Source organism: Macaca nemestrina, chromosome 1 (genome assembly GCF_043159975.1).
Source record: "Macaca nemestrina isolate mMacNem1 chromosome 1, mMacNem.hap1, whole genome shotgun sequence".
Classification (NCBI taxonomy): Eukaryota; Metazoa; Chordata; class Mammalia; order Primates; family Cercopithecidae; genus Macaca; species Macaca nemestrina.
The window spans coordinates 198,958,710-199,070,772 of NC_092125.1; the positions used below are offsets into that span (position 1 = coordinate 198,958,710).

The window sequence follows — 112,063 nt, forward strand, 5'->3', positions numbered from 1 at the left end:
GCCGCCGCAGTAACCTTTCCTCTGCCACATCAAGGTCAGAGATGAACAGCAGTGTTGGGGACCTGGGTGTTGGCGGCTGCAGCCTCTGGGATGACCCTGCTCGTTTCATCGTGGTGCCCGCGGCTTACGCCTTGGCGCTGGGCCTGGGGCTGCCAGCCAACGTGGCTGCCCTGGCAGTGTTCATCCGCAGCGGCGGGCGCCTGGGCCAGGCCCTGCTTCTCTACCTGTTCAACCTGGCTCTGGCTGATGAGCTCTTCACGCTCACGCTGCAGCCGTGGCTCATCTACTACCTGGGCCTGGCCCGGAGGCCGCCTGCCGCGCGGCTGGGGCCGCCTACTACGTGTCCACCTACTAGGTGTCCACCTACGCGGTGGTCTTCGCCGCGCTCATCAGCCTGTGCCGCTGTTGCTCCGTACGCGGCCCCGGGCCCGAGGCGGCTGCCTGCCTGGCCTGCGCCGCCGGCGCCCCGCGCGCACTGCCTGCGCCTTCGCCTGGTTGGCGGGCCTGGCCCCTCCCTGCCAGGAGCACCGCTGGGCAAGCTCGGGGCTGGCCTCCGTCACGGTGGTCTTCTTCGCGGCCGCCTTCCTGCTGGTGCTCCCGGCCTACGTGAGCCTGGCGCGGGCGCTCCAGGCGCCCTCGGGCCCGGGCCCTGCTAGCGCCGGCGCGCACCCGCGCGCGGCCAAGACCATGGTCCTGGGGCTCCTGCTGGTCTTCGCCCTCAGTCTGGCGCCCTACCACCTGCTGCTGGCGCCCAGGGTGGCCGGGCGGGACAGCGACGGAGACCGGTGTCGCGCCGCCTCCACGCTTGACAATCCTGCACACCCTCAGCCTGGCGCTGCTGAGCCTCAACAGCTGCCTGGACCCACTCATCTGATGTTTCTTCGTGCGCCGCTTCCGCCAGGACTGCTGCTGGGCACTGAGCTGCCGCCCGGCGCACGGGGCCTCCTTGGCCTCCTCCTAGAGAGTCTCCTGGCCTCCCCGCCTGTCTCACCCCCCTGCCACCCTCCCAGTGGCATCCAGGGTGGAGAAAGCTCTTTGGAAAGACCTAGATTCTGATCCTGACGCAACCACATACTACCCCTGTAGCTGTGAACCTCCGGGCTCATCTGTACCAAGGGCATGGAACATTTTTTTGTAACCTGAATGTTCCCTGGATGTTGCCAGCTTTTGGATACAAATAATATACCATTGTGTTTTTTTAAACCTCTTGGGATAAAAGCCAAAGTCCTTATCATGGCCTACAAGGCCTTGTCTGATTCGACTCCCCCTTCTCTCCAGACCTTATCCCACCACCCCTGCGTCTCCCTGCAGGCAGTCACCACCTTCTCAGGCTCGGGAAAATGCCAGTCTCCTACCCTTCACGCCCTTTGCACCTGACTTGGCCAGGGATGATCTCTGTTACTCTCTTTCACTAAGTTAGTTCTTCTTCACCCTCACTTCCTCTAAAGTAACTCCTTATAGGAAAGCCTTTCTTGGCTGGCAACACACACACACACACACACACACACACACACACACACACACACATACACACACACGACTGAATCAGATCGGATTGCTCTTTGATAGCTCTTTTCATAATTGTAATCAAGCAATTAATTGGTCATGCGTTGTTATTTTCCTTCTCTCTTGCCAGAATGTATTCATGCTGACCCATAAGAAATTACCATTTTTGTAAGTCCCCAAAAGTTGAATATTGGAAATTTTATTTCCACCCAGTTCAACTTAATAAATTCCGTGTTTACCTTGCTCACTGCTGTATCTCCTGTGGTTGGTACTGTGCCTTGCATATAATAAGAGCTCAGTGTATCAGATGAGTGAGTGAAACTTGAATATCATTAATTTGAATTGCTTAAGTACTCACTCAGACATTCCAGTCTCTGATAGCTTTTCCTCAAGTGTTTCTGAGATTCTCCAAGCTTGTCTTACCCACCCCCACCGTACATTCCTAGCCCAGTTCTGATGTCTGCCTCCTTCTGCTGTTGCTGGATACTTGCAGTTCTGCCATCACTTCCAGTGTACCAAGACTTGGTGGTAAGTAAGCTGGAGATCCAGCCTGCTGGAGATCCAATGCCTGCTGCCTCCAGACTCTTCCATGAGCGCCAGTCTCTGCCAGGGGCTCCAGCTACCAGTGCTTACCCTTCTGTTCTTTGACAACTCCACAGTCTGCTGCTAATGGGAAAGGGCACCACTCTCCTCAGCCACATTATTGGGGCCCCACAGCAAGACCGCTTGGGTCTCAAGGAAGTCGAGCTTGATGAGTGAGAGCAAACCCTCTTCATCTGGCCATGTCAGCTGGTCAGGAAGGGTCCATCAATCAGCTACCATGGCTTACCTGCCTTTAGGTCCTGTTGCTGAGTTTGACTTCTAAGGATACATTTGGTAAATTCCTTTTTTTCTTGACGAATTACCTCTTTTTGGTCCCTAATTCCTTCTTTAACTTTTTTCTTTTCTATTTTAAAAGTAATATAGGTTCATAAAAGTAAATTCAAAGCAGTAAAGAAAAATGTAAGATAGGAAGTACTAGCCAGGGCAACATGGCAAAACCCTGTCTCTACAAAAAATACAAAAAGTAGCCGAGCATGGTCCTAGCTACTCGGAGACTGAAGTGAAAGGCTTGCTTGAGCCCAGGAGGTCAAGGCTGCAGTGAGCCATGATGGAGCCACTGCACTCCAGCCTTGGAGACGGAGGAGACCCTGTCTCAAAAAACAATTAAAAAGAAAGTAAGAGTCACCTAGTGATAGCCACTATTATATATGCAATTATAAATATACACAATATTCATTTGTGTGTCTTTCCAGATATTTTCTATTCCACTGTAAGTCCATATGTAGTCAGTTTTCTTTAAAAACCTACAAATGGGATAGTATTGCAAGGTTCTTCTGCAATTTACTCTTCTCATTTTTATCTTATATATTGTTCTGTATTAGCACATATAGATTCATCTCATTTTTTCAATAGATGCAGAGTATTTTACTCAGTTAGTCCCCTACTGATGGGCATTTGTTTCCATTATTTTACTGTTATAAACAATACTTTAGTGAATGTTCTTGTTCACAAATGTTTGCGTACTTGTAAATCTGTAGAATAAATTCCTGGCAGTGAAACTGCTGTCAAAGAGTATCTGTGTGCAAATGTTTAATGACAGCAAATTGCCTTCAAGAACGCTGCACCAGGCTGGGCACAGTGGCTCACGCCTGTAATCCCAGCACTTTGGGAGGCCGAGGGGGGTAGATTATGAGGTCAGGAGTTCGAGATCAGCCTGGCCAAGATGGTAAAACCCCATCTCTCCTAAAAATACGAAAAATTACCTGAGCATGGTGGCAGGAACCTGTAATCCTAGCTACTCGGGAAGCTGGGGTCACTTGAACCCAGGAGGCGGAGGTTGCAGTGAACTGAGATCGCGCCACTGCACTCTAGCCCGGGTGACAGAGCAAGACTCCATCTCAAAACAAACAAACAAACAAAAAAATAAATAAAAAACAACACTGCACCAAATTATACACTGATCAAAAGCGTGTAATGGTCCCTCACCAGCACTGGGCATTATCACCTGCCCCTTCTTGAGTCTGGACTTCTGTTGGTGCCCTAGTTCCTCTAGATGTATTTGAATAAAGCTGCATTCTAATTGTGAGCATGGTCAATTTGTTTCTTTTTCCTAGAAGATTTCTCAGTCTCCTCCATAGCTATTTGAAACCTGACTGGGTCAAACTAAGATCTCATACCAGCCAAATATTAGCTGTCTTGCTTGTTGAAGGGATTAAATGAAAACCCAAATGCAAACTGGTAGGTCCTTAATAATTAATTCCCTCCCCTTCATTGGGAATTAGGCTGGCTCATGCCATGCAGCACTGACCAACATCTCAGCCCAAGGCCAGGAGGCAGCCTGGGCCCACATCATGAATTCATTTGCTATGGTGGAATGAGTCGCTCAGCCCCAGGGGCCATACAAGGTTGGGTCTTTGAGAAATAACTTGGCATCCACACTAGAGCCAGCTGAATCTCCTGAGGCGGAATTTGATTCTGCCCAAATAAAAAAATAATTCCCTATGGCCACATCCATCTCTGCAGTCTTGTACTATCATGCTTTTGATGTGACTTTTCCCCTAGTAGTCAGTTTCCTTCGGGAAATGTCTAACTTAGTCTTTTGTGTCTGACCTGGGGAAAAAGAAAAACCTGAGAGTCTATTGCTTCTGGCAGGTCAGACGCGATGGAAATAAGCCTCTGTCTAGAGTGACAGTGTGTGGGGATCCTCTCCTCCCTCTGGGTTGACTCAGGGAAGGAGGAACCTTGGGTGAGGACCTAAAGGTGAAGAACCCGAGGAATGAGAGAGAACAGACTGCCTTGCACTGGCAGTCCTTTTGGACTCTCGGTCTTTATACTTATTTCAAACCATCACGAATTTGACCTAAGATCCTTCCTCAATCTAGAAAGGAAGAGAATGGAGTCCAGGTTGTTCAGGTTGGTTGGAGAAGGGAGCTCCCTTCCTCTCGGAAAGAAAAGAAAGGAGCTTGACTAGATAGATGCTGGACACCCACTTTCTCCAAGGATTCAGGGAAAACTCATCTGCAGCTGTTCTCGGTAGCTACCAATTAGTCTGCCCCAGACCCCCACAGTCCTGCAGGACCAGAAACATCCTATCCCTGCTCCTACAGAAACATCCTATCTCTGCTCCTACCCACCCAGGCCACACCCTGTGGCTGTGAAGTGCAGACATGGTCGAGGGAAGCTGCTCCTGGCACACAAAGAACAACATTCCCTTTCTCTACTGGACTCTACTCTTTCCCTCAGCTCAATTACAGTCCGGGTCTCTGAACTCAGCCCATCCGGGTTCTTGACCTTGGCCAGGATTGGCCCAGGTCCTTGGCTGTGCACACACCCACCTGGGCCCTTCCACCAGCCATGCTTCCTCTGTGACCCTGCCTGCTCCTGCTGGGGCCCTCACTTCCAGCTCCTGTGCCACCTGCTCCCCGGGCCTCTGTAGGGAAGCCTGTCAGATTCAAGCTTGATCTCTGTCTTGGGGCCTCAAGGCATTTTCTGCATCTGATTCTTTGCCTTGACATCTGTGCCCCTCTTCTCTGGCCGTAGGAGGAGGGTAGTGTTTGCCCCTCTGGGTCCTGCAGATCTCCCTTGAGCTGCAGCTGTCCTTTGCTGACCTTGAAACCACCTCTTTGAACTATATTCCAGCTTCAGGGACAGCAGCCTCCTTTCTTGATCAACCATTCCTAGGCCTCTCTTGGGCCCGCCCTTTCTTGCCTTTGGTGTGGCACATGCCAGTCACCTAGCCCTGACGGGGAATTATTGTCATTAAATCAGGCTTCCTCACGCCTTATTCTTAGTGCTCACCAGCCTAATTCTGAAATGTATTTGTGGTTGGGATGCTGGGCTCATGTTGGTCCCTAGCATCTGTGGCAAGAATATGAATAGTGGCCCACATAGTCTATGTCTATATATTTAAAAATTATAAATCAAGCTCATACATTGCTGAATAAAATGCATTTCATCCTTCTGCATTGACAAATCTACCTTTGTAATGACAAAATAGAAAAATATGTGGGAAGCTGTGGGTTTCGGGACTGAAAGTAAGCAAATTATCAAAGATGACTGCATTCAGTTTTACATATTGTGTTTAAACATTGCGTTTGGGTCATGTATGGTACATGATTATCACAGAAAATATAAAATATTTTAATTTCATCATATAAATTACTATCATTCATAATGTGTTTTTCTTTTTTTTTACTATTTCTTCAAGCCGTAGTTATAGTCATACAGTATTTCTTAACTTATTTTTTTCAAAATCTTCAATGATGGTCTATTTAAAAAACAGAAATTCACTATTATATTATGACAGTTTGTTGTTAAACTTGTTCAAATTTCTCTTCAATCAATTAATACCTCAATCTGTAATGGTCAAAAAATAGTCTCTGTAGAAATTAGTTTTGAGATTATTTGACTGTGAACTTAGTCACTGTCATGCACATATTTTCCTTTCATTGTCCTAATTGCCTTATATTTCATTGAAATTTCACTTTGGTTGTATATTTCATATGCAGTTTTCTTCCAAACTAGGAAAACCATGTTCTAATACCTACAGAAATATTTTTTAATTTTAAAAGTAAAGTGGTTAAACTTAGTTGTCTAAGTCTGTTTGTGTTGCTGTAAAGGAATATCTGAGACTGAGTGATTTACAAAGAAAAAAGGCTGTGCCGGGCGCGGTGGCTCACGCCTGTAATCCCAGCGCTTTGGGAGGCCGAGGCGGGCGGATCACAAGGTCAGGAGATCGAGACCACGGTGAAACCCCGTCTCTACTAAAAATACAAAAAATTAGCCGGGCACGGTTGTGGGCGCCTGTAGTCCCAGCTACTCGGGAGGCTGAGGCAGGAGAATGGCGTGAACCCGGGAGGCGGAGCTTGCAGTGAGCCGAGATCGCGCCACTGCACTCCAGCCTGGGCGACAGAGAGAGACTCCGTCTCAAAAAAAAAAAAAAAACAAACAAACAAAAAAAAAAACCAAAGAAAAAAGGCTTATCTGGGTTGTGATTCTGCTGCCTAGAAGGTTCAAGATAGGGCATCTGCTGAAAGCCTCAGGCTGCTTCCACTCATGGCCACAGGTGAAGGGGAGCTGGCTGTGCAGATATCCCATGGTGAGAGGAGAAGCAAGAGAGAAGCAGGGAGGTGCCAGGCTCATTGTAATGAGCAGTTGCAGGAGCTAACAGAGAACTCATAATTGCGAGGACAGCACCAAGCCATTCATGAGGGATTTGCCCCCGTGATCCAGACACCTTCCATTAGGCCCCACCTCCAACACTGGGGATCAAATTTCAACAGGAGGCTTAGGGGACAAGCAACCAAATGACAGCATTAGTCAATTGTTTACATAAGCTTTTACAACATTTTAAATAGCAAACAATAGTGCAAATCAACTAACAATAATACATCTCTAAAATTAATGTTTTTCCACCAAAGACCATAATTTGTTATCTGAGAATGTTGGTTGTCTCATTTAACTTTTTCAGTACACCTCATATCTTAAATAAATTCAATTTAACTTATTTAGCAGCGTTTCGCTGGGATTGCCATAATGCATCTGAGAGTAGTTCAGAGGTCAGATTTGATGTGTTTCATCAATATGTTCCGTCTTTGGGTATATCCAGAAAATATTGTGTGAAATCTGGTACACCCAAAAATGTCATTGGTATCAGCACAGTTGAAACTGTCTTCATGGCCAAAGAATACTTCTAGAATTTTGGCCGAAATTTTGCCTTGTATACCTTTCTTTGTTAGTCATATTAGCATCATGACTGTAGTCTTGTCATTGGCAATCCTTTAAATCATTGCTGACAATTGAAAGCTGGGTTTGTGTGTGTGTGTGTGTGTGTGTGTTTTTTTTTTTTTCAGTTCCTCTTTCAAATCAAACTTGTACTTTGAGATTCTGATTTGTATAGGAGGTAGCACCCTAACACTGCACTCTTGTTTGCAATAACGAGAAAAAGCCAAATAAATGACAAAAATCCTATCTTTAAGATACTGGAGAGCTGTGGAAGCAACAATGACTAGAATTGGAACTCAGACAGGGAGTATCCCTTCTGAGTTGAGCTGATGGTCATGGGATGTTTTCTTCCTGGGAACATTTGCTTGTTCTGTGTATGAACTGAGTATTGGGCTTAATTCGTACAGAGGGCTTCTACAATTGCAAGACCTTTGGTAGTTAAGTGGGGCTGTTGTGAAAAGTTGGGGTCTCAAAAAACACAGCTTGCTGGCATGGTGGCTCATGCCTGTAATTCCAGCACTTTGAGAGGCCGAGGCAGGTGGATCACTTGAAGTCAGGAGTTCAAGACTAGCCTAACCAACATGGTGAAACCCCATCTCTACTAAAAATACAAAAATTAGCCAGACATAGTGACACATGCCTGTAATCCCAGCTACTTGGGAGACTGAAGCAGGAAAATTGCTTGAACCTGGGAGGTGGAGGTTGCAGTGAGCTCAGATCGCACCATTGTACTCCAGCCTGGGAGACAAGAGCAAAAATCCATCTCAAACAACAACAACACAGCTGGTTATAGCCATATGACATTTTCCAGGTCCTGAGACTGAGTGTGGAAGCCTGGAAAGCTAGGTTGAGGGCTTCTAAAAGCCAGGGTGAAATCCCCCCTAATCTTGAAATGCTTAGAACACAAAGTCCAACTAGAGGAATGAGGCCTGATACAAAAACATGATGGTATCCCCCTCAAAAAATTAGCCAGTTTATAGCTGTGAGGGTGAAGAGGAGCTTGGGAAAAAGGCTAAAGTTCTAAGCTCAGAACCTTCCAAGGGAATCTTCTGTAGATCTAACAGGGTTGAGGAGACAGAGAGCCACAAGATTTTCAATCAAAAACCTAGGAAACCCTCACATGAAAACAGGAATGCAATGCAGGTGGACTGCATCCATCCATCTATCTATCTATCTATCTATCTATCTATCTATCTATCTATCTATCTATATTTTTTTGAGACAGAGTCTCATTCTGTTGCCCAGGCTGGAATGCAGTGGTGTGATCTTGACTCACTGCAACCTCTGTCTCCTGGGTTCAAGCAATTCAAGCAATTCTCCTGCCTCAGCCTCCCGAGTTGGGACTGCAGGTATGCACCACCACACCTGGCTAATTTTTGTATTTTTTGTAGAGACAGGGCTTCACCATGTTGGCCAGGCTGATCTCGAACTCCTGGCTTCAAGAGATCCTCCCACCTCAGCCTCCCAAAGTGTTGGGATTACAGGCATGAGCCACTGCGCCCAGCCATGGACTGCATCATATTAAAACTGCAGCCCAGCTCTACCTCAGTTAACTCCTGATTGGATTGAGGTGATCAGTCTGTCATTCTATTTGCCTAACAGAGGAAAGCTGGAACTTGGTGGGAAATACCATACAGATCCTCTACAGGTCTTTCATATACAGGTCTCTGCAGCTCTTTTTAAATAGAAAGTCACTAGATATCCAAAGATGCAGGAAAATGTGGCTGATAAGAGAATAGAGAGACAATAGAAACAGACTCATAAATGATCCAGATGTTGAAGTAATAAGACAAGGACTTTAAGTAACTGTAATTAAATAATTATAGGCTGAGCGTGGTAGCTCACACATATAATCCCAGCACTTTGGGAGGCCAAGGTGGGAGAATCACTTGAACCCTGGAGTTTGAGACCAGCCTGGGCAATATGGTGAGATCCCTGTCTCTATGAAAAACGTCTAAAAATTAGCTGGATGTGGTGGTGGTGCACGCCTGTGGTCCCAGCCACTCAGGAAGCTGAGGTGGGAGGATCACTTGAGCTGTGGTTGCACCACGGCACTCCAGCCTGGGCAACAGAGAGAGACAGTCTCAAAAAAAAAAAAAAAACAAAAACAAAAAAACCCAAACTATTAAAAAAACCCACAAATTATAATTAAATAATTATAATAATGTAATGATAGAATGATAATTAAAGTGGTTTTAAAATAGAGGAAAATATCAACAAATGAGTGAAAAATGGATATTTTTTAACAATTGGAATTCATAAAAAGGAATAAAACTATTGATTTGAGAACTATAGGTAAGATAACATTGACAGGATGTGGGATTCTTTTACAATAGAATAACAGCTAATAAGCAGAATTCAATATTGTATAATTTCTCTCAGTCCAAACCCTATAAAGTACAACAAATTAATCGACCTCTTGCTAGAAGCAAATCTATCAATAAACATTAATAATTTATGTTACATGGTAAAATTTCACCAGAGATATCTGGGAAGAAGGAATCACTAGCATTTCAACACTGATGGAAACAAAGTAAGAAAAGTCTACTATCACATATTTTATTGGCTTCAGCCATTCAGGAGGATGAGTGGTCCAGGACCTCCTGACATCCTGTAAGCTGTCAGGGCTTTTATCCTGGGGCATTAAAGGAAATTAGAGGTGGGGTAGATTACCCTTGAACACTCTAAGTACAGCAGCAGTTTTCAGAGACAAGGGGAAACCATAGGAGAAAACTGTCTTTGTAAAAATGTCAGCTGAGAAAAAATTAGGTGTCATTTTGGTTTGAAAGAAAATGCAAAGTCTAATATTCCAATTAATTAAAATCATTTTGCTTGGATTGTCAAATTTTGCTTGGAAATTAAGGCCTGATGAAAGCCTGGAATACAGATGGGAAAAAGCATGGGATCTGGAGTTAGAGACACCTAGGATAAAATCTCAGCTCCATCATGCTCCAACTATAGACTCTTAGCAAAGTGTTGCTCTTCCACATGCTTGGTTTTTCCCAGGTGTAAAGGAGGAGGCAGCATCCATAAGGCATTTCATATAGTGCTTGGATATATCAGGGGTCAATTGGTAGTAGTGATAATTCTTACAAATGGGATAGAACTGATGTTTGGAGATAAAATGCTCACCTCCAGTTTCATGCTGGAATTTTTTTTTTTTGTCTTGCTCTGTTGCCCAGGCCAGAGTGCAGTGGTGGGTGTGATCATGGCTCACTGCAGCCTCGATCTCCTGGGCTCAAGCAATCCTCCCACCTCAGCCTCCCAAGTAAGATTTTGTTTTTAATTGGGCTTTGTTTGAGCAGATTTGCTTCTATGGTACTGTAGAAATAAAACACAATGTGATTGAATATGAAATGTGGCATCTAAACACTTGTCACATGCTCAGGACAGACACTGAAACTATACTTCTTCTGAATATTGAAATGGAACTCTGAATATGTGAAAATGTATTTACATTTATGTATTTTTTTCCAAAGTAAAACAGAGAAGATGGAATGTAACAATGAGCAGAAACTAATTAGCAGCACAAATGTCAGAAGTGGAGACGTTTGAGATTCTGTGCTATAATTTATCTTCTGCATTGTGAATTTTAACTAAAACAAGAGGCTGTGCTGAAAAAATAGATTCCTCTGGCTAATTCAGGGGAATGGCCATTCCGAAAAGCCTGATGTTATCACAAGGTGGGACAAACTTAAGCAAATGGGAACAGCAGCTTATACCCCCTGCTAAAATAAATGCTTACAGATTTCCATTGCAAATGGAACAGAGAATGTTGTTTGCTAGAAGGGTCCCCTTCTAACACTACTTCTTGGCAAGGATTGTGATTGACAATGACTGGTCAGAGTTGGACTTCCAAACTAAGCCTACAGCCCATCTTTGTCTAAACTCCCCAGGTATCACCATTTGCCGAAAAAACAAAAAATAAGACTGAGTTTCGCCTTCTTCCAAAAAAAAAAAAAAAAAAAAAAAGGACCAAATGGACATTCAGAACTAAAAAATACACTATCTGAAATTTAGAATTCCTTGAATGGATTTAAGAGAGGACTCAATGTAGGTAATAAAATTAGCCAACTTGAAGACAGGTCATTAGAAAATATCCAAACAGAATGTAAAGCAAATTAAGAATACATTTATTTGTTTGTTTGTTTATTTTATATGTATTGATTTATTTATTGAGACAGGGCCTCACTCTGGTCCCCTAGCTGGAGTGCAGTGGTGCGATCACAGTTCACTGCAGCTTTGACCTCCTGGCTCAGGTGATCCTCCCACTTCAGCCTCCTGAGCAGCCGAGACTACAGGTGTGAGCTACCATGCCCAGCTAATTTATTTTTTTAACTTTTATTTTAGGTTTGGGGGCACATATGAAGGTTTGTTCTGTAGGTAAACTCATGTCACGGGAGTTTGTTGTACAGATTATTTCATCATTAAGGTATTAAGCCTAGTACCCAATACTGGCTAATTGTTTGTATAGACGAGTTTGGCCATGTTGTTCAGGCTGGTCTCCAACCCTGGCCTCAAGTGATCCGCCTGCTTTGGCCTCCCAAAGTGCTGGGATTACAGGCATGAGCCAGCATGCCAAGCCAAGCATTATTATTATTATTATTATTTTAAGTTTAGGTCATAAAAGACATGTGGGATCAATCAAAATTCCATTATGCTTGTAAATGTAGTGCCAGAAGAGAGGAGAGATGGGGCAGAGGGCATATTTAAATAAATGAAAGCCAAGAACTTTTCAAAACTGATGAAAGGCATTGCTATGGTTTAATATGACTTGTCTCCCAAAATGTATGTATTGAAGACCTAGTTCCCAGTGTAACAGTGTTGAGAAGTTGTGGGAACTTTATGAGGTGTTTGGGTCCTGGGGACTCTGCATTAGCAGCTCTTTCAGGACTGGATCCGTTACCGTGAGAGTGGCTTGTTTGTTGTTTTGTTTTGAGATGGAGTCTCTGTCGCTCAGGCTGGAGTGCAGTGGTGCAATCTCAGCTCACTGCAACCTCTGCCTCCCTGGTTCAAGCAATTCTCCTGCCTCTGCCTCCCGAGTAGCAAGGATTACGTGTGGGCCACCACGCCTGGCTAATTTTTGTATTTTTAGTAGAGACTGGGGTTTCACCATGTTGGCCAGGCTGGTCTCGAACTCCTGACCTCAAGTGATCTGCCTGCCTCAGCCTCCCAAAATGCTAGGATTACAGGCGTGAGCCACCGCGCCTGACCGAGAGTGGCTGGTTACAGAGTGCACAGAGTTTGGTCTCTTGTGCATGTGTTCGCTTCCCATTCTGATTTTCTGCTATGTTATGAAAAAGCAGTATGAAAGCCCTTGCCGGAAGCAATATACTTTATAATATAGAGCCTTTCCATGGTTTATTTTCAACCTTTCTGCCTCATTTTATGTAAAGTGAATCTCATAAAAACCAAATAGTTGGTGTTTTTTATCTAATGAGACCAACATTATCTCTTAATTTGATTGTTCAGTTCATTTACATTTAGTGTAATTACTAATATGCTTTGGTTTAAATCTACCATCTTGCTATTTTTTTTCTCTTCGTCTCACCTTTTTGTTGTTCTTTTGTATATTTTTCTTGTCTTCTTTTGAATTAATCAGATATTCTTAAATTTTTCTCAATTCTATTAACTCTTTTGTTATACATTCTTTTATAATTCCTTCAATATTTACCCTAGAGATTACAATATTGATTTATTATTGTCTACCTTAGTTTTTATTGTATCACAGATCTATTAATGAAGACTAGTCTCAGCTCTGATTTTTTTTTTTGAGATAGAGTCTCACCCTGTCACCCAGGCTGGAGTGCAGTGGCGCGATCTTGGCTCACTACGACCTCTGCCTCCCAGGTTCAAGCGATTCTTCTGCCTCAGCCTCCCAAGTAGCTGGGACTACAGGTGCATGCCATCATGCCCAGCTAATTTTTGTATTTTTGGTAGAGACAGGGTTTCACCATATTGGCCAGGCTTGTCTCAAACTCCTGACCTTGTGATCTGCCCGCCTTGGCCTCCCAAAGTGCTGGGATTACAGGCATGAGCCACTGCAGCCAGCCTAGCTCTGAAAATTTTTTTATTTCACCTTAATTATTTATTTATTTAGAGACAGAGTCTCACTTACTCTGTTACCCAGGCTGGAGTGCGGTGGTGTGATCATTGTCCAATCCCACCCAAACTCCTGGGCAGGAGCAATCCTCCTGCCTCAACCTCCTGAACAGCTGGGACTATAGGTATATGTTATCTCCCTGGCTAATTTTTAAATTTTCTATAGAGATGAGGTCTCGTTATGTTTCCCAGATTGATCTTGAACTCCTGGCCTCAAGGAATCCTCCTGCCTCAGCCTCCCAGAGTGTTGGGAGTACAGGCATGAACCATCTCACCTGATCTTTTTACCTTTATTTTTGAATAATTTTTTCTAGGTTTCCAGTTTCTTCCCCCCTCAACACTTTAAAGATGTCATTATGTTGTCTTCTAGCTTGCATACTTTCTTTGGAAAAATATTTATCAATTTTATTGCTCCTTTGACTGAAATGTGTATTTTCTTCTGTATGATTTTAAGATTTCCTACTGTCTTTGGATTTCAGCTGTTTGACTATTATGTGCCTATGAAGGTTTAGTTTCGTTGCTTGGTGCAATAAAGAAAAAGAAATAAATATTAAAAAGATGGGAATGGAAGAAATAAAGCTATCAATATTTGTAGATAATTCTGTACAAATCCAAAGAATTGACTATTAGAAAATAAAAATGAATTTACCAAGGTCACTATATATAAGATCAATGTGCAAAAACAATGGTATATCTACATTGAAGCATACAATTAGGAAACAAAATAAAATAATATCAGTCGCTATAGTGTATGCACTCATACACAGACAAACACACACACAAATCCTATGAACAAAGTCAATGAAAGATGTTCTTGACTTATAAACTGCAAACTACAAAATGTTTAAGATATTCTTAAAGAAGATTTATATAAATGAAGGGATATACCATGCTTATGAATTGGAAGTCTCAATGTTTTTAAAATGCCAGTGCCCCTCAAACTGATCCATAGATTTAATACAATCTCAGTAACAATCCAAACAGGGTTATTTTTGTGGAAATTGACAAGCCAATTCTAAAATTCATATAGAACTATAAAGGACCTAGAATAGCCAAGGCAGTCTTGACAGTAGAACTAATTTGGAATACTTATACTTCCAGATATCAAGACATATGTTTAAATTTCATGCTTGATTCAGTTTGCTAATATTTGTTGTGGACTTTTTGTATTTATATTCTTGAGGTATATTGACCAATAATTTTCTGTTCTTGAGAGATCTTTGTATGACCTTGGTAACACGGTAATGCTGATCTTATACACAAGTTGGGAAGTGTTCTTAACTATTTTCTGAAAACGTTTTGTGTAGAAGGTATTATTTCTTCTTTGATGTTTCTAGGATCTCTCAGTTCTCCCCATTTTTTTTCTTGTTCAGACGGAGAAACACAGAGTGCCTTGTCTGCTCTCTGCCCTGGCCAGCTGCATGTTTTATCACGCAGGCTTGAACCCAAACCTGGGCCTTGAATATTCCCAGACACTGAAAATTGTTTAGGTTGTTGCCTGAAATACACATTGCTAAACATGTAGAAAAAAGTAGCTCTCACTCTGAGCCAAATTCCTTAAACCCTCATATCAACTCCATAAGCTGATCCCCTCCTTGCAGACATACTTAGGCAGAACCTCTCTTTCACTCACTATTCAATGCAATGATCACTGCATCAGGCTATAAATTGCCCTAATACATGTTTTGGACTGATCACCCTGGTGTTTAGTGCCTCTTTCTTTGGAATTTGAACCATCCCCATATCCAGAAGTTCTGGAGTAGGCCCTTGAAGGAATTCCCCTGCCATCGCTTTTGGGGAAAGTCTAGCTGTGGGTTCAGCTGGATGGAACAATGATAGAATTCACCAGAATTCATCTGGGTTGAGAGGTTTCTTTATGGGAAGGCTTTAATTAGAAAATCAATTTTTTTTTGAAATGGGATCTCACTTTGTTGCCCAAGCCGGAGTGCAGTGTTGTGATCATGGCTCATTGCAGCCTCGACCCCCGAGGCTCAAGCGATGCTCCCACCTCAGCCTTCTGAGTAGCTGGGACCACAGGCATGTGTCACTGCACCTGGCTAGTTTTTTATTTTTATTTTTATTTTTGTAGTGATAAGGTCTCCCTGTGTTGCCCAGGCTGGTCTCAAACTCAAGTGATCCTCCCACCTCAGCCTCCCAAAGTGCTGGGATTACAGGTGTGAGGCACTGTGCCTGGCCCAGTTTCTTCAAGAATATAGAGCTATTGAAATTTTTTGTTTTTTCTCCAGTCAGTATTAGCTGTTTGTCTCTTCCATTGAATTTGTCAATTACATCCAAATTATTGAATTTATTAGATAAAATTGCCATAAGATTATCTTGTTATCACTTTAATATCTGTAGGATCATGATGTTTCCACTTTCATATCTGACATCAATAAATCGTGTCTTTTTTAAATTAAAGGTTTATAAATTTTATTGACCTTTTAAATAACAGCTTTAAGTTTCATTGATTTTTTTCTTTTTCCTTTTTTTTTTTTTTGAGACACGGTCTCGCTCTGTCACCCAGGCTGGAATGGCTGGCCTTGGCTCACTGCAACCTCCACCTCCTGGGTTCAAGCAATTCTCCTGCCTCAGCCTCCTAAGTAGCTGGGATTACAGGCACGTGCCACCGCGCCCAGCGATTTTTTCTATTATTTGTTTTCTACTTTTTAAATTTTGCTCTTATCTTCATTATTTGTTTCTTTCTACTAATAAGTAGAAGGAAACTCTCTTTGAGTTTAATATATGCTTCTTTTTTTTCTGAAGGTGGAGTCTTATTGATTTTTGACCTTTATTCTTTTCTAATGTCAGCATTTAGAAGTATACCTTGGCCAGGCACGATGGCTCACACCTGTAATCCCAGCACTTTGGGAAGTTAAGGCAGGTGGATCGCCTGAGGTCGGGAGTTCAATACCAGCCTGGCCAGCATGATGAAACCCTGTCTCTACTAAAAATACAAAAATCAACCAGGTGTGGTGGCAGACACCTGTAATCCCAGGCACTGAGGCAGGAGAATCGCTTGAATCCAGGAGGTGGAGGTTGCAGTGAGCTGAGATCACGCCATTGCACTCCAGCCTGGGCAGCAGAGCAAGACTGTCTTAAAAAAAAAAAAAAAAAAGTATACATTCTTTGCTAAGCACTACTTTAGCCATGCCCTTATACATTTTGATATATTGTGCTTTCATTATTATTCAGTTTTAAATATTTTCTAATTTCTCTTGTGATATTTTCTTTGACCATGAATTATTTAGAACTTTGTTAATTCCTAGACACGAGTTATTTGCATATATGGCTGTTTTTTACTTTTAATGTAATTTTGTTATGGCAAGAGAACACATTCTGTGTGATTGAAATCCTTTTGAATTTATTGAGATTTATTTTGTAGCTCAGCGTATGATCTATTTTGTTGTACGTTCCCTGTGCACTTGAGAAAAATATTTATTCTTCTGTGTTGGTAGAGTGTTCTATTAATGTCAGTTAGGTCAGGTTGGTTGATAATTTTCAAGTCTTCTACGTATTTACTATTTTTTGTCTCCTTGTTGTATCAATTACTGAGAGAGGAGTATTGAAATTTCTAACTATAATTGCAGATATGGCTATTGTTTTTCTCTTCTCTCAGTTTTTGCTTTATGCTGCTGAAAGCTCCTTTATTAGATGAATGTGAATTTAGAGTTATTATGCCCTCTTGTTTAATCGACTCCTTACTATTATGAAATGTAGCTCTTTATCACTGGTAACAGTCCTTGTTCTGAAGTCTACTTTGGTAGATACTAATATAGTCACTTCACTTTATTTTGTTGTATGCTGTATCTTTTTAATCCTTTTACTTTTAGCCTGTCTCTCTTTTTTTTTTTTTTATTTTTATTTTGAGACGGGATCTTGCTTTCTGGAGTGTAGTGTGCGATCTCGGCTCACTGCAACCTCCACCTCCCAGGTTCAAGCGATTCTTGTGCCTCGGCCTCCCAAGTAGCTGAGACTACAGGTGCCACCACCATATCTGGCTAATTTTTGTATTTTTAGCAGAGACGGGGTTTTGCCATGTTGGCCAGGCTGGTCCCAAACTTCTAGCCTTAAGTGATCTGCCCACCTGGGCTTCCCAAAGTGTTGGAATTAACAGGCATGAGCCACTGTGCCAGGCATGGACAATTGGCTGGGCTTGGTGGCTCACATCTGTAATCCCAGCACTTTGGGAGACCAGGGTAGGAGGATCACTTGAGGCCAGGGGTTCAAGACCAGGCTGAGCAACATGGCAAAACTCATCTCTACAAAAAAAAATACAAAAATTAGCTAAGTGTGGTGGCATGTGCCTATAGTCCCAGCTACAGGGGAGGCTGAGGTGGGAGGATCACTTGAGCCTCGGGAAGCTGAGGCTGCAGTGAGCCATGATTGTGCCACTGCACTTCAGCTTGGATGATAAAGCTCCAATAAATAAATAAATATGGCTCATGCCTGTAATCCTGGCACTTTGGGAGGCTGAGGTGGGCAGATTGCCTGAGTTCAGGAGTTCAAGACAACCCTGGGCAATGTGGCAAATCCTCATCTCTACTAAAAATGCAATAAATAAATAAAAATAAATAAATAACGGGGAGTGGTGGTGCCTGCCTATAGTCCCAGCTACTCAAGAGGCTGAGACATAAGAATCGCATGAACCCAGGAGATGGAGGTTAATCTGCACTCACTACTGGCTTATTAGCTATATTCTTCGTTTTGTTTATTTAGTGGTTGTTCTAGGATTGTAACTTATTTCTATTAACTTTGAAATAATATTATTCTACTTCACATTTCACCTATTATATGAGAACTTCACAAGAGTGTACTTCTGTGCCCTCCCTCCCATCCTTTGTACTAGTGTTGCCATGCATTTGTTTTCTACATATGTTATAAACTCCAATAACAAATTATTACTATCTTTTCTTTAAACATCAGTTATGTTTTTTTTTTATCATAGCAGGAAAAAACCACATAGCATACAATTCACCCTCCCAACAATTTCCAGGTGTGAACTACAATATTCTCAACTACATGCACTTTGTTGTGCAGCAAATCCCCAGAACCTCCCTATTGTGTGTGACTGAAACTCTACACCGCTGAACAATAACTCCCCATGTCCCCTCCGTCAATTACGGTTTACAGACTTTAAAAAATAATAAAAATATTTTCATAGGCACTGTTTCCAGCACTTTTTATTCCTTCGTGTAGATCCATGTTTTCATCTAGGATCGTTTTTCTTCTACCTTAAGAATTTCCTTTAATATCTCTGCAAGTGCAAGCCTGGTGACTGTGAATTATCTCAGTTTATTTTGGTCTGAAACAAACTTTAGCTTTTCTTGATTTTCAAAACAGCATTATCTAAGTGTAATTTACATACCATAAATTCGCTCATTTTTCTTCATTTTAGAAGAGTATCTTCTCTGCATATAGAGTTCTCGGTTGACGAAGTTTTTTTGCTTTTGTTTTCTGTTCAGTACTTTCAAGATGTTATTCCTTGTCTTCTGGAACTTGCTGTGTTTCTGATAAGAAATTTGCTTCCATCCTTATTTGTGTTTCTCTTATTCGTATTTTGTGTTTTGTCCTAGTTGCTGTTAATATTTTCCCTTTATCACCACTTTTTAGGAATTTTAGTATGATATGCCTTTATGTGCTTTTTTTGGTGTTTATGCTGCTCTGGGTTCTTTGGGCTTTGTGGATCAATGACTTTAGAGGTTTCACCATATTTGGACAAATTTTGGATTGTTTCTTAAAATAGTATTTTGTCTTCCTCCTTCTGTTTTTCTGTGACTCCAATTACAAATATATTCAACCACTTGAAATTGTTCCATTGAGTCTCTGTTTATTTTTCCCACCTTTTTTTCCTCTCTCTGTTCTTCATTTTGAATAGTTGTTATTGTGTCACTGATATTTTTTTCTCCAATTTCTAATTTGCTAATAATTCCATCCAGTGATTTTTTTTTCATGTTGTATTTTTCATACCTAGAAGTTCCATTTATTTATTTATTTATTTATTTTTGAAAAGAGTCTCACTCTGTTGCCCAGACTGGAGTACAGTGGTGTAATCCTAGCTCACTGCAAACTCCACTTCCCAGGTTCAAGTATTCTCCTGTCTCATCCTCCCAAGTAGCTGGGATTACAGGTGCCCACCACCACACCTGGCTAATTTTTGTATTTTTAGTAGAGACGGGGTTTCACCATGTTGGCCAGCCTGGTCTTGAACTCCTGACCTCAGGTGATCCACCTGCCTTGGCCTCCCAAAGTGCTGGGATTACACGTGTGAGTCACCATGCCTGGCTTAGTAATTTTTAAATCTTCCATTTCTCTTTTCACTATATTCATATTTTTCTTCAAATTCCTGAATATATTAAATATATCTATGATAACTATTTTGTTTTCTAATTCCATAATCTTTCACATTTCTGATGTTTGTTTTTATTGACTATTTTTTCTTTTGTTTATGGATCACATTTTGCTGTTTCTTGGTGTATCTGTTATTTTTGGATTGGATATTGGGCATTGTGAAATGTATGTTACAGAATTTTAGTGTCTTTCTCTAAAGAATTTTGGGCTTTGTCCTGTGAGGCAGTGAAGCTACTTTAAGATCATATTGATCCTCTTGATATTGAGGATTGAGACTTGTTTTTAAGTTTTATGAGAGATGGTCCGGAATGGTCTCTACTCTGCAGATTTTTGTTTGTTTGTTTTGAGGCCGAGTCTCCCTCTGTTGCCCAGACAGGCTGGAGCACAGTGGCACCATCTTGGCTTACTGCAACCTCCGACTCCCGGGTTCAAGTGATTCTCATGCCTCAGCCTTCTGAGTAGCTGGGACTACAGGTATGCACCACCACACCCAGCTAAGCTTTGTATTTTTAGTAGAGATGGGCTTTCGTTGTATTGGCCAGGCTGGTCTCAAACTCCTGGCCTCAAGTGATCCACCCATCTTGGCCTCCCCAAATGCTGGGATTACAGGCTTGAGCCACTGTACTCAGCCAGATAAACAGATAATTTGTCTCTACTACTAATATATTACCCTTCTGTTCTTTACTAAATGCTAAGGGTGTTCAATGAAGACTCTTCACTCTGGCTGGTCAGAGCTTGAACGTCTCCTAACCTTGTGTGAGCTGTGATAAATTTCCACTTTACAACTCTCTACATGTTCTTTATCTAGCTTTGTGGTGTTCACCCTTTCATGCATGGCTTAGACTTTGACATAAACTCAAGAGGACCCCTAAACAGATTTCAGGAGCTCCTTTTCTATAGAGTTCTTCTTATTTATAACTCTGCCCTGCTACTTGCAACTACTGTAGGCTCCATGAGAGACAGTTTCTGTTCTCCTCAACTAAACAAGACTTCCGTACTCTGCTGGGATCTGTTATCCTGCACCATGGTCCAGAATGTATCCTCAAGTAGAAAGTTTAGGATTCATAGGGCTTACTATGCTTATTTTCCTTTTCTCAAGTTCACAGTTTTGTACTATTTGTCTGATGTATGAAAAAAATAGTTTCTTCTATTTTGTCATGTTTCCTAGTTATTTGGGTAGAAGGGTAAGCATGGGCCCTATTACTCCATCATTGCCCAAAGCGGAAGTCAAGACACGTATTGCTTTAAGAGTATGTAATTAAGCTGGGCGCGGTGGCTCATGCCTGTAATCCCAGCACTTTGGGAGGCCGAGGCGGGCGGATCACAAGGTCATGAGTTCAAGACCAATCAGGTCAACGTGGTGAAACCCCATCTCTACTAAAACAATACAAAAATTAGCAGGGCTTGGTGGTGTGGGCCTGTAATCCCAGCTGCTCGGAAGGCTGAGGCAGGAGAATCGCTTGAACCCGGGAGGCGGAGGTTGCAGTGAGCTGAGATCGTGCCACTGTACTCCAGCCTGGTTGACAAGAGCAAGACTTCATCTCAAAAAAACAAAAACAAACAAACAAAAAAACCCAAAAACAAGAGTGTGTAATTGATTCAATAACAGACAAATAGCCCATGGAACAGAATAGAGAGGAAGAAACAGACCCCCACATATACTGTCCACTGATTTATTACTAAGGTCCCACCGCAATTTAGTGGGAGGAGGAAGATCTTTTAAATACATGATAGAGAAAAAAATGAACCATATCCCTACCTTACATCATCCATATAATTGGGTATGGAGCATAGATGTATGTGTAAAAGGACAAAGCTTTCAAAACAAACCGTGGAAGAATATCTTTACAACCTTTAGGTAGGCAAAGATTTCTTTTTTTTTTTCTTTTTTTTTTTTTGAGATGGAGTTTTGCTCTTGTTGCCCAGGCTAGAGTGCAATGGCTCCATCTTGGCTCACTGCAACCTCCGCCTCCCGGATTCAAGCGATTCTCCTACCTCAGCCTCCCTAGTAGCTGGGATTACAGGCATGCACCACCATGCCCGGCTAATTTTGTATTTTTTAGTAGAGATAGGGTTTCTCCATGTTGGTCAGGTTGGTCTCAAACTCCCAACCTCAGGTGATACGCCTGCCTCAGCCTCCCAAAGTGCTGGGATTACAGGCGTAAGCCACCGTGCCTGACCAGGCAAAGATTTCTTAAACAGGACATAAGAAAAACTAAAAGAAAGACTGGTAATTGACTTCATTAAAATAAAAATCTTCTCAACAAATCACAAACTTAAGACAGTATAAAGGCAAACCGCAACTTGGGAGAGAATGTTTGCAATACATATTTTGGAAAAAGAACTCATAACTGGACTATATCATGAAACCTTTCAGAGCAGTTTTTTAAAAAGACTGACAACATAAGTTTCAAAAAGATCAAAAGACTTGGATAGGCATTTCGCAAAAGAAGATATCCAAATGGCTAATCAACATTTCTAAAAGTGTTCAATGTCATTATCTATCAAGTACAGGCAAATTAAAACTACCATTAGGTACCACCTCATCTCCATCTAATTTTAGAATGGCTAAAGTGAATAGACTGACAAATCTAAGAGTTGGTGAAGATACACAGAAGCTAGGAGTCTCATATATTGCTTATGTGAGTATAAATTTCCATCAACATTTTAGAAAACTACTTGGCAGCATCTACTAAAGCTAAGCAAACATATAATGCATGACTGGGCAACTCAGCTCCTGGGCTGAGTGTATACCCAAGAGAAATGAATGCATATGTCCACTAAAAGACATGTATATAGTATACTCATAGCAGCATTAATAGTAATAGCCACGAATTTGAAGTGAACCAAATGTTACTCAACAGTAGAATGAATACATTATGATATAGTTGTATCTGGAATACTACACAGCAATGACAAAGAATTAACTGGATGCAGTAACATGGGTGAACCTCACAGACATAAAGTTGAGCAAAAAAAGACATGAAAAATTACACTCTTTGGGTTCTCTTTTTATGTAAAGTTCAGGTAAAATATTGTGTGATAATAGAGTTCAGAACAGTGATAATATTTCTTGAGAGGTGTTAGCTGGTATAGTGCATAAGGGAGACATTATGGGGTACTGAAAATTTCTGTATCTTTATCTGATGGAAATTACATATGTAACAGTGGCTCTGTACACTCAAGATTTGTGCACTTTGTTACACTATAAATTACATCCCAATTTAAAAAAATCTTGTACTTCTTATAGCAAGCATAAAACTAATGATGTGCTAATTATTTTTGACTTCCGTATTTTCTTCTGGTAGTTCACATTATATATGTTAAAGTTAGTTGTTCAACATGACTCTGGTTCCTGCACAATCTAGTTGAATGGAGTAATAGTTACATTTTGAAATTTTATGTATGCAGTAGTTCCTTGGTATCCATGGGAGGCTGGTTCCAGAACCTTCTTGGATATCAAAATCTGCAAATACAAAAGTCCCTGATATTAAATGGCATAGTATTTGCATATAACCTAGGCACATCCTCCTGTATACTTTAAATCATCTCCAGATTACTTATAATATCTAATGCAAGGTAAATGTTATATAAATAATTGTTGTTTTTTTGTTTTGTTTTTTTTTGAGACGGAGTCTCGCTCTGTCGCCCAGGCTGGAGTGCAGTGGCCAGATCTCAGCTCACTGCAAGCTCCGCCTCCCGGGTTTACGGCATTCTCCTGCCTCAGCCTCCCGAGTAGCTGGGACTACAGGCGCCCGCCACCTCGCCCGGCTAGTTTTTTGTATTTTTTTTAGTAGAGACGGGGTTTCACCATGTTAGCCAGGATGGTCTCGATCTCCTGACCTTGTGATCCACCGGTCTCGGCCTCCCAAAGTGCTGGGATTACAGGCTTGAGCCACCGCGCCCGGCCAATAATTGTTATATTGTATTGTTTAAGTAATAATGACAAGGAAAAAAGTCTGTGTTTGTTCAGTGCAGACACAACCATTCATTTCTTTCCTGAATATTTTCAATCCCTGGTTGGTTCAATCCTTGGACGCAGAACCATGGATACAGAGGGCTGACTGTTATTTCTTCTTTCAATATGTTGCCCGTTAAATTATTAATTTCATTTTGAACTTGCCATCTCAGACAGTGATTGTTTATCATTACTTTTTTATCCATTTTACATGTTTGTCCATTCTATCATCAAATTTCAAAATATTTTCTACTGAACCTAGAAAATAGATATTTTTCTTTCCTGGAAATAATGTGCTTTTGTTGGCTAAATATCAAAACATAACATTATTCTTTTAAGAATATCATGCCAACGTTTTATATCAAAGTTTATATTTAATACTCTCAATTGTTGCCATTTTTAAGCCTTTTAAAGATATAATTATTAAATACAATTTCAACAGCTCTGGATTTAGAGAGACAGATATCCATGTGTTCTTTAATAAATTGTGGTGTGTGTGTGTATGTGTGTGTGTGATGTAAGGCCCTCTAAAGCACAGGGACCAGAGACAGACTCTTTTTGCTTCAATTCAAAGAGGCTACTGGCTGGGTTCATCTGGTTTTTTCCCTAACACCTGTTTGTAGTAAGCAGTTGTAAATATCCCGATATTGAGAGCACTTCTCATTTCAAATATTTAGTTCTGTTGTCCCCATAGGCAAGAGTGACTAACATTTACTGAGTGTTTCCTATGTGCCAGGCATTGTTCTAAGCATTTTACATTTATTTACTCATTAAATACTCAGTATTTACTCATAAGGATTCTGTAAGTCTGGATGCGGTGGCTCACGCCTGTAATCCCAGCATGTTGGGAGGCCGAGGTGGGTGGATCACCTGAGGTCAGAAGTTTGAGACCAGCCTGACCAACATGGTGAAACCCCATTGCTAATAAAAATACAGAAATTAGCTGGGCATGGTGGCTCACACCTGTTACCCCAGCACTTTGGAAGGCTAAGGCGGGTGGATCACTTGAGGTCCGGAGTTTGAGACCAGCCGGGCCAACATGGTAAAACCCCGTCTCTGCTAAAAATACAAAAATTATCTGGGTGTGGTGATGCATGCCTGTAATCCCAGCTACCTGGGAGGCTGAGGCAGGAGAATCACTTGAACCCAGGAGGCGGAGGTTGCAGTGAGCTGAGATCGTGCCATTGCACTCCAGCCTGGGCAACAAGAGCGAAACCCTGTCTCAAAAAAAAAAAAAAAGAATTCTGTAAAGTAGGTAGGTACCATGATTATCCCAATTTTACAGATGAGGAGATTGGGGATAGAGAGGTTAAGCAAATTTCCTGAAGCATTGAAACATCCCAAGAATGTCAATACTTTGGTATTAAAAATTTCTCTCTCAAGTGTGGGAGAAGCACAAAAATGTGCTTGTCATCAAACCTACCTATCCAGCCCCAACATTTCTCTGGAGTTTTAATCCCATAATTCCAACTGAGTACTAGAAATATTATTTTGTGTGTTCCATAGGCATCTTCAACTCATGTTTAAAATGAAACTTATAATTTTCTCCTCCATACCTCCTTTCTCTCCTGTGTTTCTTATTTTAGCTAATGGCACCACAATCCACTCAGTCATCCAAACCAAACTCTGGGATGATCTTGGGCTCTTCTTTCTCCTACCACCGAGTCCTTCTTAACTTGAACATATACATGAATACTGATAATGTTCTGTTTCGTGATCAGGGTTGGTGACAGGCATACGTTTACTTTGTGACATATTTATCAAATCGTACACTTCTAATTTATGCACTGTATGTAGATATATACACATCTATATACACATACAATGCAATTACAATTTAATAAAGCTATTTAAATTTTAAAACATTTAATTCATTAAAAATGAAAAAATGTACTTTAAAAATGTACCTCTAAAACTGCTTTAAATTATATAAATGTAACAGAATGCCATGATTAGGTATGAATTAGGGCTCAGGTCTTTCGGAGAAAAGTTAGGCAAATCTCTTCCCTTTGTATCCATTTGTATTTACGATTTACACAAGGCCTGAGTAATCTCTGAAGAGAAGTCCTGACCTATTTCAGACATATACAAATAAGACTATGGACTGCGGGTGACCCCAACAGAAGCCAGAGGGCAGGGAAGGAGATCAGAAGTCAGTGAGGGAGACTCACTATAAATAGAAGGAGTTGGGCACATGAACCAACTCTAGCAATAGATCCTAAGTAGTGGAACGGAGTGCTGGTTCTAGATACAAGACAGAGGCTGGTACTGGAGATAGTTTCAATTTGGTCACTCTGGTGGTAGATATGCACCCTGGGAGACATGGGTTATGAGTTTGAGTTGAAAGAATGAAACCACCAATCTCTAAAAATTTAGTCAACCTTACTATGACCCCCTCCTCTCTTCCACTGAATACTCCTCAAAGGGAGCATCTCTTTCTTACTTCCAAGGAGCAAAAACACAAACCTCTCCCTTGAATGCAATGCAGCCTCCAAGTTCCATGGCCTTCAGGCTACGGCTGAGTTCCCGCTCCACCTGCACGTGGCATGGCTGAGTTCCTGCTTCATTGGTTCCTAGTGGTGGTGGTGGTGATAACATCAGCAGGAATGGAGTTGCAGCAGGAGTTTGACTCTTGTGAAATCATTAGGGCCTGAGGTTATGGAGTCCCTGCCTGGATGTCCATGGCAATGAGAAAAAGAGCCATATAACTAACAGCTCAAGCAATTTTACTGCAGGACTTCTCCAACTGAGCATAACACAGAAAAATCATTCTCTCCATTTCACAAGAGATAACTTTAATCTCAGGCATCAAGCCAAAGCAGCAGCATTTCAATTCCACTAACAATGGCACATGGCAATGATTGGAGTCAACTGCCACTGTGGAGAGGCCCTTCCCTGAATGTTTGGTTCTGAGTATACAGATTTATGGCTTGGCTAGCCATGGCCTAAAGCCTCCACATTTTGCTTGCTTGCAAAAATTCTAGGTTAACTGGGCATGGTGGCTCATGCCTATAATCCCAGAACTTTCAGAGACTGAGGCAGGGGGATCACCTGAGCTCAGGAGTTTGAGACCAGCCTGGGCAACATGGTGAAAACCTGTCTTTACAAAAAATACAAAAATCAGCTGGCCATGGTGGTGTGCGCCTGTTGTCTCAGCTACTTGGGAGGTTGAGGCAGAATTGCTTGAACTGGGAGGAGGAGGTTGCAGTAAGCCGAGATCATGCCATTGCAGTTCAGCCTGGGTGACAGAGCAAGACTTTGTATCAAAAAAAAAAAAAAAAAAAAAAAAAAAAGAAGAAGAAAATAAACATCTCAGAAAGTTTGAGATTTCTGCTTACCTTCATGAAATTTTTAATTTTTATATTTTTAGATAGGGTCTCACTATGTTGTCCAGTCTGGAGTTCAGTGGCTATTGACTGGCATGATCATATCACACTGAAGCCTCAAACTGTCCTCCTGCTTCAACCTTCCGAGTAGCTGGGACTACTCAGAAGTAGCCCCTGCACCCAGGCCTTTGTGAGATTTTATAATATCTCAGCATGAAAGTCTAGGATGCAAGAAATAATAAAAAAGAAAATGGTAAATATGTGGATTAATAGGGCCGGGAATGGTGGGTCTCACCTATCATCCCAGCATTTTAGGAGCACAAGGCAGGAGGATTGCTTGAGTCCAGGAGTTCGACACCAACCTGGGCAGCATAGTGAGACCTCATCTCTACAAAAAATAAACGAGAATTAGCTGGGCATGGTGGTGTGTGCCTGTAGTCCCAGCCACCTGGGAGGCTGAGGTGGGGATTGCTTGAGCCTGGGTGGAAGAGGCTGCAATGAGCTGAGATTGCGTCACTGCACTCTAGCCTGGGGGACAGAGCAAGACACTCTGTCTCAAAAAAAAAAAAAAAAAAAAAAAAAAAAGATAAATGTAAGTAGACCTTGAGTGTATAAAACTGTAATAATAAGGTCTAGTGGGTTTTTCAAAGATAGAATTAAAACATGACAATTTTGTGTGTCTGTGTGAGTAGGTATATGTATATATATAGAGAGAGGAAAGAATGGAGTTACGGTGTGTCTAAGTTTCTTGTATTTTGGAGTTTGATTAACTTCAGACTTTGATAAGTTAAGTATATATGCTAAAATTTCTAGAGCAATCATTAAAAGAACAGAAAGAATGTATAAATTCCAAAATAGTTGTAGGAAATTTGAAATAAGAGACATTCAAGGGAAGTGGAAATCCAAGTACCATTTCAGAAAGATTAAACTGTGTGGGGATAGTGGTAAGAGATGAGGTTAATGATATAGGCATCGACCTCACAGGCTGCGATAGCTTAGATTATATATATATAAAATATATAATATATTATATATTATTTATATATTTTATAATATATAAATATTATATAGTATATATTATTATATATATATTATATATAATATATAAATATATAATATATACTATATAATATATAAATAATCTATTATATAAAATCTATTATATTATATATTATGTATATATTATATATATTATATATATATAATCTGAGTTTTGTGTGTGTGTGTGTGTGAGAAACCCACCAGAACTTATTATTGTGTCTGTGTGTGTATGTTTTTCCAGACATGGTCTCACTCTGTCACCCAGGCTGGAGTACAGTGGTGCGATCATGGCTCATTGCAGCTCCACCTTAACCTTCCAGACTCAACCAATCCTCCCACTTCAACCTCCATGTAGCTGGGACTGCAGGTGCATGCCTCCACTCCCGGCTAATTTTTTTTGTATTTATGTGAAGACGAGGTCTTTCTTTCTTGCCTGGGCTGGTCTCAAACTCCTGGGCTCAAGTGATCTGCCCACCTTGGCCTCCCAGAGTGCTGAGAAGACAGGCGTGAGCCACTGTGCCTGGTCTCGATTTCCTTTTAATTATTCTACTTGAAATTTGTTGGGCATCCATAGCTTGATATCTTCATCAGTTCTGGAAAATAATCAGCCCTTGTCTCTCCACATATTGCTCCTGCCCCATTCTCTCCCTCTCTTTTGGGCTTCGGATTAGATATAACTTGGGCTGTTTCATGTTCCTTTCTTAACTTGTCTCTCACAGCCTCTCTCTAGGATGCTTTTTGTGTGTATTTTTCAGCTCTCTCTTCCTGTTCATTGATTCAATTAGCACCTGCTTCCAGTTGGCTGTAAAACCAATTTATTGAGTTTTATGTTTCAGTTATATTTTTCACTTCTAGATGCTCCGTTTAGGTCCTTTTGTTATTTGCTTGGTCATTCTTTAAATGTGTTTTCTGCTCATATTTTGTCTTTTATTTTTTAATGACTTAAGATTCATAGAATTGGATAAATCATAATTCTTGATTTATGGTTCACTGTCATCAGTGCACATGGACCTGTTATTTGTGTATGAGTATATATCTGTGGATATTTGTAAAAGAATGTAATAAATGCCTAGAATTCCACAACCCAACTCACGAGCTACAAGAGCACTCTCCCTGATTCTCCCCTATCCTACAACTCTGCCTCCTCTTCTCCAAATTTGTGATTTATACTCTGGTTTCTCTTCAAATTGTATAAATTTTTCGCCTTTTGCCAAATTTGTGATTTACATTCCCTGTGTTTTTATAGTTTTATCAAATGTATCTGTGGCCCAAATATTATTCAGTTTTAGTCACTTTATGGTATATATAATCTTCTGGGACTTTTCAAAAACCCCTCAATGTTATATTCACTTAGATTTATTCATATTTTTGCATGCTGTATGTAATATTTCATTGTGTGACTATTCTATGATTATTTTATCCATTCTTCTGTTAATGGGCATTTGGTTGTTTCTAGTTTTCTTTCCCCTACCACAAACAATCTTGCTATGAATACTTTTGTATATGTCTCTTGATTAAATATGAGCAGAAGTTCCATTGGGTACATATTGATAACTAGGGGTGAAATGCTAAGTTTTTTTTTTTTTAAATTATTATTATACTTTAAGTTCTAGGGTACATGTGCATAACGTGCAGGTTTGTTACATATGTATACTTGTGCCATGTTGCTGTGCTGCACCCATCAACTCGTCAGCACCCATCAACTCGTCATTTACATCAGGTATAACTCCCAATGCAATCCCTCCCCCCTCCCCCCTCCCCTCTCCCCATGATAGGCCCCAGTGTGTGATGGTCCCCTGAAATGCTAAGTTTTAAGTGTATGTAAGATTAGTAGTCAGCCAGTACACATCAGCAGAACTATTGGCTAGCATCTGGTTTGGCTGGATCTGTTCTGCTTGGTCAGTCCCATGTAGTACTCGTTAAAACTTTGAATGTTATCCCTGAGGGACTATGAATGGCAAACTTTGCAAGCCAAATTATTTTAAAATGATTATTCTAATCTATACACCACCAAAAATGTGTAGGAAATCCTGTTGATTCACATTCTGTCCAACAGTTGAGATTATCAGATTTCTTAATTTTTGCCAATCTGATGAGAGCAAATTGGTTTCTCATTCTGGTCTTCATTTGCATTTCCCTTGTTACTAATAAATTTGAGCATGTCCTCAAGCGTGTATCTGCTATATGTGTTTTCTCTGAGAAGTTCCTGCTTAGTTATCTTGCTCATGTATCTTATTCATGTATCATGTATTTTTCTTATTGATTTGAAGGAGTTCATATGAAAAAATAAAAAAAAATCCTAGATCCTGATTCTTGGCCAGTTATGCTTGTTATAAATAGCTCCTCCCCATTTATAGTTTGTCTTTTCACTTTCTTTAAGATGATTTATGAATAGAAGTTCCTAACTTTAATATAGTCAAAGGTATCCAGCTTTTCTTTCCTAGATAGTGCTTTTTTTCTTTTTTTCAATTTGTTTAAGAAAATCTTCTTAATTCAAGGTCAGAAAGATATTTACCTATACTTCTGTGATGGTTAATTTTCTGTGTTAACTTTAGTGGGTCATGGAGTGCCCAGATACTTGGCTAAACATTATTTCTGTGTGTGTTTGTGAGAGTGTTTCTGAATGAGATTAACATTTAAATTGCAGACTGAGAAAGTAGATCACCCTCCCCAATGCGGATGGGCCTCATCCAGTTCATTGAAGCCCTGAGTGGAATTAAAAAACTGAGTAAGAAAGAATTCTTTTTCTCTGCTCGACTGTCTTCAAGCTGGGACATCAGTTCTTCTCCCGTCTTTGGACTTGAACTGGAACTCTACTGTTAGCTCTCCTGCGTCTCCAGCTTGCCTTACTGTAGATATTGAGACTTCTCAGCTTCTGTAATTGTGTGAGCCAATTCCTTATACTTATCCATCTACCTGTCTATCTATGCATCTATCTATCTATCTATCTATCTATCTATCTATCTATCTATCTATCTATCTATCTATCTATTTCTCCATCCATCCATCCATGCATACACACACACACACACACACACATATGCACGTACACACATTTGTTGGTTCTGTTTGTCAAAAGAACCCAGACAAGTGAAACTTCTTTTTTTTTTTTTGACAGAGTCTCCCTCTGTCACCCAGGCTTGAGTGCAGTGGCACAATCTTGGCTCACTGCAACATCCACCTCCTGGGTTCAAGCGATTCTCGTGCCTCAGCCTCCCGAGTAGCTGGAACTATAGGTGCGCACCACCACACCCAGGTAATTTTTGTATTTTTAGTAGAGACGGAGTTTCGCCATGTTGGCCAGGCTGGTCTCAAACTCCTGGCCTCAAGTAATCCACCCACCTCAGCCTCCCAAAGTGCTGAGATTACAGGTGTGAGCCACTATGCCTGCCCGCAACTTCTGTTAAGAGTTTTGCATTTGACATTTAAATCATTAACCCAATCCAGCTGGAGATGAATTGTGTATTGTGTGAAGTAGGAATTCAATTAATTACTTTTCAAAACGGTTAATCCTTTTCCCTCCTTTTTCCACTTATCTGCCATGCTGCCTCTGTTACACATCTAAGTTCCACATATAAATATGTTTTTGAGCTCTCTAGTCTATTGTACTGATCATGTTGTCTCTCTGAGCCAGCACCACATGGTCTTGATGCTATATCTTTTTAATAAGTACTGATCCTGATAAGGCAAATAACACCTCTTTATTCTTCTTCTTCAGAAGTGTTTTGGTTAATTAATGAAATCTCCTAGTACCCGGTTTGAAGGTTTTAATACCATTTTGAATTAAAAGCATTCTGAATCCTTGGAAAAAATGACTATTTTGTACAGAAAATGCACAAACTGAATTGAAATGCTTTCTTATATTAAAAAACAAGGAAATTACCAAATATGGGCTTGTGAAGGACCCAGCAGCCAACTTAAAGAAACTACCTTTGGTCAAATTTGGGAAAAATAGAGCATAATAGAATACCTTCAGTGGATTAAAATATATCAAACATGTTTAAATGCATGAGTTCATTATCTTACCAAAGGCCGGGCACGGTGGCTCATGCCTGTAATCTCAGCACTTTGGGAGGCTGAGGTGGGTGGATTACTTCAGACCAGGAGTTCAAGACCAGCCTGGGCAACATGGGAAAAACCTGTCTCTACAAAAAATACAACAATTAGCTGGAGGTGTTGGCATGTGCCTGTGGTCCTAGCTATTCTGGAGACTCAGGTGGGAGGAGCATCTGAGCCTGGGAGGTTGAGACCTCAGTGAGTTGTAATTGTGCCACTGTACTCCAGCCTGGGTGACAGAGTGAGACCCTGTTTCAAAAAAAAAGTTACAATTTTACCAAAGAAAATCCCACAAAATCCTTATTAGTCACCTTTGTAATATGCAAGGGAACTAAATTATTACTTTTATTTCATTTTTATTGAGTTAAAAAAGACACATACTAAAGTGCATCTTAAAAGTATAGATCTTAATATATACAACCTAATGTACAATCTTAAATGTATTGATTGATGAAAATTTACATGTACGTATATCTATGCAACCATTACTCAAAAGATATGTAAGATATATCTACTAATGGAAATATACAACATTACTAATGAAATCTTGCCTAAAAATTGAACCTGTATCTGATCAAATCTCTAAAACGAATTACAAATTTACAGGAAATATAGGGGATAGAGAAATATGATAAAACTTCAGAGGCAAAACCCAAACTGGGAAATTCTCAGGATAAGCAATTTGGTTTCTTCAACAAGTACAATTGCTGGAATAAAAAAGGAGGGAACCTACAGATTAAAAAAGACTTAAGTGGGCCGGGAGCCATGGCTCACGCCTGTAATCACAGCACTTTGGGAGGCTGAGGTGGGTGGGTCATTCGAGGTCAGGAGTTCGAGACCAGCCTGGCCAACATGGTGAAATCCATCTCTACTAAAAATACAAAACTTAACAGGGTGTGGTGACGCATGCCCGTAATCCCAGCTATGGGGGAGGCTGAGGTGGGAAAATTGCTTGAACCCAGGAGGCGGAGGTTGCAGTGAGTCGAGATTGCACCACTGCCCTTCAGCCTGGGCAACAGAGTGAGAGTCCGTCTCAGAAAAAAAATAAAGACTTAGATGACATCAATTGATTGCAATGTATAAGAAGAATCAGAGAAATTTGATTGGATATTTAACTAGATATTTAATGATATTATGATATTAAGAAATTATTAAAATTTTTAGATGTGGTAATAGTATTGTGATTATGCTTAACAAAAATCTCTTTTATTATAGAGATAGCTACTAAAATATTTATCGATAAAGTACTATGTTTAGCAATTGCTTCAAAATAGTACAAAGAGGGGAAGAGTAGAAAATACAGATTATGGCTGGGCATGGTGGCTCACGTCCGTAATCCCAGCACTTTAGGAGGCCAAGGCAGGTGAATCACCTGAGGTCATGAGTTTGAGACCAGCCTGGCCAAATGGTGAAACCCTGTCTCTACTAAAAATACAAAAATTAGCTGGGCATGGTGGTGCCCACCTGTGGTCCTAGCTACTCAGGAGGCTGAGGCAGGCAAATCACTTGGACCCTGGAGGCGGAGGTTGCAGTGAGCTGAGATAGCACCAGTGCACTGCAGCCTGGGCAACACAGCAAGACTCCATCTCAAAAAAACAAACAAACAAAAAATATATATAATATATGCATAGATTAAACAAAACTGGCTAAGAGTTTATCATCATTGAATCTGGGTAAAAAACACATGGGGAGATATTTTTCTATTCTATTTAAAAACTATGTTTGAAATTTGTCATGATAAAAAGTTAAAAAATTGTAACTTAGTTCCTGGTTCTTAACTTTTTCATACTAATTTCAGAATCAGGTTATCAAATTGCATGTATTTTGATTGAAATTGCATTGAATCTAGGGATTAATATTGGAAGAACTGACATCATTGCAAATTATAATTTTTAAATACACGAATGTGAAGTATCTCTCCACTTACTAAGTATTTAAAAATGACTCAGTAAATATTCATAATTTTATTCATCTTTCATTTATTATTAAATATATAACTTTTTGTAATGATTGTAAGTGGTATGCTTTTAAAAATTATGTTTTATTATTGTGCAAATATAAACATGCAAATGACTTTTGTATGTTGATATTTTATCCAGATTCCTTGGCAAGTACAAGTACTCTAACGATCTGCTTAGATTCTTTTTTATTTTCCAGGTGAATTTTGTGTCATCTGAAAATAATGATAATTTTATTTTTTTCCTTTTTTAAACCTAATATGCATGCACCTAATAAAGTATCATTAAAATATATAAAGAAAATTTAATAGGGCTACCATAGACAAGAGGTAGACAAATCCTCCACCATGGTGGGAGATTTCAACACATTTTAAAAGTTGTTGATAGGTCAAACAGAAATTTGGTAAATATGTTGAAGATATGAACAATGAAACTGAAAAACAGAGGCTTAACATATACATAATTCTGCTTTTTACGTTCAGAGACTACAAAATCTTCTCCAGAATTTTCTTAGTTGTCCAATTGCTGTGGAAACTTGGTAGTGTAAAACAACTACAAGTATTTATTATTTCTCAGATTCTATGGGTCAGGAATTTAGGAGTGGCTTAGTTTGGTGGTTTTGGCTTAAGATTTCTCATGAAATTCAGAGAGATGTTGTCAGGAGCTGCAGTCATCTGATGGCTTGACTGGAGCCAAAGGATCTGCTGTCAAACTGACTCACTCACATAATCACAAGGTTGGTGCTAATGACTAGAAGTGATGCAGGACAGATGAACCCCCAAATTGGGGCTTAGCCCAGGAAGGTCCTTGGCTTCACCAAGGAAGGAATTCAAGGGCTAGCGGTGGTGTTAGACAACAACTTCTATTGAATGGGCCGTGCACAGTAGCAGCAGAGGTGCTGCTCCTTGCAGAGCAGGGCTACCCTATAGGCGGTGTGCCCAGAGTAGCAGCTGAGAGGCAGTTGTGCACTCATATTTATACTGACTTTTAATTATGTGCAAATTAGGGGGCAGTTTATGCAGACATTTCTAGGAAAAAGGTATTAACTTCTGGATTCGTTGCCAGGTCAGGTCATTGCCGTGGAAAGGGACAGTAACATCTGGGTGCAATGGTAAACTGACATGGCACACTGTGGGGGGCATGTCTTATAGAAAGCTGCTTCTGCCGCAGCCCTGTTTTAGATAGTTGTCTATTTGGTCCCGTGTCCCCACCTCTGGAGTTGAGTCCTACTTCCTGCCTCAGAAGGAGGGCTCAGTTCTGCCCCATGTAGGTCTGCTTGAGTGTCTTCATGACATGGCAGCTAGCTTCCCAGAGTTAGCTATTGAACTACCTCAGACAGCAAGGTGAAAGCGGCAATGTATTTTATGATCTAGCCTCAGGAGTCATACACTGTCATTTCTGCAAATTCTATTGCTTGTACATATTAGCCCTATTATCCAGTGTGGGAGGAGGCTACCCAAGGCCAGACATACAATGAGATGAGAGTAAATGAAGCCGCCTTGGAGACTGACAGCTGCAAACACACACAGAGCATTTACAAACCTTGATCACATACTAGTCACAGAGCAAGTTTCAACAAACTTCAAAGAATAAGTACCATACAGGCAAGATTCTTTGATCACAATTCAATTAAGTTAGAAGTTAATAACAAAAATATAAACTAAATGCTACTATCTAGAAATGAAAAATACACTTCCAAATAACTCATAGGTCAAAAAAATCATAATATGGATTTAAAAATACTTAGAACTAAATGATAATGAAAACATGAGATGCAGTGAAAACAGTTCTTTAAAGATAGTTTATAGCCTTACATATTTATATTAAAAAAGAAGAAAAGCTGAAAATTAAGGAATTATATTTTCAACTTAAGCAATTTCTTAAAGAATGAGTAAACCCGAAGGACGTAGAAAGAAGTAGATAATAAAAATGAGAGCAGAATCAACAAATTAGAAAAGATACAACAGAGAAAATCAACAAAGTTAGGAAGCTAAGCATTTGATTTTTTCTTTTTCTTTTTGAATAAAGACAGGGTCTCACTATGTTGCCCATGCTGGTCTTGAACTCCTGAGCTCAAGCAATCCTCACAACCTTAGCCTCCCAAAGTGCTAGGATTACAGGTGTGAGCCACCACACTTGGCCTAATTCTTTTTTTTTTTCCTTGAGAAGGAGTCTTGCTCTGTCACCCAGGCTAGAGTGCAGTGGTGCGACCTCAGGTCACTGCAACCTCTGTCCCCCGGATTCAAGCGATTCTCCTGCCTCAGCCTCCTGAGTAGCTGGGACTACAGGCACCCATCACCACACTCGGCTAATTTTTGTATTTTTAGTAGAGACGGGGGTTTCACCATGTTGGCCAGGCTGGTCTCAAACTCCTGACCTCAAATGATCCACCCACCTTGGCCTCTCAAAGTGCTAAGATTACAGGTGTGAGCCAGCACACCTGGCCTAATTCTTTAAAATGATTAAAATATGGATTTCTGGCAATGTGAATCAAGAAAAAGAAAGCAAGTACAAATAAATATTTATAAAGGAGGACATAATTATAGGTAAAGCATATATTTAAATGATAGAATAATTTTATAATAACTTTATGTCAATACATTTGAAAACTTAGACAAAATAGACATATCCTTTAAAAACACAACGTATGGCCAGGCGCGGTGGCTCACGCCTGTAATCCCAGTACTTTGGGAGGCCGAGGCGGATGGATCACGAGGTCAGGAGATCGAGACCATCCTGACTAACACGGTGAAACCCCGTCTCTACTAAAAATACAAAAAAAAACCTAGCCGGGCGTGGCAGCAGGCGCCTGTAGTCCCAGATACTTGGAAAGCTGAGGCAGGAGAATGGCATGAACCCAGGAGGCGGAGCTTGCAGTGAGCTGAGATGGCACCATTGCACTCCAGCCTGGGTGACAGAGCCAGACTCCGTCTCAAAAAAAAAAAACAAAAACCCCCCAAAACAAAAAAAACACAACTTATTAGAAGTGGTTGAAAAAATAGAAAGCCTGAACTAGTACTTTAGATAGTCCTGTGATATGGTTTGACTCTGTGTCCCCACCCGAATCTCATGTTGAATTGTAATCTGCAGTGTTGGGGGAGGGGCCTGGGGGGAGGTGATTGGATGATGGGAGTGGATTTCCCCCTTGCCATTCTCACGACAGTGAGTTCTCATGAGATCTGGCTGTTTAAAAGTGTATAGCACTTCCCCCTTTGCTGTCTCTCTCTCCTGCTCCTACACATGAAGACATGCTCATGTCCCCTTTGCCTTCTACCATGATTGTAAGTTTCCTGCGGGCTTCCAGTCATGCTTTCTGTACAGCCTGCAGAACTGTGAGTAAATTAAGCCTCTTTTCTTCATAAATTACCTGGTCTCGATGAGAACTGGGTAATTTACAGCAGCGTGAGAACAGACTAATATATCCTGCTAAGGAAATAGAAGCAATAGGAAAAAAAAATTAATGAATAAACACCAGTTCTACAGATGAAACACATGTCTTACACAAATCTTACAAAAACTTACAAATAACAGATCATTCCAGTCTTACACAAACTTTTTCAGAGAAAAAGAAAAGAGGTGGCTGGGCACGGCTACAGATTAGTTGGGCATGGTGGCGCACGCCTGTAATCCCAGCTACTTGGGAGGCTGAGGCAGGAGAATCGCTTGAACCCTGGAGACGGAGGTTGCAGTCAGCCGAGATCGCACCACTGCACTCCAGCCTGAGCAACACAAGTGAAACTCTCTCTCAAAAAAAAAAAAAAAAGAAAAAAAAGAAAAAAAAAGAAAAGAGGTAAAACTCCCCCAACTCATTCTACAAAGCTAGACTAACCTAGATGCCAAATCATAGATAACAAAGACAGGAAAATGTCAGACTTATTTTTGTTTATTAATATAGATGCAAAAATCCAAAATAAAATATTTGCAGATTGAGTCTGATGATATTATCTATGTAAAATAAATCATAACATTCTATGAGTGAGTTGAGTTTATCCCAGGAAAGTACAATTTAATATTAGGAAAATCTCTAAATATAATTGAACACATTATATGATCAAGTGAAAAGATCCAGCCTTTGATGAATTTCAACATACATTTGATAAAAACTCTCAGTAAATTAGAAATCAAGTGGAACTTCATTCACCTGATCAAGAGGGGTCTCCAAAAACCCTATAATAAATGTCATCCTAAAGAAGAACTATCAGAAACATTAAAGTTATGAACATGACAAATATACCCACCATCACCACTTCTATCCAACATTGTACTCTAGGACCCAGCCAGCACAGTAAGACAAGAAAAGTAAGCCAAAGGAGCAAGATTATTTTATTTCTCTAAATATACTCAACATAGTTATTTTATATTCTGTGTCTCATAATACTATTAGTTGTTATTTGCAGGTATTTTTCTACTATGTGTTGTTTTTGCTGGTTGTATCAGTTAGGGTTCTCCAGGAAACAGCCAGTGGTCTATATGTAGACATATCGAAGGGGATTTATCAGGGGAATTGGCTCACACAATTATGAAGGCCAAGAAGTCCAACGATATACTGTCTGAAAGCTGGAAAACCAGGAAAGCCATTGGTGTAATTCAGCCTGAGCCCAAAGGCCTGAGAATTGAGGCAGACAATGGTATAACTCTCAGTTTGAGGCTGAAGGCTTGAGTACCAGGAGCTCTAACGTCCAAGGGCCGGAGAAGATGGATATCCCAGCTCAAGAAGAAAGCAGCTTTGCCGTGCTCTGCCTTTTTCACTCTATCTGGGACCTCAATGGATTGGATGATGCCTGCTTACACTGATGAGGTTGGATCTGTACTCAGTTTACTGATTCAAATGCTAATATCTTCTGGTAACATCCTCACAGACATACTGAGAAATAATGTTTCACCAGCTATCTGAGTATCTCTTAACCCAGTCAAGTTAACACATAAAAATGAACAATCACATTGTTTCTTGTTTACAGTGCCATGTTTCCTTGTTCAGTGATAGACATTTAACTGTGAGTCATTCATTTTCTTTGGAATTTTATCTGTGGAAATTATTTGAGGCCCGAGACAAAGATTTACATTTGCTTCTGCTGGGCACCTGAGGCACTACCAGTCTGGTACATTTTATACCAAATTATTGGCTTGAGTTTTTCCAGATCCTCTAGGTAGAGTGGGTCTGACTGCATGTGGTGTGAAATCTAACTTGTAGTAATGGATACTCAGGAGGTAATGCTTCCTTTCTACACTCATTACTACTGCTGAGGATTAAAGCATGCAATTTTCTTACAATTTCCTAGGTTTGGGGATGGGGTGAGTTTTTTCTAGCTCTCCTGTACATTGAGAGTACAGCCCTTTGGGGTTCTAAGCTTATACAGGGGAGTATGTGACCATGTTGGGCAGACTGGGGTTTTATCTTCTATCTCTGGTGCCCTGAGAGATCATGAAAACTGAAGTTAAATTTCATCTGTCAGCAAATGACTCTGTATTAGTTACTAAGTGCCATAATATTGTGGCATAATACCATACCATACCAAAGCTCAGTAGCTTAAATTAATGAGTATTCATTATTGCTCAAGAGTCTTCAAATTGGCTCGACGGTTCTTCTCATTCAGCTGGTCTCACTAATGTGTCTGCAGTCAGCTGTGGACAGGTAGATATCTTTGCTGCTCTTGCCTGGGCTCTCTCACATGTTTGGAGATCTGCTGGCTACAGGCTGGTCCATGATGATCTTAGCTGGGACGGTTGTGATGGCACAGCTCTCTTCCACCTTGTCACTCATCCTCCAGCTGTCGCAGGCTTGAGGCTTGTTCTTATAGTGAAGGCAGGAGACCAAAAGAAAGAGTAGAAGTATTCATGTCTCTGAAGGCCTAAGCTTGGAACTGGCACACCATGATTTCTTCCAGATTCCACTGGCGAAAGCAAGTTACAAGTCCACTCAGATTTAAGGGGTGGGAAAGCAGGGTCTGCCGCTTTTTTTTTTTTTTTTTCCTCCTCAGAGATCCTTGTTCCAAAGAGTCCACCTCTTGATGCAGGGAGCTGCAAAGTCACAGAGCAAAGGAGATGGATTCAGGTGGAGGCAGAGAATTGGTGCTCTTTTTGCAACTCATCTATCACAGCCCCCAAGACTAAAGTTGGCTTCAGTGCTCTGCTTACTTCTCTGGTTCTGCCTTTACCTAGATTTTGGCTGGAGTGATTCTTATTTTCTTGCCAGCACATCGATACATTTAAGAATATTAAAAAATATCATATTTATACATATATATTCTCTTCTTTATTGTGTTTTAATAAAAATTACTTTATTTTTGTTTTGTTTTGTTTTGCTATTTATCATGTTTTCAGTGGGAAGATCAAACAAGGCACCTGTCATACTGTCTGACACTGGGTGAGTCTCTGTCTTTCCACATGTGACTGTCTACCTGAAAGTCTCTCTCCCAATCTTTGAGACTCCACTCAAATGCTGCTTTTGTACTTTTTTTTTTTTTTTTTTTGAGATGGAATCTCGCTCTGTCGTCCAGGCTGGAGTGCAGTGGCATTATCTCTGCTCACTGCAAGCTCCACCTCCCAGGTTCACGCCATTCTCCCGCCTCAGCCTCCTGAGTAGCTGGGACTACAGGTGCCCACCACCATGCCCGGCTAATTTTGTTTTTGTATTTTTAGTAGGGACAAGGTTTCACCGTGTTAGCCAGGATGGTCTCGATCTCCTGACCTGGTGATCTGCTTGCCTCCGCCTCCCAAAGTGCTCGGATTATAGGAGTGAGCCACCGCACCCAGCTTTTTGTGCTTCTTTGTCTGTCCTCTTCACCTAGGCAGAGCTAGGCCCAGGGTGAGCCCCTTGTTCAAAAATTATTAACAATTTTAAGACAGTGACAGCAGAATATTCTACTAAGAGTGATGCCCTTCTACATGTGGGGTTCTGTACAACTGCACAGGTCACAATCCCATGAAGCTGGCCCGTATAGTAATTATTGGTTTACATCTCCATTTCCCTTACTAATCACTGGATGGCTATGAGAGAACACTGCCTAAGGTAAGCCTGTCTGATTAATCTGTATGCCCCCAAGAGGCTAGCAAGGTGCCAGGTATAATCAGTAAAGGGTTGTTGAATGAACAAATGAAAATAACATCATGTTCTCAATTCTAAAATGCACCAACTCTGATAGCTTTAACAGAAAGGTAGAAGAGTCATATTAAATGTCCTCGTTTATTATAAGATGCTTTCCAGTTTCAGAATAGTTTACAAAATACAGGTCTTAGAACTGCGAAAACACCGTGGTGCTATTTAGCATCCTCTGTGATGGCTGTTCTTTTTTTTTTTTTTTGAGACGGAGTTCCAGGCTGGAGTGCAATGGCACGATCTCAGCTCACTGCAACCTCTGCCTCCCGGTTTCAAGTGATTCGCCTGCCTCAGCCTCTGAGTAGCTGGGATTACAGGCGCCCGCCACCACACCGGACTAATTTTTGTATTTTGGGTAGAGACGGGGTTTCACCATGTTGGCCAGGCTGATCTCGAACTCCTGACCTCAGGTGATCTGCCTGCCTCAGCCTCCCAAAGTGCTAGGATTACAGGCGTGAGCCACTGCGCCTGGCTGTCGGCTGTTCTTTTTTTTTTTTTTTTAATCTTTAAGACTGAGTCTGGCTCTGTTGCCCAGGCGGCAGTGTGGCACAATCTCAGCTCACTGCAATCTCCGCCTCCCGGGTTCAAGCAATTCTCCTGCCTCAGCCTCCTGAGTAGCTGGGATTACAGGCACGTGCCACTGCACCCGGCTAATTTTTTGTATTTTTAGTAGAGACGGGGTTTTACCATGTTGGCCAGGCTGGTCTTGGACTCCTGACCTCAGGTAATCTGCCTCCCTCGGCCTCCCAAAGTGCTAGGATTACAAGCGTGAGCCACCACGCTAGGCCTGAGGGCTCTTCTTATGCTCCACGGAAAGTGAGATGTTTCCTTCAGTTCTAAAGTAGGTTCCTGGGAACAACTTTCTCTCTTATTTTCTCTGACATCTGCTCTTGACTGAACCCTGGGCTGGAAATGGTCTGCAACCTCAGTTCATGATTGAAGAGACAATCAACTGTTCTTGTGAGCAGCAGGGTAGGTGACCAATCTACTAGTCTCTTACCAGACTCCTAGGTCTCCCTTGGGAGGAGGGCTCTCCAAGCCCCTTATGTTATTTAATGTAATGTGGCATCTTAAAACATCATCTCCCTGAGGAAAAGAGGTCTTGGCTCCCAGTTGTAGCTCTTCTGGGTCTTTAGCTTCTCCGTCCCCTGCCTCGGTTTCCCCCTTTATACAGGGAGGAGAGCCGGTGGCTCCACAAGGAAACAGAGAGCAGGAAGTTGTTGGGGTGCAGGGTGGGGGCCGTTGAATCAGAACAACTCCAAGGTATGTTCCTAGAGAGGTGGACAGTCTCCCAAGCCTCCCAAGCCCACACCTTACCACCCCAAGCTTTCAAGATCGGAAAAGGTAGAGGAGAGAAGAGGGCCCACTGAACCTCCACCCCCAACTTTCAGCGCCGGAGGCAGTGTTCCCTCACACGCACCCTGGAAAGCCAGAATCCGGAGCCACCCCTTCCCCCACGTCTTCAGCCCCTCCCCCTGCGGCTTCCCCACCGCGGCCCCCTCCCCCCCCATTACAGCATCGCTCTGGGCGCCAAGACGGATTCAAGCCAGGGGACTGCTGCAGTCAGCTCTCCGCCTCTCGGCTCCCGCAGCCTGTGTCCGGGCTCCGCAGCCTCCAGCTGTGCTTCGAACAGTCCCTTTCCCCCGACCCCGACACCGCCACGGCACAATCCCAGGCTCAGGGCCCACAGGCGGGCGGGCACAGTGGGCACGGGCGGGGGGGGCCCAGCACAGGCTGCAGGTACAGCGGGGCTCTCCCTCCACACTGGGGATGCCTCGGCTGTACGGACTGTGGGTGGGGGATGCCTGCCAGCGGCTCCGAGGCCGGGCACAGCGCCCCATCCTGGCAGGGGCTGGGGCAGAAGAAGGGGGGCCCCCTGACCCCAGGCCAGGAGCTGAGGTCGGGCGGCCGACTGGGAAAGCCCGAAGGAGAGTCTCCTAAGCGGACGGGCCTGAGAGCTGTGTGTGACATTCAGGGCGTGACTGCGCCTCGGCGGGGGGCGAGACCCGGTCAGTGAGGCTAAGCTGGCCCCCGGCCGCCCGCCCGCCGCCGGGCTTGGGTCCCTGTGCCCAGGTCGGCTGTGCGTGGCCGTGACACTTCGGGTGCCTGTTCCTGGGTCCCCGGGGAGGGGGATCTCATTCCTGCCCCTACGCTGGGCGCCCCCAGCACCGTCGCTGAGCGAGGTGGGCGCTCCTCGGGGACCCCGGCGGCCGCCCGCGGGCGGCGACCTCGGCTCTTCTGGGTCCGCGCGGGGGCGAGGAGCTCGGTCCCCCTCCCTCTCCCTCTCCCTCTCCCGGCTCGGTCGCCCTGCGCGGGGGCGGGGGCGGGGGCGGAGCGCGCGGGCGGGATCCCCCCCGCCTCCCCTTCCCGGTCCCCGGGAAATCCAGCCTCCGTGGCTTGGCCGCCTCCCGCTCCCGCGCCCGCTGCCGCTCGGCGCTCGCTCGGGGCTCCGCAGCCGGCGCGGCCCCTCAGCTGGGGGCTCCGCAGTGCCGGGCCCCGGTCCCTGCCCGCCTGCCCAACGCCGCAACGCCCCCGGCCCGGGCCGCTGGCACCATGTAACCCGGCCGTAGCCCTAGCCGGGCCAGGTAAGCCGCGGGGAGGAGCGGGGACGGGGCCGCGCTTGTGGCGCCCTCTGCAGCGCCCCCCAGGCTCGGCCCGGCTGCGGCCCGGGCGCCGCCCACGCCCCGGGCTCCAGCGGCCTCGGCTCCCGGCCCCGGGAGGGGGGAGGGGCTGGGCCTCCTCGGCTGCCCCCGCTCCTGCCCCAGCCTGGCTGCCAGCGGGCCAGACCCGAGGGGCGGGCGGGGACCACGCGGACCGCGGACCCACTCTCCCGGTCAGTGCCGCGGGGGCAGGCCAGCCCCGGCCCAGCCCTCGCCCGGCTGGAGGCTTGGGTCTGGGAGGGAGTAGCCCGCTGGTTGGGGGGGGAAGTCGTAGTGTTGGGGAGATCCGGAGAGAAGTTTCCTCTGCAGGTGTGTGAATGTGAGTGCGTGTCGCTGTGTGTCTGTGCCGAGTGTGTCACTGTGTGGGTCTGTGGGTGATTGTGTGTGCCGGTGAGTGTATGCCGTGTGTGCGTGTGCCACTGTGGGCGAGAGTGTGTGTGCATGTTAGTGGGTGTATGCAGCGTGAGTGTGGAGGGTGGTACTGTGTATGTATCTGTGGACATGTGAGTGAATGAGTGTGTGTTGTCCCCGTGTGTGTCTCTGTGAGTGTGTGAATGGATGTGTGTGCCGGTGTGACTATCTCTGTGAGTGGGTCCCGGTATCTGCCCTGTGTGACTGTGTGTGTGTGTGTGTGTGTGCGAGTGTGCGCGCGTGCGTTGGCTGTGTGAGAGAGAGTGTATCTGAGCACGGTTAACTCTGAATCACCCACACCTGTGCTTTGTCCCCCCACCGTCCTCCCATTCCTGGTGGGATATAGGACAGGGAGATGAGACTTTTCTGAGGTCAGATCATCCCCCCTTCTCTGGGGACCCCTGACCCTTCATTCAGGCAAGAGCTACGTGGCACTCCCCATCTTAGTCTCTACCTTCACCTACCTCAGGGGGTGCCCTCTGGGATGTTGTTGGTCATGTCTTTCCTGCATGCTGAGGTCCCTGGTGGGTGGGAGGGGGGATCTGGGGTGAGCTGGAGTATGTGCCTGTGTGTGCTGCTTCTCCTTTTGGGGGCCTGGGAACTTGTGTCATCTCAATAATGCTTCATCGAGGGCCTTTTAGAGCTAGGAGATGAGGAGGCCAGGTGGAAGCGTCTGCCCTGTTAGTCATCAGAGCAGGTGGCGCTCTCCCAGACTTCCAAGTCCCAAGCCTTCAAGTTCTGGGTCATTGGTTCAGTCCACTGGCTCCGGGTGGGTCTGTACTAAGCTCTTTGAAGTAATAATAATAAAATAATGCCCTCATATTAGTTCAGGGCTTTTGAAAATGCTGCCCTCTGAACTCTTCTTATTTCCCCAACAGCCTTGGGAAGCAAGCAGGACAGGTATCACGTTAAGCCATATGAAATTGCCAATATTCAACTGTTTTTATTTAACCTACAAAAACAGCAATTTCACATGGTTCAACCAAATATAATGCCGATTTACAGATGAGGATGTTGAGGCTTGAGAAATGAATTGCATTTCCCACAACCACACACTGCTAGTCAGTGGTACAGAAAGACTTCAGCCCAGGTCTTTCAGTGACCCAAAGCACTGGGCTGGGCCAAGGTTAGAGAGTGGTACTTCCTGGTGTGCTCTCTCTGACCCTGGGGGCACTGCCCTCTACCTCTGCGCAGCATTCCCTGAATGCTGGGGCTACTTCTGCACCCAGCTGCCAATGCCTAAAAGAGAGAGGGGGGGAAAAGAGAGGAGGGAGGGGAGGGAGAGGCTTCGTGAGCTGGCAGTGAATCAGGGTCTAAAAAGGGAGCTGGGAGGGCTAGGGTGGCAGGTGTTTCTAAAAGGAACATGAACATAGGATGAACGGCCTCACATACAGCCCCCGCATCTCCCACCCGCCACTGCCCCACTGATCTGGCAGGCAGGGCCCACTGAATTTTGTGCCAGGGGGCTCACATCCAAGGAGTGAGCTTGTATGTAGCTGTAGAATGATGACCAGGAGAGGAACCTTAGAATTGACTTGGTCCAATGTCTTCATTACAAACTGGGGACTCTGAAGCCCTGAGAAGGGAGCGGATTTGTCCAAGGTCACACAACAAATTTGTGGGTTCCTAGGCTAATCTTAGACCAGGAACTTTGCAATCCTCCATGTTGCCTTCTATTCCTGAACTCTCCCCACCCCCATCAGAGCTGAGTACAGGGGATTTTTGGAAAAGAAATGAAGACTCAAAAAGCCTAAGGCTGTACATCTTTCAACTTGGGACTCCTTGCCAAAGAGAGGGCGCTACAGATGTCGCTGGGGATGGGGATTCCTAGCCACACCCACCACCGAGGTAGGCCATGGGCTTGTCTTGTCTTGATTCCTGCTGGTGAGGGGCTGGAGCTGCTACAGGCCAGACTCCCAGACTTTCTCGTGTTAGTACCTGCTTTCAGCGGCTGCCTGACACCTAACATCATCTCTTCCAGCTGATGTTGGGGCTCGAGCTGGCTAAGCTCGTTTTCCTTCATCCTCCCCAATTTCCAATGCATTTTGCCTCTAGCTGGATGGACTATTCCTTACCTTATTGGGTTCCTAATGAATAGAGAAACTTCTGGGGCTTGTCTGATTTAGGAAGGGTCTGTAGTTACCCCTAAACCCTTTCTAATGAAATCTTCCAGGAGTCTAGGACAAATGATAAAGGGATTGCCCCCATATTACAGGTGGGGAGACTGAAATTCAGCAAGGGGCCCCGTATTTGGTTGCTTTTTAGTTTTTTGGGGGTGAGGTGGTGAAGGGAGCAAATGATGATAAAAACTTTTCCCTAGAGGAGCTTCCAAAGACCCCTTCTGGTCTTACCATCCCCATGGTCAGGAAACCTTCCCAGATTCTGATTTCATTCCCACTTGGTAGAGTCAAAGCTTTGTCACTCAGTGGGGGTTGGAAGAACAGCTGTGTACCCTCCACTATGCAAGCATTATGTCTTGATTTCCTCTTTATCCACCCCGCCCCTCCCCAGTCTGAAGGCTGCTGGCTCAGCGGGCCTCCTGCCGTCTGGGGAGTCTGGGTTTGAGCTGGGGTGAGGCAGTGGCACCATCGTTATGGTAACAAGCTGCCAGCTCATCGTTGCTAATAACTTGTCAGGCCCCTGGGCTCTATGCAGCATCTCTTCCTACCAGCCCTTCTTCCCATGTCACAGACAGAAAAAGTGAGGCTTTGAGGGAGGGGTCTGGGAATAAGGGAGTCTGGAGAAGTGGGTGGCCTTGTCCCTGGGACTGTAGCTGGAGAGCTGCGGGGAGGCTTCTTGGAAGCTGGTTTACACATATGGTTACGTAGGCTTGCATATGATTGCGTGCGCTGTTAACATGTGAAAACACTCAGAACATGCTTGTATAAACTTATACATGCTAGCTGACATGTTCATGTGTTTTTACACAGCAGCCCACAGGCAAACATGCTTCCAAGCTTCAGAACATGCTTGTGCCTGAATACTGTCTCTACCATCTGCACATAAGGCACCCAAGAAATCTGGGTTTGTGGGGGTGTCCAGGTATGTGGGTGGGGATCTGATCTTTTTCTGATGCAGCTTCAAAGTGTCTTGTTAACAAAGGGACAGAATGGTCCCAGGGTTCCTTCTTCTTCCTTCCAGTCAAGAGCTCAGAGTGGAAGTGGGCTGGGGATGGTGTCGGGGACCCAAGCTCCTAGCTCCCAAAGGTCCCTGCTTCTATGCCCTTTGAGCTCAGGTAGTCTCTGCCCCCCTCACTCTCTGTTCTTTCTCATCCTCTCCTCTTCCTGTGTGTAAATATTAAAGAGCTGAGCCTGCAGGGCTGATGTAGACATGGGGAGAGAATGCAATTAAAAAGGATTCCCTCGCCCCCATCTCGACACCCCCGCCCCGCAGTCCCTCGCTCCTGCTTCTTCCCCTCTCCCCTCTCCCCTCCCCTCACTCAGTGCTTCCACATGTCTCTCCTCCCCCCAGTCCAGATGGGAGCTGGCTCCTTCAGAAAGGGGGCTCAGAACAGGGTTTGGGGAGCTACCTCTCTCTGCCTCCCCCCACCACATCTGTCTGCAGGGCTGGAAGCCCCCACGTGAGTATTTCTTTTATTTTTGGGGTGGTGATTAAGAAGGAAAGTGGTTTTTAGAACCAGCTGTGAGTGGCGTTGAGAGGCTCTGGGCTGAAGGAAGGTGGGTGGGGTCCTCTCTCAAGGCTCGCTCAGGGAAGCCCCATGTCTGGGTTTCTTTTCTCTCTTGGGACATAGAGGGAAGGTGGGGGGGATTGTCAGGTGCCCCCGGTGGATGGGAGCGACAGTGGGAGGGGCAGGGGAGAGGGTCTTCTGTTCTAAAGAGGGGTGTGTGGTGGGGTAAGCCTGTTCCTTCCTGGCAGCCTGGGTTTCTGAATACCGGGGCCGGGAATGTCGCTGGGAACTGTCCCGGGTGCTGAATGGGACTCGGCGGGGATTTGCTCCTTCGGAGCTGTCCCGAGTGCTGAATGAGGCTTCGTTTGGTCCCGATGGTGGAAAGGCGGTGGGCAGTGGGAAGGGCTCACTAGAAAAATTCTCCCAGATGACCCACTTTCCAAGGGCACAGTCCCTGGATGGAAATATGTATTTGGGGTTCTTCCTATGTTTTAGGTCTCACAGTTGTTAGTGGTATTTAGGAACCCTTCCGCCAAGGGGCCCCTCTCCCCTTTTGCTGTTTCAGTTCCTCCTCTCCCTTCCAAAACCATCCTACTGTTATTATTGGGGTAGAGTTGGAGAATGATTTTGTGCCTGTGAGATCTCATCTCCTGGGAACGTTTTTTAGCGCAACAAGCTCAGAGATATTGATACCAGCCTTTCACCTACTGGGGCCCAGAAATTCAGGCTCAAGGTGCTTCTGGATTAAGAGAACTTGGGTCTTTCTGCTTAGGTGTGGGGTGGTTACAGCTCAGGAGTTCAGGATCACTTGATTGACCGCTTGATATTCCCTTGCCCACCATACTTTGGGATTTGGGACAGGGGACACTGAAATATTCTGCAAGCCTGTCTTGTGTTCTGTCCATTTCCAAACCTAGCTCAGAGCAGCATTTGGGAGATACTTTTTGTTGGGGAGGAAGATTTTTAAGCAAAAGATTCAAGGAGTGGGTGGGGTTGTTCAGTGCCATGGAGAAGAGAAGGAGGAGGCTACTGGAGACAGGGCAGTGGGAAAAGAGGAAGATCTGGGGGAGTAAAAAATATTCAAATGGAGGGATGAGGTCTGGATCTCAGTCTTTAGTTCTCTTGGATATCTTTCTCCTTATTACTTAGAGTCAGGGTCATTTCAAGTATCTGTATCTTATGCACTGTCTTTGTAACCGTGAAGGGACTAGAGCAAGGAGTTATTTCTCAAGGTCCCTTCCCTTGTCATCCCAGGGGGATGAGAGCCAAATGTCAGGACATGCAGATGAGTCTGTAGGGGAATAACAGGCAGGAAGAGTTGATGGTGGCTTCACCTCCCATCCCCAAGAGTACAATCAAATATTCAAATGGGATCCTCCCTGTGAGGAGAGGAAGGAGACAGTTTCCAGATAATACTGGGCAAAAATTGGGTGAGGCAGAGAGTTCAAGAAAAGGGAGAGGAATCTAGGGACCTCAAACTGAACCAGTTGATCCTTTCCCAGATGTGACTTGTAGTTCATAAGGAGCCCCTCACCCATCATGTTTTTGATGTAACTCATCAAGATGATTCCTGCCTTCTCTAGCTGCTTGGGAGGAGCTGAGTTTTCCTCTGCTGTGGGTGCTGGGAGGTGGTGGGTGTGGGTGTGGGTGCCTGTTTGGGGAGGGGAGGTGTTTGTGCTCCACTCAGCTCCCTTGGTTACATAACAGCTTTGATAAGACTTTACTTTGGAGCTGCTGCTCCTGCCTGAAGCAGTCACCCCTCCACCCCCACATGAAATGCTAGATGTCCACCCCCTTTTCCCTGGCCCCTTGGAGAGTCCTGCTCTTCCTGATCCACTGTTCCAGCAGCTGCTTCCCTGCCAGGAGGTGTCTGCAGCTTGCCTCTCTGCTCCCTTCCCAGCTTCTGTTTTTAAAATAGTTGCTTCTTTTGTTATTTGAGCCCAGGTCATCCCCTTTACATTTTTAAGCCCCCTGGTCTAACCTCTCCCTTGGCAGGGCCCACAGGCTGGGAAGGGAGGGGTTCACTCATCATGAAGTTGCCCTCTAGGGAAGAAAAGGGGTGTCCTAGGAGGTTTCAGTGCCCACAGTTAATTTCCTTACTGTTTCTTCCTCTGCCCCAATAACTGTTTTGGAGTTTGAGAGTGTTAGACTTTTACCCAGAGGTACTGGGAGGAAGGCCTTTGGCCTTGATACTTTCTCTTTCTTTTCTTTCATTCTTTCTTTTTTAGAGTTAAGGGGTTGGGTATATGGGGGGATTGTCTCCTGGGTTTGAAGAGGTACACCTACTTTATTGTTACTCCTACCAAGGTTGTCTGAGGAAATATTCGTTTCTCTAGGCATGGGATGAGGGCATAACAGAGCCCTTTTTAAAAAAGTGACATTTCTTTTCCCCCTGAGAGTGGGTGGGAATGGGATGTGTCCAGGAGTGGGTATATCTCATTGATAACAGGAACAACTTTCCAAATAGAGAAGTGGGAGACTAGCAAGAGGAGAGAGCAAACGCAAACTTGTGATGTACTTGGAAAGAATACGAACTTTGTGGACAGGATAGAAGCCAGGGGAGAGGCTGGATATCTCTGCAAGATCTGGGACTCCATGGACATGCATGTGTATTTCTGCCTGTGAGTGGGTATATGACTGTGTATATGTCCATAAGTATGTGTAAGTATGCTGTGTATATGTGTATAAGCACATTTATTTGTATAAGTGTGAATGTGTGTATATATATGTATGACTCTATGTATGCATTCATGTATATATGTGAATGAGAAGGAAATTACTGAATTAAACTAGTGTGTGTGTCTGTGTGTGTGTGTGGTGTGCTTATCCAGTAATGCATGTGTGTGAGTGTAAGCATGCATGTGAGCATGTATGTGGGGCATGCATATACATACCGCATCAACCACATATGAATATATGTACACAAGTTGAGCCAAACCTGTGAATAAATGTGAGAAAGAGAGAGAGAGACCAATTCTGACTGAATGTTGGGCTACCCAAAAGTGTCTTCCCATTACCTTGAACTTGATCACCCTGCTACTTGTAGCTCTTCTCCAGAAAGTAGGCTCTCTGAGGTCTCTCAAATTCTCATGTCCTTGGGAGCCAGCTCTTCTCCATCATATGAAAGGAGTTTGCAGAGGGAAAACCTATAAGGCCTTGGGGATAGCCGAGTAAGAAATCCAGGCTTCAGGCTGTTCAGATGCTGTGGTGCTCAGAGCTGTCTGTGGGGAAAGCGGATGGGAACTTAAATATTAACATTGCTACAGAGGTTTCAAAATCCAACAAGTTGGGCCTAGTGGATGAAAGGGATAGTGAGCAAGAGGGGAGCCCAAGTGCGTGCATAAGCCTCACAGATACAACACGTAGCAATACACGTGTACAGGTACATGAGCATATTACTTGTCTGTGCCATAATAGGGATATATCAACATAGGTGCACTTTCTAACATGTCCATCCATTAACAAATCTACAGGAGTGTCTATACCAACATGGGGATTTGTCAGCATGCACATACATGCTAACACATATACATGTGAACAGAATATACAGAAATATGTGGGCATATGCTAACATTTGTCTGATTACAACCCATGGCCATACATTTGTGCATCTCACTCATCCAGGTTAACAATAGCTTGCAAACATATCCTTCCCCATCACATGTGCCTCACCCAGTGCATCCATTCATTCAACCAGTGGTTATTTTATGCCTCTAATGTGCCACATGCCGTGTTGGGCACTAGGGATGGTCCCTGACCTCGGATAACTTGCAATCTTGGGAGGATAAAGGACCTGGAACCAAATAAGGAGAGTGTTAAGGAGGGTAGGTACACTTAAGTGTTCATTGGAGGGATTGGGGACCTAAAGAGAGGTAGGTTGGCTCTGGAGTGGGGAAGGGAAAGGTTTGGTAAAGGATCCGTAGAAGGGGAGGCTTTTGAGTTGAGGCTTAAAAGTTGAACAGGTGCTTACCAGGTGAGCAACTGTGGGAACAGGTATTTCAGTGACAGGAAATATTCCAGATGGTCTTCCCACTTCCACCCTTGCCAGCCCCACCTCCAAAGACTCTTCCCCAAAAAGCAGCCAGAGTAAAATGAGATCTTTCCTTTCCAGTTGCTTTCCATCTCACTCAGAGTGAAATCCAAAGTGTAGTGCATCCTGAGCAACATGAGTGCTATGTGTGCAAAGCCCCCTGTTACCTCCTGGATCTCAGGGGCCACTCCTACGTGGGCTTCTTTTCTGTTCCATAAAAAGCACAGTTCCATGTGGAGGCAATCGCCCTTGCTTTTCCCCTCAGCCTGAAATGCTCTTCCCCCAGATATCCAGGCAACTCACTTCCTCACTGTATTCAAGTCTTTGCTCAAAAGTCACGTATTTGGAAAGACCTCCCCAATAGTCTATCTTAAATAGCCCATTGTCATTCTATCTCCTCACTCCATTATTATTATTATTATTTATCTCAGTACTTGCCACCACCATTATTTTATATATTTGCTTATCATCCCTCTTTTTCCACTAGAATATAAACTTCATGAACACAGGAGCTTCATCTGTTTTGTTCATTGCTGTATCTACCGTGTCCAGAAGAGTATTCAGCTTGGAGTAGGCACTCGATACATATTTGTTGAATAAAGAAATTTTACATGGTTGGCAGCCAGTGAGGAGAAAGGATCAAGGTGGAGCAAGACGCAAGGCCGGGAGACCAGTTAGGAACCTGTTGTCATAGCTTTGGTGAGCAATTAGGATGAGAGTGGCCTGACCTAGAACACCAGCAGTGGGGGTGGAGAAAAGGAGACACAATCTACAAACACATGCGTGCACAAATATACATGCATGTGCTTATACTTTAATCACATCTGCTGTTTTAGTAGGGGAAGGCTAAGGAAGAAAGTAAAAGTGTCTTTATGTGTATGTGTGGTATGTATGTCATGAACACCTCATGACAGGCTGGACACCCTCCAGCTAATGCTGACTGCAGTTCTCCCTTCCTTTGGATCTTGTCACCAATATCCCATGTATGTTAATTCTGGCCAGCCAGGCTGCAGAGGCCTGCCACGCAGGGGTCTCTGTGGTTCCACCCTGTCAGTGATGCAGGGCTCCTGCCGTAGGGAACAGGAGTCGGGAGCTGGGTCTTGAACAAAGGGAATAGTCTTAGGAGGTCAGAGCCACAGATAGAGACTTAGAGACACTTGGAGAGAGGCACGTGGACTGTGAGAGGAGTAGAGAGAAGGGGAATGGCTGCGGAGAGCTCAGAGATGGAAAGCTCAGGCATGGCCCAGACTTCCTGAAGCCAGATATGGTAGGGGCGGGACAGCATCCTCAGGCAGCTTCTAATGCCTGGCCCCAACCTCTTCCCTTCTTCCCTTCTTCCCTTCTTCTCCTGCTCCACTCTTGGTCCTCTACCCTGGTGGTGTGGATGCCTTAGCCAAGTATGGACTTAGGAATGATTTGTCCCCAGGATTGTGATGTGAATTCAGGTATACAGGGAGACCTAGAGGAAGGGATCCCCATTTCTATAAGACATTTTGTGATCTGGCAATAGGGGAGGAATTTCTCTGAGTGTCTCAACTTTGGTTGTTTCCTTTCCTTTCCTTTTTTTTTTTTTTAGATGGAGTCTCGCTCTGTCACCCAGGCTGGGATGCAGTGGCATGATCTCAGCTCACTGCAACCTCTGCCGCCTGGGTTCCAGCGATTCCCCTGCCTCAGCTTCCTGAGTAGCTGGGATTACAGGCATGTGCCACCACACCCGACTAATTTTTGTATTTTTAGTAGAGATGGGGGTTTCACCATGTTGGCCAGGCTGGTCTCAAACTCCTGACCTCAAGTGATCCGCCCACCTCGGCCTCCCAAAGTGCTGGGATTACAGGCGTGAGTCACTGAGCCCAGCCTGGTTGTTTTCCTTTCTCCCAAGAGAGCATGGAGAATTGAGCTTGTGTGGCAAAATGAGCAACTGAGGTTAAACCTCAGGCAGGACCAATCAGCTGCTAGCATGAAGAGACTAAGACATAGTATGTGGGGAAAGCTGGGAGGATAGCTGCTAAGAAAAGGAGGAAGTGGGAGTTGGGGGTCTGCCCCACCCCATGCCACTCCAGGGACCTCTGGTGGAGGGGAGTGGTCAAGGCCTAAGATCCTCTTTGGCACTTCCTTCCCCAGACTTGCAAGCACGGGGCTGGGTTGCTTCATGACTGAGAGGCCAGTGATAGAGCCCCTTCCAGGCTCTAGGGGTGTAGGGGGGCCTCTTGCCTCTCTCTTCTCTCATCTGGGCTAGGGGCCAGGGTGCTGCAGCCGCTCCCCTCCCACCTGGGCTGTGAGCATGGGGGTTGGGCCGAAGCAGCCGCCAGAGCCGCCCACCTGCCCGCGGTGTCATGGCAACGACTCTGCCCACGTGGACGATGAGGAAAGGGAGGAGAAGAGAGGAGAGGAGGTTTCACAGCAGACACGGGGATGGGAGGGGTTCCTCAGGGTCCTGCGTGCGGAGCCCCCACCCCTCTAGCTTGGCCCCGGCCCTAGCTCCTTTCACCCCAGATCCCTGGGGCAGGGTGGGGCTGGTGTTCCAGCCCTGGCCTCGGAGTGTGCATGTCCTTGGATGTCCTGAGTAATGATGACCTTGGCTTCCCGCACTGTGGGGTCCTGGCCAGGGTCTAGGGTATATGGGGCTTTGGCATGTTCAGGCGTCTCCCTCTCTCCTTACCTCACAAGTCGGGGATGGTGCCTGGGGCTGAGGGGATAAGAGCCCGACCTACTTCTCCATTTTCTCACTATTTTTCAAAAGGAAAATGACCCACTTTTCAGCCAATCGGACTGGGGCCTGTTCCCCGGCTGATTTCCTGAGCCCCCCTGCCCGGGCCTCTGCCCCATCCTCAGCCTATTAGCAACGTGCTGGACCCACTTCCTAAGGGCAGCAGGTGAACCTGTGTGGAGGGGTCCTCCCCTGCCATCTGCACCAGGCTGAGTTTGTTCTCAGGGGGGCAGGGGTGGGCCAAGGCCTGGCTGAGACCACATCAGCTCTGCATTGAGCAGACCCCTTGTCTGCCTCCACCCTGGGCACTCTGAGGGTCCTGCTTGCCATCCCCATAGACCCCCAGGATACCCCTCTAGGCGAGGCAGGAAGGGCTCCGGAAGGGTGGAAGGAGGATTCTGCCCCTCTTCTCTCCCTGTGTCAGTGGATGGTGGCAGGCCGTCTTCCCAAGCTGCTTCATTTCCATGTGGAAAGGGAGCCTGTGGCACTGGAGAACCATGCCTGCCTGTCTGTCTATCTGTCTGTATGCCTGGCTGGCAGAGTTCCTCTGAGAGACCCCCCAGAGGGTTCTGCCTGTGCCTCATTTCCCAAGCCCCTCCTTTTCTCTAGGATATTGGTCTGGGCCTCCGAGCCCCCTCCCTCCCTCAGCTATATTGGCCTGGGCTGGCTTGGGGGGTGATTAGGGATTTAATTATTTAGTTTCTCCAGCTCAGTAGATTAATTCCATCCATCACAGGCAGGCTGAGCCTTCTTCCCCTCTCTGGACGGCCTGGTCAACCCCAGAGAGAAGGAGCATCATGGCTCACCTGGGTGTAGTACTGGATCTGGGAACAATGGATAAAGTTCTTGTTTGGGGAGGATTTGGTGAGTGATCCTGAGCGGATATGGGTGCCTAAGTGCTGTGAAATGGTCATGTATTTCTGTCATATGGGGATAAACATGTGGACACGTATTTAAGGTTTTGTATCTGTGCAGCTTCTATGCACACAAGCATCAAAGTCTATTAGATGGATAGGCGTGGTGGCTCAAGCCTATAATCCCAGCACTTTGGGAGGTCAAGGCAGGAGGACCTCTTGAGCCCAGGAGTTCAAGACCAGCCATGGCAACATAGTGACACTATCTCTACAAAAAAATAAAAAATTAGCCAGGCACGGTGGTACATGCCTGTAGTCCCAGGTGCTCGGGAGGCTGAGGCAGGAGGATTGCTTGAGCCTGGGAGGTCAAGGCTGCAGTGAGCCGTGATAGTGCCACTGCACTCCAGTCTGGGTGACAGAGCAAAATCCTATCTGGGGAAAAAAAAAAAGGAAAAAGGATCTATCAGAGGGAAATGCACGTGAGGTGTATGAACCCTCTCAGGAACAAGTTTGTGTGGATCTGTGTATAGTGCGTGACAGTGACTATATAGATGAGGTCAGGTGCTGTGTAAGTTGTGTGTGGATGACTGTGTGGCTGTGTAATTTGCCTCTGGCTGAACACCTGTTAATTTGTGAATGAGCAGTCTTGGGGCCGTGTATAGCTGTGTCTGAGGAAACTGACAGAGATGGAAGGTTTCCCGGGGCTGAGTGATGAGAAAGGGCACACTGGGGTCCACCTATTGGCCTCCTCAGACTAGTTTGGTCAGGGAGACATGCTACTTTAAAGGCGCTCTGAGGTTGAGCGCGGTGGCTCACGCCTGTAATCCCAGCACTTTGGGAAGCTGAGGCCGGCAGATCACGAGGTCAGGGAGACCGAGACCATCCTGGCCAACATGATGAAACCCTGTCTCTACTAAACTACAAAAAAGAATTAGCCAGTCCTGGTGGCACCAGCCTGTAGTCACAGCTACTCAGGAAGCTGAGGCAGGGGAATCGCTTGAACCTGGGAGGCAGAGGTTGCAGTGAGCCAAGATTGCGCCAGTGCACTCCAGCCTGGTGACAGAGCGAGACTCTGTCTCTAAATAAATAAATAAATACATAAATAAAATAAACTTTAAATGAAAGTGTTCGTTCAGCCTGGGTCTTGGTCAGGCCTGGACCCAGACTGAGATTCAAATCCTTCTTCCACCATCTGTATGACCTCGGGAAATTTTCTTTACATTTATAAGCTTCAGTTTCCTCACCTATAAAATGGGAGTAATGATAGTGTCTACTGCAAAGGATAGTTGTGAGGATTATACGAAGAAAAACATCTAAAGCACTTAACGCTGGGTCTGGACAATTGTAGGTATTCAGGAGCCTAACCTTAGACTTCAGAGTTGAAAGGCACCAGAGGTTGTCTGGTCTGAAATGTATTCAATGTATTCAGTGCTTGAATGCACACTGTACCATCCTGCAAAGCGGTCCTCTGCTTGCATGCCTCCCCAGACAGGACACTCCCAGCTCTTTAGGAAAGCCACATCACGTTGGAGCAATTCTATCTGCTGGGAAGTTCTGGTCCAGCTGCAGGGAGTCATTGCCTTCCTTTCCCCTCTGTTTCTCCCCGTTTCGCTATGCCTCAGCTGTGGGGCACTCCTTGATGGCTCAGTTGCTGACCCTGAACTCACTGAGCACCTCCTGTATGCCATGTCTGTCCATGTAGCGATAGATCCCCTGAATCCTGGCCTTCAAGGAACTTACAGCTTACAAACAACTCTTTACCCCACTGTGGGGAAGGAATAGAGGTATGAGACCCAAGAGGAGCTGGCAATTGTGTCCTGGGATTGATGGGAGGGCACTTGTAGGGGAGGCCTCTTGGAAGAGAGTACACCTGCGTGGCAGCGGAGGGTTTAAGGTTGGGAGGACAGGGGTTTTGCAGTCTGTGCTGCCTTTTCTTTCTGTGTGCTCTCATGCTGTGTCTCTCAGCTCCTGGCTGTCTTCTGTGAAACCCAGAGAGAGCAAAGGTATAGACATCCCTGAAGCTGGGGCAGGGTCAGGCGGGGTTTCAGGCAGAGCTGAGGGGTGGGAGGTGCCACGACGTGAACCTGGCAGTCAGCCAACCAGCCAGCCTTCGTGGTTGGCTTCCTGTGGTTGACTCTTCTGTGGGAAAGGCCCAGAAGGAGGGCTCAGGCCCTGTTGCTAGAAGCCCCTGTCCCAGCTCACACAGAGAGCTTACAGGACAATGTGCTAATCCAGGAGGCAGTCCCAAGCTCTGGACACAAAGAGGGGACCAGATGCCTGGGCCAGAGAGTAGGAAAGGTCATCAGTGTGGCCAGGCTGAGAAACTCCTGCCCAGTGGACCCCTGCCATGGGCTTGGACTCCTATCTGCTATTCTTTGATGGCCCTAGTAGGCTCAGGTGTGGAGCATCCTGGAGGCTAGGGTAGCAGCAGCCCAAATCACATGCAAATGAAAGAAGGTGCTTTAGTGCTAAAGTCAAAAGAAGCCAACATAGGGAGATATATGTGCAGTTGCGTTGGATAGGTCAGCTTAGTTACTCATTGCCACAAGCTAAGGAGGTAGGTATTGTGATCCCATTTTACAGATGAGAAAACTGAGGCTCAGGCAGATAACACAAATTGCTCATGGTCATAAAGATAGGTTGTGACATAATGGATGGAGGTGGATGATTGGCTCTCCAATACCCAGCTATGAGGTTGCTGGGCTTTCCCTTCCAGATCCCTGGAGTTGGAAGAGAGGCCACTAACCCTGGCTACAGGAGTTTGTGGGAGTCTGCAAATCAAGGTCCTCTCGTCCTCTCAGGTGCCACCATCTTTGGCTACCAGGACTGCTCTGCTGTCTTTGGTATGCTTAGGGTATGGGAGGTCTTCAAAAGGAGCCCAGGCCAACAGAAATTCCTACATGTATGAAACAGATGAGTTTTCAGACTACCCATTTCTGATCCAAACCAAGTCATGTATGGATAGTAACAGCCTTTGCCCAAAGCTGTCTAGAGATCCTCTCCCTGTCTCCAAGTCTCATGCATTTAAGTAGTTTCTCCCTAGTTAGCAATAGTTAACCCTCAGCACCCTGCTAGGTACTTTACCTTCATTATCTTAGTCCTCGTTGACATCACAGTGAGAAAGGGGTTACTCTTGCTCCCATTTGAAAATGGGGAAACTGAACTTGAGAGAGGCGAAGAGGCTTCCTTGAGGCCACACGTCTAGTAAGTGGTGGACCTGGGATATGAACTCAAAACAGTTTAGCATAAGACCCAGGAGCCACAGTTTCTCACCAGCTGCCCCTAACAAGGGTCCTAGAAGAGTTCTGGTCCTAGAAGAGTTCTGGTCCTAGAAGTCCTCCCTTTCAGCGGTTGTGCAGTCTTCCCCAAAGAAGGCCCCTAGAGACTTTCAGGAGAGGGGAAAAGTGGAAATGATAAGGCAGCATAGCCTAAGAATTGGTTCAGTTGACAGAAAAGGAAGAGATAACTGAGAAAAGGCTGGAAGCAGATGGCCATGGCTGCAATTAGGGGGCATGAAGGAGTGAGGCTGATCAGGCTGAATTGTGTCTCAAAGGGCCTTTGGCAGCCCTGGAGAAGGAGGAGGAAACCCAGACTCTGCTTCTGATGCCTGTTGGGTACATGGCCCTAGCTGGGAAGGGAGCTGGGGCCTAGCAAGTCTGAGTGAAGAGACCTGTGTGGGACTAGGTGGTAGACCCCGAACCCTGCTCCTGCAGTCCATCCCTGAAAGTTGTGCCTCATTCTTTCTCTCTGCAGCATGGGGAGGGCCACCTTTTTCCTTCTTACTCTCCCTTCTCCCTCCACTACCTTCCCTGAGCTCTGCAGAGGGACATATCTGGGGGAGACCGAGATGCAACTGGAAAAGCACCATCTTTACCTGCTAAGCAGAGTGGCTAGACAAACATCATGAACAAGGCCCTGGGTATAGAGGCTGGATTTCTAATGCCAGATTCTCCAGGACTCTCCAAAGCCTTTGAAGAGAAAGGAGTGGAGGTCCTTTCTGTGGGCTGTTGTACGTAGGAGCAGAGTGGATGAGGGCAGCAAGGGAAAACATTCATTCACAGAATAGGTATTTTTTTAAACACCGTTTAGTGGCAGGCATTGTTCTAGACACTCAAAATGCTGCAGCACACAAACAGACACAGTCCCTGCCCTTCTGGAGCTTATGTTCTACTATGGGGAGACATACTATAAACACGCAATAGACAAAGAACATAATTTCAAAGGGCAATCAGTGCTCTGAGGGCAATGAAGCAGGTGATATAGAGCATACCCAGGGTTGCAGCTCAACTATAGTTGGAGTGAGTGGTCAGATAGGCCTGTCTGTCTCTTCTGAGACAGAGGAAGCCATGGGAATATCTGGGGCAGAGTGTTCCAGCAGAGAGAACATCAAGTGCAAAGCCCCCTGAGGTGGGATTTTCAAAGAGATTATAGGTAGTGTGGGTTATTCACAGGCTGAGCACCGTCCAGTGGGTCAGGAGATGGATTTAGACTTGTATCTGCCTAAATGGCTCGAGTGTTTTGGAGCTGTAAACCCATTTTCTGTAAAATTTCTGCTCTAAGCCCCTAGGAAGACTTGATTAAATAAAGTAATAAAGATGAGTGAATAAAACGGCAAGCCTCCCTCCTTCCATTCTGTTTCCCCTTCTTCCTTCTCCATTTTCTGGGGTAGTGAGGGGAAGAGGAGGTGATTTCCCTTGGGGTCCTAAGGTGTGGGGTTGGATACAAGGCATGCCAAGTCTTCAGCAACAGGGGTGGGTAGTGGGGTTGAGGGAGGCCAGGGACTAGGACACCAGCCCAACTACAGAGATCCTGCTACAGGCATCTGGGCAAGGCCAGTGTCAAATCAGTCGGGGGGCTCAGGCAGAACTGGATGCAGGAAGAGACCAGGGGCTGAGGGGGCAGAGGGATGCCTATCCATGGGCACAGTTGAATAATCAGGGGTATGAGCTGCAGGTCAGAGGCTCTGTGTTAGGGCTCCCAGTGTGAAGGGCTGGACAGAGAAACTGAGGCACAATCCTGTCTATACTGGTTGGTTAACACAGGGAGAGGGGGTGGGTAGACAAAGCCTAAAACTTTGGGATCCCAGGGACACACATGGCTTCTCACCAGCGCGGAGGAGCCAGGCTGACAGCAGCAAAATGAATTCTAGGCCTCACTAGAATTCCTTGCTGGAAGTTCTACTGTGTTGGAACTGGTGTGGAGATGACCTTATAGGCTCCAGGTGAGGGGATTGGATAGGGCTGACCTTCACAAGGGAACAACTCTAACCTTTTGCTGCTGTTTGGATCGTCATGTCCAGCTTGTAGCTCTCCCAGACAGCTTTCTGGGGAAGGAGTGAATTGGCTAAAATTTGATTTTTGAAATCTTCATCTTGGCCCAAGGCATCACTTTGTGCCAAACGCTGAGATACTGGCCTTTGTCAAACACACCTGAATCTCTGGGTACCCAGATGTGGACAGTCTAGAGTAAGAACGCCTTATCTTTTCCCCAGGTGAGTATCTTTGGTCTTAGATGGTCATCCAGAGAAATTAAGTGACTTACCCAATGTCACTGTAAACCAATGGAGGAAACAATGATAAAGATAGCTACCGTTAGTGAGTATTTATCATGTGCCAGCGACAGTGCTAAGGGATTTATATGCTTTACCTTGTTAAACCTTACACCATTCACACCTTTATTATGGCTCTAATATTATCCCCATTTTACAGATGAGGAAACGGGTTAAGAGAGGTGAATCACTTACTTAAGTACACACAGCCATTAAGTGAGTGGAAAGGGATTTGAGCCCACAGAGTCTGATGGCAGAGTCCATACCAATAACTGCTTTAATCAAGGGAGTCTGTGAGTTGCCTAGTTCTCAAGAAAGGAAAACCAACCGATTTGGCTGGGCAGGGCCCTAGGGGAGAGGGAGAGAAAACACTCTGACTCCTTCTCCCATTTTCCATTCTTTTTCTGGAAGGTAATTGCTTGGGGCAGTGACAATCTCCTGGCGAATTACACAGCTGGTTTCCCAGTGAGATTTGTAACAACAACCCCGCCAGCCTGGCAGCCCCCAGCAAGTTCCGGTTTAAGAAACTAATTGCTGGATTGTGTAGTTGGTGCTAAATTGGGTAATTTCTTGGTGACGGCATCTGTGCCACTTCTTCCATTCCCAGATAGATTTGAGCTGCATCAGAGAAGAATTTGTCACACACGGCACCCTCCCAGACTCCTTCACTCACCACTTTCCAGCCAACCATAGACTACTGCAAAAGTGGCTGCTTCCCTCGGCCCTCTCACCATTCGGGCAGCTCTCTGTGTCCTGGGATAGTGGATGGACGACTTGGTGCAATAAAAATGAGAAAATAACACCAGCACCCAGAATTGTCATAGGACTTCAGGGAGTGTCCTTTATTCTATACTAATCTGACCTTGGGCTTAGTATAAACTCAGTGCTCACCACACATGGGAAAAGGCTAAATCACACTCTGGTTAGCTCTGGGAGATATGTATGGATGAGGTCTTTTTATTTGTTTGTTTACTTTAAAAAAAAACATATTCACTTTCATTACTGTGCTCACTTCAGAATGGCATTGAATAAGTTTGACTTCTCTGGGCTGGCAACACAGATAGGAGAAAAGCTAAGGCTTTGAAATCGGCCAACACTGGATTTGACTTCTGGCTTTGACAGCAGCTCTCAGTGTGATCTTGGGGAGCTCAAGTTAGCCTCTCCAAATCTCAGTTTCTTCTTCTGTACACTGGAAGGTGGTGGGGGGGCGGACAATACCTATCCCTTGGAATAGTTGTGGGAATCACACAAAATATCATAAATGAAAGGATCTTGTTCTTTGTAGACTCACATGCACTCAGCAAATGCCTGCCATATGCTAAGGATTGTTCTAGGGACTGGGGACAATTCAGTGGATAAGATGGATACAATTCCTGCACTTATGTGGAGCTTACATTCTAGTGGGAGAGACGGACAATCTAGGAGTCACACATATTTTAAATGGTAACAGTATAAGAGACAGGTACATGGTGCCTTGAGAGCAAACAGCAGGGGGATCTGACCTAGTCAGGGAGGCCAGAGAAAGCTTCCCCGAGGAAGCAACAACTGGGCTGAGATCTGAAGGGTGTGTAGGAGTTAGCAAGGCAGAGGTGGGTAGGAAAAGCTTTCCCAACAGGGGGAATAGGCCGCGTGATGCGAGGGATCATGGGACTGACAAAAGACTGTCCTGGCTGCCGCAGAGAAAGCAAGGGGAGCATGTTGTGAGAGGATGTTGGAAAAGTAGGAAGGGCCAGACCCTGCAGGTCTTGTTGGACAAGTGAAGGCATTTTATCCTGAGAACATCAATAAACCAATGAAGAGTTTTAAGCAGAGAAGTGACATGATGAGATTTGCATTTTCAAGTGACCATTTGGATTGGAGCGGGGTAAGAACGGAAGCAGGGAGACCAGTTAGGAGAAGACGTGCAGGCATGCAGGCAGGAGATAGTGTTCTCAGGAACAGTTGGATTCATTAGCAGTGCTTTCTGCTGCAAATACTACAGGAAATCTGGCCAACAGTGGTTTAAATAAAGAGCGCATTCCTTATCACATGTAGACCTGGAGTAAAGCAACTGTTCACGTTGGTTCCATGGTCCGATGATGTCAGAACTGACATCTCTGCAGTTCTCTAGGCCTCTTGTGGTGGCAAGATAGCGGCCCTAGCTCTGGCCATCATGGTTGTAGTCAAGCTAAAAATAAGGGGAGGAAAGATGGCACTAGCAATTCCTGCCCCTTTGGTCACAAAGGCAAAGTCTTTCCCAGAAACCCTCATTATGCTTCCATGTATATATCATTAACCAAAATGGAATAATGTGGCCTCTAGTTACAAAGGAGGCCGAGATAAGGACAAGGAGGCTGGGAATGAGTTTTAGCGAGTCAGCCAACAGTGATATGGTGAATATGGAATAAATGGGCACATCTATCTTTTTTTTTTTTTTTTTTTAGGAAGCAAAATCCACAGGGCATGGTGATGGACTGAATTATTAGTCTCTTCCTCACTTGTTTTTCCCTCCCATTGATTTTGTTTAGTAATGGAGTGAAGGCGAGTGATGTGGGGGGAGGAATGTGATCATAAAGCATAATATATAGGAGGAAGCCAGTTGTTAATTAAATATTTTCTTTAGAAAATCCATAAATTGGATATCTCCTGCTCCCAGTAATTTGGATTTTGATTATACTGTTTACTATTTGGACACTGGGGATTTTGTAAATCCAAAGAAAGGCTTCTCGTGAGGGATTACACTGTATTAATCTTTTAGAGTTTGTAAGAGTGATTTTATTATTTGATACTCATTGGAATCCTGGGAGATAGGTGAGCAGGTATCCTGAGGCTTAGAGAGGGTGGGCCGCCTCTGGTACGTCAGGTGTCACATACGTTCTGGTCTCAGGACCTGTGCTTTTTCACTATACAGGGCTGCCCTGTAGCATCTGGGTAAAGGAGTTGAGGGGTGATCTGTCTGGAGAGCAGCAATTATAGGGCTCATCTTCTCCAAGACAAGAGCAAGGAGAATGTGGATTGATGCCAGAGGGGCTGAAGTTTCATAGGATCTTGATGAAAGCTGAACAGCTTGGCAGCAGCACCTGTGTGAAGCAGGAGACAGAGGGGCACCTGGGAATGTCCACCCCTGGGAAGTTCCATGAGGCCCTAGCTTGATGTCGCCACACACAGAGCAAATGGGACGATCTGGGCTTCTGCCAAAGTGGCCTTTTGTGCCGTGAGTCTCAGATACAGGTCTTGCCTGGGGCAGGAAGAGGAAAGAGAATGACATGGATGAAGGACCAGGCTGTCTTTCTGTCTTCTTTCCAAGGCAGAGAGATGCTTCCAAGTGCTTTTTCAACAACTACTTGAGAGGCCATCTTGACCTGAAATTCCCTCTGTTTCCCCAAAGAAGGGCAATGGAGGAGAATTGTCATCCAGAGCCAGGCAGCTGGTATCCGTGAGGTCACCCCAGTCTCCCTTTAGGCAGTGTAACCAACAGCTTCTACAGTCCAGGCTCCAGGGTGGGCCAGGGGCTGGGCATGTCTCACCCTGTCCTCTATGGAAGATTCTTAGGAAACCACAGTCTTCTTCATTGTCTCATATCCTTCAGGGTCAGGAAGTTCTTCCTGATGTCTGCCTGTGCCTCTTCCACTACTATTAATCATGCTTGCAAAGCTAGCTCTTCTTCCTGATGTCCCTGTGTCTAATAATGGCATCATTAGTCTTCCAGTCACGGCTGCTGCAAACTTCAGGGTCTTCTTACTTTCTGAATTTCTCTCTCCTATTCCCACTATTTGCCATTCCCTGTCTGCCAGAACCCTCTGAGCCTACCCCTTAGAATTCCCTATTTGCACACCTCTTCTCCCTGTGCTTGTTGTTTCCTCCACTGGGTAGGTTCTCTTCCCCATCACCTATGTGTATGGGACACACAGACATCTTGTACTCCATCGCAAACACCCTCTCCTCTGAGAAGTCTTCCTTGACTGCCATCTATTGAATCTGGTCCCATCCTCATCTGACGTAGCCTAACATTTTGGTACCTCTTTACAGCACAGTCATTTGTTCGTCTACTTAGTGAATGTTTATTAAGGACTGGCTCTGGGCAAAGCCCTGAGTTAGGTGCTGGAGATGCAGAGATGAATAGGACTTAGTTCCTATCCTGAAGAAGACCACATTCTAAGTGGGGAGACAGAAACCAAAACAGACATTTTCAATGCAGTGTGAAGGCTGCTTTCATGGGGACACCCAGGGTGTTATAAAAGCCCGATAAAGGCCGGGCACGGTGGCTCACGCCTGTAGTCCCAGCACTTTGGGAGGCCGAGGCGGGTGGATCACGAGGTCAGGAGATCGAGACCATCCTGGCTAACACGGTGAAACCCCGTCTCTACTAAAAATACAAAAAATCAGCTGGGTGTGGTGGCGGGCGCCTGTAGTCCCAGCTACTCAGGAGGCTGAGGCAGGAGAATGGCGTGAACCCGGGTGGCGGAGCTTGCAGTGAGCCAAGATCGTGCCACTGTACTCCAGCTTGGGTGACAGAGCGAGACTCCATCTCAAAAACAAAAACAAAAACAAAAACAAACAAACAAAAAAAAGCCCGATAAAGAGCATAACCTAGAATAAGAGCACAGAAAGTCTTTAAGGGAAGGTGGGGGCTTAATATGAGTAAGTGTTAGCCAGGGGGAGGGCTTTGAGGTGGATGAAAGGAAATTCTAGGAGGAGGGTACAGTTTGTGCAAAAATAAAGTGGCCTGAAATAACTCTGTCACGTGAGAGGTTGTTCCCCTGTTAGACTATAAACCCCTCGAGGACAGGGACCACTCTTAAATCACCTCTGTACACTTCCCACTCTCTTGCTTATGGTAGCTGTTCAACAAATGTTTGTGGAATGGAATCATATTTGAGGGCAATGGAAAAAAAAAAAAAAATGCAGTGGCTCAGCACCATGGACAGATCCCACAGACACCTGCAGTTGGAGGTAGTCCAACCTGTAAGCTCATTTGCATGTATTTGAATAATGAAGCCAACCTCATTTCCCTGGGGGTTCAAAGGCTCTGCATCATGGCGGATCCAATCAGTCCTGGTTTTGGGGGGGTTGGGAAGGGAAACTGTCAGGGCCAGAGTCCAGTCCTCTGAGGACTGTGGGAAAACATCTCTCCCCTTTTGCTTACCATCCTTTTCTTTTCCATCAGGAACCAGTGGTCCCGAGCCTTCTGAAGTTAGGATTCTGCCTGGTGGTGGGGATCCTGACATCAAGGATGGGACACCCTGGATGGTGAGTGATAGAAGAGTCTGGGAGCGGGGATTAGACTCAGGTTCTCATGCCAGAATAATGAGTTTGAATCTTGATTCAAAGTGACTCATCCACTTACTGGCTGTGTGACCTCACCATTTTGAGCTCAATTTTCTCATGGGTAAGTGTGGATAATATCTGCATTACAAGATTTCAGTAAGATTAGAGAGTATCAGGTATGCACAATACCTGGTATATAGCAAGTACTTGGGAAATAGTAGGAGATGAGGGATGAGCAGGATCTGAAGAAAGGTGGGTGTGGGGAGGTGGTGGTAGGGAGAAAGAGAATGAGTCTCGGAGGTGCCGCTGTCTGGAGCCTTTGAGGCTGTCATCCCTCCTAGTCAGCAGATGGCCCAGGAGCCTGGTCGAGGATGAGGGAGGGCACCGTCTGCCAGCTCCTCTGTCCCTGTCCCTCCTGCTGTCACTCCCTCCTGCCGTAGCTCCTATCCTGGCAGCTCCTGGAGTCCTGATTGGAGGCAGCTCTTGCTGAGAGCTGACCTCTCTGTCCTGTAGCCTTGGCAAGCCTGGGATGGAGGCCAGGAGCACTGGTTCCTGAGTTTTTTCTCCATCGCTTTCCTGTCTTGCATTCCCTCTGTTCCTGGGAGGAGGAACTCCTGGGTTCCAATCCCAGTTTAGGATTCAGATGCTACTTTGTGTAGCTGCTGTTCTTCTTCACGGATTTTCCTCCTTCATGATTCCCCTCCAGTGGAATGGGAGTGGAGGGTGGGGGGTAAAAGGCAAAAGGGGTAATTTCATGGGGGAAATATTTGGAACCCAGAAGAGGAAGGAGGAAGAGTCATCTCAGATTCTCCTTATTTCAGTCCACAGGGGAGGGAGAATGAGCCTGCGGCCAGATGGAATGCACAGGGCATGGAAGGAAGGGGAGGGATTTTTCTGTGGGATGGTGCTGGATATGTAGATTTGGGTCCAGTGTTCTCTTTGTTCACAGCAGCTGGGAGCTGTGACCCTGAGGCTTGGCTCTTGCAACAGTGGGGTGTAGGGCAGGGTTGGGGTAGAGATGTGGCTGTGGATCTATTTGCCTAATGCCAGCTTGTTAAAAGCTAGTTCACCTAAAGACTGGTTTTTTGAATATTTTATGTCTCCCTGGGTATCCTTTTGTTTTTGGTAAACTAAGGATATACACATACACACAAACACACACATCCCAAAGTATATCTATATATTTACAAATAAATGTGTATATATGTATATATGTAAATATTTCTATGTATATATAAATATATATGCATTTATAAATATTAATATACATTTACAAATATAAAAGCAAACATATATATATATAAAAATAAAAATTTAGAGGCCAGGTCTTGCTCTGTTGCCTGGGCTGGAGTGCAGTGGTATAATACAATCATAGTTCACTGCAGCTTTGAGCTCTTGTGCTCAAGAAGTGATCCTCCTGTCTTGGACTCCCAAAGTGCTAGAAGTACAGGTGTGAACCACTGTGCCCAGTCTCTAAGGACACTTAAAAACCCATTTGACTGAGGGAATATCCTCCTGTGAATAAGTATTTATCGGATTTGCAGCATTCGTTGAATGATGGGATTACTTTGTGCCCTTGAGTGTCTATCTGTCTATTATGACTGTTTAAAGGAGTTTTTAGTCCATTTGTGGGAGGATAGTAAAATTAATCATAATAAATTGATATGTATTACCTAAAGGGATACAAGGATGCCTAATAAAAGATGGATTTAGGTGAAGAGGGCTGTTCAATTCAAATACCTTTTCTCCCTATTTTTCCAGGAGGTTCCTGGGGCCTGGCCCCCAAGACTATGAAGAGCCTTTGCTGAGGCCATGAGGGGTTACCATGGCGACCGAGGCAGCCATCCCCGCCCAGCCCGCTTTGCTGACCAGCAGCATATGGACGTGGGCCCAGCTGCCAGGGCCCCATACCTGCTGGGCTCCAGGGAGGCCTTCTCCACTGAGCCCCGCTTCTGTGCCCCGAGAGCTGGCCTGGGACACATTTCTCCTGAAGGGCCCCTGAGCCTGAGTGAGGGGCCGTCGGTAGGCCCTGAGGGAGGGCCAGGGGGGGCCGGGGTTGGGGGGGGTAGCAGCACCTTCCCCAGGATGTACCCTGGCCAGAGCCCCTTTGACACCTGTGAAGACTGTGTGGGCCACCCACAGGGCAAGGGTGCCCCCCGCCTGCCTCCTACACTCCTGGATCAGTTTGAAAAGCAGTTGCCAGTTCAACAAGATGGCTTCCACACACTACCATACCAGCGAGGGCCAGCAGGGGCAGGGCCCGGGCCAGCGCCAGGGACTGGCACTGCCCCAGAGCCCCGCAGCGAGAGCCCTAGCCGCATCCGGCACCTGGTTCATTCTGTGCAGAAGCTCTTTGCCAAGTCCCACTCTCTGGAGGCGCCGGGGAAGCGGGACTATAATGGGCCCAAGGCTGAGGGAAGAGGTGGCTCTGGAGGAGACAGCTACCCTGGCCCAGGCTCCGGAGGCCCCCACACCTCCCACCACCACCATCACCACCACCATCACCACCACCACCAGTCCCGGCACGGCAAGAGGAGCAAGAGCAAGGACCGCAAGGGGGATGGTCGGCATCAGGCCAAGTCTACAGGCTGGTGGAGCTCCGATGACAACTTGGACAGTGATAGCGGCTTCCTGGCGGGTGGCAGGCCCCCTGGGGAGCCTGGTGGTCCCTTCTGCCTGGAGGGTCCAGATGGGTCCTACCGGGACTTGAGCTTCAAGGGGCGCTCGGGCGGGTCGGAAGGCCGCTGCCTTGCCTGCACTGGCATGTCCATGTCACTGGATGGACAGTCGGTCAAGCGAAGTGCCTGGCATACCATGATGGTCAGCCAGGGCCGGGATGGATACCCGGGGGCCGGGCCAGGCAAGGGGCTCCTGGGTCCGGAGACCAAGGCCAAAGCCAGGACTTATCACTATCTGCAGGTGAGGCTTTTTGGGGGTTGGGGAACAGGGTCCTCAGCCTTCACCAGTCTTGTCAACCAGGGAGCAGTGGAAAGTGTTGGGTGAGAGCCAGCTGTCCCTGTGATGGAGGGCCTGGATGCCGGGAGGCTCTGCCCTGCCCCATTGGGTCACTCTGAGCTCCTGTGGGGCTTCACTTTCCCTATTTGTGCCATGAAGGGCCCTTCTGTTCTAATGATGTGTCAGTCCCTGGAGACTTCCGCTTGACCTACTGTTTTGGACAGGCTGTGCTGATCTCTGTCTTAGGAGGTTGGAGGCATAATGAAGTTGAGGACAGGCAGTGGACAGGATACTGAGGTGCACCTTAGCTGTGGCTGCTCTTAAGATTGAAGGTCAGCAGTTGGAAAGCAAAGCCTTCTCCAGCCCTCTTTTCTGCTATAATCCGGGTGGCCCACATGTTTGAATATGAAGATCCGTTATTTCCAGAATGTGCCTCTGCTGAAGTTTGTCATTCTGGGGTACCTGTGGTGGGACAGCCGAAGCTGTGGAGGGGTCCTGGGAGTTTCATGTGTCTCATGTGTTTTCCTAGGTTAGGGGACAAACTGGATTTCAGCCCTGATACAATTCAGGCAGGGCCTCCTGGGAGTGGATGGTGCAGGTGATAGCTGGCATGCTGTTCTCATCTTGTCTTACCATCTCTATGGTCTCTGCAGGTGAGGCCAGGAGCTCTGATTCCTACTTTTTATGGAGCCTTCACCCCAGCCTCATCCAGCCTACATCGTTTTCTTAAGTCATGCTATAATTTTAGGAGAAAAAGTCAATACAAGTTCTGGAGGTTCAGTGTATTTCTGCATTCCACATAGCTGCTACAGATCTATTTATTCAATGAGCATTTCTGGGTGCTGTGGATACAAAGATGAAGATACAGATGCTGCTTGTGAGGAGCTCACAGTATACAGTGGGAATAGACAAGGAAGCAGATAGAATATAGTATGGTGAGGCTGTGATAGGAGAGAGCCCTGGGCTTCTTGGGAACACAGAGGAGACACCTCACCGACCTGGGTGAGGACTGTTCCCTGAGCTGAATCTCGGTGGAGGAGTTGCAGTTGTTGAGTGCCGACTAAATGTATTCTGGGAAGAGACTATACAGCATGTTCAAAGGTGTGGAAAATAGAGTCTGCGTGTGTCTTTGTGGGACATTGGCCTTGCTAGGTAAGTTGTGCACAAGTTAGGGCTCTCCTGGAGAACTCATGAAGGCCCAAGGGAGCACATAGGGCCACAGAGCAAATAAGAAGGGACTTCTGGATTCAGGACTTCTGGATTGGCCTGGTTTGCCCCCTCCCTGGGTAGGGAGGTGCTCTAAGCTGGGAACTGAAGGGTCCAGGGAGGGAACACCCATCCTTTCTCCCCCATAGCCGACTCCTTGCCATCCCTGAAGACTCACTGCCATTTCGCTGCTCCCTGCTGCTTCTCCAGGGCTGCCCTGACCTCCCTGGGGGCTTCCTTTTTAACATGCACCTCACAGTGTCCTGCAGAGGAGTGAGGAGCTCTGCAGTGGCTAGAGTGGGAACCCTGCAGTGTGGCCTTCCCATCTGCTGGCCTGCCTCTCTCCACCTGCCTGCTGCTCTCTGTAGAGAATGGGGAAGGGGAATGATCCCTCTGATCTGGAGTTCCAGGGTATCTGAGGACTGGGATGTCTGAGCCCATGTGGGGAAGAACCAAGGGGCTACAGGGACCCTCCAGAAAGCCTCGTGCTCCCCTGGTACAAAAGCAGGGGAGACTGGCCACATGCAGCCAGGTGTCTTTGTCGGACTCCCAATCCGATTGTTGAAGCCCTGTTTCTCCCACTGGATACCAGCTTTGTCTTAAGCCTCTTCCAGGATCCCTCTGTCCACTCTGAGCCCCTGTTTCTTTATGGAGCCTCATCTCTTTGTTTCTCATCTTCCGATTGAGCCCCAGCCCCTCGAAGAGGCCTGCTTCTCCCCGTGGGTTCCTTCTCATCCCGAGTCTCCACCTTTCCCCTGAACCCTATGCTGTCCCTGAGGTGTTACCCCTTTTGGAGCTCCCATCCCTACCCCATTTAACCTGTTCTTTACAACAAGGGTTTTAAATCCTCCCTACCTCCCCCAGACCTCTCCCCCACGTCTTCACTTACACCTCATTTTCCGAAGTGTAGGCTGACATCACAGACTCCCTCAGCTTCCTGACAGCATCTCTCTAGACACATCCAGATTCTCAGCCACCCTCATCCCCTTCCTTGGCTCATAGGAAAAGCTGGGACCACCCATCCCAGGCTGATCCTTCCTCCAGGGCTTGAGCCCATCTCCTCATGACCCCCTCCATCCCTGAACTGTTCTCCTCCCTTCTGAGGTTTAAAGACTATTTTTACTGGCTCTTTCTGTCATCCTGAAAACATGTCCAAAGTTACTTGCCTCCTAAAAAATATTTCCGCAGCTCCATCCCACCTTCCATGTCCTTCATAATCAAGTTCTTAGAGCATAGACGCCTCTTCTTCACTTTCTTTCAATTCTCCCCTCACTGTGGTCTGATTCCCACACTTCCTGTCTTTGACATGCCCTGGCAGTGGCCACAGATGATCTCTTGAGAGCTGTCTTCAAAAGGTACTTTTTGGTGCCTATAATAATTGTTACCATTTATTGACCACTTTCTATGTCCTGGAAACTCTCTATTGGCTCATTTATCTTTGTCACCAACCCTCCGATGTAGGCATAAGTATCATGACCAACTCGCAGACAAGGAAACTGACACTTAGAGGTTAATCCGTTTTGCTTAAGTTCACCTATCCAGCAAGTGATGGGGCCAGAATTGCACATGAATCTTCTAACTCCCGAGCCTGAGTTACTAACCTCTGAACGCACTGTGGCATTTGACATAATCGACTCCTTTTATTCTTGAAATGTCTCCTGTTTCTATGACATGGCATTTTCCTGACTTCCCTCCTACCCCTCTGCCCACTCCTTCTCAGGTGACTTCACAGGCTCCTCTTCCTTTCTTCACAGTCCCTTTTTAAATGTCAGTGGATCTCTGCTCATCTCTCTTCTTCTCTCCCCTGGGCTGTCTCATTCACTGCTATGGATTCAGCTGCCGCCCATGACTCCCACATGTCCGCCTCCAACCCCGATCTCCCCACTGAATCCCAGAACCAAACATCCAACCACCTGCTCAACAGTTCTATGCCAAGCTCAAGGTGCTCAACCCCGACCCTACCACCTTTTCCCAGACTTGTTTCTCTGGGGTTCTATGGCTCAGTGAGCGGCAGCACCCTCCTCCAGGTCCTCAGCCAGCAGCCTGGCAGTCATCCTCGACTCCTCCCGCCCCCTCATCCCCCACGTCTAATCAGGCTCACTGATGCTCCTTAACACCTCTCATTTCCATCTCCTTCTCTTCCCCCTCATTGTCATTGTCTTAATTTAGGCCTCATCATCTCTTGCCTGGATAACAGCGTCAGCCTCCTAATTGGTCGTCCTCTCGCCACTTGAGCCTCTGCCCTGCTCCTGGCCCTCCACAATCCAGCCTCTGTTTGGACTGTGGGAGAGCTCTTTCTGCAACACAAATCTGATGTCACTCCCCTGCATGAAGCCCTCTGTGGCTCCCCACAGCGGGGAAGGAGAGAGGATTTGGAATGTAAGCAGGTTGAAAGGATGAAGGAAAAGGAAGGGTAGAAGGTTGACTGAGGTCAGGTGATGCCTGACTGCCGGGCATGGAATTGACACAGGTCACTTTGGCCTCTGATCATCAACTGCTTGACGCCTGTCATGTCACTCCCTCAGACTCTCTAGGTGGCCCTTAATTAAGTGCAGAAGGTCTGTGGAGGATGACGAGGTGTCTCTTGTAAGGGAGGGGGACAGCCTGAGACCCTCCCCTTCTGCCTCTGCATGTACCTGAGTGTGCCTGTTCAAGCCAGGGCAGAGCACCTCCCACTGGCAGTGGGGAAAGAGTCCTGGCCTCTAGATTTACTAGGGTCAAGTCTGAGAGACAGAGGCCCCTGTTCCTGCAGGTGCCGCAAGATGACTGGGGGGGTTACCCCACTGGTGGCAAGGATGGGGAGATCCCCTGCCGCAGGATGCGGAGCGGCAGCTACATCAAAGCCATGGGGGATGAGGAGAGCGGAGACTCAGACGGCAGCCCCAAGACATCTCCCAAAGCAGTCGCCCGACGCTTCACCACCCGTCGCTCCTCCAGCGTGGACCAGGCCAGGATCAAGTAAGGACAGGGAGGGCCGGGGGGTGCGGGTCGGGAGGCTGAGGCTGGATTCCTGCGGGAGATGTGTGTAGAGTGGGTGAAAGTCAAGTAGTCCTGCTTAGGGTTCAACTAGGGTGTCTCACTCCGCTCCACATAAAGGGAGGGTCTTGGTGGGAGTCCTTCTCTGGGGCCTCTTTGGGAGTCTCTTTACCCAGGATCTCCTAAGGGATCTCTCTTTGGGGGTTCTGAGGAATAGGACTTGCTCAGGGGCCCCAGTGCTATTATCTCCCCTCCCCCACCTCCTAGCAGTCCACTGTTCTGACTCCGGAATTTTGCCCTTCCCAGCTGCTGTGTCCCACCCCGGATCCACCCCCGGAGCTCCATCCCTGGCTACAGCCGTTCCCTCACCACTGGACAGGTAGGGAGAGGCCCAGTATGCCTGGAGGAAAGAGTGAAAAGGGGATTCAGTGCCATGCTTAGCTTAGGACTTAAAATCAGAGGGTCTGCCCATGGAGAGAGCTCAGGCCTGGCTCTGGGGAAACTGGGAAACCTGCCTTAGGACTCCTGGAGCTGACTCAGGCTGGGAGTCTCAGAGAATCACAGCCTTAAAACCCACCAAGTGTCCTCAAAGTGATGAGCTTGTAAGGGCAACTCCAGTGCCCTGGGGCTCTCCACAGGCCCGATTGCTTCCTCCCTGCCCCCGTGTAAAAGGTAGGATTGATTTGTACAGACAGGGCACAGGCCAAGCTGCAGTCTCAGACATGATCTGGGCCTGAATTCTGCCACCCTGCCCCTCTGTCCTGAGGAACCACAAGCAAGAGACCTCACTTTTCAACACCTCTGTTTCTCGTCTTTAAAATGGCAATAGTAGGGACAGTTATTTTGCAGGGGTTTTGTGAGAGTTCCGTGAGAAAATGTATGCAAACACAAGGTACTTGGCCCGAAAATGGCATTCGAGAAATGTGAGTTCCATATCTAAGTACAGACTTTCCCTTTAATTAGACGGAAGCAGTGCCGTTTAGTAATTAAACACACGAGATGGGGTTGAATTCCAGCTTGGCTACTTACCAGCTAAGTGACCTGGGGCAAGTTACTTGACTTTTTTTGAGCCCCACTTTCCCTTTTTAAAAATAGGCATCATAATAGTGTTCTTGGCACATAGCCAGCATTCAATAAAGGTTAGCTATTTTTACTGTATGCTGGGGAAAAAATGCAATGCAAAAGACCATCCACGTTGGCTCCCATTGTTCACTGCTGCAGTCTCTCAGTATTCCTTTTCCATTGCCTGAACCAGGGAATCTGATTGGCACAGCTCTCTTTTTACATCAGACCAGCCTATGTTGTTAAACCCACGAGTTAAATGCTTAGCCCTCATTTTACCTGGCCCATCGGTCACATGTAACACAGTTGAAGACTCCCTCCTTCCTGAAAGACTGTACTTGGTTGGCTTGGAGGACACCACGCCCTCTACATTCTCCTGGATTCTCTCCCTGGCTGCTTATCCTCAGTCTGTGTCTTGGGTGCCTCTGCAACTCCCCAGGATGTGAACACTGGAGTTTTCTAGAACTCAACCCCTGGACTTCTCTCTATACCTACTCCTTAGGTGATCTTGTCCGGGCTCATGGCTGAGAGCCTGATGACTACCAAATGTATATCTCCAGCCCAAACTCTCCCGTAAATGCCAGGCATATATGTCTAACTGTGCATTGAAATCTCATTTGGATGCTTAGTAGACATCTCAAACTTAAGATGTCCAAAACTAAACTGCTGATACACATACCCTCCACAATCCCCTCCCGTCCCTCACTGCCGCAGTTGCTGCTCTATCCTCTGAATTCTCCATTTCAGATGACAACTTTATCCTTCTAGAAGCTCTGGTTTAAAAGGCTGAAGTCAGTTTGACCACTTTCTCTCTCTCACAACTCACCTCCAATCCTTCAGCTAATCCTGCTGGTCCCACCTTTAAATATATCCAGGATCCAACCACTCCTCACCACCTCCACTGCCACTGGTTCTTCTAGGCACCATATCCTTTTGTCTGGATGATGGCACTGCCTTCTAGTTGGTCTCCTGTATTTGCTCTTGCTCCACTTCATCCTCTCTCATTACAGCCCGCATGATCTTTAAAAACTATAATCACACTCGCTCACTCTTCTGCTCAAAACCCTCACCTTGCTCAGAGTAAACTCAGGAACCTAACCATGGCTTTCAAGGCCTGCATGACCTGGTGACCTCGCTGGAGTGGAGCTGCCTCTGAGTTCCTCTTCTAACGCTGTTCCCCTCCCTCCCACTCCAGCCACACGAGACTCCCTAGGGCCCTTGCATTTGCCACTACCTTTGCCTGGGTGTCACCTTCCCAGACACTCCCATGGATCACTTCCTCACTTCTTTCAGGTCTTTTCCCAAAGGCTCTAAAATTTTAATTTAACGCCCCCCTTCCAACATTTCCTATTCCCCTTCTCTGTGCTGTCATTGTTGAGGTCTTCTCCGCCTTCTTCCTCCTGCTCTTTTTCCTTCTTCTTAGCACTTTGCACTATCTAACATCACATATACTTGACATATTTAGCCTGGAGGTATGGCTTCTTATTCTTGCTTTATAGAAGATGAAATAAGTTTAAAGCACTAGAGATGTCACCCTATTATGTCTCATAATACTTTTTTTCCCCTTAAGTCTATTGTTTTTTTGTTTAGTATTTGCCTGGAACACCTTGTTCCATCTTTTACTTTAAAGCTTTTTGTCTACGTCTCAGGTATATTTTTTGAAAATAATTATAGCTACATTTTACCTATATCCATTCTGATAATTGCTTGAGAGTTTAGTACATTTATATTTATTGTGATTACTGATAATCTGTGATTACCCCTTGGCCTAAACCTAGGGTACTGTGATGACCCAGGCCCTAACCCTTGGATTTATTTCTATCATCTTATTATGGGACTTGTATTTATCTTGCCTTTGGGCTGATGCTTTTCTGTTCCTTTGCTGCCTCCTTTTGGTTTGAGTTTTCTTTATTCTTCTCCCCACCAAATCCCACACTGGTTTAGTAGTTATATATCCTATTTTATTCTTTGTGGTTACCCTTATAATTTTCATATGCATATTTGACTTAATGACTGAAGCTGACAGTTGTTTCTGTACTCCTCCTGAACAATGCAGAGACCCTAGGACTTTTTTTTTTTTTTTTTTTTTTTTTGGTGACGGAGTCTGGCTCTGTTGCCCAGGTCAGAGTGCAGTGGCTAGATTTCTGCTCACTGCAACCTCCGCCTCCCAGGTTCAAGCGATTCTCCTGCCTCAGCCTCCCAAATAACTGCACCACTATACCTGGCTAATTGTTTTGTATTTTTAGTAGAGACAGGTTTCGCTATGTTGGCCAGGCTGGTTCCAAACTCCTGACATCAGGTGATCCACCCGCCTTGGCCTCCCAAAGTGCTGGGATTACAGATGTGAGCCACCATACCTGGCCAACATTTTGATTTTGATGACCTTTTCCCTTCTTGTTCTTTTTTTTGGCAACAAAAATTTATTTTCTCACAGTTCTGGAGGCTAGAAATCTGATCAAGCTGTCAGCTGGAGTGGTTTCTACCATTCAGTGATTTGTATTTTTATATTTTTTATGTTGCTGTTTGGAGAAAAAAACATTTTAAATTTGATGGTGCATAATTCATCAATTTTTCTCTTCTTGATTGTGCTTTGGTGCAAAATTTAAGAAATCTTTGTCTAATGCAAGATCACAAAAAATTACTCTAATGTTTCTACTAAGCATTTTGTAGTTTAATATGTATATTTAGATGTATGATCCACTTTGAGTAGTGTGTGTGTGTGATTCGAGTTAGGGGTCCAGCTTTATCTTTTGGAATGTGGATATCCAATTTTCCCAGCATCATTTGTTGAAAAAGCTTTTCTTTCCTCATTGAAATTTCTTGGCCCCTTTTTCAAAATCAATTTACTGTAAATGCATGTGTTTATTAATGAACCTTAAAACTTATTCCATTGGTCTGCATGAACCTATCTTTATGCTATTACCACATGCTTTGATTGCTGTAACTGTGTAGTAAGTGTTGATTTTGGTTAAGTTGAAATTATACGATTTTGTTACTCCTTTTAAAGATTGCTTTGTGTTTTGTGTTTCCTTTGCGTACACACATGATTTTTGGGTAGGCTTGTTGATTTCTATAAGAAAATGTAGTTGGGAATTTGAAGGGATTGCCCTGAATGTATAGATGGGGTATTGTATTCTTAACAATATTAAGTGTTATTATCCTTGAATATTGGATGTATTTCCATTCATTAAGTTCTTCTTTGGTTTCTTTCAGTATTTATTTTATTTTTATTGTTATTATTATTTAAAAAAATTTTTTTTTTTTTGAGATAGAGTCTCGCTTTGTCGCCCAGGCTGGAGTGCAGTGGCATGATCTCAGCTCACTGCAAGCTCTGCCTCCCGGGTTCACGCCATTCTCCTGCCTCAGCCTCCCGAGTAGCTGGCACTACAGGTGCCCGCCACAACACCTGGCTAATTTTTTTTTTGTTTTTTTAGTAGAGACGGAGTTTCACTGTGCTAGCTAGGATGGTCTCAATCTCCTGACCTCGTGATCCACCCGCCTTGGCCTCCCAAAGTGCTGGGTTTACAGGCGTGAGCCACCATGCCTGGCCTATTTTACTTTTAATTTTTATTATACATTGACAAATTGTAGGTGTATATATTTATGGGGTACAAAGTAATGTTATGATTTATGAATACAATGTGGAATAATTAAATCAAGTGAATTGACATGCCCATCACCTCAAATACTTAAGTGATCTTAGGACACTTTAATTTCCTTGACTTCTTCCCTTCTTTTGTGGACTTATTGCCCAGTATTTTAGTTCTACCTTTTAACCTGTCAAATTAGTCTCCATTATTATTGTTACTTTTTATATTGTTAGCTCTTGATTATATATACTCACATCTCTACCTTTTTTACTCCTCACTTTACCCCCTTACATCTCATTGCTTCCTCCTATATTCTTGGTAATTTTTTCAGTGAATATCTGTTAGTAGCAAACGTGAACTTTAACAAAAAATATATTTTACCCATACTGTTTGATACAGTTTAGCTTATTGTGGGAATTCTAGCTTAACATTTATTTTCTCTCAGTGTTTTGAAGATACTCTTTTGTCATCTGTCTGTTGGTGCCGTTAAGGAGTCTACTGTCAACCCGATTGTCTTTGTAGGTAGTTTTAATTTCTCTCAGGTTGCTGTTGAGATCTTGCTTTGATTTTTATCATTCTGCAGTTTCACTATGATATGTTCATGTGTGTGCTCCATAGATCTGTGGATTCATGTTTTTCTTCAATTCTGGAAAATTCTCTCATGTTATAATTTGCATAGTATATCTTTTCCCCATTCTTTTACTTTCAACTGTTTGTGTTTCAGATTTAAGGTATGTCTCTTGTAGATGGCATCTAATGGTTTTTTTTTTTTTTTTTGCTTTATCTTATCACTATGCGTTTTGAATGAATGTTTTGTCCATTTGTGTTTTATTTTATTTATTTAATTTGTTTTTGAGGCAGGGTTTTGCTCTGTCACCTAAGCTACAATGTAGTGGTGTGAACATGACTCACTGCAGCCTTGACCTCCCAGGCTCAATCAATCCTCCCACCTCAGTTCCCCAAGTAGCTGGGACTAGAGACACATACCACCATGCCCAGCTAATTTTGTATTTCTGGTAGAGATGGGACTTCACTATGTTGCCCAGGCTGGTCTCAAAACTTCAAGGGACCCACCCACTTTGGCTTCCCAAAGTTCTGGGATTACAGGCATGAGCCTGCATGCCAGGCCTTCACATCTTAATGTGGTTATTGATGTGGTTGGATTGTCTCATATTATTTTTTGATCCTCTGTTCCTTCTTTACTGACTTCTTTTGCATTAAATCAGTAAATATTTTAGTGTACCATTTACATTTATTTGTTAATTTTTTACTATACAATTTGAGTTACTTTCTTAGTGATTGCACTAGGAATTACAATGTATATCCTAGCTTATCAAAATATAATTACAGTAAAATATAGAAGCATTGCTCTAATATAACTCATTTTCCCCCTTTGTGCTATTACTGTCATATATTACCTATATATGTTTTAAACCTAACACTTGTTATAAATAAACATTGGTATTATAATAAGTGTTTTGTGTAATCTTATGTCTTTTAAAGAGGTTAAGAGAGGAAGTGAGGAAAATATATTTATAGAGGCTCTTGTATTTACTCACATATTTACCATTTCTGGTGCTCTTTATTTCTTCTTCTGTATTTGAGTTACCATTGGGTGTTACTTTATTTTCCTTTTAGCCTGAAGGACTTCCATTAGTGCTTCTCATAATATAAGTCTCTTGGCAATAAATTATTCAGTCTACAATTATTCAGTAACATCTGGAAATGTTATTTTTACTTCGTCTTGGAAGAATAGTTTTGCTGGATATAGAATTCCTGGCTGACAGTTATTTTTCTTTCAGCACTTTGAATATACCATTCCACTGCCTTCTGGTGTTCATTGTTTTTGATGAAAAGTGAGTTGTTTCCCTCTGTGTGATGAATTGTTCTTCTTATGCGGCTATTAAGATTTTCTCTGTTTTCAGCTTTCAACATTTCAACTATAATTTGTGTGAATATGGATCTCTTAGTGTTTAGCCTACTTTAGGTTCATTGGGCTTCTTTGATCTCTAATGTTTTTTGTTTTTTAATTAAATTTGGTAGCTAGGCACAGTAGTGGGCACCTGTAGCCCTAGCCCCTTGGGAAGTGGGGGCAGGAGGATTGCTTCAGCCCAAGAGTTTGACCTGTAGTGCACTATGATTGTTATGATTGTGCCTGTGAATAGCCACTGCACTCAAGCCTGGGCAACATAGTGAGACCTCATCTCTAAAAAAAACCAAAAACCAAAAACCAAAAAACAAGAACAAAAACAAAAGGAAAGTTTTTGGCTACTGTCTCTCCAAATATCTTTTCTGCCCTATCTCTTCCTTTTTCTCTTTTTTCTCCTCCTCCTTTTGGAACTCCCATTACATGTATGGTGATATGCTTGATGTTGTCCCATAGGCCTCTGAGGTTGTGTTCATTTCTGTTTAATATTTTTTCTCTCCATTATTCATATTGGATAATTTATACAGATCCGCCTTCATGTTTACTGATCATTTATCATGTTGACCCCCTCTCCTGAATTTTTAATTTGTTACTATCCTCTTCAGCTCCAGAATTTCAATTTCTTCCTTTTTTAATCTCTCTCTCTTTGTTGTGATTTGTATTCAAGAAGTCATTGTTGTCATGCTTTCCTTTAAATCTTTAAACATGGTTTCCTTTAATTCTTTTATATATTCATAATAGCTGCTTTGTAGTCTTTGTCTGATAAATCCAACATTTGGGGATATGCATACCTTCTTGTTTAATTGCATGTCTCATAATTTTTTGTTAAATACTGAACATTTTAGCTAATATATTGTAGCAATTCTAGATTCTTATGTTTTCCTCTTGAAGATTGTTATTGCTTTATTTGTTTGTTAATCTGAATGAAATCTGTGAAATCTGTCTTCCCTACAGCATGTGGCCTCTAATGTTTCCATTCAGTTTTATTTCCTTCTTATTTTTATTTTTAAGCCTTGTTTCTTAGAGGGTTCCCCCATATCTGCATAGCTTAGTGTTCAGCCAGAGATTTTTCGGAGGTTGTACTCAAGAACCTCAAGCTAGTTAGACTTTCTCTCTGCCTATAGTTCTACGTGTGAGCTGGGGAGGGCAAAGTTCAGGTTGTTTTCAAACCTACCCTGGCTTTTACTCTTCACCAGACTCTTTTATTTCCCCTGCACACGTATATAGGCTCCATTCGTTAGGGATGTGTGGGTGGCTCAGGCTTCTCTGCTCTCTGCTGTGCATTCACCCAGCTTCGAGTTAACCCAAAATATGTGGAGAGCTTATTAAACTCCCCAGGTCTGTCTCACCCCCTGGAAGTTTCTGATAAATTCCTGGCTAGTTTGCCAGTCCATTGTTTGGCCCAAACATTGCTGAAACCCAGCCTAACAGTGCTGCTGGCCTTCCCCGTTCTTGATATTATAACTGACAATGCCCCAAATTAAGTGGAGCCCCCTGGCAGAGGCAGTGAAGCAGCTGATTTTTCACATGCGGCACCACGTTTGTTGAAGTATTGCAACTGATAGCGTTGGGGACCTGGTGAACGAGGGCAGCCTCAGGATACTATAGAGTCATGCTATTCTTACCCAAAGTTCAGTAATTTTTATGAATACATGTTTCTTTGTCATATGTCTTTTATTGATTTGCAGAGTGATAAAATGGTGGTTTTTGACAGTTTTGTCCTGCTTTAGAGTCTTATTTTCTTCTGTTTTCAGTTTTATCTTTTAAGTTTAGAACTTTTAAACATCGTTTAAAAGTTATTTTGTTTTAGCTAAGGTAGCACTAGCTGCTATAACAGAGAAATCTTGAATTCTCAATGGCTTAACCCAATAAAAGTTTGGTTTTTGTTTATGTCACAATTAGTATTTTCTATTGCTATGTAAGTTATCCCCAAATGTAGTGTCTTTAAACAATGAGTATTTATTGTCTCACAGTTTCTGTGGGTCAGGAACCTGAGTGCAGCCTGGCTGTGGGTGTGACTGGGTCAAGTGCCTCACAAAGTTGCAATCAAGGTTTTCGCCAAGGCTGCAGCATCTCAAGGCTTGACTGGGTGAAGATCTGCTTCCATGCTCACTCACATGGCGGTTGGCAGGCTACAGATTCTTGCTGGCTACTGACCAGGGACATCAATTTCTTCTATGTGGGACTCACTATAGGGCTACTCACAGCATAGCAGCTTGCCTCCCCCAGAGCAAAGGCTCTGAGAGAAAGAGAATAAGAAAAGGTGTCTAAGATGGAAGCCATGGTCTGTTTGTAACCTAATCTCAGAAGTGATATCCCATTGTGTCTGCCATATTCCATTCATTAGAAGTGGGCCAATAAGTCCAGTCTATACTCATGAGAAAGGGATTACACAAGGGTGTGAGTTCCAGGAGATAGAGATCATTAGGAGCTATGTCAGAGGCTGCCTCCCACATAGTACACTCACCTTCATTGGAAATTTATCTGTGAGAAGCACGAGCAGCTTAGGAGTGAGTTCCCCAGGAAATATTTTGCAGTTGCTTCTGTTAGAATATCCATGGTTTGGGATGATTTTATGTTAATTTTTAATTTTGGGGGTGTGGCCCATGAAGGTTCATGCAGATACACGGTACTGTAGCTGTGTGAGGACCAGCTTGTAGGTACAGACTCTTAGGGGATTTGCCTCTTTTCCCTTCCCGCCATCCCTGTACTTCAGACTAGCTTCCTTGTCATCAGCCTGTGGTGATGACTAATTTTTTTATTCTAGTCTACATTTTCATCAAAGGTTTCACTTTTCCTAACTTTATGCAGGTTCTCCTTTCCAATTCCATGCTTCATGTGGGCCCAAAGCCTTCCTCCTATGCCCAAGTGGGTGTTTAAAACTTAAGTCTTTACCAAAATGCTGAGACCAACAGCCCCTGCCCCCACTTCCCGCCTCCACTGGGCTGTTTGCAGCATTGGCTCATACAGTTAATATTCTGATTTTCCAGTCTCCTCTTTGCTTTTGTCCCCTGGGGACTTATCTCGCTTTCTTGTGAGCTCAGCTATGCATATAAAGCAACATTTGTTATATTTTATCCAATGTTTTGAAATGGGAGAGTTTTCTAAAGGTTATCTAAACTAAATAACACATGTAAAGTATACAGGATGTTGCCTGGCCCCCTGTTGGACCCACCAACTCTAGTCTGGACAATTTCCAATTAGACACAAAGCATTTTTACTGTAAATATGCCATGAGCTTGGAAATGGCTACTGATTCTCAGTCCGGTTTGGAGAAAGGCTAAGGATCTCATCCCAAGAGGATCCTTTGACTTTGACTCTCCTGTAAGTGGGTGTGGAGGGAAGCAGGGTGGATGGAAGTCAGTGCAGGGATAATAGGAACATTCATAGTACAATGTTATAGTTTTATAATTGTAAGATAGTAAAGATCAACTTGGGTGCAATATTTCTCTGAGAGTCTCTTGAGTCCGTGTTTCCCTTGTGTCCTGGTCTCCTGTTGGAACCCCAGAAGCTCCTCTTGGCCAGCTGAGCTGGCAGGTGTATGACCCCAGGGAATTGTTCACCCTCTTTTGTCTGCGTTGGATAGAATTGGTTGTGAATATTGCCTGTGGGTGGGATTTCAAGAGCTTCAGAACCCCAGGGAAAGAGGCACTTCTCATTCTGAGTGGTATTGTCACTGTGATTTAAGAGCCTCTTGTTGCTAATAATAGTAGCTAAAGTTTATTGAGCATCTACTGTGTGCCAGATATTATGCCTAGTGCTTTATACACAGAAGAGGGCTAGAGATACAGAAACATACTACAGAGTGACATTCCTTTCATCCCTGGTGTCTGGACTTGAGACCAGCGTGCTTTCTGCTAGGGTTAGATTAGCTCCCCTGTGCTCCAAGAGGGACACTCTGGGCTGCATTTGTTCTAGTTGGGGAGTGTCTTGAGCCTAGCCCAGAAATAGCAGGAGTTAGTTCAGTTCCTGTGTTTTAGGAAATACACTGGCAACTGTTGTCCTTGGTGCCCCAAAAGTACAGAGACAGAAAGACTGAGAGGTAGATGACAGAGCATCATGGTGAAAGCCACAACTGTCACACAAGTGTGGCTTGTGACAGTCAAGTATGAGATAATTTAACTTCTATGGGGTCTCGGATTGATTTTTCCATGGCCTGTGATTTCCATACACTTTAGAAAAAGCTTCAAAAAGTTCAGACAATTCTTCTTTTTAATTAGTGGGCCCACACTGAAACCACTGAATCTGAATCTCCAGCAAATTTGACTCTGAGCTTCTAAGCAGCCAAAGCAAGAGAGGTGTTTTGTTAACCCTGGGTTTAGATCCTTGGGGTGGGGGCCTGAGTTAATGTAGGTTTAACAAGCTCCCCAAGAGATTCTGTTGCTCAATCAGCCTTACGTGGGAGCCAGGAAGCATGACATTTAATTTCAGTTTTATCACTTACCAGCTGGGCATCCTTAGACAATTCATCTGCCCTCTCTGGGTCTTTTTGCCCATTAATAGATTGGAATAGAAATGGCTCTATTTGAAGTAGAATCCAGCAAAATCATGTTATGCTTTGGAGGCTGAATTATGGAAACATTGAGCTGCAGTTTACACATGGATCAGGCCACTCCTTTGAGCCTCTGTTGACTGCACATAAATATAATGCCATGAATCTTTCCTGGGAGATGTCACAAGATGCAGCCATGTGATACTTGCTGTTACATTTGCCATGGGATGCTGTCGAGGACCTTGTCCATGACGTCATCCAATGGACTCTACATAATCATCCACAGGGGATGACTGTCTCTTAGTCTCAGGGACAGGAATTGTTGTGGTTCTCTTCGGCATCTGGCCTGTGTTTACCAGGGAAGCCCTGAGACCTTTGCATGCCACTAGCTGAGGGCTTACTATGTTTTAGTACCTGTACCAAAAGCCTCACATATTTTTCTTTGAGTCCCCTCAATAGCCCTGTGAAGATGGTACCATTATCACTCCCATTTGACAGGTGAGCAAACTGAGGCCCCCAAACTTTAACTTCCCCAAGCCATTCTGCTAGGAAGTGGTAGAGCAAGCACTTGAATCTTGGAGAGGTCTCACTCATAGCCCATGCAGGCAACTCTGAGGCTATACTCCCTGATGCTTTGCCTGCTTGGAAGCTCAGGGTTAAATATGTGCCCATCTTAAGCAATGTTCAGGACTTTGTCACCTGTGTTCTGGGGGTAGCACTTACCTCTGGTAGCACCTTCTCCTGCCTGTACTTTTTCTTTGCACCAGTTTTCTCATGTAATGTGAATGAAGCTGCAACCTCTGTGGTATATTTAGTCTTCGTGTGGTGGTGTGCGGCACAGTTCCATGAACAAAATTTTTGTTTTGCTTTTTTTCATGCTTTAAATTTTTTTTTTTTAACACCATGGATTCTGCACCACCAAAATACCAAAAACAAAACCAAGAACCTCATCCAGCAATGGCTAAGCTTTCCTCAGTGGGGGAGGGTAGAGAAGGAGCCCACAGGTTAAGTCAGAACCCGAGTGAGTGGGTAGAAGGTGGGGGAAGGCTTGGGACACTGGTAGGTTAATAACTTTGCTCCATCACTTACCCATTAGTTTCCGTCCTGCCACTTGGTATTTTATATTTTATTTATATATATATATATAAAATATAAACATACATATAAAATATAAACATACATATAAAATACCAAGTGGCAGGACGGAAACTAATGGGTATATATATCAATTTTCAGTCAATTTTGTAATGTAATGGATTATAAATAATAAAACAAAAGGTGTCCTCCATGTAGTCCCCACCCCCGTACTGGGCAGGAGGGTGCATGCCAGGTCCCTGGTCCTCTCTGTTGGGGTCAGGTGAGAGAAACGTCAGGGGCTGGGACTAGGTGGAGAGGAAAACATGGTGGTCTGCAGCCGGGGGTGCAGCCAGACAGACACCTGGAAGAGGCATAGGTGGGGTGGAGGTGGGGGTGGGGGTGGGATATTTAGAGGAAAGACTGGGCCCCAAGACAAGCCTGGGGAGCTAGAATGGAGCAGAGATGACCCCATCTTTGTTTGCAAAGAGGGTTCCTTTTAGTTCAAACACGGAAGAGTCGCCCACAGCCTCTGCAGATATAGAGAGGTCTTCCTAAGGCAGAGCACCCCAGGGATTTCCACCCCCTTCCGGCACCTCGTAACTGTCCTCCCGACCCCCTGCCCTCCAGCTCAGCGATGAGTTGAACCAGCAGCTGGAGGCCGTGTGCGGGTCCGTGTTTGGGGAGCTGGAGTCCCAGGCCGTGGACGCCCTGGACCTGCCCGGCTGTTTCCGCATGCGGAGCCACAGCTACCTCCGGGCCATCCAGGCCGGCTGCTCTCAAGACGACGACTGCCTGCCTCTCCTCGCTACCCCTGCCGCTGTCTCAGGGAGGCCCGGCTCCTGTGAGTACACCTCCCTGCCCCTGGCCCGGCCCTAGGCTGGAGAGCGCCCTGGGTCCGGGTTCTGGCCACCCCCTCGACTGTGCTGTGACCCCGCGCAGATCGCTCGCTCCCGGGGTCGGATATAACGGGGAGAGCGTCCCTTGGCGTGTGTGCAGCAGCCGCTGCAGGGTCCCGTAGGGCCTCTTGGGGTGGGAGTCGGGCGCGGGCCCAGGGCCCAGGCAGGGCCACGAGCCTCACGCACTGCGCTTCTGCGCCCGCCGGCCACAGCCTTCAACTTCAGAAAGGCCCCGCCCCCCATCCCGCCGGGAAGCCAGGCCCCGCCCCGCATCTCCATCACCGCCCAGAGCAGCACGGACTCCGCGCACGAGAGCTTCACGGCAGCCGAGGGCCCCGCCCGGCGCTGCAGCTCCGCCGACGGGCTGGACGGCCCCGCCATGGGTGCGCGCACCTTGGAGTTGGCGCCGGTGCCGCCCAGGGCCAGCCCCAAGCCCCCCACACTCATCATCAAGACCATCCCTGGCAGGGAGGAGCTAAGGAGCCTGGCGCGGCAGCGGAAGTGGCGGCCGTCCATTGGGGTGCAGGTATGGAACGGGGAGGCGCCCACAAGGGCTCGGACCCTGGCGGGTTGGGGCTGGGGTGAGGGGCCGGAAGCGGCCTTCTGGATATATCGACCTTCTTCCTGGCTTCCCCTGAGCTGCAAGTGAGCCCCGTGCCTGGACATCGACGGGGCTGCTCCAGCCAGCCTCCGCCCACTCCCTCGTCCCTCGTCCTGGCTAATGGAGGGATGGAGGGCCGTGCCCAGTGGTTGCCACTTTGAGGCCTGTGACCGACCGCCTGGGTCTCTCATCTTGTTCAGGCAGATGGTCTTTGCTGGACCTGCCAGCTGGCTTGGGGCGCAGCCATTGCTAGCCATTCTCCCCGGGAAGGGTTTTCACCCTGGCTCGCCACAGCCACTGACTCCTCCACCCTGCCACCAGGTGGAGACGATCTCAGATTCAGACACCGAGAACAGGAGCCGGAGGGAGTTCCACTCCATTGGCGTGCAGGTGGAAGAGGACAAGAGGTAGGTCACGGTGGGACTGCCCAGGCTTTGTTGGGGGAGAGGAAGAGAGAGAGGGCTACATAGTGTCCCCACTAGCCCAGTCTCCCTGCACATCCTCTTTTCCTGGAGGTGAGACCAAGCCTTTTTATAGAGGGTGGTCAGAGCAGCCACAGAGGCTGTCCACAGAGATGTCACCAGGGGAGTCATCAAACCTAGAGTTCTTGTGCCCATGCCCACCCCAGGTGCTCAGAGTCAGACGGGAGATACACAGCAGTTGCAGGGAAGAAGAGGATCGGAGAGGTTACATGTAGGTGCCGAGCAGGACTCCAGCAATTGTCCTTTCCAGGGGATGACAGGATCTGCCAATCCCTTATTACATCCTGTGGTGTACAAGTATGTGAGCTCAAAAAGAAACAAACAGGAAGATTGCCTCTCAGGGGCCCCTGGCAGATATAACACTCCTCCTCACTTGGCTCACACAAGCATTTAACCAGTCGGGGGTACCTATTACATGCCTGAGTCTGTGGTGTACCCGAGATAGTACAATTACCAGCAGCCACTATTCTGGCATTAGGTGGCCTCAGAAACATTGACTCCTTAATTTTCACGGAAGAATTAGCATTGCCAGCTCTGGAGAGGATACCAGAAAGAAGCCTCTCTGTTGTTGGGTGCCTATGGGGAGAAAGAGTGTCTGGGAACTTGCCAGGGGCTGGCCATCATGGTTTCATGGTATTCTGAGCTTCCCAGGCATACGACTAGAGGAATAAAACTAGTCTCCCAGGCCGGGTGCGGTGGCTCACGCCTGTAATCCCAGCACTTTGGGAGGCTAGGGTGGGCGGGTCACTTGAGGCCAGGAGCTCAAGACCAGCCTGGCCAACATGGCAAAACCCCATCTCGACTAAAAATACAAAAATTAGCTGAGCGTGGTGGCACACTCCTGTAGTCTCAGCTGCTCGAGAAGCTGCGGCACGAGGATTGGTTGAACCCAAGAGCCTGAGGTCGCAGCAAGCTGAGATTGCACCACTGCACTCCAGCCTGGGTGACTGAGCGAGACCGTCTCAAAAAAAAACCCAAAACACAAAAAACTAGTGTCCCACTAGCAGTGGTTCCTCATAGCTCTATTCCTAGTTGCCGTCCTTCGCCCAGATTTCCCCAGCTATTTCTGGGATGTCCTTGGGATGTCTTGTGTTTGTGTCTGATCAGGTCTTTCTGGTGTTCCTATGGGATTCACCATTTTTCTCAACTTCTGCTTTGGCTCCCTGAAGTTCTGTATGCTCCTGGGGCTATAAATGCCTTCATCGAGGGTGGCAGAATGCTGCCCTGGTTGCCTGCATGACTTCTAAAGCTGCTGTCCTCCAAACTTTTACTGTGCCACAAAGATTTCAGAAAAATACCATTTTGTGGCAAACCCAATTTGCAAATCTGTGACTTGAATTACAGAGAGATGGGATAGGAGTCATGGACGGATGCAACTCTATGGTATGAATCCTGCCCACCCCCAACTCTAGTGCTATCCCATGGACCACCAAGCCCACTCACTCCCTTTAGAGGCTTTTTGGTTCCCTGTCTAGTTAGGTCCAAGGGGGTAGGAGGTCCCCCCATTCCTCCTAATAACCCTTGAATCTTGGGAAGAGTGCTGCAGGCCTTCTAGCTGAGACTCTTGCTAAATCAGCAAACTCTTGTCATTCATTCGTTGATTCATTCATTCGTTGATTCATTCATTCATCAGATACTTACTAAGCACGTGTTGTATGATAGCTCCTATGCACTGTGTTAAATGCTTCAGGAAACATCAAAGACATGACTCCTGCCCTCACAGAAGTTATGGCCTAGGGGGAAATCAAGGCAATGAATAATCCTTGACTAAAAATATGACTACATATTATGATATAATAGGTAGTGGAATATTATTGCACATTATGTGGGAATATGAAAGAAAAAGAGGAGATAAGAGAGAAAGGACCTTATTTAGATTAAGCAGGTGACATTTAAGCTGAGACTCGAGGATTGACTAAGAACTCTCAGGTGATGCCTGGAGGGAAAAGCATTCTGGGGAGAGGGACTAGCATATGTGGAGGTGTTGGGGCAGGAAAGAGTTTAACATGCATCAGGAACTGAAAGAATGTCGATGTGGCTGGTGTGGAGTGGGGCAGGGGAGTGGGGAGGGAGTTAATTGGAGAACAGGCAGGGGGCAGGTTATGCAGAGCATGGACATAATAAGGACTTGGAATCTAATTATGAGTAATGAGTAGCCATGAAAAGGTTAAAAAAGGAGTGTAACATGATCTAACTTATGTTCATGAAAGATCACAAGCTGCTGAGTGGAGAATGAATTAGAAGAAAGTAATAGTAGAAACGAGAAGGCTAGTTAGGAGAATTTTTCATGATCCAGAAGACAGGTGATTGTGTTTTGCAGTATGGTGGCTATTGTGATTGGGATGTTTTTCTTCTATTGTATTTTACAACTAGGCACTGCTAGTATGTGGGAGCACTGTTAGGTTTTTCTTTTTTTTTCTTTTTTTTTTTGAGCGAGAGTTTCGCTCTTGTCCTCCAGGCTGGAGTGCAGCGGCGCAATCTCAGCTCACTGCAAGCTCTGACTCCCGGGTTCACGCCATTCTCCTGCCTCAGCCTCTTGAGTAGTTGGGATTACAGGCACCTGCCACGACACCTGGCTAATATTTTGTATTTTTAGTAGAAACGGGGTGTCGCCATGTTAGCCAAGCTGGTCTCAAACTTCTGACCTCAGGTGATCCACCCACCTCAGCCTCCCAAAGTGCTGGGAATACAGGCGTGAGCCACCGCACCTGGCCTCTACTGTTAGGTTTTGTATGTTTTGTATGTTGATTTTGTATTCAGTAACGTTGCTGCTGAATTAGGTCTCTCTTACTAGTCTCATAGGTTATTTGAAGATCATGATGGGCTTCCTATATATATATAGTCAGTTATTTTTCTGCGAATGAAGATATTTATTTTAAATCTGTATTTTTCATTTATTTTTCTTGTAATACTGCATTGAATAGGACTTCTGTTCACTGTTGAGTAGTATTGACTTTAGTGGCTATGCTTTTCAAGATGATGTTTGCTACATATTTTGATGGATACCATTTGTCAGGTTAAGGAAATTCCTTTCTATTCCTAGTTGGCTACGTATCTTATTTTTATTTTTTAAAATAGAGAACATGAGTGGAATTTTATTGAATGCTTCTTAGAATCTATTTAGATGATCATGATTTTTCTTCAGTGTGTAACACGGTGAATTATATGAATGGATTTTCCATTCTTTCATTCCTGGGATAAACCCTGCTTGATCCCATTGTCAGTTTGGATTAAATTTGGCTGTGAGTCACAGGGCCTCAGTAGTGTCTTAAACAAGTGTATTTTTCTCTCATTAAAAAAAAAAAAAAGCCAGCTTAGATGTAGGGAGTGCAATGTCAGGACTCCAGACTCCTTCTATTTTGTACATCACTTCATGTCCAGGGACCTCAGGTTCAAGCTCCTCCAGGCATGTCTGCATTCTGACCAGTGAGAAGGAGGAAAGAGGAAGAGGGATGCAGTCCTTCCTTTTTAAAAAGACTTCCTGAAAGTTACACACAACCACTTTCATTACATTGGCTAAAATCTCATCACATGGTGGCACCTAGCTGCAAGGGAGGCTGTGGGGTATAGTCTTTTAGCTGGGAAGCAATGTGGAGGGTGTAAACTACATAGCTAACAATCAGGGTTCTCATGCCTAAAGACAAAGAATACATATGTGGAACTCTAGGGGTTTTTGTTACAGTTTGCTATATTATTTTTGTATACATTATTAGATTTTTGAACAGTTGCTACTTTAAAATTTTAAATCATTTATATTTATGAATATATCATAAGTGATAAATCATAATAATTATAAGCCTACCATTTTTTATTGTTATTCAATTCAGGTATTAGAGCTAAGATAGGCTCCTAAAATGAATTTGGTAGGTTTCTCTGTGTTTTTGTTCTTTGGAACAATTTCTGTAAGACAAGAATTATCTATTCCTTAAGGTTTGGTAAAGGTTGCCTATAAAATTATCTAGGTCTGATGGCTTTTGCGGGTAGGAGAGACTTTTAAAACTACAGCTTCAGTTTCTTTAGTGATTATTGACCTGTTCTGGTTTTATTTTTTTTTCTTGAATCATTTTGGTGATTTATATTTTTCTAAAAAAAGAAACATTTTATAAAAATTGACGGTTTTCAAAGTTTTTGGCACAAATATTCTTTCTCATAGTATTAAAATGTGTTATCAATATTTATTGCATCTCTATATTGATATCTACCTTTGCATTTCTTCTTCTTTTTTTTTTTTTTTGAGACAGAGTCTCACTCTGTTGCTCAGGCTGCAGTGCAGTGGTGCGAGCTTGACTCACTGCAACCTCCACCTCCCAAGTAGCTGGGATTACAGGCATCTGCCACCATGCCTGGCTAATTTTTGTACTTTTAGTAGAGATGGGTTTTCACTATGTTGACCAGGCTGGTCTCAAACTCCTGACCTCAAGTGATCCGCCTGCCTCAGCCTCCCAAAGTCCTGGGATTACAGGCCTGAGCCACTGTGCTTGGCTCCCTTTTTATTTCTAATACCATGTATTTATGTCTTACTTCTCTTTCTTGAATCAACCTTGCCTGAGGTTTGTATATTTTATCATTTAAATATATTTTTAGTCTGGGCACAGTAACTCACACCTATAATCCCAGTACTTTGGGAGGCTGAGGCGGGAGGATTGCTTGAGGTCAGGAGTTCAAGATGAGCCTGGGCAACATAGTGAGACCAGATCTCTACAAAAAAATGCAAAAATTAGCTGGGCTTGGTGGTGTGCATCTGTAGTTCCAGCTCCCGGGGAGGCTGAGGCAGGTGGATAACTTGAGCCCATGGGTTTGAGGCTGCTGTGATCTCTGATCACACCCCTGTACTTCAGCCTGTCTTTGAGACAGTGAGACCCTGGGTCAAAGAAAGAAAAGGGGGGGAAAGAAAAAAAAGTATGTTGAAATTTATATTTTATTCGTCTTTTAGAAAAGCTAGTGTTTGGTTTTGGTGAGCAATCTTTAATATTTCTTTTCTTCTACTACTTTTGATTATTTTCTTTCATCTGCTGTGTTTGTCTTTTTTTCTGCCTCTTGAATTCATCCCTAACTTTCAATATTTGTTATGTTTTAACATGTGCTGTTAGGACTGTAACTTCCCTTATATCTATATACTTTCATGGCTGTATCTCATAAGTTTTGAGAAGCGGCATTTTTATTGTACATTTCTGAAGATGTAACTTTTATCTTTCATCACTTTTCTCATAATTTCCTTTTTAACCTATGAATTTTTAGAATAATTTTTTTTTTTAAGTTTTCAGATGAATTTTTTTTGACAGGGGACTGCCTTTTCATTACAGATTTCTAAATATGCTCCATTGTGGTCATATTATGTATCTGTTATATTTATTCCTTAGAATTTGTTGAGACGTCGTTCATTATATATTTGTATATCATATATCAGGGGTCCTCAAACCCCGGGCGGGGGACTGGTACTTGTCCATGGCCTGTTAGGAACCAGGCACAACAGGAGGTGCACAGCAGGCAAGTGAGCATTACTGCCTCAGCTCCGCCTCCTGTCAGATCTGCGGTAGCATTCGATTCTCATTGGAGCCTGAACCCTATTGTGAACTGTGTATGTGAGGGATCTAGGTTGTGTGCTCCTTATGAGCATCTAATGTTTGATAATCTGTCTCCCATTACCGCCAGATGGGACCGTCTAGTTGCAGGAAAACAAGCTCAGAGCTCCTATTGATTCTACATTATGATGAGTTGAATAATTATTTTATTATATATTACAATGTAATAATAATAGAAATAAAATGCCCAATAAATGTAATGTGCTTGAATCATCCCAAAACCATCCTCTACCACGCCCCCCTGCAACTTCTGGAAAAATTGTCTTCTACGAAACTAGTCCGTGGTGCCAAAAAGGTTGGGGACCACTGTCGTATATGGTCAAATTTATAAATTATATTTTTCAAATGTTTATCCCTTTTTTGTACATTTGATCTACCAGTTCTGAGAGGTGTGTTAAAAATGTCTCACCACGATTGTGGATATGTCATTTTCCCTGGTAACTTTGTTAATTTTTACTTCAGTTTGAGAGTGTGCTGTTTATAAGCATTCAAGCTTGTGACTGTTGTATCTTCTTGGTGGCTTGGCTCTTTTATCATTAAATAGGCTGCTTTTCATCCTTACTAATGGCTTTTGCCTTGAAGTCTTTTTTGCCTGATTTTTATTGCTATGACTACTTGCTTTTGGTTAATTTTCCAATACATCTTTTTCCATCCTTTTATTTTCGACCTTCCTATATCCTTATGTTTTAGATGTGTTGCTTTTTTTTTTTTTAATTTTTATTTTTTTGACATGAGTCTTGCTTTGTCGCGCAGGCTAGAGTGCATTGGCATGATCTCAGCTCACTGCAACCTCGCCTCCCGGGTTCTAGCAATTCTCCTGCCTCAGCCACCTGGGTAGCTGGGATTACAGGCATGTGCCACCAAACCTGGATAATTTTTTGTGTTTTTAGTAGAGACGGGGTTTCGCCATGCTGGTCAGGCTGGTCTCGAACTCCTGACCTTAGGTGATCCACCTGGCTCGGCCTCCCAAAGTGTTGGGATTACAGAAGTGAGCCACCACGCCTGGCCTATATGTGTTGCTTATAAGCGATATGTAACTAGAGTTTAGACATATTTAATCCATGTATATATTTTTCTTTACTGATTTGAGTTTATTTCTATCATCTCTTTAAAAATTTTCTAGTTGGCATGCTTTTTCTTTGCTGTCTCCCTCTTCTACTTTTTATCTTACGTTGAACTGATCAACAGTAAATAGAGTTTACTTTATTTCTCTTCTTCTCTCCACTGGTTTGGAAGTTTACATTTTAGTAGTGATTTCCCTTAAAAATTTAACAGATATACTTAATTTCACATTTTCCTAATAAAGTCTAACATTAGTCAGTACTTCTGTCCCTCTTAGGCACAAAACAAGACTTTTGGAACACTTTACTTTCCTTCTTAATTTTCTCTTCCCATCTTCCATGTTATGTTTATCTAGCAGTTTGACTATACCTCTTTAAAAGTCTGTGAAATCAGCTGCTGTTGTATCTTTTATGCTTTAACAGTTTAGATTTACAAGTGTGTTTCCATAATTTGTGTGTTCACTATTGTTTGTTACTGCCCTCTTCTTCCTCCTGGTTCAGTTTCCTTCATGCTGAAGCATTGCTTGAAATTTTTTTTTTTTTTTTTTTGAGACGGAGTCTCGCTCTTTCTCCCAGGCTGGAGTGCAGTGGCCAGATCTCAGCTCACTGCAAGCTCCGCCTCCCGGGTTCACGCCATTCTCCTGCCTCAGCCTCCGGAATAGCTGGGACTACAGGTGCCTGTCACCTCGCCCGGCTAGTTTTTTGTATTTTTTTTAGTAGAGACAGGGTTTCACCGGGTTAGCCAGGATGGTCTCGATCTCCTGACCTCATGATCCGCCCGTCTCGGCCTCCCAAAGTGCTGGGATTACAGGCTTGAGCCACCGCGCCCGGCCTCATTGCTTGAAATTTTAAAGTTAATATCTTCCCTTGAGGGTTGACGTTTCTTGTGTTTCACGGGGGTAATACTCATTTGAACCCCACACCCCCACACAAGGAAGCCTTCATGTTCTGATTTCCCAGCATTCTCCTTCCAGGCCACATTCCTGCATCCCTGGCATGAGTGTTTCCAGTCCAAGTTTGCAAATGAAACAGACCTTCTTGGCTGCCGGCTTTGTGCACAGGGTCTCTTTCCAGCTCCCCTTGCTGCACAGCTTTGGGGTCTCTCCTCTCATCCTCCTTCAGCATTTTCATCCAGCCTCTAGCATATGTCTGGCCTGATCTCCCTGTGGTTCACTTGGCTTAGACCCTCTCTGACTATACGGGTTTTGAATTTCCTTCCTGTTTCTGGTACCCTGAAAATTCTCATTCCTATTTTCAAGCCCAGCATTGTAGCAAAAACACCTTTTTGATTTCTTAAAACCCAGCATCTCTATGTGTTTAGGGTGTGAGTGGGAGCTTCCTAAGTTAGTTCAGTCTACTCTATTGGTCGGTGGTCTGGGTAAGGCTGATAGCGGTGGATACAGAGAGAAGTGGGCCAATTTGAGCAGTGTTTTGGAGTGAAAGTCAGGGAAGGGCAGGGACAGGCAGAGAACGTGGCCTTCCTTGCTGTCGTGTAAGTGGTTGGTGAGGTCTTGATGTGGCGGACTGAGGAGAGGACATGGTGTTGAATAAGCATCTAAAGAACCAAATTGCCTGGGACAGGTGATCACACTGGGAATTCAGAGGGAGTGACAGGTGGGGAGAGGGGAAATCTGGCCCATCTCTTTGGCCAGGCTCCCTGGCCTGTCTGCTGCAGGCGTCCTTAGTCATACACCTGCACAGTCCTTTCTGTCCCTTATGTCCCTGGCACTTTAAGTCTGACTCCTCACACACCGTGCCCCAACTGGTGCATAAAAGTGAGCCATGAATTCCAGCAGCCTCGCCTGGCCAGCATTCAGGCCTAGCCCGCCGCACACAGCCCAGCCTCATTTTCTTTGACTCTCTTGTCCTTACTGCTGTTTTGCTCATCCCAGTATCTGTTTCTTTCTCTGTGCTTTGGTTTTAAAAATTGCTGGGCAGGAAACATCTCTTCTCTTCTGCCTTTCAGGATGTTCCCTGCTCACCTCTTGGGTGAGGATTTTGGACTTATTGTCCCTTCTGTCTGGGAATTGTCTGTGAGTCCTTCCAGTTGCCCAGCATCAGTGATCACTTGGCGTAGAATATACGAGGAGGGGGCTGGCACCCCTTCAGTTCTATCTCCACCGCACACACCCCTGCCAAGATTCATCTGTCCATAGATATTTATTGGATCTGCATTATTTGCCAAACACTGTGCTGGGCACTGAGGATGCAAAGGTGAGCAGAACCAGAGACAGCTCCTGCCCATGCAAAGCTTACCACTAAGTTAATCTAAGAATCTCATTAATGACATAGCCACTGTGCCAGGTGCCACAAAGGAGAGGCATGTGAGCCTTGACAGTGTAGACTATGGGGCTTTGAGTCTGCCAGAGGTGTCAGGCATGGCTTCCTTGGGAAGTGACGTTTGGATGGAGATCTGAAGGATGAACAAAAATTAACTGATTGAAAAATGGAAGATAAGGTTCCAGGCAGAAGGAATAGCATATGCTAAGGCCTTGTGGTGAGAGAGAACATACTTAATCAGTTACCAGCCGTGTCTCAACGTGTCCTTACGACACCTGTTTCCCTAGACCCAGCACACTCTGGGCCATGATAAAAGGATGCATCAAATGCCTTGCTGAATATTAGCAAATGGCCTTTTGAAGTCATCGAAAATGGGATTTTTGCCTCCAACTCTCTCTAACCATGGGGATCTGCCTGTATCTTCCACCTCTAGGTTCCCCCCAGAAAGACCTTATCTTAAACTGTAAATTTAGCAAAAACAAAACCAACAACATCAACAGCAAAACCTGCCAAAATAAAGAAACAAAAACCACCAGGATGCCCAGTTAAGTTTGATAATCAGATAAACAATGAATACATTTTAGTATGTCACATGCAATATTTGGGACATACTTATACTAAAAAAATCTGTTATTTATCTGAAATTCAAATTCAACTGGGAGTCCTATATTTTATCTGACATCCCTACTCATACCTGCTTGTGCCCACTAAGGGCCACCTGGAGAACTCTGTGGAGGAAGATCTGCCTACCCTTTCCTTAACATTATGGTCATTTCTAGCTTTGGGACCTTGGGAAGGGTATATGCTGAAAGAATGGCCCCTTAAGCCTGGGAAGGAAGCTTCCATCCCCATGAAGTTATATTCCAAGAACAGTCCTGCAAAAGCAATGAGAAGCTGACTACCCAAAGCCCTGGGCACAGATGCTGCCTCCATTCCTGAGCCTGCAACTTTAGGACAGTTCCTGACTGACCCTCATGACTCGTCCTGAATCTCCCACCCTAGCCTCCACTTGGCATCCCTGTCACAGCCCCCAGGCTGGAGTGGTGGGTTCAGTGAGCCCTGCTTGATTATATGTTTAGGCTCTTAGATGCCTTCACACAGGAGCTTCTATAGCAGCTAGTTTGAAGGCTATGCCTAGTTGAAATGACACCGTCCTTCCCCCTCCCTACCCACTCCCCCTCCCACCCCTCCAGCCTGCTGCCAAATACTCCTGGCAAAACCTCTCGACAACTTCTGGATACTGAGCTTTCCTTGGATACTGTGTCTCTTGGGATAATCCAGCTTCTACCCAGAGGCTTTTATGTTATCCCCCAGAGAATCACAGTAGAAACTCTCCCTGAGGTAGAATCACAGTGGAAACTCTCCCTGAAGTAACCATGATAACAACTTGCAGAATCATCAGGAATGTAATCATTGTCACCTTGGAGAACTCAAAGGGAGGAGGCTTCTGCAGCCGCATTTAAAGGCTTGGGAGAAAATACTTTGAACGCATTGTTACGCATTAATGACAATTCACAGCTGAAGCCAGTTTCTATCCTGTGCTGACAGCTGTTGGTGGACACCACAGCAAATACTGCCAAATCCAAAACTAAATAGCGACATAAGCCCTGAACTTCACTATTCTAAAAATTCATCTGTTATAGTTAGGAGTGGGTTTGACTGTGAGTTCTAGAAAACCCCCAAACAACAGTGATTTAAATATGATAGAAGTTTATTTCTTTCTTACTTAGAGGAAATCCAGGGAGACTTAGTTGAGGTCTGGTAGGTGCCCCACAGTGTCAGGACCCGGAGCCTTCTATCTTATTCTTCATCCCCCACCCCACTTAGCACTTCCCTTTGGTCTCATGTTTCAAAATGGCTGCTCGAGGTCCAGCCATCATGTCTGCATTCTGGTGACTGGGAAGGAGGAAGAGACAAGGAAGGGCATATCTCCTCCTTTTAAGGACACTTTCTGGAAATTGCACATGCCACTTCTACTTTTGTCTCATGGGCTAGAACTTACTCACATGGGTACACCTAGTTGGTAGGGAGAATGGGAAAGAATCTTTATTCAAAGTAGCCATGCGTCCAACATAAAATGGTGGGGTTCTGTTACTAAGGGGGAAGTGGAGAGTGGATCTTAGAAGACAGTTAGTGGTCTCTACCATCCTTCCTTCCTTCCTTCCAACCAATCAACCAACCAACCAGCCAACGTTTCTGTGTGATGAACTGCCCTATTTAGTGAGGAGACACTTATGCAAATAACCAGCCATGATACAATGTGATATGGAGTATAAAAGAGTTTTGTTCAAAGCGCTGTGGGAGAACAGATGGAAATGATCAACAGCAATCATAATAATTAATAACTACAATGCCCTAGCCGGGTTCTCAGTGCTACATTCCGATGATTGTGTTTGTCCAGCTCCCTTTCTTTTCAGTGAGAGCTGCAAACCATTCTACTTCTCTAGAATAGCTAACACAATGGGCAGGCAGGGTGCTGTTCTGAGTTCTTTATGGATATTATCTCAAAACAATCTTATGAACTGTTACTATTATCATTCTCATTTACAGATGGGGAAATGAGGCACAAGCCACAGAGCTGGGTTTTGGACCCGGGCAAGGCTCCAGAGCACACAGGCCTAACTGCTCTGTTCTAATACCCCCACTAAAGCTGCTCATTTTCATTCCTTTCCCTACTCCCCAGACATCTCCAGCAGATAACCACCCCACATCACCCACTTCATTGTGATGACTGGGGTCAACTGGTGGGACTTCTGTCCACTTCCAAGCCAAACCCCAGCTTACTTAGATCTCTTCCCTTGTTTCTTCCACCAGCCCTGCCTTCATTTTAGGAGTCAACCCCCTTAAGCCTTGGTTTTCTGATCTACTAGTAGGGCTGATACTAACACCCATAGAGTGGGACTGTTTGTGAGGACTGAGCGTGTTTATTCATGGAAAGTGCTTCTCCTGGCACATACTAAGTGCTCAGAAGATGTTATTCTTTTTTATCCCCCTCATATCTGGTTCCTTCTCTCTTCTCTCTCTTCATTCCATTTCTCTTTACAGGTTGTGTTAATTTCGTATTCCTGCTGAAAAAAATGATCACAAATTCAGTGATACATTTTTATGTATCATACATAAACAATACATATTTATTATCTGGGGTCAGAGTCTCAATGGGGTTTCAAACTGGACTCTGGAAGGCTCTGGGAAGAATCCATTTGGTCACTTTTTCCAGTTTGTAGAGGCTGACCACACTCCTTCGCTTGTAGCCTGCTTCTGTCTTCAGAGCCAGCAGTGGTGGGCTGAGTCCCCAGATTACATTATTCCAACCTTGATTCTGTCGTTCCATCTTCTTCTCTGACTCTTCTTCTCTTCTCTTCTTCTCTGACTCTTCTGCCTCCCTCTTTCATTTACAAAATGTGATTACACCAGGATAATCCAGGAGAGTCTCTTCTTCTTAGTATCCTTAACTTAATCACATCTGCAAATTCCTTTTTTGCTGTGGAAGGTGACATATTCACAGGTTCTGGGGATTAGGATGTGGATTCCTTTGGTGGCTGTTATTCTGCCTACAGGTTCTTTCCTCTTGGGATACAGCAAGCAAGAAGCACCCAAAACAAAATATCCCTCTTTAACAGTACATTCTCTTCTGCCTTCCTCCCTTCTCAGCCAGGCTCTTTGAGGGTTGCCTTGACTAGTGTTCTCCACCTCCTGACAACCTGCTGCAGTCTGCATCTGCCCCCACATTCCACCAAACCCACTCTTGCTTGGATCACCCGTGGCTTCCAGATTGCCAAATCTGTGGGCACCTTTCATTCTTAACCGGCTGCGTTTTCCATACTAGCTGCCCATTCCTTCATGAGACCTTTCTGTCCCCTCTCTGCTTTTATGTCACTTTCTGCTGGTTTTCTCCCTCTTCCTTTCCGGCTTAGACTCCTCTATGAGCTGCACCATCTCCACCCACCCCTGAAATGTCCATGTTTCCCCGGGGTTTGGATCTTGGATCCGTTGTTCTTTTCTTGGGTGAGCTTGTCCCACACTGCTGGTTTTAAATGCCACTTGCATAGGGATGAGCACCTCCTGCTTGTGCTGTACACATCTCTGGCTGCTGGCCGGGAGCGTTGGTGAGGACTGTGCTTCCAGTCATCCCATCGGCTCGTCGGCTTCCTTGGTCTCCTTTGAGGCAGACATGTGAGAGAGCTCACTGAGGCAGTGACTTGAGAAGCATGCAGCCTGGGGCACTTGGTGCTTCTGTTCCCGGCAGTATGGCTGTTTCCATACTGTTTCCATCGCGATGGAATGGGATTCTCTCAGGACATCTCAGAGGACAGGTGGAAGGCAGCGAACACGGCAGTGCCGAAGGACAGAGCTGTGTTTAGCAGGGGTGACAGGAAAGCACGCAGGCGTGGTAGATCATCAGGCACGTATTTATTGGAGCAAACCCCTCCATTACCATTGTGGTTTGCAACAGCTGTAGCTCTGAAGGAGCCACAAGCTAACTGGAGCACAAAGGCACACGAACATTCAAAGCAAGTCAAGGTGCATCCTAACTGCAGTTAGACACGCAAGACTCTCACCAGAAAGAACAATCTGCCCGAATGGCAGGGCTGCCTGTGAAGCCAGGAAGGGCTGCTGAGGGAGGTGTGGTAATCAGGAGTGGTCTTGGGGGCAGAGGGGGGTGAAACAGGTGAAACAGGACTTAAGCAGGGAATGGACATTTCAGGCAGGGAAATAGCGTGTGCAAAGACTTGGAGTCAACTTGGGGAACAAGGAGAATGTGGGGGAGATGAAGTTGAAGAGGAGGACTGTGTCCAGGGCATCAGGACCTCAGATAATGCTGGTACAGGAAGTCTGAACTTTGTCTTGTTGGTAGTAGGGGACCGTGGAAGTGTTTTGAGCAGGGGAATGACTTGGCAGAGCTCAGCTTTAGGAAGACTATTCCAGTCTTGGGTGGACTGGGGAGGGCCCCAGATCTTAAAATATGCAAAATATAATTTTAGAGAGAGGAGCTACCTTGGCAATTACTTATCTATTTCTATAATTGTATATATGTGTGTATTTTTAGATGTATATATGTGTGTATATTTATATCTAATATATATATTTTTTAAGTACATACACATACACATTGGACGACCTAGATGGAGGATGAGTGACAAAGGCACACAGTGACAAAGCCAGCATTAGAACTCAGAGCTAACTCCTGGTCCCATGCTCTTCCTCTGCAGGGTACTCATGGAGGCAGAGGTATCTGAAAGGAGGCCAGTTTAATCATCAGGGCAGATGGTGGTACAAGCCTTGACCAGGGCAGGACAGGGCAGACACTGAGGGGAAGACTGTGTGGGAGGCAATGAGGATATGTTCTCTCTTCTTCTCCCTCTCTGGGTGGGGGTTGGGACATAGGGCTCGTTGGAGACTGCACATGAGTGCATCTCTCCTTCCTGGGTCCTGCAGCATCCTTCTGGGCCTGGTTTCTATGGCAACAGGCTCCCAGCAGGCAGCCTGCCAGCTGGAGAGAAGTAGGCAGGCAGGCAGGCAGGGAGAGAAGGCCTGGGCAGCAAGAGGAAGGCTGAAGTTGCGGGGGTTGGGAGAGTCTCTTGGGGAGGTGGAGGGACCCCTAGAGCTGGTTCCACAATCCCTTCTGACCATGTAGGGGCGGAGGTAGCTCAGGACACACAGGCTTTTCTTTTGTGGTCCTTGAATTTCCAAACCTTGATCTTCTGTTTATCCCCCACTTCCCACATCTCCTGGCTCCCACTTCTTAAAGTATTGCCTGGTCCCAACCTCATGCATCTTAAGGGACCGCTGACTTCTTTATAGAAAAGAACTCTGAATTCAGGGAAAAAATGAACAAGGTCAGTTGACTTTCTGGTTTGCATAAGATTTGCATATTATTAACTCAAAGACAAGAAATTTCTAAGCCCTATGTCATTCCTGCAAATAACTTAATTCAGCTCCACTGGCACTGACTTACTGTGTCTGGCCAGGCTCTGGGCTGAGCCATCGGGGTCCCTAGAGAAGTCCTCCCAGCTGCAGGCCCACTCCACCCGCAGCTGCTCCAAGGCATTTCTTCCTGTGATGTTCTAGCAGCTGGTGCAGTGCGAAGTGCTTGGACTGTGGAGCCCAGCAGCCCTGAGTCCAAATCCTGGCTCTGCTACTTTGAAGCTGGGTTGACTTGATTTACTCATCTCTAGGTAGGGCTGAGGACACTCTAGTGCAGCTGGTGTAAACTAGCATAGACATAGCATTTGTTAAAATATTGAAATACTTCGACCAGGCATGGTGGCTCACGCCTGTAATCCCAGCACTTTGGAAGGCCGAGGTGGGCGGATAACCTGAGGTTGAGAGTTTGAGACTGGCCTGATCAACATGGAGAAACCCTGTCTCTTCCAAAAAGAGACAAAAGGCGCATGCCTGTAATCCCAGTTACTCAGGAGGCTGAAGCAGGAGAATCGCTTGAACCCGGGAGGCAGAGGTTGTGGTGAGCCGAGATCATGCCATTGCACTCCAGCCTGGGCAACAAGAGCAAAACTCCATCTCAAAAAAAAAAAAAAAAAAAAATTGAAATACTTCTGCCTTCACTGGTAAAGAGCCACCACCCTGGCTCCTCTGACCCACCCCACAATCTAGCCTCTCCAGGGCACTGCTGCAGCATTTTGGTCTGTGCCTGCTCTGCCTGGCGTATGCCAGCATCTGCTCTGTCCATGGACTGAACTGGTTGCTAAATAGTTTGGATATCACCCCTGTCTAGAGGCAGTGCAATAGGTAGGTATATTATGTACATAACTGTTGCAAGGACATATATATATATATATGTATTTTTTTTTTTCTTTTCTTTTTTTTTTGAGACGGGAATCTCACTCTCTCGCCCAGGCTGGAGTGCAGTGGCGGATCTCGACTCACTGCAAGCTCTGCCTCCCAGGTTCACACCATTCTCCTGCCTCAGCCTCCCGAGTAGCTGGGACTACAGGTGCCCGCTACCACGTCCGGCTAATTTTTTGTATTTTTAGTAGAGGCGGGGTTTCACCGTGTTAGCCAGGATGATCTCGATCTCCTGACCTCAGGATCCGCCCGCCTCGGCCTCGCAAAGTGCTGGGATTACAGGCGTGAGCCACCGCGCCCGGCCAGGACCAATATATTTAAAGTGCATAGGTTAATGTCCATCACTTTGTAGGTTCCCTTCCTCATTCCCTTCCTTTTTTTTGGCTTGGGGTGGGGGTGAGAGCTGGGATGAGCCTGGGCAATGGGGGATGACAGCCACCCCTCTCCCCAGGCGAGCAAGGTTCAAGCGCTCCAACAGTGTGACGGCCGGCGTGCAGGCAGACCTGGAGCTGGAGGGCCTGGCAGGCCTGGCCACGGTTGCCACAGAAGACAAGGCCCTGCAGTTTGGACGTTCCTTCCAGAGGCACGCCTCTGAGCCCCAGCCTGGGCCCCGGGCCCCCACTTACTCAGTCTTCCGCACGGTCCACACGCAGGGCCAGTGGGCCTACCGCGAGGGCTACCCACTGCCGTACGAGCCGCCGGCCACCGATGGGTCGCCCGGCCCTGCCCCCGCCCCCACCCCCGGCCCCGGGGCCGGCCGCCGTGACTCCTGGATAGAGCGCGGTTCACGTAGCCTCCCCGACTCAGGCCGCGCGTCCCCCTGCCCACGGGACGGCGAGTGGTTCATCAAGATGCTGCGGGCAGAGGTGGAGAAGCTGGAGCACTGGTGCCAGCAGATGGAGCGTGAGGCGGAGGACTATGAGCTACCCGAGGAGAGTGAGTCACGGCATCGGAATGAGGGGACTCTGGGGACCATGGCCTAGTGTGTGCTCAGGAGACCCTGATGGGGGTGGCTGGGGCTGCAGTGTAACAGGAGGCCCCTTCAGTTTGTGCCTCACTGGTCTGCATTGGAGCGTGGCAGGTCAACATTGGCAGCAAGGCATGCTGGGAGCTCTTGGAAGGGAGCAGGGTGCACACGGTGCAGCTTTAGAGGCCAGGGGCTGGGACTGCAGACAATGCAGGCCAAAGGGCTGGACCGTCTATGGATGGCTACTAGTCCAAATCACCAAGTTTATGGGGACTAAGATCTGGACTGGTGTGGGGATCCAGGTGGTGGGACCAAGATTACAGAGAGGGAGGCAGTTCACAATGTCAGATCCTGTCTGAGGCATAGATGAGGGAGATTCAGCCAGGGAGACATGGCCCTGGCCCGAGGGAAAGCCTGGCCCTTCCTGTAAGTCAGATCCACTGAGAGACACAGTCTTACTCCAGAATCTCTGAGTTGAGGGGACAGTGACTATGAAGATGTGTTACGTACATTAAATTACTTGGTCATTCTTAAAGAGCCAAGGAGTCTTGCATGCACTGGTGAGTGATGAACAAAGCTTAGCCAATGGGTGGTCACTGAGCTAATGCCCTAGCCAAGGCCATAGGCTAGGCTGGGGCTGGTTTCTGTCTGTTTTCTGATATGGGAGGGAGAAAGGATAAAGGAGAATGAGCACTCAAGAAATGTAGGCTGTATGAAGGAGGGAACATCAGGGTCTGAGGATACAGTCTTGGTGTAGTGGAGCAAGAACTTGTTATGAACTTGAGGATAGGATGGGGCTGGGGCTGGAGGAGATTGATGGATAGACAGTGCCAAGCAACCGAGGGATCAGCGTTCAGGGCAGACTTCCTGGAGTCTGGGGAAGGAGATGCATCATTTCCCTCCCTGAATTTCCTTCTGCTTTCTAGTCCTGGAGAAGATCCGCAGTGCTGTGGGCAGCACACAACTTCTCCTGTCCCAGAAGGTTCAGCAGTTCTTCCGGCTGTGTCAGCAAAGCATGGTGAGTGCCCATAGTAGTAGATCCTGCCAGATATATGTGACCCAGAGTGTGTGTGTGCTGGAGGTGAGACAGGCAGGTGACCCAGTGTGTGTGTGTACCAGAGGTGAGACCAGGCCTGCATGCCTGCAGGAGTAGCTGTCAATCTTGTGCCTGGAGGTAGGACCAGGTGTTTGTGCACAAGAAGGGAGGGCTGGGCTCTTTCTTGTCCCCCTGTCTCCCAGCCCCCACCCACTCTCCCAGGCTGAGGTTCCTGGCAGTTAGCGTGGATAGGACTTTCTCTTGTCCTTGTTGCGGGAAGTCAGGGACCCCGAATGGAGGGACTGGCTGACGCCATGGCAGAAGAACATAAATTATGAAGATTTCATGGACATTTATTAGCTCCTCAAATTAATACTTTTATAATTTCTTACACCTGTCTTTACTGCAATCTCTGAACATAAATTCTGAAGATTTCAGGGACACTTATCACTTCCCCAATCAATATTCTTGTGATTTCCTATGCCTGTCTTTAATCTCTTAATCCCATCATCTTTGTAAGCTGAGGATGTATGTTGCCTCAGGACCCTGTGATGATTGCGTTAACTGCACAAATTGTTTGTAGAGCATGTGTATTTGAACAATATGAAATCTGGGCACCTTAAGAACAGGATAACAGCGATTTTCAGCAAACAAGGGAGATAACCTTAAAGTCTGGCTGCCTGTGGGCCGGGCAGAACAGAGCCGTATTTCTCTTCTTTCAAAAGCAAATAGGAGAAATATTGCTGAATTCTTTTTCTCAGCAAGGAACATCCCTGAGAAGGAGAATGCATTCCCAAGGGGAGGTCTCTGAAATAGCTGCTTTGGGAGTGTCTGTCTTTTACAGTTGTAGATAAGGGATGAAATAAGCCCCGGTCTCCTGTAGCACTCCCAGGCCTATTAGGACGAGGAAATTCCCGCCTAATAAATTTTGGTCAGATGGGTTGTCTACTCTCAAACCCTGTCTCCTGATAAGATACTATCAATGACAATGCGTGCCCAAAACTTTATTAGCAATTTTAATTTCGCCTTGGTCCTGTGATCTCGCCCTGCCTCCATTTGCCTTGTGATATTTTATTACCTTGTGAAGCATGTGATGTCTGTGACCCACACCCTATTCGTACACTGCCTCCCCTTTTGAAAATCACTAATAAAAACTTGCTGGTTTTGTGGCTTGGGGGCATCACGGAAGCTGCCGACATCTGATGTCTCCCCCGGACACCCAGCTTTAAAATTTCCCTTTTTTGTATGCTTTCCCTTTGTTTCTCAGACTGGCCAACACTTAGGGAAAATAGAAAAGAACCCATGAAGAATTATCGGGGACAGGTTCCCCAGATAGTCCTGCCTGGGGCTCAGACCTCCCTGACCAATCACTTTCCCTCTGTCTTCCTCTGCTGCAGGATCCCACTGCGTTCCCTGTGCCCACCTTCCAGGACCTGGCGGGTTTCTGGGACCTCCTACAGCTCTCCATCGAGGATGTGACCCTCAAGTTCCTGGAGCTACAGCAACTCAAGGCCAACAGCTGGAAACTCCTGGAGCCTAAGGTGGGGCTGGGGTCCCTTCAGGCAAAGAGGCCAGACTCTGGGAAATTCCCCTCCCCAGAGAGGTGAAGGGTGGGACGAACAAGGGGGCAGGGGAAGGGACCCATAGGCAGCAAGGGCAGCCTTGGACAGGTGATAGGTGACCATCCCCTTCCAGAGTGACCATGCTTGTGGCCACTGCCGTCTGCTTGGCCCCAGTGCTCATCAGTGCTTGAGCTGCCAGAACCCCAAGGCTTCCTCAGCACGGGGCGCGGGGGGCGGGGGGCAGGGAGGCTGCAGGGGCGGGGCGGCTGCAGCTGGAGGAAGCAAAAGGCAAAAGTAGACCTTACAGAAGGACAGACTGTCTTCAGTTCGGGCCTAGGCATCCAGGGCAGAGCCTTGAGAGTCCCCTCAGCCGCCAGGTCGCTGGACCTTGTCTGCGATGAGGGCCAGAGGCCTGGTATGTGCACCCTCATTGCGGAGCCTGGGTCGGGAACTCCCTCCTCCGGGTGGGGACTCCGAGTGAAAACCCGGTTCTGATGCGAGCTGTTGAGAACGGCGCCACCAGGGGGCGCTCGAACGCGCCGCGCTTTGGTAGAAAATGTGGGGATTTGACCTTGTCGGAACAGGCGCGGGTGCGGCTTCAGGTCGCGGGAATCCGTGGCGGATTCTGAGCGCCATGGCTTTCGGAGCCGCGCGGTCGTCAGCGCTCCGGACGCGGGGGTGCGGGGGTGCGGGGGTGCGGGGGTGCGGGGGTGCGGGGGTGCGGGGGTGCGGGGGTGCGGGGGCGCGGGGGCGCGGGGGCGGGCACCGGGATGTTAGGATAGTTCAGCGTCCCAGCTCAGCGCTGTCCTCTGCTCCGCAGGAGGAGAAGAAGGTCCCTCCGCCGATACCAAAGAAGCCCCTGCGGGGCCGGGGCGTGCCGGTGAAGGAGCGCTCCCTGGACTCCGTGGACCGGCAGCGGCAGGAAGCGCGCAAGCGGCTCCTGGCGGCCAAGCGCGCCGCTTCCTTTCGCCACAGCTCGGCCACGGAGAGCGCCGACAGCATCGAGATCTACATCCCCGAGGCCCAGACCAGGCTGTGACCGGTCCGGCCCGCCCAGCCCGGCCTGGGCCCGCGGTTCTCCACCCGTACTGTACACCCAGCGTCGAGGTCACTGTGAACGCGGGCCGCCCCGTGCGCCCGCCCCACCGGCACCGCACGCCCCAGCCCCCGGGCCCGTCACACTCTCGTGGGTTTTTTACCTTCCTGACCCCACGCGAAGGCGCCCGGGCTGGGCAGGGGGCCGTGCCTCTCCGCCCTGCGCCCCTCACCTGGATCCCTCGCCCACCTGGTCCGACGCTTTGTCCCCACCTCCTTCCAATGGGCACCATCTCTGCCATTCTTTTCCCCCCACGGGCCAGGCCGGGCCGGGCCCCCCATCTGGGCTCTGCGTCCCCTCCCCCCACCCCGCGGGGCTGGGCTTCGTGGGGATCAAGCTTCGTGGCTTTTTATGAAGAATCCCGAACCCCGCCTAGGAGCCCGCCCCACCCTCCCAGGGGCTCCATCTTCAGCCCTCTGCCCACTGGGCCCAGGGACCACAGTGGCTGGACCAACCCAGGACCAGGGCGCCTGGGCCTCTCCCCTTTCCCAGCGGCTGGGTAGGGGAGATGGGGGCTTCCTCTCACCACACCTGTGGCTGTTCCCATATCCCCTTGAGTATCCCAGGAAAAATAAAACGGCAGAACTGCACTCGAGCCAACTGCTCTCTCCAGAAGAGGCCACCTCCGTCCCATGTGTGGGAGGACGGGGGTGAAGGGAGAAGGGGCCGGGAGCCCACTCTCTTGGTTTGGAGACAGCAGGGGTGTTGCCTGAGCTCCTCCCAGGGATGGGCCAGCTGGTGGAAAGGAGATTCGGCCCCCTGATGCCCACAGTAAGGACCTGGACCCTCCTGGAGGGGCCCAGGTGGGGTGAAGGGGGGAGGGTGTCAATTTCTCCGCTCTTCCGGTTTCGCTGTATCCCATTCTGCCTCCCAGTCCCCAGGGTTCCCCCAGAGAGGGAAGTCCGGAGCTCGCTGAGCACACAGCATGTGCTTGATAAACCGGGAGTGTGGTGATTGTTAGGTGTTGACAAATAACTGGTTTCCCTTCCCCTAGGGACGCAATGTTCCTTCTGCTCCAGTCATTCCTGATCAGCAGCAGAAAAACTTCAGTCCTGCCACATTTTCTGATGCCTCCTATGGGTGGCCACCTTGGTGGAGGCTGGGGTGGGGGAAGAGGAAGTACAAAGAACAGAGCTCTCCTGGGAAGCTAAATGGCAAACAGAACCTAGTATCGATGGCTTTATTGAGTGGCCAGTGTGGGTCAGGCAAGGGGTGAGTGCTTTACATGAATGTGGCTGGTCCTTAAAACAGAAGAGAAAGCCAAAGCTCAGGGCAGGTTACACGACCTGTCTGAGGTCACAGGGCTAAATGTGGTGGACCCAGGTCTAATGTCAAATCGTGAGCTTTTAGCTTTGCAGGCTTCTTAGACCAGAGAGGGCTGATGGCATTCTCCACCCAGAAAGCCCCTTTCCACTCCTTGAGCAGTCCTTTGGATTGGGGTGTCACCTCCAGGCAGGAGGAAAATCCTTCAGGATTGGCTACTTTTCTGGGCCACACTGGATCAGCTAATTCTTCTCATTCATTTATTCAGCAGACATTTATCACTTTCGGGCGCCACAGGAATAGCCTTGAACAAGATGTAGTTTCTACCCTTAATGGAGCTTATGGTCATATGGGAAAAACAGATAAATAAGCAAGCAGTTAAAATACAGGGGTGAGTGCCAGAAAGATGATTAGGGATTAGCTGCTGAAGGAGGGCCAGGGTTGAGAAGAATGTTCCAAGATCAGGGAACAGCTGTGCAAAGGCCTGGAGGAGGAAGAGACATTGGGAGCACAGGGTCTTGATTATATCAGTGTTTGGGTCTCATTGAGGCAGGTGGCCTGGGTCTTGTGGGCTGTAGGGAGCTATAGAAGGGTTTTGAACAGAAGAGTGGCATGAACGTTTTATAGACTGGTTTGGTAGACAACTTCTGAAAAGCAAGAGATGGTCCACAATGCAAATTCACATGAGCCTGGAAGGTGAGGAGGGCTGTAATGTGATCTGAATTCCCAAAAGCAGTTAGTTTGGAGGTGATCCCATACAGACTCTGGGGCCTCGTCCAAGACTTAGTGAATAGACTCTGCCCTCAAATAAGGTTTTAACAAGTGCTCCACAAGATTCTGAGCAGCCAGGTTTGGGAAGACTTAAATTGGATGACTGTCCAAGGGTCTCCAGTAGAAGGGCTGGGTCAGTTTACCTCTCTGAGATTGTTTTATCATCTCTAAAATTGGGGCATGGGTGAGGTTTGAACTCAGAGCAACGCTGTAAAACAGATATTGTCATCATCCCCATTTACAGATGAGGAAACTGGGGCATGGAGAGGTTTAAACAGCTTACCTCAAACCATGAAGCCAAGAAGTGGCTGAGTCTGAGTTTAACCTTTACATTATACAGCATTTTATGGGTCTATGACTTTTCATAGACTTTTCTATGTCTGGTGTGGATGAGTCTCCTTTGGTTCTTGTGGCCTAGGTAGTTATGCTGAGCCCCATAGATCAGTGAAAGATTAGGTCCAGTCCTTTGGCTTAAGTTGCTTACAGTCTGGCCATGGCCAGCACATAAACAGAAAGTTATGGTGCAAAGGGAGACCTGCTCTCTCAGAGGGGCCAAGGGGTTGAGAGAGGAGAGAGCCTCTAGCAACCAGAGTGTTTTAGTCCATTTTGTGCTGCTATAACAGAATACTGCAGGCTGGGTAACTTACAATGAACAGATATTTATTGGCTCACAGTTCTGGGTGCTGGGGAATTCAGTGTCAAGGTGCTGGCAACTCATGAGGGCCTTCTTGCTGTGTCATCCCATGGCAGGTGAGAAGGTAAGAGAGGGCAAGAGGGAGTTGAACTTGCCCTTTTATAAGGGCGTCAGTTGCACCCATGAGAGTGCAACCCTCATGGCCTAATAACCTCTTAAAGGCCCCACCACTTAGTACTTACAATGACAAATTTCAGTGTAAGTTTTGGAGGGTACAACCATAGCACAGGCAGTCTGGGAGAGCTTTCTGCCTTGTGAGCTGGATCTTGCAGGATGAATTAGCATTTTGTAGTCAAGGAAGAGAAGGGAGAAATTCATTTCTGGCCAAGGGACAAACCTGGGCAAAGCCGTGGAGGCACATGTGTGTTGGGAATGAAAGCACAGGCTGGAGAGGGTGACAGGTTATGGTGGCTGTGGAGGGCGTGGAGGAGATATGGCCAGGAGGAACCCATAGAGTTGGGGGTAGGGGGCTAAGATGGAGGCCTCATAGTTTTATTTGAAAGATAAAACTATGGCCAAAAGACAGGACATGGACTGGAGGGGGCAACAAGACAGCAGGGAGACCATTGAGGGAGCTGCTAAAGTGGTCCAGGTAAGAGATAATGATGTTGACTTTGAGAGACATTTAGGAGGCATACATGCTGCAAGCTGGATCTGGAGAATAATGCAAAGATGGGACGCCTTGAAGGTGTCACTCAGATTTCTGGCTTAATGAATGAGTAATGCCACAAATGGACATAGGACATTACAGAAGGAGCAATACAGTTGGGAAATACTTAACATGTCAATAACCATTTACTGAGCACTGAGAAGGTGCAAACTACTATGCCAAGCACTTTATACACATTTAGGTGATTTAATACTCACAGCAACCCTAGGAGTGGGTACTATTATTGTCTTTTTTTAAAACAAAGAGTGTAAATAGCTTTTCTGAGATAAGCAGACAAGAGTCAGGATTTGAACCCATGGCTATCTGATTTCTAAGTCTATGCTCCTGAGCCCCTCAGCAATTCTGCTTGAGGGAACTGCTAGCCATGACTCAAGACTCAGCTCAAGGCCTGGTTCCTCTAGGGAGCCTTCCCTGAATCTTCCTGGCCGGGCTGAAGATCCTCCTCTGTGCTGCGTGTGTATACTTCTGTCATCACATTTCTTATATTCTATTGACATTTTGTAGACCCATCTGTTTCTTTAGTCAGAGAACTCTGGAGGCAGGTTGGTCCCAGCCATTTTTGCATCCCCAATGCCTAGCACATGATTGGCTGGCCAAATGCCAGTTACTCTGGGCAGTTCTGTTCCCTTCTCGTCTCCACATATTCAGTTAGTGAACAGGTTCTGCTAACCACGGTCTCCTAAATATTTCTTTGTACTGTTGGGGCTCAGAAAGCGATACCCCAAAGACTGGCGCTTTGACATGGTGAGAGGCCTTCAAAGCTGCCTCAGA

General features: G+C 45.8%; 1 protein-coding gene across 5 annotated transcripts; it reads left to right on the plus strand.

The window, feature by feature from the left end:
• The first annotated feature begins 43,541 nt into the window (after nt 1–43,541).
• Nucleotides 43,542–108,484, plus strand: LOC105494690 (DLG associated protein 3). 5 transcript variants are annotated; one of them, XM_011763355.3, is made up of 13 exons: nt 45,569–46,076; nt 47,700–47,808; nt 66,142–66,224; nt 68,004–69,161; nt 73,156–73,361; nt 73,686–73,758; nt 86,155–86,368; nt 86,636–86,949; nt 87,346–87,431; nt 103,685–104,169; nt 105,127–105,218; nt 106,634–106,777; nt 107,619–108,484. In XM_011763355.3, the coding sequence occupies exons 4-13, from the start codon at nt 68,055–68,057 to the stop codon at nt 107,835–107,837; spliced, it is 2,940 nt and encodes a 979-aa protein (XP_011761657.1). In that variant the 5' UTR covers nt 45,569–46,076; nt 47,700–47,808; nt 66,142–66,224; nt 68,004–68,054; the 3' UTR covers nt 107,838–108,484. The 5 variants fall into 5 exon arrangements, with proteins under 5 accessions (XP_011761660.1, XP_011761657.1, XP_011761662.1 ...); XM_011763354.3 differs by lacking the exon at nt 45,569–46,076 and adding an exon at nt 46,122–47,463; XM_011763357.3 differs by lacking the exon at nt 45,569–46,076 and adding an exon at nt 46,122–47,463 and having other exon boundaries at nt 47,705–47,808.
• Nucleotides 108,485–112,063: the final 3,579 nt, after the last annotated feature.

Bases quoted from the DNA above. Each gene is read 5' to 3' on its own strand.
- LOC105494690 (XM_011763358.3), top strand. From the start codon at position 68,055: ATGAGGGGTTACCATGGCGACCGAGGCAGCCATCCCCGCCCAGCCCGC. The intron at 73,759-86,154 runs GTAGGGAGAGGC...CCTGCCCTCCAG, and splicing joins GTTCCCTCACCACTGGACAG to CTCAGCGATGAGTTGAACCA. The intron at 104,170-105,126 runs GTGAGTCACGGC...TCTGCTTTCTAG, and splicing joins CTATGAGCTACCCGAGGAGA to TCCTGGAGAAGATCCGCAGT.